The sequence below is a fragment of the Eleginops maclovinus genome, chromosome 22, assembly GCF_036324505.1.
Source record: "Eleginops maclovinus isolate JMC-PN-2008 ecotype Puerto Natales chromosome 22, JC_Emac_rtc_rv5, whole genome shotgun sequence".
Classification (NCBI taxonomy): Eukaryota; Metazoa; Chordata; class Actinopteri; order Perciformes; family Eleginopidae; genus Eleginops; species Eleginops maclovinus.
The window spans coordinates 2,259,158-2,403,336 of record NC_086370.1 but is presented as its reverse complement, the minus strand read 5'-3'; the positions used below and the strand labels follow the sequence as shown (position 1 = coordinate 2,403,336).

Genomic DNA, 144,179 nt, shown 5'->3' with positions numbered 1-144,179 from the left:
TCCCCAGAAAGCCTGCACCCTTTCCTTAAACCTCGTGTCACAGCAGTGACGCTTCCTGCAGCCAAGCCTCGTGCAGCCAAGCCTCCTGCAGCCAAGCCTCTTGCAGCCAAACCTCCTGCAGCCAAGCCTCCTGCAGCCAACCCTCCTGCAGCCAAGCCTCCTGCAGCCAAGCCTTCTGCAGCCAAGCCTCCTGCAGCCAAGCCTCCTGCAGCCAAGCCTCCAGCAACCAAGCCTTCTGCAGCCACGCTTCCGGCTGAAGTTTGCAGCCATATTTCCAGGCCAAGCCCTCGCCGCCATGCTCCCAGCTGCAGCCCGGCCCACTCCAGCCACTCCTGTCCTGTCGGCGGCCCAGCCAACTCCAGCCACTCCTGTCCTGTTGGACGCCCGGCCGACTCCAGCCCCTGCTGTCCTGTTGGACGCCCGGCCGACTCCAGCCCCTGCTGTCCTGTTGGACGCCCGGCCGACTCCTGCCCCTGCTGTCCTGTTGGACGCCCGGCCGACTCCCGTCCCTGCTGTCCTGTCGGCGGCCCGGCTGACACCAGCTTCGCCTGTCAGGGGCCCCGCCGACTCAAGCTCATGTGCTGCTGACGCCAGTACTACCGGGGGCCCCATCAACGCCAGTACCACCCGAGTTCCCGCAGAAGCCATCTCCTGCCTCTTCGGGGGTCCCGCTGATGCCAGTACCAACTGGGGTCCCGCCGACAACAGCTCATGTCCCGTCGGGGGTCCCGCCGACTGGTGCTCCTGTCTCCTCGGTGGCCATGCCGCCTCCTGCTCCAGGTGCTCCTTACTTTCCACTAGAGGCGTCTCGCCATCCTCCAGCCCGTCTTCCAGAGGCGTCTCGCCGTCCTACAGCCCGTCCTCCAGAGGTGTCTCGCCGTCCTACAGCCCGTCCTCCAGAGGCGTCTCATCGCCTTCCAGGCCATCCTCCGGAACTGTCTCGTCGCCCTCCGGAGTTATTCTGCCGTCCTCCGGAGCTGTCTCGCCATCCTCTGGAGCTGTCTCGCCGCCTTCCAGGCCGCCCTCCGGAGCTGTCTCACCACCTTCCAGGCCGTCCTCAGGAACTGTCTCGCCGCCCTCCAGAGCTATTCCACTGTCCTCCAGGTCGTCCTCCAGAGTTCCCTCGCCATGGTCTACGCCCTTGCCTCCGCCCCTGTCTCCGCCCCTGTCTCCGCTCATGTCTCCGGCCTCCGGAGTTCCCTCGCCGTGGCCTCCGGCTTCCGGAGTTCCCTTGCCACAAGCCCTGTCCATGCTCTGTCTCATGCTCTGCCCTGCCTGTGGGCCGTCCGCCTGAGACACCCTCCTCGTCTTCTGCCTTTCCCCCAGGTCATCCGCCCGAGACACCCTCCTTGTCCTCTGTCTTGCCCCCGGGCCGCCTGCCCGAATCCCACCTCGAGACCCCCTCCACCCACCCTTTTGGCCTTAGTCATGCCTGTTCCTGTCGCCCTTCATGTCTGGAGCTAAGTGTTTTTCATGTCCTGTGTTCCCCTTGCTTCGTGTTTTCATCAACAGCTTTTGAATAAAGCTCGCTTTTTGTTTGGACCCTTACCTGCTTCCCGGGTCCGGTTTCCCCAACCCTGACAAACACCCGCGCCACGCAGCTCATGTGGTCATGCAATCACATGGAGGTGCATGTAGATACACATGCACAACTCCACAAAGATTTATTATGGACTTAATAAAGGAGCAGAGGATAACATTCCAAAATAAAAATAAGAGCATACAATTTTAGAAAGATGTATGCAATGTAGGTTGAAAAGGAACACCTTACACTGATGTCTAACATTTAAAACAAACTGACGATTAAATGACAATTCAAACTTACTGCGACTCCCAGTTCTGTCTCCAGGTCTCTGTTGATGTAGAAACGTTTCCAGGTTTCCTTTGCATTGAATGTTTGATTCTCCGGATAGGCACCTCTTAGTTTCAGGACCTTGTTCCTTAAAGCTGATACATTGTATAAATAACAATTTATCTGTTGCTTGAAAAGTCAAAAATAGTTCTCATTATATAGAGTCATGATATCTTCTGCTCATGACTTCCCCAAGGAGTCTTGATTTTTGTGTTCTGTTCCTGACTTTTTAATTCAACAGCTACACTTAGGCTGTATTGCTCACTTTCACTAACACTGGATTTATAGATGGATACAAGTTCAAATTCATGGCAAACACTGTAAGATTCTGATTTGTTGTACATGTTTTTGTCTGGTTTTATTTTTAAATACATTCTTCTGTTTTTCTGCTGCCTCCATGGCTCAAGTCAAGCAGTCTTGTCGCTCAGGAAGTTTCTTAACAGAGGGAAATGACCCGAATGTAACTGGCAGCCATGATAAGAGCTGTTTGAGATGATGGAAAAGGAGCCTCATTCTTCCTTTGTTATCTCTTTTATCAAGTATACACTAGACTAGACCATCCTACCAGAGAGCATGGTACTGCTGTCCCACAACACTTTGCGTCCTCCACATTCAAAGTGACGCACCGCTCACAGGAACAACCAATGGTGATAAATGCAGGTCCTCTAAGCTATACTGCTAACTTTCTTATATGTTTTGAACTTTAAACAATGTTAAAAACAAAGGCCAAGGGGGCCGCCTTGTGGCTGTGTTTGGTTCTGCCCATGACCCTTTAAATTTGATAACAATACATGTCTTATATCTCTGAATGTCATCTGAATCTGTCTTCCAGTTGATGAGAATGTTTTTGGCAAACAGCACAGTGATAACATGATCAAACATTACTGTAGCCTACTCACAGTCATGCCTTTGTAGATTTTGAACGTCAACATCCAGTGCAGAGAACGGAGCCGCCTGAAAGACACACAGAGATTAGGCACTCTGGTTAGGGTAATCACATACAGCAGATTTCTTCAACAGGGGGTACAGGAGGCACTGCAGGGTGGTTGCAAAATATTTGTTTGATTGGACAACTTTTTAGGTTTTTTTTAAACCAATTTTTTCCCCACAAATTGAAATGTCTTTAAATACAAATGAACATTAATCCAACTTATTGTAGCGAAGGGGAAAAAGGAGGCAGAAGACATTGTCTTTCAGTCAGCAATGCACACAGTCAGCGACACACAAGAGCTGGGCACCGGTTCACTCACAGCGCAAGACTAGCCTAGATCTGTCCTGACAAGCCTCATGTACACAAAGAGGAGGACCCGCCACTAGTGGAGTAAAAGTACACCATTTACCTCTGAATTTTAGTGGAATAGAAGTACAAAGTAGCAAAAAATATAAATACTCAAATAAAGTACAAGTATCTCAAAATTGTACTTAAGTACAGTACCTGATTAAATATACTACGTTATTTTACACCAGTGATGAAATGTCAAACTGGCAGAGTTGAAAAAAGGGAAAAAGCTTAATAAAAATTATAAAAGGTATAAAAACAAAAGTCTTACACATTGTGTTTTTTGATACCTGTTGAATGTTACTGTAGCTGAAAGTATGCATGGGGAATAATATGGATATTATTCTGTATTCTGCACAGCTAACTGCATTGCTGTCTCTGACCAGGACTGAATCTCATCTAGTCAAAACCAGTGTTCTACCGGACTGTTGCTACAGTGGAATCTGCTGCAGTTGTGAAAACAGTAAGTAGCCACAATGTTAATTTGTCACCGGTAAATTGCATGTCTTCTGGTATTCCATATTTGTTCAGGAGAATGAAGTACTGATGTCACTTTGGTTTCTGGATTTGTTCTTAAATGTATTCATTTAGGTGTTAATGCTGATATCATGTCAAAAGTCTTACCAGAAGGATGCCATTTGTGATATAATCAGAAGGAGGATCCTCACTATAAAAAGACACACATTATTCATTTCAAACCCAAACAGACAATGTTTTATAAGGACTCAAGAAGTGAACATTTAAATGTTTTGTGAAATGACAGATTAGAAAATATAATATACAGTTACCTCTGAAGTAGCTCAAATTCCATTAGAAGTTTGGCCTCTGTCTATAAAGAAAAGTGGACATGGAAATAACATTTAACCCCATTGTAAACACACTCACTACTAAAATAAGCAACAAGTTGATGTACAGACGTTTCTACTTGGGATCAAATTCAGATCAGTTCTAAGTGTTTTAAAATGCTACAGTGGAAGGGTTTTTCTGTGTTACTTGTTGCTTTTACCTTAGCATGTAGGACAAATTCCTTGGTCTTTTTCTGCCCTATTGTGAGGTTTTTGATATCAAACTGAAGCGTGGAGATCAGGTCATCTGGTGACCATGTATCCTCATCATACAGCATGAACTCCAAAATGTTCTGGAGAAACAGCAGAGGAGGTTGTATTGTTGAGGTTATTTAAGCTTGCTACATGTACATGAGTGAGGAGAGATAAGGTGAACTTGTTCCTTCCAGGATGGATTGATCTCTGAGATGGTGTCAGGTATTGAGGAGACTCACTTTCACTTTGGTGGGGACCCTAAATGTAAAAGTTTCATTCCACTCGGGGTTGTTATTGTTCCACACAGTTGCTGTGCGGTAGGTTCTTGCCGTTGCCGTAGGTAGAGTGAGAATAACATAGCAGTCAGATTTGGAAACTGTAACACAGAGACAGGAAACATTTCTGTTAATGCAATTACAAATACTATGTGTGTCAGTTTCATGAAAAATACTAACCAGCAGCTTATTGTGTTGGAGAGGTTTGTGTGCCCCGATGAACCTGGGGGCTGTGTTGTCTGGAACCTTGTGTTCCTGGTGTGGTCGCCCATGGCAAATTGGTCTCATGCAAGGGGCCAGACTAAGACTGATTCAAAAGACCTCATGAAAGCCATTATAAAAAGTGAGGATACCCGGCCCGGAGGAAGCCCGGGGTCCACTTATAGAGCCAGGCCCAGAAGGAGGACTCGTCGGTGAGCGTCTGGTTGCCGGGCTTGCCACGGAGCCCGGCCGGGCACAGCCCCTCTGTTTCTCAGTCCCGCGGGGCCCACCACCTACGGGAAACAGCAATGGGGTTGTGTGCGCTGCCAGAAGGGTGGCAGTGAAAGCAGAGGGTCTCGACGGACCACGTCGAAACGTCACCTCTCTTGGGGGGAAGGAGCCATAGTTTGTCTGGGAGGTGGAGCATTACATTACAAGTTGGATCTGGTGGGGCTCACCTCTATGCAAAGCGTCGGCTCTGGAACCTTACTTCTTGGGAGGATCGGTTATTACCGAAAGGAAGACATCGCGGATACAAGCAGCTGAAATGGATTTCTCCACAGGGTGGCTGGCATCTCCCTTAGGGATAAGGTGAGAAGTTCAGTCATCCGGGAGGGACTTGGAGTAGAACCTGGGGGCTGTGTTGTCTGGGACCTTGTGTTTCTGGTAGGGTCGCCCATGGCAAATTGGTCTCATGCAAGGGGCCAGACTAAAACTGATTCAAAAGACCTCATGAAAGCCATTATAAAAAGTGAGGATACCCGACCCGGAGGAAGCCCGGGGTCCCCTTATAGAGCCAGGCTCAGAAGGAGGACTTGTCGGCGAGCATCTGGTTGCCTGGCTTGCCACGGAGCCCGGCCGGGCACAGCCCCTCTGCTTCTCCGTCCCGCGGGGCCCACCACCTACGGGATCCAGCAATGGGGTTGTGTGCGCTGCCAGAAGGGTGGCAGTGAAAGCAGAGGGTCTCGACGGACCAGACCCGGGCGGCAGTGAAAGCAGAGGGTCTCGACGGACCAGACCCGGGCGGCAGAAGCTAGCTTTGGGGACGTGAAACATCACCTCTCTGGGGGGGAAGGAGCCATAGATTGTCTGGGAGGTGGAGCGTTACCAGTCGGATCTGGTGGGGCTCACCTCTACGCAAAGCGTCGGCTCTGGAACCTTACTTCTTGGAAGGATCGGTCATTACCGAAAGGAAGAGATCGCGGATACAAGCGGCTGAAATGGTTTTCTCCGCAGGGTGGCTGGCATCTCCCTTAGGGATAAGGTGAGAAGTTCAGTCATCCGGGAGGGACTCGGAGTAGAACCATTACTCCTTCGTGTTGAAAGGAGCCAGTTGAGGTGTTCGGGCACCTAGTAAGGATCCCACCTGGGTGCCTCCCTAGGGAGGTGTTCCAGGCACGTCAGCTGGGAAGAGACCGAGGGGTAGACCTAGGACCAGGTGGAGGGATTATATCTCTTCGCTGGCCTGGGAGCGCCTTGGAATCCCCCAGTCAGAGCTGGTTGATGTGGCCAGGGAAAGGAAAGTTTGGGGCTCTCTGCTGGAACTGCTACCCCTGCAACCCTACCATGGATAAGCGGGAGAAGATGGATAGATGGATAGAAAAACCTTCACAGCACACATCTTTACCTAAAGATCCTGTAATGGGAATGTGGTACTTACAGTAATCCATGGAGGGAACTTTTTCTGCCCTAAGTATGGTGACATTCAAGGTCCAGTAGGACACAGCTACCTGTTGAATAAGCCCAATACAAGCAATTATTACACAGCTTCGTTAAATACCTGATTCTGATATGTCAATTTGGAAAATTCAGAGGTCGATAACACACCACTGCTAAGCTAAGATAAGCAAAATAATGACCGTTGCTAAGGAGGATCCAGGGAGAGAAGGAAAGAGGGTAAAAGACAGAGCACTGGACATCAGAGTTTTCACCAGAAGAAGACAGACAGGAAGTGAACTCTTACAGGAACATGTATGGGCTCTGGCAGAGTGTAAGGACTGTAACAGAAACAGTGGAACAGAAACTGTGAACAGACTTGGACAGTTACAGAAAACCTTGAAAAGTGCTGCCTTCATTTTAAATGATGTTGTTTCAATGTCGATATGAAAATAAAAAAACCCAAATGTTATGTTTTTGTTCAATGCAAAGTTTGGAAAGATACAGTTAATCAGAAATTCTAATATTATTATTGTTAAGTTTACTGTTAGCTGCCCATAATGTCAACAGAATATAAAGCTGCATAAATAGCTCCACAAGCTACTGGAACACTTGTGGTTCCATTAAGTTAGCAGAGGGTTTCAGAGCAATACCACTGAACAACTGCACATCACAGAAAAGCACTAGATTAGCTAAAGCAATTCATTACCATAGGTGGGTATCACCATGGATGGATCTGGATTTTTTTCAAAAAAGCATTTATAAAATTGTAACTAAGTTATTGAAACCAATTTTGTTTCTAGAAACAAATAAAAAGAATAAAAACAAGTTTAGCTGTATAAATAATTCTTTAGTTATTCCCCAAACTGCATTTAGTTTCATGGCAGTCTCGGGGCTCTAACATGTTCTACTCCATGAGGGGTTAGACAGCTTTCAAACAGAAAGAGTTTTTCAGGGAAATATTTAATGAATCTGTTATATAAGATATTTGTTCCTGGAACTGGAGAGTTACCACTTGTACATTTTTGAGGTATGTTATGCTTCTTTATACTTTCACTTTACTACATTTTTTTAATCAAGTTTTTACTTTTTACTCCACTACATTGATTTGACTTTACTTTAACTTGACTTTACTAGCTACATTGGAGTTATAGCTTAATAATACAGAATATAAATCAACTAATAAATCATTATGTATTATAATAGGTGAAAAACAATACTTTGTGTTTTTATCGCCCGCACTATATAAAAGCTATACTGGAGAATATTATGTCAAATGTTCTTGAGGAGTTTGATCTTCCTTTATCAACACTGGAGGTTAAAGTCTCTACTTATTACGACTAGAGACCAAACTAAACTAGATTTCGATACATTTGTATACGTGTGCTGTTGTTGCTGTCTGGCAGACTCCAACCCATCCACACTTTGAGCTGCAAGGTGCTGTATGGTAGTTGATAATTTTACCTCTCGGTGCATGATGAATTCCTTGCCACTCCCACACAAAATTAAAGTATGAGAGCGTCCCGTCTTTTTCCAATGCAAAACTAAAGTCCTGGTTTAAGTCCTGTGAGAAGCAAAAGTGCAGACACACAATCACACACACACACACACACACACACACACACACACACACACACACACACACACACACACACACACACACACACACACACACACACACACACACACACACACACACACACACACACACACACACACACACACACATAAACCTTGCTATTAAACCTCCAACGTCTTCAGTTTCAGTAGCACGTCTGTTCTTGTTTCAGGACACATTAACAGGAGCCTAATATCTGCTGAAGTATCTCTGTGTCAACGGTCACAGTGAATTTGCTGATTCAGTAGCTACTGGCTGAACAAGTCTGAGCTTTTATACAGTATCCAAACCAGCTTTACCGGCTTTTGGTCCGTGCCTGGGCTGAGATGGAAACAATGATTCATACAGTCCTGGGAACCTCATGTACAATCCTCCATCCGCAATATCAGCAGAAGATTGTTTGCTTAGTGGCCTTGTAGCTAAAATCGGATGAGAGCGAGTGTAGTGGATTGGAAAGGCAAATTGTAGTGGAACAGGAAGATAATTAGAAAGTCAAATGTAGATTGAAAATCTGAGTAGGCACTAATAGTCTCATATGCATACCACTGCTATAATATATTACGCTCAGCAGCTCAAAACACCGGCAGGTATAAGGCTCACAGTCAACCAATACTTGTATTAATCAGAGTAACTATTAAGAATTGCTGTTATAAACATAGTAACGTCTTGTGATGTGTCTAAAACCAGTATTGTAGTCGGTCAAATATTAGCCCCCTGCCATCACGAGCCCCTGCAGCGTGTGTTATTTATCCATCCATCCATCTTTTCCCGCTTTTCCGTCAGGGTCACGGAGGTAACAGCTCCAGCAGAGAGCCCCAAACTTCTCTTTCCCTGGCCACATCAGCCAGCTCTGACTGGGGGATTCCAAGGCGCTCCCAGGCCAGCAAAGAGATATAATCCCTCCACCTGGTCCTAGGTCTACCCCTCGGTCTCTTCTCAGCTGGACGTGCCTGGAACACCTCCCTAGGAGGCCCTGGTGGAGGCCAACCCTCACTGGAAATTGGTCCGACGTGCTACCGAGAACCCGATAGAACCGGTAACAGCTGACGCTTTGGGAGTACAGAGATTGGATGACCCTGAGTAGAGACCCCTCACCCCATACTCCCCCAGCACCTCCCACAGTATCTCCCTGGGAACCCGGTCATACGCCTTCTCCAAATCCACAAAGCACATGTAGACCAGATAAGGGTACAGGCCCCCTCCAGGATCCTTGCTAGAGTAAAAAGTTGGTCCGTCGTTCCACGACCAGGACGAAATCCGCATTGTTCCTCCTCAATCTGGGGTTCGACAATCGGTCGGACCCTCCTTTCCAGCACCTTAGAGTAAACTTTCCCGGGGAGGCTGAGTAATGTGATGCCTCTGTAATTGGCACACACCCTCTGATCCCCCTTTTTAAAAAGGGGAGCCACCCCCCCGGTCTGCCACTCCTTCGGTACTGTTTCCGACTTCCACGCAATGTTGATGAGACGTGTCAACCATGACAGTCCCTCAACACCCAGAGCCTTCAGCATTTCTGGGCGGATCTCATCCATCCCCGGGGCTTTGCCACTGTGGAGCTGTTTAACTACCTCAGTGACTTCCCCCCGTGAGATTGGAGTTGATCCCCCTTCATACTCCAGCTCCGCCTCTAACATAGAGGGCAGAGTTGTCGGGTTCAGGAGTTCCTCAAAGTGTTCCTTCCACCGCCCTAACACCCTATCAGTTGAGGTCAACAGCGTCCCATCCTTACTGTACACAGCTTGGATGGTTCCCTGCTTCCCCCTCCTGAGGTGTCGGATGGTTTTCCAGAACAACTTTGGTGCCGACCGAAAGTCCTTCTCCATGGCTTCTCCGAACTTCTCCTACACCCGCTGCTTTACTAAGGAGCAGGCTTGGAATTTCGTCATTTTAGGGGCAAGGCCATTTGGCCTTTGGTGTCACACATTTTTTTAGGGCACGAAGGCCAAGGAAAAAATAGGATTTGGAGCTTACAAATAAATAACTTCACTTTCTAATAAGAAAAACACACAAATGACATGGAAAACAAATCACTTTTTTAATATCAATAATGTCAAACATTATATCATATAGGCCTTTGCCTCCTTTTAGAGTCTTACCGTATATGTATGTTTGTATGTATGTATGTATGTATGTATGTATGTATGTATGTATGTATGTATGTATGTATGGATGGATGGATGGATGGATGGATGGATGGATGGATGGATGGATGGATGGATGGATGGATGGATGGATGGATGGATGGATGGATGGATGGATGGATGGATGGATGGATGGATGGATGGATGGATGGATGGATGGATGGATGGATGGATGGATGGATGGATGGATGGATGGATGGATGGATGGATGGATGGAAATTGAAATACTGTACTTTGAATAATTAGTGTTTGGTATGTTTTCAATCTACTACTTCTCCCATTCAAAAATCCAAATCAAATAAAAAATTCTATTAATATGTAATAAATATATTTAATTTCAGAGCAGAAGAAACAGCCTTCAAGGGTCAAGGGTTAGGATTAGAGAGAGTTTCTCTAATCTGACTCATCATCACTTGAGGATGGACATAGGGAGGTAAGTGGAGTAGGGCTAGCCTCCTGTGGGTCAGGGTTGAAGTTCAGTCTTGGCCCATATGGTTGAATGTTTGGTCTCTTTCTCAAGAGGCCAGCTGCCCACCATCTTGCCACTACCTCCTCGCTCTCATATACAACAGGGTCACAGCCCTGGGATTTGATTAAAAGGAGATCCTCGATGGTCGAAGTCTTCAGCCTTAAGCACCAGTCTCCTTGTATACGCTTCATTGTGGAAAACTGGCGCTCCACTTGAGATGTGGAAACAGGGAATACCAGGACAATCCTGACGAGATGTAGTAAGTTGGGGTACTTGCTCTCCTTTTCCGTCAGCATCCTCTGCCAAAGCACAAGGAAGGCCTCCCTCTTGTGGTGATGCACAATATCATATTTGGCTTTTAACCATTCCCTCTCCACCTCTGCCACATTGCAGCCATTAATGGTGAGAAGTGGCTCAAAATGCTCGCAAAGCTTACGCAGCTCACTGTCTCCATACTGCTGAATGGCACTGACGTTATCTTCAGCTGTCATGTTAACAGGATCGAAGACTTCAGCAGCCAGGAGCACAGGATCTGTGGAGAATGTGGAGAAACGCTGACCAATACATGCAGTGATGGTGTTAACTATTTCACTCCTTTGGCGATGGAAGGACTCAGCAGATGTTGATGAGGTGCTGATCTCCACTCCCTTGTACATAAAGACGCCAGTGCGGCCAGTGTTGGTGAAGGCAGTGATGACAGGGTGCAGGTAGGGGCCAGGTTGTTCCTTCTGTCTCAGCAGAACAGCCTGGGAAGTCATGACCCTGCTGCTGACAGAGGAAAGGGACAGCTCATCTGACTGTAAGTCAAGGGAGAGCTCTGCCAGGTCTGCCAGCAGATCCTGGTATAAGGCCATGTAAAGGACAAACGTGGATGATGTTAGGTGCCGCCAGTAAGCCTTGAGCTTCTGCTTATCTGGTCCAGAATCCTCCTGCCTTTCCAGAAGGTGTGCTATGATGCATCTGTAGTTGGAGGCGAGGGAGGATAAGGCCTTTCGCCAGTGGTTTATCCATCTTGTGCCCTGAGAGCGACTTGGCTTCATGACATGCTCTTCAAGAGCCTCTCCAATGGCCTTTAGCTCATTCCATTTCTTGCTGGAACGACGGTACAGGGAGTAGAGGTGCATGAGCAGCTCATCAATCTGAGGCGGAAAAAACAACATAAGCAAATTCTTCCATACTGTGATGGTGTAAACAATAGTATACAAGTAGAACATGTAGCAAAACCTTAGCAAACTATTTTTTCAAAATGTATTGTTAATTAAACATACCTGTGTGAAGTAAGAATCTTTAAAAGCACCCTTCAGGCACAGCTCAAGCCTGTGGGCGACGCAGTGCACCTTGATCATCCACAAAGCGGATTCCTGCTGGAGATGGGTAAGGACACCGTTTGTCGTCCCAAAATTGACAGAAGCCCCATCAGCTGCTTTTGCAGTCAAGCAGTTACTGAGGTTAAGAAGGTTCTCCTTACACTTTTCTCTAATGGCCTTCAGTATTCCTGCAGCATCAGATGAGTCTGGCTCTGTAATACTGAAAATCAAAAGCAGAAAAATACATAGTTATTTAAATTAGTTATTTAAATAGTTTCATGCTGTGTGGCACTGGCAGCTCTTATTGTCTTCAACTGAAATGGGAGTTGACTACAGAAATACAAGAGTTTTTGATTGATATCAAAGACATACCAAAACAAATGATCCAAACACATGAATATGAAGAATAAAAATATTACCTAAGTATCTGATTCCTGGTGTGCCATTTTCAATTAACTTGATGCTGACCACCTCTTTCTCTTATGTGCCTTTGTCGATGCTTCCATCAAAGAGCAAGGAGCAGTAGAATGGCTTACATTTAACCAAAGCATGAAGATGGTCTCTCATGGTCCCCGCAATGTGCTCTATGAAGATGCGACAGGCTTTTGACCGACAATCCCAAGTCAAGTCCCAAGTCCTACCGTTTGAGTTTCAAGTTCTTTCGTGTCCTTTTATCAACGGAGAAATAATATTTACACAAATCCTGTATGCTTTTAAGATCTGTATATATTTATCAAACCAAGAGCATTGTTCAAACACAGTTGAAATAAACAAAGGCAAATGTAATTTCCACAGAAAGGGCTGACATTGTATTTCCATTGCTTATTGCACTATAACTGTCTCAAAAGATCCTCATATTTGCAAAACACTCTTCACCTTGAAACTTAAATCTAGCCTTGAACTAAAAAACATGTCTTCACCCTCAAACAGGTATTTGGAGGATCACAAAAACAGTTGAATGTAACTTTTCCAAATGTGTTACCACTTTATAAAAAATATTTCAGTCTTTTTAACTCATTTCAAAACCTAAGTGTAACCTTAACCTTTTCAAACATGTCACCACTTTATACAAGACTCCCAAAAAAGTGTGTGGGTGTGTGTGTGTGTGTGTGTGTGTGTGTGTGTGTGTGTGTGTGTGTGTGTGTGTGTGTGTGTGTGTGTGTGTCTGGAAGGGGACTAGATGTGAAGTGTCATGAACATGACAATGCACAGAGTTGTGCTTTTCTATGTCAGGGCCCTATGCTCCATTGCATTTGCAAAAGATCAAATTGGCCAAAAGTCTGTCAGTCATTTGTGCACGATGGGGGACGTAGTATGATGCCACCATGGCTGAAAAGTCAGAGCACTAGAGGCAGGCACTGCCAAGACTCTGGTGGCCACTCGGAAGAGTGAAGGAAGAGACTTCATGTTCGGTGCCCAGAACAAAAGGGCGTTCTGTCCTTCAGCTGTGTCTAGGTAGTGATTTAGCTGTAGTGCTGGAGTGGTCCCAACATCCTTCTTCTGCCTCTTATCGTATGCAGCAAACAGCCCTTCTCCTTGTCCAAGGTCCTCTTGCTCTTCTTCATCAACCAGAGGCACAGGTTGCTCAGTCTCTGCAGCATCTTGCAGGATCAATTCTGGAAAAACATTTAACAGCAGAAACAAAAGAACCCTTATTACCATTGGTGTTGGTGATACAGTGTTAGGCTGAAAAATGCATTCATTGATGCTGTCAATAAGATCAGACTATGAGAAAAAAAGTTGCATTGAAGTCAATAATATTTACCTTTAACTTGTTGTGCCACCTCTGCCTTGATGTCACGATTGACCAGTACATGGTTCTCCACCCACAGCAGAGAAAAGGCTGGATCCAAGGCGGCTGCTTTGAGGTACACTGGGTCTGAAAAGGGGGCAGTGATCCCATCTTCGTCCCGGCCATTTTCACGTTAATGAAGATCCCAAGAAATCTTTTGTTCAGGGATGCCAGGAGACTTCCGACCAGGCCGCTCAGGAAACAAACTTGAGGCTTCAGCTTCTCAAGGTGATGATTGAGGGACAAGACAGATCGAACAACTGCACTGATGGTGACGACCTTCTCTCCCTGTGTCAAATCAGTTGCTTCTCCAAACGGCTTCAAGATGTCCACCAACTCCTTCAACAGATTCCACTCTCGTGGTGTGAATGACAACTCCTTATGCCCAGCCTTTTCTAGAATGGCACAGAGCTTTAGATGATCACACTGGAGAACTGCCTTTACTTGCCTCAGTGTTGAGTTCCATCTTGTGTTGACTGCAGCATGGATGCCTTTCTGTTCCCCAAATTCACTATCAAACACATCTTTGAATGTTGTGCTTGTGTGCAGCAATGAGCTAAGTTTTGATAACTTGGAAAGAGAAGGACATGCCACTTTTGTTTCTTTCAAACCGTCTCCCACCACCAGCTGAAGAGTATGCGCAAAACACTGCAGGCGCTGTTTCTTTGCCATAGCAGCATCTACCGTTTGCTGTTCTTCCAGGGTTAAGTCACACCAGAGATCAGGGTCATCAAGATGATCTCCGTCATCATCCTCTTGCTCACTGGGGAAGCACACAGTGAATGCCTTTCGCATGTTAGCAGCATTGTCACTAATAATGTAGTCCAATTTATCTTTGATGTTGTATTCATCGCATATTGACTCAAATTGGTCACAGATTCGTTCAGCTGTGTGTGAGCCTTTGAAGCGATTGCAGGCCAAGAGATTTGTATTTAGCTGTATCCTCTCTTTAGCTGTCTCTTTCTCTATCCAGTGGACAGTGACACCAAGGAATCCCCTCATCTTTCGGTCAGACCAAATGTCCACAGTGACTGAAACATGCTCAGTGTTGCTCAATTGAGTTTTTAATCTTGAACGTCTCTACCCAGCGAGGCTCTCTGTTTTTGATGTCAACATTCTGCGACACACTGGGCTGTACCTACTGTCAATTACTGTCAGAAAGTGCCGAAAACTCTTGTGTTCCACAATAGACTGGGGATGGTTGCAATCACTAATCAAGTCGGACAGTATTGCGTTGGTGATAGCCTTCTGCTGAGGATGACTCATGCTGTAATGCGCTACACGACTGTCCAAGAATTGTGAGATTGAAGGCTGTTGTGGTTCATCTATGATGCTTCTACTCATCTGGTATTCTTCAAATCTGTAACAGGTAAGCATATAAAACAGATGTCAGAAAGTCCCTTATAGTCACACATAAATTACATTTGAAACTATCTCCTCATATATCAATGCTAACACTGTGTTAATATTTATTTTTGTATTATTATGAATTTTATTGTATACTGTAAGATTGTGTTTGTTTTAACATTACATTGATAAAATACATTTCCATTTTCAGTGTACACTTACTATATTAATTTATATTTTTCCTGCTTTACCTTGCCATCAAGCAGCCCTTTCCGACAGGAAACTGGAGTATGCTTGTTAATTCACTCTCTCCAGCACACCTGATTCCATTGGCAAAATCAGCTATTTTACCTGCATCACACAGAAATTGCTGGTCTACTTCTGGCTCAATGATTAAGTTTAATTGTGCTATTCTATGTCTTCGTTGATAGTTCAGCTTTGTTGTGATTTACCTAAATTACATACACGACCTCAATGAGGCAGCAGTAGACTAGCAACTCCTTTGTGCTGCAAAGTAAAATAGCCATTTTTGTCAATGGAATCTGGTGTGCTGGAGAGAGTGAGATATACTTTGTCTGGCAGCAAGCTCAAATTATACACATTTATAATATAAAGTACATTAAACTGACCTTGATTTGACTAGGCTTGCTTAAATTTTGCTACAGGCAGCAGTCTACTGTGTATGATCCACTGACTAGCTGCTAAGTACATACAATCTCGCTTCAAAAAATCCTAAACTATCCTTTTACAATATGAGTATGGATAAGTTCACTATTTTGCACTTTGAGCCCCAATTCTGGTTTGTCTAGGATGAAATCGTTGGTTTGACACCGACAGTTTAACGATTGGTCCCCCATGCTTCATGTACTGGCATTCATAAAGCGGTCCTTAAATCAACCTTAAACGTTTGTTTTCAATGATATGTGATGATGAACACAATGATCAAAATGAACACAATCATAGGCGCCGATACCGTGGGTGCTTCGGGGCCCGAGCACCCACGGAGATTGCCGAGCACCCACGGAGATTTAACCGCACACACGGAGATTGTCGAGGGTCGGGCTTTAAACTTTTTAGAGCACCCACCGGCAGAAACATAAATCGGCGCCTATGAACACAATGATCAAAATGAACACAATGATCAAAATGAACACAATGATCAAAATGAACACAATTTTTCTGCCCTAGCCGTTACGTGCTTGGAACAGTTCGGCAGATAGATAACTAAAAAGATGAGTGAGGCTCCAGAATTTCCTTTGCATAGAGTTTTACTGAAGTACAGCATTCAATCTTTCCGTAAAACTAAAAGTAAGCACAAAACATAAAATTACCATGTGTGAAATTGCTACACAAAATCACCACGAGCTACATACAAAATGATAGCGACGAGCTACATGAAAACGATAGCCACGAGCAACATGAAATTAGCAGGCTAGTTACATTAACACCTCTCAATACAATAGCACCGTTTAAGAACTAACAACTAATTTGCTCGACATGCTACATAAATGAATATATTATAATATAGTATATAATATATTTAATGGATATTTAGTATAGCAACAAACTTACGGACGTCTCTACTCCTGGATTCTGACCGTGGGAACTACTTGTGCTGAACTGAACTCGTTATGACTTACGAGGCGAAATAAAGGCACTTATGGTGCAATACCGAGGTACAAAAACAGCTTTGTATGGATGGATGTATGGATGTATGGATGGATGGATGGATGTATGGATGGATGTATGGATGTATGGATGTATGGATGTATGGATGGATGGATGGATGGATGGATGGATGGATGGATGGATGGATGGATGGATGTATGGATGGATGGATGGATGGATGGATGGATGGATGGAAATTGAAATACTGTACTTTGAATAATTAGTGTTTGGTATGTTTTCAATCTACTACTTCTCCCATTCAAAAATCCAAATCAAATAAAAAAATTCTATTAATATGTAACAAATATATTTAATTTCAGAGCAGAAGAAACAGCCTTCAAGGGTCAAGGGTTAGGATTAGAGAGAGTTTCTTTAATCTGACTCATCATCACTTGAGGATGGACATAGGGAGGTAAGTGGAGTAGGGCTAGCCTCCTGTGGGTCAGGGTTGAAGTTCAGTCTTGGCCCATATGGTTGAATGTTTGGTCTCTTTCTCAAGAGGCCAGCTGCCCACCATCTTGCCACTACCTCCTCGCTCTCATATACAACAGGGTCACAGCCCTGGGATTTGATTAAAAGGAGATCCTCGATGGTCGAAGTCTTCAGCCTTAAGCACCAGTCTCCTTGTATACGCTTCATTGTGGAAAACTGGCGCTCCACTTGAGATGTGGAAACAGGGAATACCAGGACAATCCTGACGAGATGTAGTAAGTTGGGGTACTTGCTCTCCTTTTCCGTCAGCATCCTCTGCCAAAGCACAAGGAAGGCCTCCCTCTTGTGGTGATGCACAATATCATATTTGGCTTTTAACCATTCCCTCTCCACCTCTGCCACATTGCAGCCATTAATGGTGAGAAGTGGCTCAAAATGCTCGCAAAGCTTACGCAGCTCACTGTCTCCATACTGCTGAAGGGCACTGACGATATCTTCAGCTGTCATGTTAACAGGATCGAAGACTTCAGCAGCCAGGAGCACAGGATCTGTGGAGAATGTGGAGAAACGCTGACCAATACATGCAGTGATGGTGTTAACTATTTCACTCCTTTGGCGATGGAAGGACTCAGCAGATGTTGATGAGGTGCTGATCTCCACTCCCTTGTACATAAAGACACCAGTGCGGCTAGTGTTGGTGAAGGCAGTGATGACAGGGTGCAGGTAGGGGCCAGGTTGTTCCTTCTGTCTCAGCAGAACAGCCTGGGAAGTCATGACCCTGCTGCTGACAGAGGAAAGGGACAGCTCATCTGACTGTAAGTCAAGGGAGAGCTCTGCCAGGTCTGCCAGCAGATCCTGGTACAAGGCCATGTAAAGGACAAACGTGGATGATGTTAGGTGCCGCCAGTAAGCCTTGAGCTTCTGCTTATCTGGTCCAGAATCCTCCTGCCTTTCCAGAAGGTGTGCTATGATGCATCTGTAGTTGGAGGCGAGGGAGGATAAGGCCTTTCGCCAGTGGTTTATCCATCTTGTGCCCTGAGAGCGACTTGGCTTCATGACATGCTCTTCAAGAGCCTCTCCAATGGCCTTTAGCTCATTCCATTTCTTGCTGGAACGACGGTACAGGGAGTAGAGGTGCATGAGCAGCTCATCAATCTGAGGCGGAAAAAACAACATAAGCAAATTCTTCCATACTGTGATGGTGTAAACAATAGTATACAAGTAGAACATGTAGCAAAACCTTAGCAAACTATTTTTTCAAAATGTATTGTTAATTAAACATACCTGTGTGAAGTAAGAATCTTTAAAAGCACCCTTCAGGCACAGCTCAAGCCTGTGGGCGACGCAGTGCACCTTGATCATCCACAAAGCGGATTCCTGCTGGAGATGGGTAAGGACACCGTTTGTCGTCCCAAAATTGACAGAAGCCCCATCAGCTGCTTTTGCAGTCAAGCAGTTACTGAGGTTAAGAAGGTTCTCCTTACACTTTCCTCTAATGGCCTTCAGTATTCCTGCAGCATCAGATGAGTCTGGCTCTGTAATACTGAAAAGCAAAAGCAGAAAAATACATAGTTATTTAAATTAGTTATTTAAATAGTTTCATGCTGTGTGGCACTGGCAGCTCTTATTGTCTTCAACTGAAATGGGAGTTGACTACAGAAATACAAGAGTTTTTGATTGATATCAAAGACATACCAAAACAAATGATCCAAACACATGAATATGAAGAATAAAAATATTACCCAAGTATCTGATTCCTGGTGTGCCATTTTCAATTAACTTGATGCTGACCACCTCTTTCTCTTATGTGCCTTTGTCGATGCTTCCATCAAAGAGCAAGGAGCAGTAGAATGGCTTACATTTAACCAAAGCATGAAGATGGTCTCTCATGGTCCCCGCAATGTGCTCTATGAAGATGCGACAGGCTTTGACCGACAATCCCAAGTCAAGTCCCAAGTCCTACCGTTTGAGTTTCAAGTTCTTTCGTGTCCTTTTATCAACGGAGAAATAATATTTACACAAATCCTGTATGCTTTTAAGATCTGTATATATTTATCAAACCAAGAGCATTGTTCAAACACAGTTGAAATAAACAAAGGCAAATGTAATTTCCACAGAAAGGGCTGACATTGTATTTCCATTGCTTATTGCACTATAACTGTCTCAAAAGATCCTCATATTTGCAAAACACTCTTCACCTTGAAACTTAAATCTAGCCTTGAACTAAAAAACATGTCTTCACCCTCAAACAGGTATTTGGAGGATCACAAAAACAGTTGAATGTAACTTTTCCAAATGTGTTACCACTTTATAAAAAATATTTCAGTCTTTTTAACTCATTTCAAAACCTAAGTGTAACCTTAACCTTTTCAAACATGTCACCACTTTATACAAGACTCCCAAAAAAGTGTGTGGGTGTGTGTGTGTGTGTGTGTGTGTGTGTGTGTGTGTGTGTGTCTGGAAGGGGACTAGATGTGAAGTGTCATGAACATGACAATGCACAGAGTTGTGCTTTTCTATGTCAGGGCCCTATGCTCCATTGCATTTGCAAAAGATCAAATTGGCCAAAAGTCTGTCAGTCATTTGTGCACGATGGGGGACGTAGTATGATGCCACCATGGCTGAAAAGTCAGAGCACTAGAGGCAGGCACTGCCAAGACTCTGGTGGCCACTCGGAAGAGTGAAGGAAGAGACTTCATGTTCGGTGCCCAGAACAAAAGGGCGTTCTGTCCTTCAGCTGTGTCTAGGTAGTGATTTAGCTGTAGTGCTGGAGTGGTCCCAACATCCTTCTTCTGCCTCTTATCGTATGCAGCAAACAGCCCTTCTCCTTGTCCAAGGTCCTCTTGCTCTTCTTCATCAACCAGAGGCACAGGTTGCTCAGTCTCTGCAGCATCTTGCAGGATCAATTCTGGAAAAACATTTAACAGCAGAAACAAAAGAACCCTTATTACCATTGGTGTTGGTGATACAGTGTTAGGCTGAAAAATGCATTCATTGATGCTGTCAATAAGATCAGACTATGAGAAAAAAAGTTGCATTGAAGTCAATAATATTTACCTTTAACTTGTTGTGCCACCTCTGCCTTGATGTCACGATTGACCAGTACATGGTGCTCCACCCACAGCAGAGAAAAGGCTGGATCCAAGGCGGCTGCTTTGAGGTACACTGGGTCTGAAAAGGGGGCAGTGATCCCATCTTCGTCCCGGCCATTTTCACGTTAATGAAGATCCCAAGAAATCTTTTGTTCAGGGATGCCTGGAGACTTCCGACCAGGCCGCTCAGGAAACAAACTTGAGGCTTCAGCTTCTCAAGGTGATGATTGAGGGACAAGACAGATCGAACAACTGCACTGATGGTGACGACCTTCTCTCCCTGTGTCAAATCAGTTGCTTCTCCAAACGGCTTCAAGATGTCCACCAACTCCTTCAACAGATTCCACTCTCGTGGTGTGAATGACAACTCCTTATGCCCAGCCTTTTCTAGAATGGCACAGAGCTTTAGATGATCACACTGGAGAACTGCCTTTACTTGCCTCAGTGTTGAGTTCCATCTTGTGTTGACTGCAGCATGGATGCCTTTCTGTTCCCCAAATTCACTATCAAACACATCTTTGAATGTTGTGCTTGTGTGCAGCAATGAGCTAAGTTTTGATAACTTGGAAAGAGAAGGACATGCCACTTTTGTTTCTTTCAAACCGTCTCCCACCACCAGCTGAAGAGTATGCGCAAAACACTGCAGGCGCTGTTTCTTTGCCATAGCAGCATCTACCGTTTGCTGTTCTTCCAGGGTTAAGTCACACCAGAGATCAGGGTCATCAAGATGATCTCCGTCATCATCCTCTTGCTCACTGGGGAAGCACACAGTGAATGCCTTTCGCATGTTAGCAGCATTGTCACTAATAATGTAGTCCAATTTATCTTTGATGTTGTATTCATCGCATATTGACTCAAATTGGTCACAGATTCGTTCAGCTGTGTGTGAGCCTTTGAAGCGATTGCAGGCCAAGAGATTTGTATTTAGCTGTATCCTCTCTTTAGCTGTCTCTTTCTCTATCCAGTGGACAGTGACACCAAGGAATCCCCTCATCTTTCGGTCAGACCAAATGTCCACAGTGACTGAAACATGCTCAGTGTTGCTCAATTGAGTTTTTAATCTTGAGCGTCTCTACCCAGCGAGGCTCTCTGTTTTTGATGTCAACATTCTGCGACACACTGGGCTGTACCTACTGTCAATTACTGTCAGAAAGTGCCGAAAACTCTTGTGTTCCACAATAGACTGGGGATGGTTGCAATCACTAATCAAGTCGGACAGTATTGCGTTGGTGATAGCCTTCTGCTGAGGATGACTCATGCTGTAATGCGCTACACGACTGTCCAAGAATTGTGAGATTGAAGGCTGTTGTGGTTCATCTATGATGCTTCTACTCATCTGGTATTCTTCAAATCTGTAACAGGTAAGCATATAAAACAGATGTCAGAAAGTCCCTTATAGTCACACATAAATTACATTTGAAACTATCTCCTCATATATCAATGCTAACACTGTGTTAATATTTATTTTTGTATTATTATGAATTTTATTGTATACTGTAAGATTGTGTTTGTTTTAACATTACATTGATAAAATACATTTCCATTTTCAGTGTACACTTACTATATTAATTTATATTTTTCCTGCTTTACCTTGCCATCAAGCAGCCCTTTCCGACAGGAAACTGGAGTATGCTTGTTAATTCACTCTCTCCAGCACACCTGATTCCATTGGCAAAATCAGCTATTTTACCTGCATCACACAGAAATTGCTGGTCTACTTCTGGCTCAATGATTAAGTTTAATTGTGCTATTCTATGTCTTCGTTGATAGTTCAGCTTTGTTGTGATTTACCTAAATTACATAAACGACCTCAATGAGGCAGCAGTAGACTAGCAACTCCTTTGTGCTGCAAAGTAAAATAGCCATTTTTGTCAATGGAATCTGGTCTGCTGGAGAGAGTGAGATATACTTTGTCTGGCAGCAAGCTCAAATGGTACACATTTATAATATAAAGTACATTAAACTGACCTTGATTTGATTAGGCTTGCTTTAGTTTTGCTGCTGGCAGCAGTCTACTGTGTATGATCCACTGCTAAGTACATACAATTTCGCTTCAAAAAATCCTAAACTATCCTTTTACAATACGAGTATGGATAAGTTCACTATTTCGCACTTTGAGCCCCAATTCTGGTTTGTCTAGGATGAAATCGTTGGTTTGACACCGACAGTTTAACGATTGGTCCCCCATGCTTCATGTACTGGCATTCATAAAGCGGTCCTTAAATCAACCTTAAACGTTTGTTTTCAAAGATATGTGATGATGAACACAATGATCAAAATGAACACAATGATCAAAATGAACACAATGATCAAAATGAACACAATGATCAAAATGAACACAATGATCAAAATGAACACAATTTTTCTGCCTTAGCCGTTACGTGCTTGGAACAGTTCGGCAGATAGATAACTAAAAAGATGAGTGAGGCTCCAGAATTTCCTTTGCATAGAGTTTTACTGAAGTACAGCATTCAATCTTTCCGTAAAACTAAAAGTAAGCACAAAACATAAAATTACCATGTGTCAAATTGCTACACAAAATCACCACGAGCTACATACAAAATGATAGCGACGAGCTACATGAAAACGATAGCCACGAGCTACATGAAATTAGCAGGCTAGTTACATTAACACCTCTCAATACAATAGCACCGTTTAAGAACTAACAACTAATTTGCTCGACATGCTACATAAATGAATATATTATAATATAGTATATAATATATTTAATGGATATTTAGTATAGCAACAAACTTACGGACGTCTCTACTCCTGGATTCTGACCGTGGGAACTACTTGTGCTGAACTGAACTCGTTATGACTTACGAGGCGAAATAAAGGCACTTATGGTGCAATACCGAGGTACACCAGTAGGTGTCCTTCTTGTTACAGGGAAAACAGCTTTGGCTACATAACATCATAAGCATAATAGATAAAGACAGAACAACAATGATCAAAATGATAAATCTTCTCAGGGCATCCTCTTCCAATCAGCATCGCATGCTCAGAGAAGTTGATGCAAACGCTGATGATCTTTTGCTGCACAACAATGTGAGATGACTCAGCAAAGGCAGGGCGTTGGAGCGCTTTTGGTCCATCAGAAGGGAAGTAGCAGCTTACTTGGCAGGGATGAGAAGTCAGAAGGCAACACAGTTTTCTCTCTTTTTTGAAGATGAGAAAAATATGGATAATGTGGCTGTGGCAGCCGGGTGTGGTTAGAGCGCCGGCTGCTGGGGTGAGGGGAGTGGCTCGGCCGGAGACCAGACAGCTGATCGGAATCAGGTAATCAGGCATTTAATATAAAGCATGTTGGTAACCTGGTTCTGGTCGGTCTTGCAGTAGGCTGGGTCCTGGGAAGACGACACACCCCGTCCTGGCCTTGCCCGTCCGGAAAGTACCGGAGCTGTCTGTTGTGTGCACATTTCTTGAACAATAAACGCTATTGTTTTTTGCCCAACCCCGAACGCTTCCGTCTCTTGCCTTTTACCTGAGCCATCCCGCTCACAGTGGCCTTTTTGGTTGATATCACTTCACATCTGAATGAACTGACTTGAAAGCTACAGGGCAAGGACAATTCAATTTGTGAATTGATGACAGCTGTCCTCTCCTTTCAGAGGAAACTTGAGGTGTTCAAGGAAGATCTGCAGGGAGACTGTGCACACTTCCTAGCAGTGCAGGAACAGGTTCAGGGACAGAGACATGTGTCTTCTTTTGTTGACTTTGTTGAAAAGCTGGTTGTAAACTTCAGCAAACGTTTTGACAGCTTCAGCTTTGGACCACAGCTCACCATGTTCATTCAGAACCCATTTCTTATCACAGATGTCAGGGAGTTCTCAAAGGAAGTCACACAGCACTTCAAGTGGGCAAATGCCAGGCCTCTACAGATGCAACTGGTTGATCTCCAAGCAGACGTGGCCCTGAAAGAGCAATTTGGAAGAACTGACTCTGCCACTTTCTGGCTCAAAATAGTCTCTGAGACAGCTTTTCAAGGTCTGAGGAAAGTAGCCCTATACATCTTCACCATGTTTGGCTCCACATACAGCTGCGAGGCAGCTTTCTCCACAATGAAAATAATTCAAACTAAACATCGCTCCAGGCTAACCAATGAGCAACTTCACATGTGTATGAGAATGGCCCTGACACCATTTCAGCCCCAATTTAAAATCCTGGCCGGACAGGCTAGAGCTCAGTTCTCTCACTGAACCAAAGACAGTCAGTGAGGTAGTGGAATATAAGAGGGACAGAAAGACAAACCTTAAAACTGTTCAATTGTCATGATGTGTTCGGACTGATATGTTATATAATTGGCTAAAACTGTCAAGATGTGAAGCGGTTAAAGAGAAAGGGAAACTCAAGCTGCTGCTGCACTTTATTTAAACTTTCTAAAATTAAGCTCTTTTAAGATGCACACTTTTTCAAAAGCTATTTTATTTCTTTTCTCTATTTTATTTTAAATGCAGCCCGAGCGGAACATTAAAGAGATCTACAGTATTATACTGTATATCTGTGTAGTTCAAGTGACAATAAATATTGTTGTTTTTGAATTGTACTTTGTTTGTTTGATGAGGCAGTCAGTTGTTGATTACATGCAGACGTTGATACAGCTACTAGGTCACAGTTAATGTATATCACACTCATTCATAACGCCAGTTAGACATTTTGATGTTCCGGACCTTTGCTTGAGGACATTTTCTCTAACTGGACCTCGTTGGATTTAAATACCCCTGGTGTAGAGCATTGGAAAGAAGAAACAAAATCCTTGCTGGCGTGCCTGGCTCCATAGCTCTCCTGCTGTAGGTGGGGAGAGGATTGGAAAGAGAGGTTTTGGTGGATATTTATGTTGCTGACACTACACAAATCATATAGCATTTTCATACAGCCGGCTCACGCTAAATCATAGTGACTCGGTGAGGTACGTGGGTGCCAAACCATTAAGAGCTTTAAAAACCAGGAAAATGATTTTAAAATCTATTCTAAAAGACACTGGCAGTCAATGTAGTGCAGCTAAAAGAGGAGTAATGTGCTCTTTTTCTGTTTTTGTAAAAAGCCTGGCAGCTGGATAAGCTGGAGCTTTTCGATAGATTTTTTGGTTAAACCAGTAAAAAGAGCGTTTCAGTAGTCCAACCTACTTGATATGAATGCATGGATACGTTTTTCAGCTTCTTGTTGGTTTAAAAATGGGCGGACTTTGGCAATATTTCTTAGGTGGAAGAAAGCTGTCTTAGTTACCTTTCTTATATGTTAAAATTTAAGTTTGAATCTCAAAATAATTTTAAGACTTTTAACACTGTAATTGTTTCTCTAGACGTCTCACTTAAATCCTCCATCTGAAATCAGTTGAAAAAGGAGAGCAAATATTTAACTGGAAGTCAAGGAAAGCAAACTGCTTGAACTTAAAGTAGATGGAAAGCTTGTAGAAAATCGAGCTAAAGTAGGGTGAGTTTTTCACCACTGATTTATCAGTTGTGCTGCTACCATTAAACAGTGTGTTCAGGTGCCAGCCAGGGGCGTAGCTAGGTTTTCAAGTTTGGATGGGCTTAGCACAGAGGAGAGGTGGAGCTGTGTGCGTGCAAATTGCAGCACTAAAACATTTTCGTTGCCTCTTTTTTTAAGCTGTGTGGGGTGGGGGGGGGGGGGGGCACCTGCATGGCAGTACAATAACCATTAAATGAACTCAGATAGTATGATGATGGATAAGTAAGTCTTGGAGTTTTGCACTGAGCAAAGCCACTACACAGCCATAGTGTTTTGTGCTGGTTGTGTCATTAATATATTCTTCATGTTAACCAGGTCCATGTCACCTGGCCTTAGTCATGTTGACATGTCTTAGGAGTAGGGTGGATTTCACATCCTCTAGGGGGGTCCGGGGGCATGCTCCCCCGGGCAGAATTGTTTTAACATTTTAAAGTGAAGTGCATGCATCTGGTGAACCCTGAGAGCAGCATTAAGATGCTAGATCTAATAGAACTGTGTGGTGTTGGTAAGGGGAGGGGGCACAACTCTCAACACTATATGAAAAATATATCAATCAATCAAAGAATTAAAAAAATACCATAACCAATGACAATTAAATGAAATATTTTCATTTAGAAAACTTTATTCATCAAAAAGGAGCATGAGCCGTGAATGCCCTTTTTTTTCATTTGGGTGTTCTTTCAAACATTTTAGGTGGTTTGAAACTCACCTAAAATGTCAGTTTTTAGCAAATACTGTCACTGTCAAAATGATTAGATCCTTACACCTTCCAAGGCAAAGGATATGAATGGAATGGAAGTAGTTGTGCCGAATCCTATTAAATAATAGATGTCCAAATATGTGTTGTTCCAAATGGGAACATTGCTATATTTTTGGGGCGGGACGTTGCCAGGAGTTCAATGTAAAGCCAGCCCACATTTCGGTTTCAACGTCATTACCGAAGCAAATCTGGATCATCTCGTTTGTACCCCTGTTTTTAAAGATGTGGGTAAAGAGGAAAAGAGAGAGGGTTGTATTTTCTGACACTTTGTGAGTCTCCTTACACACCAGGGACACTTATGTATAAAAGACATCAAAAAGTGCATTTTGCATAATAGGGGACCTTTAAGATATAAAATATCAGGATCGGGGTCTAATCACCAAAGACTATTAACATTTCCATCATAGAGCGCATGTGTCAATAAATGTTCTTTAAACAAAAAATAAAGTCCCTCCTGATTGAACTTCTTCCACCTCTGCATACTGTAAATGATAATGAAGAAATGATTAGTGTAATGAAGAAATACCTGTATAACTTTGCGGTGCTAAAATGAGTGCACTTAATCTCAACAATGTAAGCAAATAAACAGTTTACCATTCAAACTGTGCTGTTAAATGTTGGTGAGATAATCCGTCAACACAAACAAAAAACAATTGCAATATACTGTCTTCTGTCTGTCTGTGGTGCTAAAACTGTTGCTATTTATTGTTACTCTGCTATATTTTAGACTCAAATATTGTACTTTTACTCCACTACATTTATTTAAACACTCACAGTTAGTAGTTATTTTGTATGATATGGTAAGATGCAGTACTGTAGTACTAATCTACACAGTATTTTAAGTATCTTAATTTGATCCACTTTGACAAGCTACGATATTAAAACGCTGTTACATGTATAAAAACAGGAGAGTATAATAACCATTATAATATAATAGTGTGAAATATCCATTCTGCATAACAAGTGCTTTTACTTTTGTTACTTGAAATACATTTAGCTGAGGTCTGCACTTTAAATTATTCTGAAATTGGCCATTGTGCATTATGAGTACTTTCACTTTTCATACTTAAGTATATTTCGAAGTTAATACTTTTATACTTTTACTTGGAGTAACATTTTGAAATCAGGGCTTTTACTTGTAGTGGGGTATTTTAAGACCATAATAAATGTTCTTTTACTCAAGTACTTCCTGCAATACTGCACTTGATGTCCTGAACCTTTGACTGCCCTCAGGAGTATTACCTTTAATGGCCACACGAGGGAGTCAGAGGATTGGTAGTGGCACGTCTCTGGCTGATAACGCCACAGCATCTGATACTGAATGTTGCCTGACACAGGAACCCTTGCCTTCATATGCAAATGAGTGACTGACATGTGTTCCAGCATCATCATTTATAGTGGTGAATTGGGTTTTTGATTATGGGCTGCAGAGCAACAAATCAGAATATGATTACATCAAAAGCCCATTCATTGTAGGTATGGGATTAGATAGAGTAACAAACACATATTATCTTTGTCTACTTTTGTGATCAGTGAGTTAAGATTGAGAATGTCTGGGAATGCTTGGGAACACACTCAGGGTGTGTTAGTGTGAGCGACACAGCTACAGCTGAGAACACAGGGTGGGACTGGGTTTTTTCGTTACCTGAATAGGCTGATTTAGACATTTTCTTTAGACAGCGTATCTTGAAATGTTATAATTTTCAAATGAAATCCATGTAATACAACTATTTTATATTACTCCCAGCTGACTTTAACATCCCAGCAGTGTCCTGAAGTCTTTGACAGCCTTTAGGGAGAGAAAGTGTTTTAAAAATGATAAATAAACTGCTTTTATGAAAATAAAATATGCATCCTTTCACACTCTGACTCACCTGAGCTGTATTTATAATGCAGTCATTTTCCATATACTGTTCAACTCTGCTATTGTCCACAAACATAATACTGTAGAGGATGAATATTTACGGGTCTGAAATAGACACATATTTACAGCAGTTTAGTTTAATGGAGGTACTATAGATCTATACAAACTTCACATCTGCAAAAAAACGAAAACTGATTTCTTAAATTCTGAAAGTTAATGAATCACCAAGGACATCTTTTATACAGCAGTAGTGAAATAAAAAATATGCTTTGATACGACTGTAATTAGACATTACCAGAGTGAATCACGGTCCTTTGTTCAGGACGTGTGAAGATGCTTTTACCTTTATGTAAATGAGGCGCTGGTCTAGAGCATCATAACAACGACATGTTTCAGTCTCACAGTCAAAGCTTGTATCTGACTGTTCCTGTGGCTCTGAACCCCTGGCTCTGAAGTTATTCCACTTTGTCCTGAGAAGCCGGTCCTAAAGCCAGCTGAGGGACCAGTATAAAACCATGTGGTAAAACAATTGAAAAACACAGAAACCAGACCAGAGGTCGGAGAAAATCTCAGATCTTGTACTTGAGTAAAAGTGTTTGAGTGGGCTCTCCCAACAATGCAACGTAATAAATATAGGACATAAAACAAATACAAATATTTAATAAAATAAAAGTAGTGCAAAATGAGACAGACTAGAACATAGAAGAATAGAATAGTGCAGATTATGTTCCAAGACCAATGTGCTTGAATGCAGATGAAGTAAACTCTATACATGTCATAAAAAAATACAATGAGCTAAATGTTGCAGAGAATGTTGTAAGTGACCCAGTATATGCAGGAGTCTAAATCCATGTAAATAGAATAAGATAAACAAGAACAGAATGTACAATTAAATACTGTACAGTGGAATAAGATCTGATCATGTTTCCATGCCCAACTGCTATTAATCCTTTATACTGCAGCATCATTTGAGTATGCACAGTATTTGAATATCTTGCTCAAAAATTTTAAAACGTGTCCTCCTTCCAGACATGGAGCCTCTATAGGTTTTAAATTATGAATTTTGTTTCTTTCTCTTATTTGCTGTGTTTCTGTTTTTGCCAGGAACACTGCTCCATAAAAAGGATCAGTTGGCCAACAAATGCAGCCAGATTTGATGGACAGCTTCATCCGGACGTCTCTGACCCGGCCCTTCAGTGTTTGCTCTTTCCTTATAACTGTCATCATATGATTTCCTGCTTTATCTCCAGTGTCTCCGGTCACTTCTGAATACAGTTTTGCCTCTTTTTGTGTTTAGTCTGTCTTCCCTGGTTCCAGGAGGTTTTCTTTCTTGTTTGGTGGCACATAGCATAATGCCCTTACAGTCTGTCTGTGCATCATCGATTGTGTGTCAGTGTCTCTTCTGTCCTGCCTCTCACCCCATCACAGGGTGTTTTATGGAGGATGGGGGGTGCTGTATATTGTACAGATATATATTTCTCCCAATAAGGACCATTTATGCTTTGTGGCTTTATAAAAATGTACCTTAACTTGATACATTTTGTCTCACGTGGCACCATTTACAAAGTTCTGTAGATGGACTAGGAGCCACAAAATCCCCCAGCATCCTAACACCTTGGGAATTAGTTAGCACCATCTTAAGCTCGTCATATGTATGTGTGTGTGTGTGTGTGTGTGTGTGTGTGTGTGTGTGTGTGTGTGTGTGTGTGTGTGTGTGTGTGTGTGTGTGTGTGTGTGTGTGTGTGTGTGTGTGTGTGTGTGTGTGTGTGTGTGAAAAGGTGTCTGTGGGTGGGTGGATGGTTTGTTTGTTTTGCAAGTATGAAGTATGAGTGGGGATGCAATATTGTTTGATGACAACCATTTTCCATCAACTCTTTCTCTGCTCATTTAATTATTGTATTTGCTATTATCGTTTCATACACATTTCTATGTGTTTTTATTTATTTTTGGAAGCACTGACATTTTTTATTGAGTAAAAAAATATATACATAAAGATATATACATGTTGTCTAATACTGAAGGTATGCACATGTTTAATTTGGGGTGAATCCGTCAGAGAGCTAATACTCACTCATGATCAAATATTTATATTTTGTCCTGTTTTAAAAAAAATTCAGTTGGGTTATAGCTAAAATATTTACAAAAGCTGTGTGGCATCACTAGTTACAATACATAGTTTTAGACTTTAGTCTTTCCAGCATCTGTGTCTGTGAGTATTGTTTAGTTTTGTTTAATGTGTAGATTTTTACCAAATAATCATATTATTTTTGTTTCCGGGTAAAGGGAACATGTTCTTACAATACTAAAAATTCACACACACACACACACACACACACACACACACACACACACACACACACACACACACACACACACACACACACACACACACACACACACACACACACACACACACACACACACACACACACTATTGCACTATTCTCTCGCCTTTGAAAACAAGGAAAATATTCATGGGACATATTTGAAAAAACAGATGAGAGCCACAGACAGAGTCAGGAAGTCATAAAGTTAGAGAAAACCTCAACATTTGGTTGGTGTTGGTCTTTTTAATGTGAATTGTTGATCAAAACAAAATATTAATTACATAAATCTTTACATTTGTTTTGCGAGTTTTGCATCTCACGGCCTCCATACACCATCCTTTCTCAGGGATTAAAGCGGTATAAATACAAATAATTAGCCGGAATGACACTGTATTTGTAAGTCCTTTCTCCAGACATGTCGCTCTCTTAGTTTACTGTTCAACAGCTGTAAGCAACTTAATCACCACAGCTCCCAGCAGGACTAATCTGCTGTAATTCTGCATCAGCCAATACAAATAAGATGAGGTTAAACGGAGAGCAGCGGCTTCACAGTCAGGCCTGCCGTGTTTCCAAACACTCCCAAAAGATTTGCTCTGATAAAGAAAGAAAATCCATCTGCTCTGACAAATGTTTGGCTGAGTGCTGAGAGAGGCGAAGAAAAAACGTGATTTATTTTCAAAGCTTTTATGATGCTTTCCATTGTTCCCCTCACGTTTTAGTCTCGATGCACACCATGACTGCCAATGGGGATGTAACTGTTGCAGAGACACAAAGGAACTGCTCAAATTACACCTGTGACAATTACTACAGCAAGGCGCTGTCTGCGCGACAAAAGAGTGTTATCTAAAACTACTCACAGAGAATGTACAGAAAAAATCAATTACTGCAGAGGCTTTGTTGCAGGTTTTAGGCTGTCTGGTATGTCACACTTGAAATGTATTGCCGACAACAGATTAGTGCGTCATTACTGCTATATTTTCTGTCTTTAAAATCACATAATTACATTTAGTACCATAAACACAAATGACCTCTGAGCTTTACGGCATTTCTCTATATACATACATAAAATGTCTTCAGTCCACATAATAATAATAATAATAATAATAATAATAATAATAATAATATATTATAATTATAATAATATATATAATAAGGTAGGACAATTTGCCAAGGCCTGATTGAGTTTCAGAAACACTGCACAGGAAAACAGTCATGTAATGCAAGTAGGGAGTTTCAGAAAGCTGGGTGTAGATGTAGAATCATCGAACTCCAGAGCCTGTTACGCATTACAGACACGGTGAAGAGGCACAAGAAAAACTGCAGGTTCGTTCATGGAAATTGTACATCTTCGGAAAAGCTCAGGGAATTGTATCAGGGAGGCAGAGCACCCTGAACAAAAGGTGTTGCAGAATGCGATGAAAAAACACCCTAGTGTCACATGCACTTTATTGTTCTTCTTCACATATTATCTGTTAACTCTCCTCCAGACGCTACAGCCCTGAAACAGCGTGTTGCTGTCGGCAGCATATTAGCTGAGCAGATTATCTGGAAACCCTCAGTGCCTAAAACCACTGGCCTGGGAGTATGAGGCTCTTACACCAGGAACCATCTCACAAAGGAATTAATCCCAATTATTAGCTTACTTGTTAGCATTTGTAAAGTTCAACAGCTCAGAAAAAGGTTCATTTGTATAATAGTTTGTTCACAAAACGCCATCAGTAACTACAACAGCCCATTTTATCAGGCACCAAGGATTTTGAGCTAAATGAGAATAAAGCAGGATAATATTCCACGCTGTGAAAACCATCACACTTTTCTTCAGCTCAGCTGCCAGTGGAGCCCTCGCATGGATGGAAAGAAGCTCTTTATGTGGAGGGTTCAAGAACAGCTTGCTCTCTTACTGTGGAACATAATCACCACATTTGTATACGTAAAGCAGGGCTTGGAATATAACTATTCATCTTCAGTTAGCATGTCGTCGTTCAGACATCAAGGATCTCCAAGGCCTGTGCTCAACATGGGCAACCTACCTTCTGTTAGAGAACCCAAAAGGCTTTGCCACAAAGTGCCAAGTAGCTCTGGGTGCAGGACAACAAAGAGCAGGCTTACAGTAGGCATTGAATGTGTCGAGGCATAGCAACAGTTGTTACTGCAGTTTGCTTTGACTGTGTTAACAGACTGGATGCCACAGTCATAGCAGCAGCGAATGCATAAGTCAAAAAATTCCATTTCCTCCTTTGAAGATTCAATCCCTTCATTTGATTGTGTGTCTAGAGCACATTTATTGCTAACCAGACATTAAACAGGTTCAGAGAACATCTGTCATTTCCGTTGAAATAACCCGGGCAGATCGGGGTCATGTTACAGTGCAGCGTTCAGCTCAGTGAAGACTGACTCTGAGGCCCTGTGTAAAAATGACGAGTGACATAGTGATGATAACGCTGGTGTGTGTGTGTGTGTGTGTGTGTGTGTGTGTGTGTGTGTGTGTGTGTGTGTGTGTGTGTGTGTGTGTGTGTGTGTGTGTGTGTGTGTGTGTGTGTGTGTGTGTGTGTGTGCAACATATGATGCACAGTAAGGAAAACCTATTCACTTTGTGGTGTAGAATAGTATGAGCCATATTCACCAAATCTAACCCAGCTGAGTACAGCAGAATCATTTGCTAGGTACTGTATATACATCATCCAGTAGCATTTAAAATCATATAAATAATTCTTGGCTGATGCGCAATTATCAATTGTTAGTGGCTTGAAAACATCTAAAACAGCAGTTCTTTGGAGAACGAAAAGGAGAAGATGGCACCAGTGATGACGGCTGCCGTGTCTTCAGCTCCTCTCCACCAGACTCAGAGACAGTTTCATTACTCAGGCCATAAGACTATTAAACACCTGAGCTCTGTAAAGTGCCTCCATAAGCATTCAACAGTTGTCATCTTTAATTTATTTATATAAATAGTCATTACTATAAAAAAAACTGTATTTAATTTGATGTTACTGTAGAATATTTAATTTTACATTCTGTTCTTGTCATGTTCTGTTTGTGTGTATATAGACTTCTGCCTGCACTATTTGTATTTATTTTTGAATTTGTTTTATTGTTTATGTCGTATATAATATGTTGCATTGTTGGAGGAGATCGGGACTTAAGATTTTCATTGCCATTCCTGTAGCTGCTGTGCATATGACAATAAAACTTTTGAATCTTGAGATAAAATAAATAAATTCTATACATTTGTTATAACCTACATTTTAATGATCGTTATTGGAGGCCCAACTCTGAGCACAGCAATATCTGTAAAGATATTTTCTACACCAAGTATTTTCCAGTGACATTCATTTATAATAACATGTGGATTTTTTCTTAAGCACTTTTTTTTTATTTAAAGGAGCTGGAAACTCATTTTTGATCTGACAACAGTATCCTGTAGTTTCTTAATTGTGTAGGTATCATACAACTTATATTAAACGTATACAGCCAGTTATAAATCTATATAAATTGTCCACAATTATTATAAATATTTATATATTAATGTATGTTTTATAAATCTTGAGAATGCATATTCATTTCTTGCACATGGGGGCCCAAAAAAACATTATATGTGACCTTTATGTAATATTTAAACAAGTCAAGCTTAAAGACTGTGAGTGACAAGCTATAATTAACTACTAAAATAAGAAGCCTTATTAGCAAGCTCACGCTTAGCATGTGTAAACTTATGATTTAAATCGAACAACTCATTTATTCTCCAATACCAATAAAGAATAGAAATAAATGAATTAAAGGGCCCTTATTATGCTATATTTCAGGTTGATGTTTATCATATTTATTTCCTGCCTCTCTTGTCTCTGTGCTTTTATGTTCAAAAGCTCTTTGTTTTTCTCATACTGCCTGTGCTGCAGCACCTCTTTTCACCCTCTGTCTGCAACCAGAGCGAAGTCTGCTCTGATTGCTCTGTTGTGACTGGTCAACCCCTTAGAGATGTTGTCGCTAGCCAATAGAAGTGCGAGTGTTCCATGTTACAGAAGTACCTGTAACACTTTACAGGAAAGGGGAAAGCCCAATAGCATCATAGCCTCTTCAAAACTCCTTGATATGAATTTCTCAGTCAAGCTACATCAGATATGTTCACAGAGAGTTTTAGTCATGTCTACTCTCTGCTGTTTCACTTAAATAACATGAAAGAATATAAAATATATCCACAGTAGTTATAGTCAAAACTCACACAATATATTGTAGTATTTTGGTATGGACAGTGCAGTGGTGAATGTAGCTTACTGTCTGCCTCCTTAAAATCTCCCTTGAAAATGTGGCAAAACATTTTTGGGGGAAATAAAACATGCGTGTTTGTGCTATACAACTATATGAGTGTTGAAGGTTAATAATAACGGGCAATTTGGGAATTTTGGAACAAACAGTTGTTATTTTAAAGGAATATCCCACACTGAATTCACTGAGACCCCTGTGTTCTGTTACCCTCACACCATACCACTTTTTTATTTCTCTTTTTTTGAGGCTGTAAGTAAGCAACCGTATTTTCATATAACAGTGTGCTGCTGCTTCAGATGCTGCACAGCTCTACCCTGTATTTCATCAGTTTCTCAGTCTGACTTGTCTAACAACATTCATTTGACTTAATGAAAACATTGTATCATCAACCTAATTTGCATTTTCTGAACTCAGCGTCTCTATGGTTTCTCCAAAGACAGCTAGTGAACACATAAACAAGGTCAAACAAACCCAGCGTCGCAGCAGGTAATGCACATTCAGTATAATTGTTGCTTATGTTATCCAACAAATATGATGAGAGGAAATTTCTACTTACTTAGTACTAAATTAACACTATATCTACCAGTCACAACTCAGGACTCTCTCCTCTCTTTTCGCAGTATCAGTGTTTTTAGTTTTCTGGTATTTAATGCTTCTCACAATTTGTACAGGATTTGCACTGCACTGAAACATCTGGAACGTTGACTTTAATTAAATGTAGTAGGTTAGTTGAATGCAATAATACAAATATTAGGTTTAACTTAATATTATTGCTTTCAACGAACCTAATACAGCTATGTGAAATCTGTTGACATAATACATTTAATTAAAGTCAACATTTTTTCAGTGAGCAATGTATCTGTTGTCCTGCGTTGTTTACAAAGCTGATAAGCAGGAACGGGCTCTTACATTTTGCCAATCTAACAATTGAAATTTCATAAAGCATTTCAAGAGATAACTTGCCGTTAACTATAGGCAAAATTCTTGACACATTGCGGCACTGAGTGTGTGATGTTTTTTGGGAATGTGGAAACTGAACACATCAGTCTTTTCTCCTGCTCAGCCATTGTGTGTCGCTGAGAGGCCAAGACGCTGCATCCTTGTTCTATTTCCCAGGCTGGGGCTCTGCGCACAGCCTGAAAAGCCCAGGTCTCCTTTAGTCGCTCCCTTTTTAGCCTCTTTTTTACCTTTCTCAAACAATGGATCCTGCCTCTCTTCAAGCAGCAGCCCCCCAAACACTCAGTGAATAAAGTTAGTCCAACATGCGCCCTTAAACCCACCCCGAGACTGCTGCTGGGCAGCCACACTCGCAGAATTGTTTGTTAATAGTCCAATTAGATAATTGCCATCTTTCACTCCTTTTCCTCTCTGTTTCCCATAAAGGCATGAATGGCACTCAGGGAGGGGGGCAGATTGAAGAGGGCTTCTGGCCAGCTAAGGTGACAAGAAGGGCTAGAGAATGCTCCTTGCACTGGGCCACGGGTTTGAATTGAATCATTGTGGCCTAATCAATGGTCTTATTGGATTACTGGCCACTGCTGTGTTCAGAGATATTGTTGCACTGACAATGAAAATAGCTAAGAGTTGGTGGTTGGATGGGTGGGTGGGTAGTGGGCTGGAAGCGAGTGGTGGAGAGAGGTTGGGGCCATTCCAGAGGTATGCGTGTGAGAGAGAGAGTGTAGGCAGCCTAAACACTAATGACAAGCTTTGTTTCCCTTTTTGTCTTTTCCAAATGTGCAGGTTAAGATTATGAGAGCTAAGGATGGCCTCTGGGGTGCAATCATTTGAATACTGAAGGATGTGGCGTTAGCGGCCAGGACCTCCATAGGTGAAGTGCGTTGTCTCTGAATGAACACGGGAAACTTTAACACATTCCCTGTTAAAGCCTGGCGCCGTCGCAGTGTTCTAACTGGCCGGCTCGTCGACGCCTTGATAAATTGTGATCGGCGAGGATTTGTATGTTATCCTTTTCCCCTGTCTCTCTCTCTCTCCCAATCTCTGGCTCGCTCCCAGTGTCTCCTGCCTACAAGAGCATAGTGGTGAGATCCACACATTGCAGAATTCCGTTGATTAGTGAGAGAGTCTAAGGGAAAAACAGGATTAAAGTTTGCTGACATGCTGTGGCAATCAGGTGCGCTGTGAAAAGACGGGGGAAAAATGTCTGGCTATGTTCCGTGGAAGGAAGAACGAAGCACCTGGGAACTTACTGTAGGTACGGAAGAGTTTTACCTCTGTGATGTGTGCCTTCATGTGGGGTTCACTGAGGCTTGGTTGCGAGGCAAGACCAATCATTTGTCTTGAATCTCTGGGCTGGGAGCAGGCAAACTGAGGGGGACGGGACAAGCGAACTCCTCTATCAAGACCTGATCTATTTCCCAAAACAATTCAGTGTATTCATGAGGTTATGCAAATTTGGAGCCAGCAAAATTACCGTAATCAATTGAAACAGCGAGTGCGCATCCATGGCTGTGATTATTTGGAGATCATCTATCAGCCCGATGTCTATGTAACGAGGAAAGGGGCTCATTGAATAACTGTTGAGTTTCACTGAGAAGTCCATGATCATTGGGCAAGGGACTTTGCTCAGTGATAATAGGGCTCCTTGGTCGACGGACGGAAGTATTTCACCAAACATTAGATAGCTGTCTCTGCCCTGCTGAAAGGTGCTGCTTTGAAACTAAACCCCACACTGTCCAGACAATCTAGTGCACCGTGTTCTCCGTAATCTCCTTTTTTTCCCCACCTGACAAAAGGAAAAAAGAGGCGTACAAGCCACAGGTCCGAGAGGATAAACTGAGCATGGAGGTCAGGTACAACCAAGAGACGGAAGGGATGGGACTGAAGAATGGACTACAGAAGGGGAAAGATGACAAGGACTCCCAGGGAAGCTTGTCCAAAAGCTTCCTGAAGGAGCAGCAGGACTCCTTTTCTCCCTCTGGGACCGTGGACAACTGCGAGAAGAGCCGGGGGAGCACGGGGGACCCGGACTACTGCCGGAGAATACTGGTCCGAGGTAATGCTGGGGGCTTCTTCGTTTTTTGACTTGCAGTGTCGTACTTCAGAGATCATAAAGATTAATCAGACAAAACATTGTTTAAACTTGGGTTACATTACATGCGTTTAAAACATTGGAGATAAGAGAGTAGCTTCAGGAACCTCGTGATCAAAAAGTTGACAAATAGGATTTCCCTTCATCTAAAATTGATAGCAAAATAACCCCCTTACAAATAAATTAAACATTAAGAATGAAGCCTTTTTAAATCACAATTATAGATAAGTATCTTAAATTATAAGCAAATCAAACTGCGTGAACAAAACAATTCTTTCTTTTCATTTTAGTCACAAGAGTTACCACGAGGATGGTTAAATGTTGTCTTTAGATCGCATACTTAGATAATACCTAATACATTTTAAAGTCATGTTTATTGATAATTATTATGATATTATTATTATGATAAAAGAACAATTCACTTTAGAAAGGTACATTTAAGTGTGTGAAAGGTCACACTTTTAACAGAAGAATTCCTACAGGGTTTATTTTGTACGTGCTGCATTAAACTTTGTAGTTGATATTCACAAGATTCAAAATGATCTAAACAAAAGCAGAAGGCGACAGGAGGAGTTTGTTTTTACGGATATTTGAGTTCATAAATACTGTGCAACTGTGTGTATGAGTCACAGTTGCCCTCATAGAGTGATTTATGTGAATTGTAATTCGGTCAAAATCTAATATTAATATAATTTATAAAACAACCAAAACTGTGGATTTGTAGAGAAAAACTTAATTAAACAGAGCAGCCTCACCAACTTCAATATAGAGAAACAAGAAAATAATTATGAAATGATTGAATGCAGCCACATTTATTTAGCACACAGTCAAATTTAGTCAATTAATTATATTTTAAAAGAAACAGAAGACCCTTTTTGCTTTATTTTGTATGCTACCTCTTTTATTGTTATCTCTCTCAGGTTGTAACACGAGTATTCCACATCAGTGAACTGACATGAAACACATGTCTGTCAGTCTGGTTTCATTTGTATCTTTACTCATTATGTGTTCAAATTGGTAAACACTTGAATACATATAAATGTATATTAACAAAGAAATGTCAGATATTAATGTTGATTTGGATTTCCCATAATAATTACAAACATAGGATGATGTTCACTCATGGATTTAAAGCATAATTTAAAAAATATGTTATTCTATATATAAGTACATCATGTTACATTAATTCCAAATGCATTTATTTAATAAATAAAATCTGAATTTGAGTCAATACTATAATTCTCCGGACCTCCACTGTGCTCCTACTACTACTTTTATAACTACTACGACTACTACTACTACTACTACGACTACTACTACTACTACTACTACTACTAATAATAATAATAATAATAATAATAATAATAATAATAATAATAATAATAATAATAATAATAATAATAATGATAATAATAATGATAATGATAATGATAACAATGCACATGACCGGTGTGCTCCCTGAATAAATAGCATGTCTCCGTTGTAATTGTCACTGTCTCTTTGTTGCAGATGCTAAAGGCTCTATCCGAGAGATTATCCTGCCTAAGGGTTTGGATCTGGACCGGCCCAAGCGGACCCGCACCTCCTTCACAGCAGAGCAGCTGTACCGGCTGGAGATGGAGTTCCAGAGGTGTCAGTACGTGGTCGGGAGGGAACGCACAGAACTGGCCCGCCAGCTCAACCTGTCTGAAACTCAGGTATGAATGCATTGAACACACCGGATACATTCTTTAGAAATTATACAGTTTGAATCCGAAATGCATGAGCCCTAACAGGTGCCTTTGTTTTAATTAATAAAGTTATAATGCAAAGTCTAAATACATCTGTTTTTTAATTTAAATACCATCTTCTATTTTCAATTCAGATAATCATATTACCATCTTATATTATTTGTCACGGAGAAAGGTGAATTTACACAAACAATTTCACGTTATTACATAATTAAGTCAATTTTAGAAGATTGTTTGTATTATATTGTATTTTAAAGGTGCCATCATTTACCATCCATATACCAAGCGGTATTCTCACACACAAAATTACAAAAGGCCTGTTTTCCCGGCGCTACAGATGTAAACAATAATTTTATGGCACCAATAATCAATACAAATCTGAAGTGTTGTTGTTGAGTGTTAGTATTCATAGGCAGGTTTATTAATTAACGAGTGCTTGCTGCTTCCTATTCAGTGTTTTGAATACGCAACACTATGCATTTAAGGATTTCACGCTGAATTATTTCTTATTGTAAGCACACTGAAAAAAATGACTTTGACTTTAATTAAAAGCAATAATGTTACGTTTGAATAGGAAATATAAGTTTTAACTTTATAGTATTGCTTTCAACTACCTTAATACAGGTATGTGAATGTTGTTGACATATTATATTTAATGAAAGTCAACGGCTCAGTTTTTTTTGGTGTATACATTTAAAGTAAATGCACTGCCGTTTTAAATTAGAAAATTAAATGTGCATCAATATAGATTATGGAGTGTTTGACATTGTAACCTGAAGCTGCTGAAATAGCAGATAAAAGGCTTCCTCCTGATGTCATGTGAGGGGTCAGCAGTGGGTTGCAGGGTGTGTGTCGGCAGGTCAGACAGTGTGATTTGGACTTCAGAGGACATGAGCATTTGTTTGTGTTCAGCTTGAGTCTCATTCATCTTCGGATTGTTTGTTTTAAATGTGCAAAGTGCCATGGGTTGGTGTGTGGTGCTGATGTGTCGTGGCTTTCAGCGCGGCGGCAGAGGTTGACCTTGAGTGAAGGTCTGCGAGAGGTCAAGCTTTCTCACAAAACCACAACACAACTCTGATCTGTGTGTTGATGAACAACTTGCTCACAGTTTCATTTTACTTACTTATTCCCTTTTTATATTTTACTTTTTCAAAACAGTTTCCTATATTTCTCTTTTTTTGTTTCAATACAAAGTAATTAAGTGCCTGAAATTTGTTTTTGCTCACATACAGGTAATATAGAAAATGACCTTTGCTCCCTACTCATGCAGGACAAAGACTCAGGATTTTCTCCCAGAGTCTGATTCATGTCCTTATGAAATGCCTTTTAATGACAACATGGTGAAATTAATATTGTGTTCCCTGGTACTCACGGGTGCTGCATTAAAGAGTGACAGCCATTTGCCGAGTGCACAGCTAATCATCTTTGTTTGAGCGACCAGCTTCACCTTGTTGTATTTGCACTGACAATGTCACCTCTGAAATGAGCAAGATGTTTCTCGTGAGCAGTCTGCACCAGCAAACAGAACTGTTGGATTTTTTTTTAATGTGTGATGTTATCAGCTAGAGAAGAGTTAATCCACCCACTGAAGGGAAGGCAGAAATCCGATGTGATCAGACTATCGCTGGGATCAAGATGGTGGCTGGATAGCTTCATACAGAACACATTTAGTTCAATGTTAAAACAATCAGGTGTGATTACTGGTACAAATCATACAACCGTTTTTTTTATTTTGACATGTATTCAATGAAGATCATGTGAAACTGAATAATTAATAAATTAGAATAATTTAATGGATCAGTTGAGTGAGATGGATGACTAATTGATAAATAATCACGAAGAGTGCATTCCTTTTTTCATTCTTCCATATTGAGCTGCAAGTGTTTTTTGTACTACTTTGCCCTTATTCAATATACTGTACATAGATACTCCATGCCAAATCTAAGCACTGGGAAAAAAACATTTGCAACATTTCTAGAACAGATAGAAAAGATCAGAACCGTCTAAGATTTCCAAAGAAGACATTTAGGATTTCTTCATTTATTATGAGGTTCTAATTCTACAGGCGGAATCCCATGGTGCTAAAAGACAGCCATTGAAGTCCTGCTTACCATTTTGAATTTGAAGGTATTGAGAATAATTCTCTTTTGGTAGGGCTTCCTTGCAGTTAAAATTTGAAGTTAATCTTGAATATCTAATGATGACCAACAACTTAAAATATATCATGCAGAAATTCAAATGATTTTTAGTCTATAATTTTTTTTCTAAGAAAACATTATACTAAGATGTTCAATTAACTAAAATGTTAAACACAGAAATACCTTAAGCTTATTATTGTTTGGAGGGTTTAGATTTTTTAGCTCAATAGCTAACTCAAACAACACACTCATTATAATTTCAGCTCTAAATAAAATGACACCATCCACAATTCTGCCACATGATCACAACATCAACAAGAAAGAAACAGTCAAATAATTGTATCTGTTCTTTGATAGGCAAATTTACAAAGTGCCACATCTGATTTATTTTTTTAGATCTGACCAGATCGCAAAAAAAATGTGCATGTGGCATTCATCTTCCGTACATTTCCATGTAGGTTTCAAAGACAAAAGGAACATGAGAGATGAGACCTGGATCTGAACTGGTTTTAGTGTAAAAGGATCAGAGAGTTTAGCAGTGAAGAATATCACTGAGAAACGTTTGATTGAATTAACATCCTGCTAACAGCCCTGTCCTCTGTGAATACAATCACTGCAGCTTCTGATCACTGTGTGTGTGTGTGTGTGTGTGTGTGTGTGTGTGTGTGTGTGTGTGTGTGTGTGTGTGTGTGTGTGTGTGTGTGTGTGTGTGTGTGTGTGTGTGTGTGTGTGTGTGTGTGTGTGTGTGTGTGTGTGTACTGAAAAAAAACCAGAATCTTTGACTTTAATTAAATGATGTAAACATAATTCACAAAATGGTATTAGGTTGGTTGAAAGCAGTGAGTTAAATTGAACCTAATATTTTTTATTTTAACTTCATAATACTTTTTCCAGCTAATCTAATATAGTTATGTGAAATCAGTTGATACAATACATTCAATTAAAGTGAACATTTCTGTGTTTTCACCAACAGACATGTTTTGTTTTTTAAAGACTCTTTGGCAGCCAGTACCTTTATTGTAGAGACAGAGTTGAAACAGGGACACAGATAGAATGACATGCAGCACATGGTCCTGAGCCGAACTCATACCAGGGAACTCGGCTTTGGGGCCGCCAGCTCTACCAACTGCGCAGATGCGTATGTTTTTTAATGCTGTATTTACTGTTGATGTTAAAATCCAAACATTTACCTCTGTAATCTATCTTTTTAAGGGAATATATATAATAAATATGACCTGCAGTATGGTAACCTACATATTACAAACCTCTCTTATCTGCGTTCTTTTCCAGGTGAAGGTCTGGTTCCAGAACCGGCGCACTAAGCAGAAGAAGGACCAAGGGAAGGACTCAGAGCTGCGTTCGGTGGTCTCAGAGACCGCGGCCACCTGCAGTGTGCTCAGACTGCTGGAGCAGGGCCGGCTTCTGACCCCCCCGGGCCTGCCGGGCATCTTGCCCCACTGCGGCAGTGGCACCCTGGGCTCCGCCCTGCGCCCCCCCTCCATGGCCATGGCCAGCAACAGCAGCAGTAGCAGCAGCAGCGGTGGCAGCACCGGCACGGCGGGGGGCAGCCCTCCTCTGCCGGCTGTCAGCAGCTCAGGGACAGTGGCCGGCCTCTTCAGCTTCCCCATGCCCTCCTTACTCAGCGGCGTCGCCAACCGCATCTCCTCCAACCCCCTGTCCATGGCCGGATCGTTGGCAGGGAACCTGCAGGAACTTTCCGCCCGCTACTTGAGCTCCTCTGCTTTTGAGCCTTACTCGCGGACCAATGGCAAAGAATCCATGGACAAGAAGATTCTGGAATGATGCTTTGTTTTCACACAGACAGATTCCTGTTTCCTCTGGACACATTTTGGTTGTTTTCTGGCTTTCACTGTCTTTGTTTGGTTTTGCTCATTCTCTTTCATCTGTGTCTGTTATGCTCTGTAGCAGTTCATGTATTCCAGTTGCACATCTGGCGTCTTACAAGCACAAGCTCATCTAACAAAGACATGGGGGCATTGGAAAGATTTTGCACAAAATGTTAGTGTAGGTCTTTGTTACAGAGGTTTAGAATGACTCTGACACTCTGAGGGATCTTTCAGGTTGTTGGCAAACATGTTTAGTCCTATCTATGAATCCAAAAATAAGAATATACACAGGCCCAGAGAATATGGCTGCTTCCTATACCACAAAAGCTTTTTCGCTGCAAAGAATTGGTAAATATTGCAAAGCAGGAAGTATAGGAGCAATGAAACCTTTCTGAATCGTGTTTAATTGATTGAATTTGTTGGGTAGATATGCCACTAAAGTGAGTAGATGTAGATAAAGAAAGAGAGTTGTCAAACACTTAAGCAGCCATTTGTTGGATCTAATCAGCAAATTTTAAAAATGCAGCATTATGAAAAACTAGCAAGGCCAATTTCTCATCACAGAATCGGGGGGATAAAAAGACCCTCTGTAATAAGGTCACCACAAGGCCAGCGTAAGCACAAACTCAATGCATCTGACCCATCAATTCAAAATGCTGATGAAGATACCTCGTAAAATGAATCTCACAAAAATATCTTTTATATATCCATTTGTATTTGGACCAAACCAAAACATAATCTAGAGAAGGTGTTGTCATGCAGTTTGATGGTTTAATTGTCCAGTGTTGTTTTCTCTATGGTTTGGTGAGGATTTTAACATTTTCCAACAAAATTGTTCACCTTGTGGCATTTTCGTCTTCAAGATGCAGTACCTGACTATTTTTGTCTGTGATTTTAATACCACTGTGAGTTTTCAGAGTATTGGTGTACAGTTTCAATTCCATGCAGAAGCTAGGCAAGGGAATGAGTTTCTGAAAGGGAGCGCTCTGAAGAAAAGCTTTTCAGCATTAGTAAGCTGCTTGCTTTGTTCAACACTACAAGGTAACAGGATATTCAATCATTAAGAAAAATTCAATAACGTTTCCTTCCTGTGTAAACATTTCAAAATCCACAGCCTTCAACACTTGAGGCAGGCTGATGCATGTGGAGACTGAATGGAATTATTGTAGTATAAAAGTACTGGAAATGAGAAATGTACCTTAAAATTGTTATTTTATTGTAAATTATTAACTTCTGTATCTAATAGATTATTAGTATATCTGGAAAATAATGAATGAATGAATGTATTAGCGGGGTTGAGGAATCAATCAAAAGCTCTTTGGTGCTGTTGTTGTGAAATATCTTGAAATTTGTGAACCGTGTGGTACAATGTGCATATATATAATGTATGGCTACAGACAAAGACAAGTGTTTTTCATTTTCTTTCATACATGTTGCTGTGAATCAAGTTATGATAAAATTCATGACTGTTATACCTCACACACCAGGGCCTGATGTGTTTGAAGTCTTTCCTCCTATTGTTGGTACCATTAATCATGATGTTATCAGCACAACAAGTCAACAATATGTAGACCTTTTGGTTAAATGCTGCACTTGTAAAAACATCAGCGGTACACATTGGATGTTTAAGAAAAACTGATTTTTAGCAGTAATTCCATTTTGATCAAAGGGAAATTTAAACAAGATAGCAAAGGTCTTAATATTTGCATTCATCAATCCTCAAATGTCTTTAAGATTTTAATATACAAAAGATCTCTAACAGAGGAGAAGCCACAGACATTCAAAGTGGATAAGTTGGAATCAGAGCACACTTCAAGTTGACCTTAAGGATGACTCAATTACCAAAATATGTCCTTGTCACTCTTTTTGATGATCGACCAATAAATTCATTCATTATTTGTATCACCTCAAGGTTTAATATTTGCCTGAAATGGCAAAGCCGCTTGTGGAGAGTAAACATGTGACACAGTCATGGCATGATTCCCATGGGAACCAGAACATTGATTTAGCATGTTTTATTGTAAATAAATGTTGTCATCCTTATTTCTCCAAAGAAAAAAAAACTTTAATGGGGGCCGAGGCCGAGATGTGCAGCGGGACAGCTTCTGTTCACCACTAAAAAACACCCCGCCTGGAGGGATACTTTCACACATATAACATAGTGAATCTTAAAGCCACTCGCTTTAAAATGAATGCAGAGTGATTTAATCATTTACGGGAATAATCAGGAGCAACAGTCCTCATGGGGTGCTGAGGATGTGGGCCAGAATAAAGCTGGAGTGTGTACCATGGTGTGTGTCTGCTGTTAGCAGTGGCGGAAGAACAAGAGTTAAGCATCATTTTGAGGTACTTCACATTCAATTTATGCTCTTTACTTTAATTCCACAACATTTTTGAGAAATATATTTTTATAATTGTAAAAATTTCAATCCATTTCCAAAACCATACTTAATTTGCAGATCAAGATTTTGCATATAAAACACATGATTAGTATATCTTGCATGACATATTGTTAAAGATTAAACTACAGTTAATTCACTTTATTTACCCCTTACTCTGTAAAAGGGATTTCACGTGTACAGTAAGTGAAATTGCTGAAACTACTAAAACGTTGAATTTAATTAAACGTATGATGTAAACAGGTTTCACATAACTGTTTTAGGGTTAGTGGAAAGCAAATATATTAAGTTTAAAAATAATAGGTTCAATTTAATATTTTTGCTTTCAACTAACCTAATACAGTTATGTGACCTTTGATGACACATGTTTCAGTTTCTTCAGTCTACTTTTGCTTAAGTAGATCGAATCCCTGCTCGCCCCTCTGGCTGTTGCTGTGGAAGAGGGAATGCACTTGCATTGTGGCACACAATGTTTTGCAGATATTCTAGCAAGTAGAATCGTGCTTGAATTTTTCTTTTTTAGTTTGGTTGTGCTTCTTCTGGCAGAGACATCACAGTAGAAATTTAGGGACTGTCCAGTTCTTTTGTGAGCAGACCCAAAGAAACCAATCCTCCCCACTGTGTCTTGGGAATCTCTCCGGAGGAAAAAAAAAAAGGTCACATTTACGACGCCTCCCCCCTCTACACCCCCTCAGCCACCCCCACCCATTCTCTGCCTTCACCCCAAGTCCAATTAGAAGGAAGGTCGGGGAGGTTTTGTAAGCGGGGGGTTTCGAGGGGAGTGTGTGTATGTCTGTCTGTGTGTGTATGCACGCGCAGGGCCGTCATAGCGGCAGACCACCAACACATTTGCTTCCATCACATGATCCCGTCTTTAAGCACAGGTCTTAGTGGGTGAAAGAAAGGCTACATCCTGTCTTGTATTTAGTATCTGTTTTTCTGGCCTTGTCCTGTTTGTATGTACTCTGGATTAGCACGCTAACAATTCTCAGTGAAGAAGCGACCCTCTTTAAACAGACTATTCCAGCAAGTTGAAGCTCTGCAGTTACAGATCTACAGGTTGTGAACAACCTGCACAGTTTAGTCACTGTGCTTCTTCACAAAATAATTAATCTCATTAAGTAATCAAAGTGTGAGGGGAGAGGAAACCCCTCCAAAGCAAGGGTTCCACTTGGGTTTTCTCTAAAACACTTTGCATAAGGCCCTGAAATAACTGTAATTAGCCTACCATACGTGTTGAAATAATACAATGTTTAATTACATGCAGCACACTTGCAACTGTACTGTATTGGTATGTAGTAAATGGTTTAGTAGACTAAAATATTTTCACATCACTATTACAATTTCAACAATCCTCTTAATGGCTACACTGAAGGAGCACACAATCCCTGTACGTAGTGAATTAGGCTGTAATATTTTTAGCAGTTTAAATAAGAAAGTAAATGTCATTTAGCCTTGTTTATACGCGTATTACTTATTTATTGATTGCTAAAAGATTGACCTATAAGGATGCATATAACTAGCATACTCATTCAAAAGATGAAACAAAAGTGAATTTTTAAGCGTTTTAAGTTGTTGATGTTTTTGGGTTTATTGTCACAATTTTGTCTAAAAATTCTAATCTATATCAGGTTAAGACTTCAATTATACAAAAATAATACCTAAAAATGATAAGGGATATTTTCTACCAATGGAGGATAGCCTAAGATGTACTTAGACACACATCGACTACAACAAACAATTAAACAAATACAAATAAAGACACCAAAACATATCAATCTTCTGGATTTGGTTCAATCATACATTGGCCATCTCTTGAATATGACAACATAAAAAAATGTCAAATAAAAGTTCAAACTGATATACAAACACAAACCCAGATACACACTCACACACACAGATAAAAAAGAAAGAAACATTAACAGTTGAAGAATTACTTCAGTTAAGTACACTGCCTGGCCAAAAAAAGATCACACTCTAATATTCGTTGGACCGCCTTTAGCTTTGATTACGGCACACATTCGCTGTGGCATCATTTCCACAAGCTTCTGCAATGTCACAACATTTATTTCGGTCTTGCATTAAATTTTCGCCAAGATCTTGTATTGATGACGGGAGATTTGGACCACTGTGCAAAGTCTTCTCCAGCACATCCCAAAGATTCTCAATTGGGTTCAGGTCTGGACTCTGTGGGGGCCAATCCATGTGTGAAAACGATGTCTCATGCTCCCTGAACCACTCTTTCACAATTTGAGCCCGATGGATCCTGGCATTGTCATCTTGGAACATGCCCAGGCCATCAGGGAAGAAAAAATCCATTGATGGAATAACTTGGTCATTCAGTATATTCAGGTAGTCAGCTGACCTCATTCTTTGGGCACGTTGCTGAACCTAGACCAGACCAACTGCAGCAACCCCAGATCATAGTACTGCCCCCCACAGGCTTGTGACCTTGTTTTTGTCCGGGCAGTGTATATAGATGTTTTGGGGGGGGTGGTGAATAAATAAATGATTGTCAGCGATAAAACCATATTACACTACATGTCACTTATTAGACACTTTTATCAAAATTGACTTATGTACATACATTCAATACTGTGGACAATCCCCACAGGAGCAATTTTAGGTGAAGTGTCTTGCCCAGGGACACGACAACATGCTGACTGCAGTAGGGACTGGTCCGGAGATCAGCGCACCATCCCACTGCGCCACAGCCTCCTATTACTTTGGATGTTCAGTTTGTCATCACAACTTAAGCTCAGAGTTAACAGTATTTTAGTGAGCAAATGATTCCACAGAGCATGTGGAAGTGCTACTGCTAATGCTAATGCTAGGTGATCCAGAAGAACAGAGAGAGCAGTTCTGCTCAGACCATCGACTGTATATATGAATGTTCAGACACCGTTTGGAATTGGCAACTTCCTGAGGCCAGTCTGCGAGAGACATGGCCACAACAGAGTATTCACACTTACATTGCCATTGATGACAATGACACCTGTAACTCAAAATTAATGACAGAAAAAACTAAATTGAGGCAGCATTTTACTTAGGAAAACTAGACCAAATTTACTTTTTTTTTGTTATGACGACTTTAACTAACAAAACTCGTACTATGTATAACTACACTGCCTATATAAAGTATGAAAAATAAAGTCACTGCTTTTTTTATGCAGATGACTTTATGTCTAAGATAATAAGATAAGATAAGAGAGACTTTAATAATCCCAGACTGGGACATCTTAGTCATTGCACATATTAGAAAAAACAAAATTGTATCGATGGAACAGATTCAATGTTAGCTAAACCTAGGCCTAATGGTTCTGACTCTATTTAGAAACAGAATTCTGGCAGACAGATCTGATAAAGCATTCATTCAGGCGTTTTACTTAATATTATCATATGCACTTATTTCTGCATCCTTTTGATATGTTGATTCCATTGAAATCACAGTAAAATCAGTTTATAGTGAATTCCTAACAACGTAACGCACCAGATTATTGAAGCAGACGTGTGATTTGCTGAACTGTGAACAGTTTGGTGAATTTCACTGTATTCAGTTTCAGATACTTTTCATATTTTTGTATGTACTGAACAACAACAAAACATAAATAGCAAAAACCTCCTTTACAATAAACCATTTCTATTTGATTTCTGGAAACAGTGTGAGCCCTTTAACAGCAGCAGCAGACATACTGCATTAATGCATCAATACTATGACACTTACTTGCCTAGATGGTTGTATCGAAAGAGTTTGAGGGAAATTATATCCTTTGAACTCATCAGAAAAGACTCAGGGGAAAAATAGTATTTTGAAAAGGAGGGCACTGCTCCTGTAGGCAGAAGCCCTTCAGTTGCATTAATTTGCTATTTTTTGCATGCGGCCTGAAACGTTTGGATGAGCTCTCTAGAGGTTGTCGTCAGCCTCACTATGGCAGTGCTTACCACTTCAGTCTGTAGTGCTTTTCCACCATCAGAGAGCTCTGTGGGTCTGTATGTGTTGTGTGACTGTCAGTGTGTTGGATGTGCAGGGAGCATGGTTCAAAATCATCTTCAAAGCGTCGCTTAAACGCTATTGTGCAGAACATGCTGCGTCAAATGAGAATGGATCAAAGCTTGTGAAAACGGCAAACTAAGAGTTTTTAAGGGGAAAATATGGGCAATCATGTAATTTGACCTGTCAATCAACAGCTTACTCACCAGGACATTGGGTTGGCGAATGTGTGTGTGTGTGTGTGTGTGTGTGTGTGTGTGTGTGTGTGTGTGTGTGTGTGTGTGTGTGTGTGTGTGTGTGTGTGTGTGTGTGTGTATAAAGACACGCACAGACGCAGAAAAGGTTCAGTTCTTCAATCAGATTTAAACATACCATTTATGCAAATAGCTGCCATACGTTTTTCAAAAAGTGTTTTTGGGCCTTTGTTTACTTTAACTGCAAAGACAACCAGACATGTCATTTTTGAATTTTCTTTAGTAGCTTATATTTAATCACATTCTAGTAGGAAAACTGTTTGGTACCATTTTAATATACTATTGAAATTTAAGTGTTGTTCATAATATCTTCAATAGGGGAAGGAAATGTGACGTCACCAACGACAAGTCGTCCATCTTTAGAGGACACCAGCGACCCCAACCTATTGACTTAATCTCCACAAAGGAGTAGCCTTAACTTTTCCCCTTTAAGCATCTTAAACATGGTTGGGAGGCAGTTTTATGTCACTACCTGTAACAAAACAAAAAAGGACCATGGGATTACATTTTATTCTTTTAAATTAACAGGGAAACAGGGAGACGTAGCAAACATGTTGTTGGATAAACTACTTGTTACACAAACCAATTCCATGGGAATATGATTTACAACAGGAACTTTTGCAGTATGCATACATATACTGGGAGATTAATTGAGCATGACATGTCAATGTTTTGTTGGCGTTCAGTTAGCATCGCATTAGCTGTCTTACCTTTGTCCGGTTGACTCTATAGTTAATAAACCAGTAGATCAGAAGGTCCTGCTGATATATAAACTGATATAAATTGACGGCTCATGCTGTTGCTATTATCCTCCAAAGATGGCTGCAACGCCCCAGAATGCACCGCTGTTCCCATTCCCAATAAGCCATTAAAAAATAATAATAATACAAGCTGTGACACCAACAAAACATGATAATGAATTTAACAGTTACCATAATTTTCACTGGGAAAAGGCCCGTACCTTTGAAAAGAAGCAAGCAAAGTAAATAAACTAAGAAAGAAACGAAATAATACCTCATCATATTTACTCAACCCCATGGTTTCATTTTGAATGCAGCAGGACTAATATTGCACATCAGTGCAAATGCTTATTATCTTATGTATCGGTATATTGTCAAATGTTGAACCAACACAGTAAGCTTTTGCAACGTGTAACAATTCAAAGGAGATGCCTAAAATTCTCTTTACCCATCTTTGCGCATGCGCTCCAATCAGTCGGCTCGCTCTTCACTCCATCACACATCCGGGTCCTCATTGTCATATGACCAGTGCTGTCATTTAAGTCATTCAGCTGCAGCTAAAAAAGCACATCGACCAACGTTAGCTTTCTTAGGTTTCCTGTTCTTTATCCGACAATGGCAACATTGGTGGCAAACAGGGCGATGGACATCAACGGCTTGTCAGCAGCTGCGAGGACACACACCCAGGCTGTGACGAGAAATTACATCTCCCAACCTCGGCTAAGTATGTAACGTTAGCAGGCTGCGGGAGCTAGCTGCAGCTGTATCTAGTAGCTAACAAGGTTGTTGTGCTGCATTCAAACACAGGGGAACGGTAACGAATGTAGAACTCCTCAGTATATTCAGTAGATCTCAAGCTTTAATTTGTAAACTACACCAACACAATTGAATTCCCTTGACATTTTGCATGACAACATTTCAGCTCTGATTCAGGACAGCAATGGATTGTATTGATTTGTATTACTAGGTTCCTGGAAAAGAGAAATAGGAGTTGGATGACCGAATTTGATTTCATTATGATCCTGAATAATATATCTTAGGAACATTCTATTTCCAGAATTATACCGTTTAATTTCAATCATGGGACTGTTGGTTTCAAAACTTTAGCTAAATATGAACGTGGTGTAATAATGATGAAGACGATGCCTTTTCATTGAAGGCTGTGTATTCCCAGTGACCTTGAATGCAGCATATGTTGGTTAGCTAGAAATTGTGGATCACGACTGCAAACAAGCTAATGTTAGCTGTGTCTATGATGGCAATTAAATGCATATTAATGTTGCTTTTAGTAGTATAGCCGATTTCACAATTGGCTATACATGCTGGGTTTTTTTTATTTGGCTACATGAACGTCATTCGTGTCAAATAGCAAACCAGCTTAGCTAGCGTACCAGCTGTAGCCAAGAGTGGCTAGTCAGGTGCAAACTCGTTAACCAGTTTAGTTACACACTTAAAGATGTGCTCATTTATTTGACCAAACATAGTATAATAACACATCGTACGTTACTACATAACGGGACAATCCCATAATTGTCACTGTTGTGATTACTGCGTACAAGCTCAGCGTTTCTACAACCCGATACTGCTAACGTTAGCTTAATGTCACTGGCACAGGATTAGCAAACACTGCAGACAGTCAGCTGACTGATGGTAGCCACAAATGTAAATGACACAGCGTGCTGTGTGTTTTAATGTATTGACTTTTTATACTGTTTTACTGTTACTATAATAATTCGTTTTTAACATTTTGGCATATGTGTTAAAAAACAAACTGATGACAGATGGGATGATCTCTCATGTGACATGATCACATGATCGCGCAGCCTGCAGTGTTGTTTTGGGGTGAGCACCCACACCTACACAGGGCCTTTGGATCTAGTGAGAAATATACAATCATCCTTTCTTACTGAATGCTAACAAAACCAACACAACTACAAGTATATTTATATACCAACAGTTCATGTTCAACCCTTATTTCTTGTGTAGTTGTTAGTGTTACTGAAGCTTGGCAATAAACGGTCACCAGGTCTGCCACCAACACATTCACTGTCTGCTGATGTTGGCTACCTCTTCCTGGTTTCCATGTTGGAAAAATATCAAATATAAAACCATGCTCCTTTTTTTGGTATAGTTTTGTTGGCCATTGGACTGGCTGTTACAGCAAACACACTACAGTGCCTCCCGACCATGTTTAAAAAGGTTAGAGTGAAAAAGTGCATGTATTTTTATGACAAATTCGTATGGCTATTGGCATTTGTAATCTCTTTTTTTTAGGTATTATATTTATTAGTACCCTGCTCCGGGTATATGGAGGCTTCAATTTTTCAAGAACCTACCAAGTCCTTGTATGTGATTTCAGCTAAATGTATCCCTAGTTGGCCGAACTGGAGGTAGCCTTTATTTCCCGTCTGCAGAGAAAGGACTCTCTTTAATGACATAAGGGTATTCCTCCGCTGAAATGTTTTGATTTGTTTAGCAAATGAATCACCTGAGTTTTGATGTATGTCATATGGATGTCCTGCTTAGGGTCTGGTTTTCAATCTATTATGGTTGCAGCTGTGATTAATTGTCCATCTTGATCATTTTCTTGCCGTGCTGATTGCATCACTTCAACTACACAGTGAGTCTTGTGTTGTTTGACACTTTGCTCTTTGAGCCTGATGTTCTGTAAAACATAGTGGTGGTGGATGAGCAAATTGAAATAGTTGTTCTGCATCCTAACATTGTTTTGCTTGTTAAGTATTATTTAAGTATTGGCTTTTTAATGTTGAAGGTTTTATTGCACTTAAAGAAGAGGGAGTTCACTCCAGTGATCTCCATGTTACCTGTACTTTCAGATAAAAAGTCTATGGTTCAGATGTGATGATGCACAGGTTTTTCTTCAGGGAACTTGTTCTTTTTGACAGCAGACATCAGTAGGTTTTAGTTATCCTTTTTTCAGCTGACAGTGCATCATCAATTTACTGCATAATATTCACGACTGTTGTAACTTGTGAATTTTTTTTTATAAAGCAGCGTGAGGTTGTTGGTTCCTGTTGTAACTTCCCCATTTGTAGATTTTTTTTAAATCCCATTTGGTGACCAACCATATCAAGAGACAAACATTTGATACATTTTTACTTTGTAACCATTTAAAAAGAAACCATTCAAGTACATTTACTGAAATAACTTGGCAGATACTCATTAAAGTAAAAAATACATTCAGAGTGGAAAGAATGACTTTTTACAGTAATGGCTTACATTGTGTCTCCTCACTTCCTGCACTTCTTCCTCTGTCTTGGCTGAAAAAAAATCCGACTTTTCACCAAACATGATCCTCGCTCATTTAATCATGTCGAATCCAGTTGGCTCCATGACTCTGGAGCAGAGTATGGCGAGGGAGAGAAGGAGGGTGATCATTTAAATGTGTTTATCCTTGCTGATAAAATGTAAAAAATTGCAGAAATGTGATTGGTGCCCTGAGACCAGGAATGTTGTGTTATGTCCCGGGTGTGTTTCCATATACAGGATATTCCAGACAGTGGTAATGCTTTTCCATCATTGAGGTTTATATGGTAGTGATTTCAGCCAGCTATGTTGGTTTTAGTGATGCACAAATTGCTCAAAACTCTAATTAAGGCTTATAAAGAGAGTCTGTCAGCTAAGAACTCAGAGTTCATTTTCCTAATATTTTGCTGGCTTAAGCATTTTCTGTGTATGCATCCTGCACAAATGTGGCATGATTTTTAAAATATATTTCTTGGGATAGAATTTATCCTACAATTTATTTAAATGTCAAACGCAGCTACAATTAATATATAACCTTAGCTATCTCCCTGTTAGGTTAAAGTTACTTCTGACATCAGTGTGTACAGTAGGTTAAATCTATACTTGAGCTGTAGTGTCGGAAATCAAAGACCTATTGTTCAGTATAGCCAGTCGTTTCCAGGCATAAAACAGTCTATAAGATCACGATGTGGAGATGGTTTTTCACTAGCTTATTGACTTGACAGAGCTCTAAGAGAGGCAGCTATTGAAAAGCCACTCTGACGGAGCAAGAAAATAAACAAATAAAGAGATTTCTCATCAGACCAAGTCTTTTCTTTAAAGAGGCCTTTGTCTCTCTCATGTCAAATGCGACAAAAGCTATTAGCCCACGAAATGGTTGGTCTTTGTTTTAGTAGAGCATTCTGTCATTTAGTGCTATGAAAAGACATAGAGCAAGGCACTATAATTCTTTGTGAAGATTTAATTAATGGTAATAATGTAGTCACGATAAACAAATGTCTCATCTGTCACCATGAAAGTAATTTCTATAAAATCAATGTTATTTTTGAAACAGTTCTATAATCCACATTCTAATTAGGCTTAAGCAGCTAGCTTGTCAGTAGAAAAAAAGACTTTTGCGTGGGCGTTTGCCATTCTTCCCATGAAAGAACATTACAATGTATGCAAAGGATTTGACACCATTTCAGTCTGTTGCATGAACAGAAACCAATCCACTCTTGTTTTGCTGACCACTCATCAATCTTTTCCTGTCATTCTCCTGTTTAAGAATGGGAGGGTCATTAAGAGAAGATAGAACGTGTTAAAAAAAACCATTTCTTTTTACAACATGATAAACATGCGCCACTGCCATCGGCGAATGTCATCTTATGTGCTGATTGGCTAACAGACTATTTCTGTGGGCTTACTTACAACAAACTGTAGGGATGTATTCATCTCATCTAACCCTTTTCACTTTTTTTTGGTGAATGTGTTTATTGCAATTTTTCAGGCTGTAGATTTTTATTGCACAAAATGATGTTTTTATTCTTAATTCCAACTACAAACCCCCCTTTCCCTGCCTTAAACACGCTTCAGAGGCACATACAGAAAGTGTTGATCTTCAGCGTACATCACCATTAGCTTAAAAAATAGTTTGAGCGGTGCTCCAGCTGGCTGTATTTGGGCTACTTTATATATATTTGTTGGACTTTATTTTTACACCATGAGCCTGTAAGATGTTTGCTCTTACACTGAAGTCTGACAGCTGTAGTTCAGGGAGGACAATCCGTGTGTGGTGATAAAAATACAACACCTACCGGCAGCAACATCCAGTGTTTGCCTGGCTGAGCTGCTCACACAAATGGGCTTATACATCTTTGATGATAGTTTTCTGTCTGGAAGACACGTCCAAAAACAAGCTTTTCTTCAAATATCAACAGTGAAGTCACCTGCAGTTTTCTGGTGAGTTGAGAAATACCCAACAAGCGGAAAACAACAAAAAACTGGAAATTAGAATAAGGTGCGACACAGGCCTTAGCTGTAGACAAGTTGGGATACAGAATAAATATTGTGCAGAAGGGCAGGTAGGTTAGACTGCCACAAAAGAATACATTTGGGAACATTCTAAGCTAAGTATTGAGTATTTGGGTAAGAATACCCTTCTAGTTTGTACAGAGAGATCTGTAATGCTGGCGTGAGTAAGGTTTGATATTTTGTCTTCTTGAGCATTGTTTGATTTTTAGATTGCATGCCGACATTACCAAAGAGCCAGAGTTATGACGTGTACTGTCTGTACTGAAAGCCTGTCTTGTCATCGGCCCCTAGTTAGACAGAAGTCTGTGATTACCTCTTCTGCCGGCTCAACTCTGAAGCAACGAACCCCCCCCCCCCCCTTCCTACTTTTTTAAAAATGACCAGTTCAGAAATGTGAACGGGGCTCTAAGGCTAACTGTAATAAAACCTCCTGCTCCAGGTTTCAATGTGAAGCTAGGGCCGGTCTTTCTATGTGATAACAGCACTGATCTGTAGTTTTAAGTATCATTCAAATCAGTAATTTTTTCATTATGAAGATCTTTATGTTTTAAAACATAACAGTTGAGCAAACAAAGCCTATAACTTTGTCCCTGGTTGTAATGACGAAATAATAATAAATAGATGTTTGGTGAGCTCAGTTCGTGGTGTGCCAACATATACCTCCACCACAGCAAACGGCTGTAAACTGTGTCTTTATCAAAGCCTGTGCATCCAACTATTGTAACCTCAGCACTCCGCCACCTTTGTAATGAAGCTGTTGTGTTAACCAGCTGCCTTGCTGTATAGACGCCTTTGTTCCTCCACTATACTGCCAGTCTGCAAGAAGTCCATGCAGACAAGAGGCCCCACTCTGCTCCCACATTTCTTCACAATCAAAGCAGTGAGGTACGGAGTCCTCTTTATGTGGAGTACCTGCGTACCTACAGGGTTAAAAGCCTGTCTCATTTATGGGGTTTAAAGAAATGGTTGGCAATTGGTTGACAGAACTTGATATAAAAACACAATACCCAGACGTATGGTGCTCTTGTATAACACCACAAAGGGAAAAAGTATATAGACTGTAGAAGGAGGAGTAGAAGCAACACACTCATGCTGACCACCAAAGTGGGCATGCTGCTATATATGTTAACTTTGAATTTAATTCTAACAATTACATCTTAGTTCTAATACATTCGGACTGGATTTTGGAGAAAGCGACAGACCACTTTGGAGTTTGTCCACCACCTGTTACATTCTGCCCTATGAAAGGGTATCTCCAGGGCTGTCAGACCGGGCAGGCTTCAAAGATAAACACACATGCATATGGTGAATTTGGAATAAAGTTCAAATCTTTCCTTTCAATCATGTAAGCTTACCTTGCTTCTTACCACAGCCAATGTACTGACATGTGTGCCTTATAGTTTGTTTTATCCAACCTCTGGAAGTGTGGAGAGCAGTCTGATCTGACCTGCTGCGTTAGATAAGTTTGGAGCCTTGTAGTTGACTTTGCTGGAACATTTTGGACCAGTACAGCTTTGAAAGTGTAATGCTACACTAAACCGTCAACTGTTGATGGAAAAGTGACAGTGGGAACATAGAAACAAAGACCGTAGAATGAATAGAAGGAGAAGAGGTCATTTTATCGTGTTGGTTTATTGTGTCACTGTTGCATGCGTGTGTCTGTTTGGGTGTCTGTGTGTGTGTATCTGTGTGAGGTGTGTGTGGAGGCTGGTTTAAGGCAATTAGCATTTCCATGTCCAGTGGGGCTGTGGGAATCCCTTGAAGTAGAGGCTAAGACGTGATTGTGAGGCTGCTCATCACAGCAGCCATTGCTTTGTAGCGCTCATTTATTATCAGAACGATGATGCGCCCCATCTTCATCCCAGCTCTGATCCCTCCCTCCTCCCCTTGAGTCCCCCCCTCTTTCAGCTTGGAAATTGAATTGTGTTGGAATGCTCTGTGCCTCTTTTCTCTGGCACTTGAATGGGCTCTTTAGTATTTCACACCAAGGTGTCCTTCAGGGTGCGAGGTCAGGCTACCAAAACAGCTTCTAGTGGCGGATTAGGACCAATTAACATCTTTGTACACAAAGGGCTCTGGCAGCTGAACAGGCTGCAGGGTGACCCACACTGCTGTTGCATGCCAAGCCAGGGGACTGTCGCACTTGAGCTGAAGTAGCAAAAGAGGGGTGGAGAAAGTTTTCCAAACCTAATGGGGAAATGTTGCTACTTCACACCTCATGTGCCGTAGAGCCCATTGAGCTATCGTTATCTTGTGAAATGAGAAAGCAAGCCACTTTTTTTTATCATCACAGTTATACATAAGAGGGCACCATGGACATGTTTTTATCTTTTATATAACCGTGACCTAACATATATGTCCAGGGTTAGGCCTTTTACTCCTTCTGTAACCACCCATTCAATTAACACTCTTCAGACTTTGTGCCACCAAATACATTTGTCTGTTAAATTTAGCAAAGAAAAACACTTGTCTTGAATAACCATGCACAGTTTCTCAAAATGCAATGTTGGTCGCATTTATAACAAAAATCAATGTTGTAAAAATAATATAGTATTTCTAAAAAAGTGTTTTTCTAATTAGCATGTTTAGTTTTGGAAATCTGTCTAGGCCAGGGCTGTCCAAACTTTTTTCACTGAGGGCCACATGCAGAAAAACATACGAAGGTCTGGGCCCCTCACTAGAGGTGAGGGCAGGTATTGCCTGATTAGTAAAGTTAGAAGTTAACTAATGAGTTAACTGGGGTTTCATGTATATTGTTGGCGGTTCTTTCCTTAAAACAGAAGCCTCAGATTGCTTTTAATAAGGGGAAATATGAAGGGTATATATCAGCATGTTATCAGGCTTTATTTAACAACTAAGATCTGTTAAACGTGTTCTCAACCTCAATGGACTGAATTGATTTGACATTGGGCTTATTAACACATGAAGACTACTGTGTAATATATTTTAATATTTAATAATTACAATTTAAGACGAGCACAAGTTTCAGGTGTGGGCCATATTCCATTGAATTTTTTTAATTTGCTGAGGGCTGATTCAAATTGGGCCGCATTTGGCCCCCGGGCCGTAGTTTGGACACCCCTGGTCTAGGCCTTTAAACTGCAATTCCTTGTTAATTAATTTGCCAACACATGCACTTGTACAATTGTAGTCGCAGTTTGGATAGGTAAAGGTACATAGTTGTATATTTTCTTATATAGCATTTATTTGTTGAAATTGCTAATTTGTTTGTGTGTGTGTGTGTGTGTGTGTGTGTGTTTCTCTGCTTTGTGGTTCTGAAATGTAGGTTGATGATTACGGATTTCTGAGAGGTTCCTGTATACATATGTAGCCCAAAATCTCGCTGCTCCTCTCCATTATTCCTATCAGCCTTCAGTCAGTAGCCGATTCTATCTCTTTTCTAACCTGTACACTGGTGAAGTTCTTAAGACATTTTGAAAACATGGCCAATTTTGCCATTTATGAGTGTAAAAAGGGTTAGCCACAGAAAATGTTTTGTGAAAATGTTATGGACTGGTTTGTAAATGGCATGTTTGGTTGTGGTGAGATGTCTAGGCCTCGGACATCTAGCGTCGGTCTCATCGAAAGCGTGGGGACAATCAGAGTTGTCTCTGCATTAAAAGAGGTTTGTATGGGCTATACATTAGTATGGAATGCAAACAACAAGCTACAATTGGATTCTTCATCAAGGTGATTGTTGCTTAATGGTACTTACATTTAGATCTGATCATTTGAGTAAAGCTGTGTATATGCTATTGTAACCTAATACGGTGTTAGTACAATAATTAAATGATGTTCTCATTTAATAACTTGCTTCCTGCAAGGTCTTTGGCAACAAACAGGAACATGTGTATAGGAACTTGAGTCATTCAGCAGAACGAGGGCCCTGAGGCAGGGACTGAGATAAAAAAAAGGCTGTTTAGAGTAAAACTCACTTTATTTATTAAAGTGACATGCATTTGTGGTGCCCTTGGTTTTCACACTTGAACCATCTTTTTCTCTTGCTCTTGCAATAGTCTGTACACACACACACACACACACACACACATACACATACACATACACACAGACACAGAGAGTCTGGCTAATCGAGGGTGAAATGCAGGTGTGCGTGTGGGAAATGGCTGCAGTACTGTAGCGTGGACGGGTTATTTTGTTGGCCTCTGCCTAATTAGTGGCATAGTGGATGCACCCCGCTAAGCTGTGCTGCTTTTTGTTCGCACCAGTCTGCTCTCATTTCCTCACTCCTTTTGATATCGGGCCCAGAGATTGACGGTTCACACATAAAGAAGAACACCAGACCATGATAGAAAGTCCGGTGGAAACAATGGCGGTCTGCAGATGTTCACAAGGACAGTGATGGGGGAATTCAATGGAATTCCAGTAAACAAAATGTAAATTGTCCTGCGTGTCAGCAGAGTGAATGTTGCTGCTTGATTCAGAGAGGGACATGTTAGGTCTCCACTCTTCTTTGTCTCTACCAAGGATTTTGTGTTATCCCTCTGATGATCATTGGAGCTATCTTTCTGTTTTACAGTGAACCTGAACGTAGCTCTACACTGTGGCCGTGGTAGCACACTTTGATTATTGATATGGGATTAGCTGCTCTCTTTAATATCAGTCCACTCTGCTGCTGCTACAGGTGTACTGCAGTCTGACGCAGGGGACACGTTTGCTCACTCAGGAGGACACACGGTCTGTTATCGCTCAGAGGAGGCATCTGATGGAATTTACACAAATGGATTGCAGTGTCTTTTTGGGTTGCTAAGAACTATATTGTCATTTGATTAGAGGATGAATCCCCTGCGATGGGTCATCATTTGTCTCGACATGGAAGTTAACATTTAAGCACTTAAATAATAATAAATGAGGCAATTTAACAATATAACAAATCAACAGCGGAGATAAAAATATTACATGCACAGAAGGGCTGTCCCTCCGTCCCAAATCACATCAAGATAACGTTACAATAATTGACATAATCGTGACATAAACGAATGCATTTATTAACTTATTACATTGGTATACGCTGAGACATTTCAAATATATCTCTTTTTTTGGTGGTGTAGTATGGCTGATAGTGTGGTAGATGGAAGGAAAAACAGAGAAAGCTTAGTGTGAGGTGGAATGTTGATAAAATATATAAATGCTCCATGATATTTGATTTATTTTAGTCAAAACCAATAAACAAAATGATATCCGTCGATAGCATTCTTTTATTTGAATAACAAAACAAAAAGACAACCATGATTTTTGATTCAAAACTGAAATTCTGCTATGTAAAATGTCGTAGTGCGTGCACAACTAGGGACTATTAAACACATTAAACGCATTTAATGAAATAAATAAAGTATTGCTTTCAAGTTGAACCTGCACCTCCAATCTCACTGTGAGTTGCATCTCCACTACGTTCAGTGGAGCTTGTGGACTATGAAATTGCCGTTTCATCTGATTGATGATTACTTAAATACGCAGCAGCTGAAGTTCAGGGACATGTCGATGTTTTTCCTGACATATTTCTGTAGTTCTACGTCCTTTCAGTTATTTTTGCTGCCATTATTGTGGTTTAATGTTGGGTTAGGCCACAGGTTATTTCCACTTCTCCTGAGCAATAATGAACCTTCAATTAGTGTTCTATTACGGTGAGGCTCAGCTCTAACCACATGTCTGTGTAATTGTTCTTTCCATATGTGAATTTCATGCATTTTTCCTGACATTTGCCTGCCTTTGACATTTGGGTCTGAAAGTGCATGAAGCTGTTTAAATGAAAGGTCAGCTTGTGATTATCAACACGAGCTGGTTGTAACCACGTCTACTTATTCTTAAGTGGACTGTGGCTTTCAGCTGCTCAAAGACGTGAATATTGTCAGTATTACCTGCCTTATTTCCTGTCTTGTGGCCTCGCGAAGAAATGAATAATGAACGCTGTTGTCCTCTTCTCCTTCAGCCTACTCCACTGTGTCTGGTGTAAATGGACCGCTGGTGATCCTGGATAATGTGAAGGTGAGGCTTTTATTCAACTTTATATGAACATTTCAGTTATCATAAAACTACTGTTCTAATACTGTTTAAATGGATTCATGAGGGTAGGAATGGCAACTCTCCCACTCAACAAATTGAAAATAAGAAGCCATTGTAAATCACTACTATATTATATTATCAAGATATATTTGCAGATTGACTCTTGTTTTAATTATGTTAGTGTCGTTTTCAGGCAGCTTCGCTTCAATATTGTGACTTCCCTGTATGTGTTTCACGTTTCTGCACAATGCTACTGGTTAAAACTGCCTCAGTTCTTTCACTTAAAATTCTATGATACTTAAAATATGAGTATGTTGTCGTGTTCTTGTTCTTACTTTTTACTTTGTATATTTATTTTAACATTTATTTTGAATTTAATAATAGTTCCATGTTTTTTACAAGTGAATTCCTGTTCCAGTGCTTATGTGTTCTGACACTGTACTGAATCTCTGCAATAGTTCCCCAGGTATGCTGAGATCGTTCACCTGACCCTGCCGGATGGCACCAAGAGGAGCGGGCAGGTGCTGGAGGTGATCGGGAGCAAGGCAGTGGTCCAGGTGAGAAACACCCTCCAGATGTGGTGCCTGGTGTTTTTTGAATGAATCCACATCTGGAAATTGTCCACATCAAATGAAACTTTATTTGTTCTGAGGGAAAGAACAACAACAATACATTCTAAATGCATTATATACGAGATAACAGGGTGGATCATAAAATATAAACAGGTCTGTTTTTAAGTTATAATTTGTGTCTCAGAAACATGAAAAATAATGAACAATTATTTCTCTAATTGCTCTTTCAGCTTCATATAATAATGGCTGTTCGGGTTGTACCTTCCATTACTGCGTGACAACATTTGATCAGCCCAGAGAACTCTCTGTTGTTTTGGTTGCTAACATTCCTACAGATACCTTTTTTTAAATGCACTTCTGCTTTTGTTTAATTTGATCCTTAAAAAAAAGTTGACCTGAAAGTGATGTTACAAAATGTTGCTGTACACAAACTGAACCCTAAGGCGAGCTCAGAGAAACGGCACATACATGTGAAAACTGCTCTCTACGTTTAAACCCTGCTCGCTGATCATACACTGAGGGTCAAATTTTCAAGGTAAGTAACAAATAGCAAACACATTTCTCAGTGCAGGAGGTCAGAAAGGATTCAAGGCTCAACTACAGTGACTAACTGAATTGTTCCACATTATCTGAGGTCTAAAGAAAGGAGATTTGACCAAAAAATGAAGAAAAACCATTTGGAACATAAACTAAAAAGGATAGAAATGACAAAAAATATATATCTATATCTATATCTATATAGATATAGATATAGATGTAGATATAGATATATATATTAAAGTATTTTAGTTTAAACGTTTTGTATCTGACCTGTGTGTGTGTGTTCAGGTGTTTGAGGGAACATCAGGTATCGATGCCAAGAAGACGGCCTGTGAGTTCACTGGTGACATCCTGCGCACCCCCGTGTCAGAGGACATGCTCGGTATGATCAACCTGATTTCTCTTTGCATATTTAATCCTTATTCAGCAATATCATTCTAAGACATATAGTAAATAATGTTGTGCTCAGCTGCACAGGACCCTTTCATCCTTCTCTGTTTGCAGCACAAAGATGTTGAGTGTAGTTTAAAGTGTTATGCTGCAGTTCATCCTCAATGTGCTTATTTAAACTTCATTGTACCCATATGTCTGAATATTCTTGAGCGCTCAATCAGTGTGATTATCTCAGTACAGCGCAAGGTTATACGCAAGGAAACCTGCTTTTGTTTCTGAAGCATCATTAATCATTTCCATGAATTTATAATTACTTGTACTTGTTACTTGTAGACTCAACGAGAGCCATCAGAGCCACTCTGTGTTTAGAGTTTGATACAAAGCAGAATAGATCAGATGTGGATGGAAGCGTCATCTAATGGATTTCATTCCATCTGTTTTTCAGTAATTATGTTTGAATTCAGGCCCGACTGATAAACCAAATAGTAGTTATTTATCGAATAAAAGACTATCTACTTGGCTCAAAGAGACTCTTTCTCTTTCAGGGCGTGTGTTCAACGGCTCAGGCAAACCCATCGACCGCGGGCCCACCGTTCTGGCTGAGGACTACCTGGACATCATGGGTACGACCTCCCCTATTCACTCTGTGCTCTGAGCTGAACAGATGTATTGACAAGAAAGCTCATTAGAGAAATGAAATTTCAAAAATGCTGTATAAATAAGCAATTTCACCATAAAGTATTAAATGGGCAAATCACCATTTTCTGATATAGATAATGTAATATAGATTTTAGGTCACTTCCCATGAGAATACGTTTAAAACAAAATCCCTGACTACTTGTGCTGTTAAATGTCTCACATTAAGGCTGAGTCCTATCTGTTTTGGTACACGGCCAAATGTGACACAGACTCATGAAAACTGACAAGTAGGGGAATTTGGCGACACATTTCTGGCTACATCAATAATCCTGTTTACTGAATAATATGCAATGTTTGCCAAACTTGGACCATTTAATTCAGCCAGTGTTTATGTAAAAGTTTCCACATATGGGAACTTTAGCTTCTTTTTTTTAAATAAATCTTCTGAAATATGAATTTGCTAACTGAACTGAAACTCCAGTATCGTAAATCTTCAAACACACAGTTGGGATGTTGCTAGCCATGGTGGAGAAATGTGTCTTATAGTATTTGAATTGTCTGATTTCATCTTTATATTAGAATTTTAGAGTTTCCTACTTATTTCACAGTTGCTCTATACCTGCTCTGTTTTCTGTCTGTCCAAGTTGTAGTTAACAATGATTTATTATAAACATCTTACTAATTGAACTGAAATCTCCTAATCATGAACAGGATTCCTCAGAGTGATTGATGTAAGGTATCTGTTTGTGTGTTTTCCAGGTCAGCCCATCAACCCTCAGTGCCGTATCTACCCCGAGGAGATGATCCAGACCGGCATCTCAGCCATCGATGGCATGAACAGCATCGCCAGAGGACAGAAGATCCCCATCTTTTCTGCTGCTGGGCTGCCCCACAACGAGGTGAGACCACCACACAGGTTGTAGGGATGTAGGAGGTCTGAGGTACTGTGGAGCATGGCCATGGAGAGACTTGTGGATGAGGAGGGGGGTTTTGAAAGTGATCCGGGACTTGATCGGGAGCCAGTGAAGGTGGATGAGGGTGGGGGTGATGTGCTGCCATGTTTTGGTACGGGTGAGAACCCTGGCGGCAGAGTTCTGGAGGTGATTAAGGCGAGTATGAGTGTTTCTGCCACAGAGTCGGAGAGTGAAGGCTGGAGTCTGGAAATGTTTTTGAGATGGTAGAAAGCAGATTTAGTGACCGATTTGATGTGAGCCTGGAAGGAGAGGGTGGTGTCCAGGATGAGAACCAGGTTGCAGACTTCAGGGGACAGAGAGATGTCCAAGTTCCAACATTTTCACAAGAGTGCAACACTGTGAGAAGAGTAATAATGCAATCCATATCTGGACCTGGAGTTACTGTGTGATTCATTTGTTAGCTATTTCTATTCATTCTGTGGATAACTGGCCAGTGTAGCTGTATGTCATTATCGCTCTGCCACTATGAAGTTAAATCACAGGAAAGGTCAAAGTGCAGTTGTATTCAACAGTCTATCTATCCATCATCCAGCAGCCCCCTCTCCACTGACTCTGAGCACGCATTATAGCTGACATCATAACCAGCAGTAACAAAGTAACCCCTCAACTGACTCAATGCATTAATTTGCTCAAATGTAAATACAATGCAACTCACTACAAATGTTTTCCACTTGGAGTGCCAAAATCTAAAGATAAAAGCTTTCAGATCCTTTAGTTTTTAGTTATGTGGCTGTCTCAGTGGAAATGCTTAACAGTGATGACTCAGCTCCTTCACGTGGGTCAGCTGTCTCCAGTGTCACATGGCAACAATTTCACTTCTGCTTCCTTTTTAGGGTTTTCATGCCTTGCAATGGAAATGCATTGCTCAGTTTTACTAAGTATAAGACAGTAGTTTTACAAACTACAATATCATGTTGATTTAAAAGTGTTTCAGGTAAAGTCAGAAGGTCATTGGTAAATGCCGTAGCAAGTGGCTTTATTTAAAGAAGTGAAACATTAACAACACCCAGAAGAAATAACCTGTGTTTATGGGATTTGTGCTTAAAACCAGCTCTCTCTGCCTGTATTTCTCTGGCTTTTGCTCCAGCATCTGCTTCCATCTAGGTGATGTACAGTACAAAGCTCTATAGTAGTCCAGCTTAAAGTCAACGAGATCAGGTCATACTTAAAGAAGCAGAGTATGTATTATTTTCAGCTAAATCATTTTTTTGGGGCACAATACACTAGCTTAAGTAGGACAGCTTTGGAAAACCTTTCAAGGCAAAAAAACAACAAATAAACAATGGCCAAATATTGATTGATTCAATCCTCTGAAGCACTCCTTCACAATTGCGCTTTCTTGTGTAATGGACCGTTAGCTGTCCTAGATGCTCTTCAGATAAAGAGGATGTAGAAGTGTTGACCTCTGTATTTCAGTCCTGTACACACCAATGCTCAGTGACAACATGTACTGCTTAGCAATTGTCAGTATGGTATCTCATCTGTGTTTTTGTAGTTGTATTTTTGAGTTCTGGCTGCCACATATAATACACCTTGAACCAGGGTGTGTTTACATACAGCTTTTATTCCAAAATAATGTAGAAATGTCAACATAAACTCTTATAAATGTACGTTTTTTATAGTATATGTGGGATTTTACAGTTTTCTTCTGAGACAAATGTATTATTAAAATGTAGGGAAGCAAGCATTTGTCCAGAAGTTTATCTATAACATTAGCCATTTTTGCTTGCTATTATAATAAGTATAAAAGCTTTCCATCGAAAATGTAAAAAAGCATGCAGAAAGTGAGATTTTGTGACATTATTATTGAGGTTTTGGGACCTGAAGTTTTACATTTCTTTAGTCTTATTTTATGCCATTCTCATCCTTATAAAAGGCGGAAACACAACGGAGATAGTGTTGAAGTGTAACAATGCTTGACTTGAAATCATTTGATAGTAAAAATGTTCTGGGCAGATCTGTCATAGCATCCGTTTCCTCTTTTGGTCTAGTTTCCAGCATAGTGAACCTGGAAATGTTGAGTACCCCAAAGTTTTATATTAGTAGAAATGACAATAGAAATGTGTAGTAGCGGTCCACAGCACATAGAAACTGCCGGATGCTAACTTGCATATGTCGGGCAATTTACACAATTAGCATAAGTTTAGTTAATTAGCATTAATGGCATTTTAGCCTATGTAAGCAATTGTGAAAGAAGGACTTGGCCACATTGGACAATTTGAGTGGTGGGTTATTGAGGATGTTGAATCCATTTCTGAAATGTTCAGGATAAAAAATGGTGGTTTTACCTATAAAGGCGTATGTGTACTAGCCTGGCGCCGCCCTCCTACGTACTTTTGCTCAATTTTGATTTCCCTTCAGTACTCTGTCTGGGTTTTCGGTATATTCGCAGATTTTCCTCCAGCCAATCTTTACGTGTCCAATCAGTGAACGGAGGGACTGGCTGAGAATGATGACATTCTTGTGCGCGAATTTGAGTTGTAGTTAAGCAATGGCAAGATGCGAGCGAAGCCATTCGGTCCGGTGTGGCAATGCTGCCGCACATGACATGCATCACGACCAAGCGTTAGCGATTGGTTATGGCAGATCCAATAGTTTTAAACTTCAACAGAGTACCTGCCTTCAAGTAAAACACATTTGTCAAAGGGGAGTGCCCAGACTCTCTGTTCAAATTGAATGTAGTTTGAGAGTCTGGCAGGACCAGGCTATATGTGTACTCCCCGTGGACAGATCTTTGACTATCATTAGTAGTGTTGCGTCCATTGGATAGAACAGAAGAGAGCACTAGATTAAAAATGTTCTCTAGTGTGGACAATTTTTTTTCCAATAAATAATCAATCTGTCCAATCCAATTGATCCATCCCATACATTTTCCAAATTGAGCCGAAATGAGTCAAAACCATCTTATCTGGTCTACATATTTTTGATCCTGAATGTCAGAAATGGATTCAGCATCCTCAATAACTCCCAAAACAATTCAAAAATTGTCCAAATGGGCCAAAACATTTTAGCTATACTGGTAATGAATGGTAATTAATGCAACTTATGCTAACTGTGCAAATGACCCAATGTATGCAAGGAAGCAGCCGACAGTTCCTATGTGCTGTGGACCCCTACATTTGATATCAATCAACTTTTGGGGTACTCAACATTTCGTGCTTCACAATAGGACTCCATGAGCTGGCAGCCAGACTATAACAAGTGTTTGTGTTATGAGCATAACAGCCGTCAATCCCACTTTCATTTTGAGACCCAAAGTTTCCCACTGCGGGGTCGGCCGTGTGTTGTCCCACTAATGATGAGCCGCTTGTCGTGCCATGGGGATGGTGTGAAAACTTGTCTCATTGTTTCATTAAGCACGTGTTAGAGAGGTCATGCATGTACTGCTCTCCTCTATGGGCCAGGTGCTGGACTCAGGGTGCATGAAGAGGTCAGGCAGATCAACCCCGCAGCCATGACTTCATGTGATGAGCGTGAAATTCCTCTTTCATTCCACAAATTCATCAAGTATAGCGCCAGGTCTTCACTCCAGTTATTAGTTTCACTAAATAAGGGGGTTGTAGTCAGAGGTGTCAGAAGTACCTGACTTTAGTAAAAGTACCAGAGTGTAGGAATACTCTGTCACAGTTAAGTCCTGCATTCTAAATGTTCCTCCAGTGAAAGTAGAAAGTACTCTCCTCTAAATGTACTTAAAGTAGCGACAGTAAAAGTAGTCATTGTTTGATTGGTCCATTTCAGAATAATATCTCTGATATGTTTTATAATTATTGATCATTAAAGTGTTCTCAGAGCTGGTAAAGGTGCAGCTAGTTTGAATGACTCTGTATACTGCAGGGTAGCTGCTGAGTTTACTCCAGGTGAGCTAAAGTCTGATTTAAGGGCTGATTATATTTCACATCATTAATCCAAATCTGTAAAGTAACTAAAGGTGTTAAATAACTGTAGTGGAGTAAAAGTACACCATTGACCTCTGAACTGTATTGGGGTAGAAGTACTAAGTACTTTAAATATTATTTAGGTACAGTACTTGAGTAAATCTGCTCAGTGGTTTGTTATTTATTGAATTCTTGAAGCATGCAGTTATCATCTACAAGTAAGTGTTGTAATAGTAAACTGACTCTGAGCCCATTGGTTGTTGATGAAGATGATGTATTCTTAAAATAAAAGGAAGCTATGCAAAGCAAGAAGGCAAACGTAATATTCACACTCCCACGCACATGCATGTTGGGTTGACCAACACGTTCCTAAAGTCTGGTCTCTGTCTGTTTCCTCAGATTGCTGCTCAGATCTGTCGTCAGGCCGGCCTGGTGCAGAAGTCCAAGGATGTGATGGACTACAGCTCTGATAACTTTGCCATTGTCTTTGCAGCCATGGGGGTAAGCAGACACACTGCAGCGTTCAGTTGACACTTGTTCAGAACCCCCCCCCCCCCCCTCCAATTTGACTAATCCTCCTTTAAACCCTGGCAGACACCCTGTCCCTTCTCTCCCGCCCTGCTTTCTGTCTTTTATTCACCAGGTGATTTAACCTTTAAGTCCCTCTTGTTACTTCTGCACCTCTGAGCATATCCCCGGCCACGTACACAGGTTACTAATTCAACAGCTCCTTTACCGCTGCCAGCCGCAGTATCAGGTTCTCTGCTCCTCAGCTGCCCCTCACTCTGCTCTAATTCCCTCAATTGTGACAGGTTGACCTCTACCACACACACACTCACACAAACAGATTTGCTTCACTTGCTTAATAATAATCCCCCCTCTACCTCTACTCCACAAGTTTGCATCTCGTTGTGTAGAGTCTGTGTTAACAGGGATTCACACATGGATATACTTACCAAAAAAAAGACAAATTGAAGGACACCGTGTAACCAGCAACTGCATTTATCTGTTCAATGGTAAAAAGAAAAAAAGTCATTTCTCTTAAATCTTACAAGCAAAACAGGTGTAATCTTACTCTAGAGTCAAGACATTTGTTGAGAAGTGTAACTATTCTAAGTATGACTGGCTATTTGAATAAGAGCTTTCCATCAAATGTAAAAAAGGATCCAAAGTTTTGTTAAATAATAAAGATTATATTGAGGTTTTGGTGAACCTTTGATGTCTGTAGTCTTATTTTATGACATGCTGATTCCCCCCAAAAATAATGTGAAAATAGATTTACTTTGTTGTTTTTATTCTTTTTGTATAAATGATATTTATGGTGCTGTTTGTTAAAGTGTAACTTGCAAAAGATTGTCACTAATGACACCTGTGGCATCCCTACGATTAGTGGATAAATAAGAAAGCTCGACAATTTAGCAGCCAGGTCAGCCCAGGGACCCAGGATAAACATAAGTGATTTGAAACCACAGGATCACAATACATGTATAGAAGTTCTTACGATTTGACTGAATTATGAATCCCAAATAGGAATAGCACTTTGACACAAATCATCACCTTCATTCTCTCCATGAACTATTTTACAGCTTCATCCTGAAAGTGGTCAAATCAACACGAGATGTCTTAAAAAGTCTTCTGATTCGTGAAAATGGTTTAAGATCTTTCACTTACTCTGTATCATTAACTTGTATCATTTGTGTGTCAGGTCAACATGGAGACTGCCCGCTTCTTCAAATCTGATTTTGAGGAGAATGGCTCCATGGACAATGTCTGCCTTTTCCTCAACCTGGCCAACGACCCCACGTAAGATCCAATCAGAATTGATCTCAATGAGAAACCTCGTACCAGCCTCTCCCAGTGTTGAGCTTACTAATTGATTCCAAATGATGTTTACACAGTTTATGGCTTGAAATTCTTCAATCTAAATCTTAATTCCTTAAGTTGTTTTGTACAATAGAATAACTGATCTTTATCTGTGACCAATCAGCATCGAGCGTATCATCACCCCTCGCCTGGCGCTCACCTCCGCAGAGTACTTGGCCTATCAGTGTGAGAAGCACGTACTGGTCATCCTCACTGACATGAGCTCCTACGCTGAGGCTCTCAGAGAGGTACGACTCATCTGTCTGTTTACGCTCTTGTATTAATATATTCTGATGCCTCATCTGTACCAGGCAGTGAGTAGATCTGATTTCACTCCTGGATATACGTAGTGTGTTTGATGTAAGCCCTGCTGGAAACTTTCAGGAATGTCCCAGATGTGTTTCAGCACCTGTATGTAGTCACAGCTGAACATGTTTTGTTATGGACCTAAAACTGCATTTAAAGTGCTTCAGTCACTTAACATAGCATGTCAGGCCTTTTTTATATATAGATATAAAAATCTCTTTGGCTATAGAAAAACAATTATAAACCGTTCATGTGATCCATCTCAGACCGTTAAAGCTCATTCCGAACCCCCCGGTCAGACTGACACAACTCTCTTTAGCCTCCGTCAGTAGAAAGGCTCTTTGGCATAAGGAAGGGCTTTTTAAAACTAAATGGAGAAATGTGGGGACACTTGACGGTAAATCTGAATGAATTATACATGATGTCTGCAGAACTATCTCAAAGATTGCATTGTCGTTTCTATATTGATTCTTTTCACTATTTATCTTCCTGTCAAGATATCCCATCAGTTAGTCCGTGTTACATTCTGAGTTCTCTGACCTGGCTTTGGCTCTCAGCTGAAGCCCAATCAAACACCCTTAAATGTAACAAAGTTTCTTTACATATTTCTCGGCTACTTTTCGAAATCCACTTCTTCATATTGGCTTTTATTAGATCCACTGTGCAGTATTTACTTAAATAGAAAATATTCCAAAGCTGTTTGGCCTCTCCAGTTATTCTGCTCTTCCAAAACAGCAAGATCAAATGCCCTAAGTTCAATTTTCAACAATCAAAATGACTGGTGTGTTAACTGCATTCCCACAGAGTCACATTAAAGGCTGTATAATCCTTCCAGAAACTTCACAGAGAACAATAGACAAAGACAAAACGGCATCAGCGATCTGATTGAACTGAATATTGTCTGGTCTCTGTAAACACGGAGTTGGTTAGCACGTTAGCATGAGTACCAACACTCCTCTGCTGAACTGTGGAGAGGAGACCGTGTGTTCTGTTCTCTTAATTAACAAAGCCCAAAACATCCAGAATGATCTTCATGAACAGCAGCTTGTGAACATAACACAGCAGTGTAAATTCTCTGCAGCATTAGCACAAAGGTGATAGACTAACTAACGTCTCGTGCGCTCTGCTGAAAGGGAGGATAATGTGTCCTTCATTCATACCTTCACCTCATTTTTTTTCCCTGTTGGCTTCTAAAGGAAATCCCCCTGCCAAGTCCTCCTCTTGCCTTGTGGCGAGGAGTCAGAATCCCTCCTCTCACTCCTTTGGGTCTCTGTAATAAACCTTTTATGTTGTACAGTTTGCTGTCTCAATGCGCTGGCAGCACAATGCAGGTTTTTAAGCAGTTCATATGCATATGTTCTTTCTCGCATTTGCTCCTCATAACCTTGGCAGATGTACGCAGCAGGAACATTCAGCTAACACTTCTACAGCTTGATGGCTGTTTGAGCAGCTACAAAGACCCAGGAGGACATTATCATTTAAAGGTCTCCTATTATGCTATATTTGAACAATATATTGTATTATATCTATACAAAACAAGTCTCTGAAGTGTTTTGCTCAAAATACCAAACAGATCCCCTATTGTAGCATGCCTCATCCCCCTGTATTTCAGCCCTGTTCCTGAAGAGCTGAATCTGTGACTGTAGCTTTAAATTTGAGCTGAGCTGAAGCTGGCCACGCCCCTGTGGAGCGTCATGCTGCTTTCTGTGAAGACAGAAGTTTCTAACAGAGATCGTCAGCTAAACGCTGCCGTGATTAAACCCCATATTATGTTCCAAAACACATCCAGCATTATTTGTGAAACACTTCTCAGTGTTTACCACTACAACAGAGACATTATGTATTATATAAACAACAACAACTCTAAGTCCCTCCTGCAGACATCCTGCTGAACACACAGACACACAGAGGTGCTGCGGAGGGGATTCAGCTTGTGACTGTATATGGGGGACGGTAGGTTGGGACGTGTCACGTGGGCGGGACGTTGCCAGGAGTTTAATGTAAAACCAGCCCATATTTTCATTATTGTGTCATAAGGAAAGCTTTGAGAGATGTGGGTAAGGAGGAAGAGAGAGAGGGTTGTATTTTCTGACACTTTGTGAGTCTCCTTACACACCGGGACATATATTTATGTAGAAAAGACAGCAAAAAGTGCATTTTGCATAAGTGGGGACCTTTTAACAGAAGGCAGCTGCAAGGTCATGAAGAGAACAGTGACACACAGTATTAAACAGTATTTTTCACAACACTTTCCCTCGTTCCTGATCTCAATTAACTTTGGGAACAAGGAGTTACTTCGGTCATTTTTGTAGAAGGCCTGAAAACGGAAGGAATCTTTGCAACCAGCTGCTTCCTCTTGTGAAACATACTGAAGGAGTTAGCATCACTTGACTCCGACAGTAAATGCGTTTAGTTTATTAAGTATTTGGTAAGATTATGTTTAACTTTAGACTTAAAAATTAAATATCTATTTTAATGATTGGAAATGATGTAACTTCCCCCTTTTTACTGCTGGTATACCCTATAGGTCTGCTAGGAACAGCAAGACCTTTTTTTTCCTATAAACCAAAGTTTAATGTGGAAATGCAAGATGTTCCTTTTAGTGAATAATTCTTATAGATCTGACCAAAGTGTCTATTCTATTATGACAGCCATACAGTTAACAGGGATTGGTGGAGTATTTACCATTTCAAGATCCGCTTTAAATAGTGTATACTTTATTTGAGACAACAAAATAAATCTTGGTTTACTGGCAGCCATCATTTTGGGTTTCTGGAAACAGCTGTTCATTGCTGTTTTCATTACCCATGATGGGTTCGCTGACTCACCTGGACTCTGTAGATACGCCTACTGCAGTCACCTCACAGTTGCAAACTAAGTGGTGACCAGGGTGCAGCATTTAGCTGCTAGAGAGCCAGATATTCTCCTGAGGAGTTGAAGCAGAGCTAAAAGGGTGAATCTTGAAAAATCTTTCATCATACGGACACAAACTTCACTTCAAATCAACCATAGTGTTGCTCTGAGTCTGCTGATTTTCTAGAGGGACAATAGTTGTGTTGCCACAGTACATAAGCTGATCATTACTCCCCTGTTATTGCCAGCTTGTTCTTCTGTTTTCAAGTAGTGACAGAGGAGTTAGGAGGCTGTGGCTCCAATCAATATCACAAAACACGTTTGTCTCAGTGGGCTTTACAGATTAAAAATAAACATTGTAAATGATGGAGTTACAGCAAAATGATAAGACAAGATAGTGTGTGTAATGCAAATAAAATAAGACAACAACGAAAGACAATAAAAATACATAAAACATTTAAATTATTCAAATTATGTACCAATAAAATAAAATGAATACCATAAAATGCCAGCTCTAACCAAAGGCTATGTTAAAAATGAAGGAATTCTAAGCACTCTTAAAAGTTTGGACACTCTCTTCCGCTCTGATTTAAAACAGGAAGTTGGTTCCAGAGCAAAGGAGCTTGTTAGCTGAACGCTCTGACTCCTGATCTTGTTTTGCGGACTCTGGGTTCCACTAACAGACCTGCACCCTGGGAGCGCAGTGTTCTAGCGGGGCAAAAGTGCCTGACCATTTAGCGCTTTGTAAGTTAAAAGAAGTATTTTAAAATCAATTCTGTGCTTTACCGGTAGCCAGTGTAGAGCTGCTGAAAGTGAGTTCTCAGTGAGTGTGCTGTTCTTTGGATCAGGAGAGCATTGGTTCCATGCAGTCGGCATGTGGTCGTGTCCCTGGGCGAGACAGTTCTCCCCAAACTGCTCCTGTGGGGATTGCCCACACTACTGAATGTGTGTAAGTCGCTTTGGATAAAAGTGTCTAATAAGTGACATAAATAAATGAATTAATGCAGCTCTGAAACGTTCTCAACTTGATTTGAAATGAAAAGGTACATGCAACAGTGTTCCCTCAGCTTTTGTTCTTGCAGCTCTCACTCACCACCCACTCCCCCCCCCCCTTCAGGTCTCTGCTGCCCGAGAGGAAGTGCCCGGCCGTAGAGGTTTCCCCGGCTACATGTACACTGATCTGGCTACCATCTACGAGCGCGCCGGCCGGGTGGAGGGCAGAAACGGCTCGATCACCCAGATCCCTATTCTGACCATGCCCAATGACGGTGAGAGCAGAAGAGCTTCCTGACTTGATCACAGCTGTCAGCCTTGTAGATGACGTAGATATTAGTTATGTTGCATGAGTTCAGAGCAGTGTTAATTTTTCAGCATGGTCGTGCAGGTTTTACTTTTATATTGTCTGCCCCCTACATCTCTTGGCAAGTCATTGATTGAATGACTGTAGTAGGCATCTCAAATGGACTGAGGCGACATTTTTGATGCCTGCAGTTACCACGGCAACACGTATGAAGAGCCTACTTTTATCTAGTTGAACAGGAGTCCCCCATTACAGCATCACAGGGAGGTGATTGTGTCGGCTTTTACTAAACAGTGCTGCGGTTTCCAAGAGCTCTCGGCTCTTGATTCAGAGTGAAGGTGTTTTTAAAAGGGAAGCTGACGGACTTTCTGTCTATTTCTGTCCCATGTGTGTCACATTATTTTATTTCTGCAAATCAGTGAATGATTTGAATTGTGTCTCAACAGAAGGTTGTGAATGTAAACTTAACTGAGGCTTTATAAGATGTGTTGACAGTGATGCACAGCTATATGGGGTACATGTTGTGATTTAATACATTTGTTTGCCTCTAACAGATATCACCCATCCTATTCCTGATCTGACGGGATACATCACAGAGGGGCAGGTGTACGTTGACAGGCAGCTGCACAACAGACAGGTACTCATCAGCTCTTTGTTAAACTGTCTCTTTAAAACAACATCCATCTCCATCCCGGGTTAGATGCTTTCTGTGTTAGTTTCTGTTCAGTATGCCCATGACGTACTGCTGTTTTTCCTGTAAATGTACATATAAACATGGAGTGATTACTAGTCACCACCTATAGTGGGGTCAGGGGAGATCCAATGTTTTGGGACTTGAGCATCAACTAATGCAACACCAATTCCATTGTTCGTCATTTTGAAAACCTTTTGATAAAGCAAACGTGCGTATAAGAATGGATAGAGGTCCATTGTCAAGGAATTAATAAACATTCTGAGCTTTTTAATGTCAAGATATTTTGATTATACAACCCAAAGCAAGATGATGCTAATACTAATATCTTCCCCAATGCTTTGTTATTCGTCAATTAATGGACAGCTGTGCTCTTCAGTTTTGGAACAGAATCCGTAATGCTTCAGAGTTATAAACAGGAAGAATAAAGTTGCCAAGGAGTCAGTCATTTAGCTGTGGGCTACAACTTGAGAAATGTTTCTTTGACACATTTTGCATTAACAATACATCTTATCACAAAATCTCCCTACGTCTTTCAGATCTACCCACCCATCAATGTGTTACCCTCACTGTCCCGTCTGATGAAGTCAGCTATCGGGGAGGGGATGACCAGGAAGGACCACGCTGACGTCTCAAACCAGCTGGTAACACCTCTCATCTGTACATAAATAATGCATCCTGTTACTTTGAGGTTTTTTCCCTTTTGAACAGAAATCAGATTTAAACTAAAAGCCGATGATAATATATGGAGGAGAAAATGTTGTTTAACAAGAATCCTTTTTTCTCCATCGTTTGAAATGATTTTCATTCTAAATAAATGTTTCTCTCTGTCTACAGTACGCCTGTTATGCCATTGGTAAGGATGTCCAGGCCATGAAGGCCGTGGTGGGAGAAGAGGCCCTCACCTCTGATGATCTGCTCTACCTGGAGTTCCTGCAGAAGTTTGAAAAGAACTTCATTGCTCAGGGTAAGAACAAGCTTAAGGAACCACTTTCATATTTTCAACCTCACTTCCATGTCTGAGTTACAGATGTAGTTCATCTACATAAATTATAATATTGAATACAAAGAGGGTTAGCTCGTTACAAAAGCCGCACTCACTCACTTGCTGTATATAAGCTGATACAGAAAATGAATCGCCAACCATTTCTCTAGTTAGTAAATCGTTCTAGGTGTAATTCAAGTCAAAATATTGAATACTTTCGGTTCCCGCTTCTCATTTTTGAGAGTTTTTGTCATTTTGTTCTTTCAGATTTTTTTTTCTTTTTTTTCTGTTGTTCAGACAATTTGTATAATTTGTATCAAAAACACATTTGGCTTGAGGCAGACTTTACAGGTCAGAGAGTCAAGGCGGGAGATATGTGCGGGTCGGGCTTTTTTTATACCAGCATCCACCTAGCCTCATAACGAGAGCAAATCCACATCGCCAAACCTGCGAAATATGCGCATTTTTTTTAATAAACCCGACCAGTAAATATACATTGTCTCCATCCCAATTCACTACAGGGTAAAGGGAAAAACCAAAAGGCAGAGAGCAGGGCAGCTAGGCCACAGTTAACAAAAGGACTATGGTTTCAAGAAGCGCATCTAGTCCACCCAAGCCCCCGGAAAATTCCTTCTCTTTAATAGTCAGCCTTTACTCAAAATGAGTTTGCACTTCACTACATTTCTAACACGTTCTCTATTCAACATTTATAAACCTTCAAGAAATGTTGGAAACATTTCTTATTCAACTAAACAGAAAGTACAACTGAGGAAAACATTGGAAAGTAATATTTTACTGGATGACGGTGCTGGTCACATGATCGCCAAAGTTATTAAAATTCTTCCTGAGGAACGTGAAGGTCTGAACCAAGACATTCTATTTTCAGATTCCCCCTAATGTTGACAGTTTCTGAGGAGCTGTTGCTACACCAATACTAACCTGACCATGACAAAGGAAGAGAAAAGAAAAAAGTTTTAAAAATCTCATACAAAAGTCCTTGATAAGGAGCTGTTGATGTCATGCCACAAACAATTTGAGAGCTTGCTGTGGTCACAATAAAAGCTCTTGGTATGTTGCCCTTGAAAAACTAATTGAATTATGGTGTTATGATTTCTCAGTATTTTGTGTGATGAACTGCACAGCACATGTTTCTATTTTTGAGGATTCAACAAAAGTAAACAAAAAATTACCCATAGTGCCCTTGTATCAGACAGTATTTTAACCACTTGTAGGCCGTACCCGGACTCTTCTCAGGGGTTTTGGCGAATGAAGGACAGTCTTTAAAGTTGCAATCTTTGTTATAAACAAAGTTTTAATACAATATTTGTAATATGAAAGCAGTCACTTGACTCGAGGGTTGACATGTAAAGTTTTTCCTGCAGTCATTTTCCATCTCCTTCTCAATTTCAACATTGTCTATTTAGAAGATTTGACACACCACACAAAATAAAACCCCTTCCTCCCTGCCTCCTCTGCCCCCCTGTCCCTCCAACTCCCAGCTTGTCAGTTTGTTGTGTGTCTGGACTTTATCTGCGTAGAGTTTTGTAAACACGGTTACCGCAGGCCAGCTTTTGATTCGTCACTCAGGTCACTTTAACTAAATGTGGGGGGAGTTTGGTCTCGCTCTCTTTCTCTGCCAGCGCTGTACTGCCGGCTGTGGTTCATCTTTATTGTCAATCTTTCAGTTTGTCTGTAAAGACAGAAAGATCAAAATACTGTTTCCCACAAATGATGATCTGACAAGCTTTTTAGCCTGTTTTACCTCATTCTTTTGGCCCCTTACTTCCCTCACTTCCAGCCGCAGGCAGCTGTTTTTATTGCTTAAATAAATTATCTGTGCACTTCCTGCTCAACACTTGTCAGAAAGTGGGAAATTGAACCTCATATAGTGGTGGAGACCAGACTAGAGCAACCATTAGAGCAAATATTAGACTTAACTTCATCATTAGGAAAAAGATATTGCTCCAATGTTGCTCTGTGTCTGCTGCTTATAGAAAAGAGCTCAGAATACCACATTTGTTATGTGATACAATTCTAATACTGCATCTTTAACAGTAAAAGTGTTGATATCTCTTTCCTCACGCCCAATTTCCAGGAACATTTTAGCTGGATGTGATGTACAGTAGAGACTGTGTATTAGCCAGCCGCAGTAGATTGTGTTTGGATGCTAACCACCAGCGTTGTGATCTCTTCCTTAGGCCCGTACGACAACAGGACCGTGTACGAGACCCTGGACATCGGCTGGCAGCTGCTGCGAATCTTCCCCAAGGAGATGCTCAAGAGGATTCCTCAGAGCACCCTGGCTGAGTTTTACCCCAGGGAGTCTGCGGCCCGTCACTGAGGCACAGCGAAGGGGTCCCTGTTCCCCCCCCCCCCCCCCCCCCTCTCCCTCTGTTCATATGTTTCTTCTCACCCTACAGCCCAAACCTCACCTCCCGTTCTCCACTGTTGTTATCACCTCCAGTTTATCTTCTTCTTTATCAACTCACCCCCACTTCCCTACCCTGAGGGTACCCAGGGTAATATTACCCCCCTTCTGTAGATGTTCTGTAGTGTAAGTGTCCAGAAGTGGTGTATGGAGTGTCTGTGGCTGTGATGTCTACCCCATTGATTGCAAAAACGTGAACATATCCTTAAAATCATAGATGAGTTCTTATTTATTGGGGTGTGGTCCTGCTGCACCCTCTCTTCCTTTTTTCTTTTTTAAAATAAATGCTATGTCCAACATCTGCCATTTAAAGCAAGAGTTTTCCAACTGAAGGAAGGTGTCTGAGCAGTGTGTATCAGTAGGTGAACTCATACAGTTGGGTCTCAGTGAGACTGCCAGAGATGATGATTCAAGGCTGCAAGCATCACAAACTGAAATGATAAATGGCATCATATTAGTATTTACCTGAGGGTGGATTTGTAGTGGACTACTTATTTTCACCACGCCCTTGTAGCGGCCTCAAAAAAGCATAAACTCAGATTTTGAATATGCGGAGAGCCTCCATAGTGACCAGACAAACGATATGAGATGTTAACTGCGTGTTGCCCCGACCCGGTCTTCCCTCTTGCTCCCTCTACCTACTCTGGAAGGAATACAGTGGATGTTTACAATTTTTTTCCTGTGTTTTGTTTGATTTGTGTTACAAATACAAGTATATGAAAATGATATTAAACATTCCCATCTGTCTGAAAAACGAATGCTTTGTTGTGCAAAAATAATGGTTTTGTGAGGTAATGTGACTATGAATAAATTAAATTATGAGTATGCTGTCTCATCTCTTAATTGTATCATTTAACACCTTCTTAAACATGGGTTAGAGGACAGACACACAACCTTATTAACCACACAGTAATGATACAGGTTCCTCTCACACATGTAACACACCTTTACAGTCTTAACATCCATGTTTAAAATGCTTCATTTTATACAACTGTAATATACATATGACTACATAGTGATTAAATCGTGCTTTATTTCTTTCTTCCTCTTAACCACATTTATCTAAAAAAAAAATAACTTAAGCTTTAAATGATGTTAGTGTGTTCTTTATTGCCTTTTCCAAAAGTCAACACAATAAATGATAAAAACACAACTATCTAATCAATGATTTACAATGCTCATTCCTGTACTCTTATTTTTCTCATGTGCTTAACCTGATGTTTTTGTAAATGTACAATAAGAAGCATGTTTTATAAAGTATACTTATCAGTTAGTTTAATAAAATGTTGCACATAGCTTTACAAAACAAACTTGGGATAATTGTATTTCTTTCTCTTGTACTAAAGTATGTACAAAGGTCACAGGGTGATCAGGGCTCGTGCATGTGTCCTGACTTTGGTCTATACTGTATGTGTGTAGCTCGCGCGAGGGAGTCTACCTTACAGGTGTGTCCCGAGGAAGCACTTCCTGTTGGACTTTGGTTACTGAATTCCTCGCTATGGCTGCTGAAGAGCTGGATAAAATTAATGTTATTACACATTTGTCAAACGAAGGTGAGTTAGTTTACCACCGTCACATGCTAACACCTTTTCATTTACTGTAGGCCTATCGTGTGTGGTTAACATGCTAACACCTTTACATGTACTGTATAGTGTGTGGTTAACATGCTAACACCTTTACATGTACTGTATAGTGTGTGGTTAACATGCTAACACCTTTACATTTACTGTATAGTGTGGTTAACATGCTAACACCTTTACATTTACTGTATAGTGTGTTGTTAACATGCTCACACCTTTACAGTAGGCTATGTGATTAACACATACAGTAAGCAGTCACTGCTCTATGTGGGACAAAACCCCGCTGTAAAGAAATGTTAAATGTTCAGAGATTCAGCGTTAGTTAGATTCGGGGTCAGGTGCTTGTGGGAGGACCGCCCAGCGGGACGACCGTTGGGAGCGGAATCAGAATGAAGGAGCATCTCGTGGTTCATGTCTCACAGATTTTCAACAGTGTTCGTTTTCATGTTCAAATCTATGGCAGAAGTATTTTACTCCTTCTTATCCCCAGGCAGGGCTGGGTTTAACTGTCAGTGGTCCCGAGGGCAAACTTGAACCGCCCTTTCTTCTCTCTCCCTGGAATGAATATGATATGGCCTCTGGTTTGCTGTGTGATCATTTTATTAATTATAAGTGAATGAAATGTGGTGCAGCCTGCTCTGGTCACTTTGTGTGGAGTCTGCAGGTTCCCCCGGCTCAATGTGGGTCCCCCCTTCTCTTCCTCACACAGTCCAGGCATGCAATTTAGGAAAAGTAGGTTAATTGGTGACTGAATTGACTGTGGATGTTTGTATTCACTATGAACCTTAAACAACACATACAATTTGTGCCAGGAAAAGCAACCATTATTTTGTTTCAGATGATAATAGGGTTTCACCTAACAAGTTATTTTCATTGTTACATTTTCACATTGGCCTTTGTGTCTCCTTGATGTGTGTGATGTGAAGGTAGGTTATTTTGTGTGTTGCTTTTGGGACTCTTTGTTGCCTGTGTTCTGTTTTTATGTTAACTTTAACTTCTGTCACAGGTTTTTATTGTCTTCATATTTCTGTGGTCTTATTTTTAACTTTTTTTTTGCAAAGCAATTTATGAATTTTATTTCTGTGAAAGGTGCTATTCTAAATACAAGTATTATTATTATTGATTAATCTGATTCATTTTCCCAAGAATAAATGTTGCAGTCAACGGCTGCATGATTTGCGCTTTAACCATGAAGGCAGTAGTATTTATATCCTTTCTATACTGAAAGTAGTTTAACTCCTGCTAAATAAGAATCACCAGAAAAATGTGTTAAATTGGAAAAGTAAGAGTAGTATTTTTGCTGACAGAATGGCCCTTGTCAGTACGACAGAAGTAAAAGTTTAACATTCTTTCTCATTTCACCTGTAGTTGGAATATTTCTGCAACAGCAGAGGATAAAAGTGATTGAACATAAGTGAAAAGAAGCATCGAGACAGAAATAAAAAAGATCTAAAGTGCATCAGGGCATGAAACCCTGTAAAGATAAATAATGTGTCATTGTTATTATTATTATTATTATTATTATTATTATTATTATTATTATTATTATTGTTATTATTATTATTATTATTATTATTATTATTATTATTATTATTATTGTTATTATTATTATTATTATTATTATTATTATTATTGTTATTATTATTATTATTATTATTATTATTGTTGTTATTATTATTATTGTTATTATTATTATTATTATTATTATTATTGTTATTATTATTATTATTATTATTGTTATTATTATTATTATTATTATTATTATTATTATTGTTATTATTATTATTATTGTTATTATTGTTATTATTATTATTGTTATTATTATTATTATTATTATTATTATTATTGTTATTATTATTATTGTTATTATTATTATTATTATTATTATTATTATGTGATCATATGCGAATTAATGATTTACATTACTCATGCATTAACATGTGAGAAGAATGTCAAAGTCATTGTCTCTCAATGTAGAGCTAGTACTGAAGTGTACTATTTGAGTAAATGTCTTATTTTTCGTGTTGCTCCTGGAACAGTCATTATGTTAAGCTCTTGGACATTTTTTCCCATCATCTTGTGAAGTATTCTGGTTAAATTCTGGTTGTTTAATGATGTTTTCAGTTATTTCTACTCTGGTATAATGAGGAAAAGTGCACCAATTTTCTGATCTGTCTCCGGTATGTTTTGTACTGTACATCCCAAAATGTCAGACTGTTACATTGCCCTCGGTGCAGAGCTTACCTCACTCCAAAAAAAAAACCTAATCCTTAGTCATCTTCCTGTTCTGTGTTTCCTGAATGTATCGAGTAGAGACTGAAGTTGGTTACTGATTAACACGTGTTGTTCAATGGGAACATAACTTCCCCTCTTTGCAGAAGTGTGTTCTAACCTTGGAACAGTAGGCATCATGACTGCTTAACATCAGCAGTGTGTGAAGATCAGGAAAGACCCTTTACCTCAGTTGGTACAGTCTTAGTAACAAATAAAAAGGAAAACAATAGACACATGTATCGTATGTTGGCAGTGATTACCCTGATTATCTGTGACTGCAAATGTTTGACAGAGGGCAGTTCCCCTTACTATTGTAGTTCCACCCAAGGCAAACATTCCATCAGCTAGGGTTTCTAAATTCTACATCCGTGCTATAAGTCACTGAATGAGAAGTTATCACATGACGAAGTCCCCATGTGTTCTCCTATTTTAAACTGCAGGATGTGTGTGTGTGTGTGTGTGTCCTTCACTGGCATTTGCTTTTTCTTGAGTTATTGGTGAACATGGCTTACTGGTGTCCTCTCCTCCCTACAGCCCTGCAGGAGTATGAGGGCCTGCAGAGGAAGCACGAGACAGCCACCTTGGAGGTAAGTGTTAACTCTGGGTGTACATCTGACCATCGCTCTCAGAATAAATGGCATGGTGCAGCAGTACTGCAGGGTCACTACACAGGGATAGTTGAAGAAGTTGGGCCTAGAAGTAGTAGTAGTAGTAGTAGCTTCAGTCATTTCAGGAGCAGCACAGGCAGCAGAAACAGTTACTAACACACTGCAACAAACACAACAGCCTTGATTGTTAGTTCATAAAGATAGTCTCCAGTTCCCTGACATGGACCTTTAGCAGTTGAGTCTGTAAAAAAGGGTAGGGAGTAGTGCTACATTGTTACTACAGTGAGAGGAAGTCAGGTTGTGCTAATGGGCTGTGTCTAACCTGTGTAACAGCAACATGTTTGCAGACCCCCCTAAGATTATACCTTTGTGCTCTGGCTGAACTCCACTTTATTGCTAACTGCTAACATCATTGCCTCCCAGCGGCTGTGAGGACAAGGCGAGGGTGTGGGTCGTTTTCAGTTTTCTGCAACTTTGATTAACTGGTTAACACCACAGTGACTCACTATGACCTAGATCACGGGTGTCCAAACTACCGCCCAGTGCCAAATGTGGCCCGCGGGCCATTTGGATTCGGCCCGGGGGTAGATATGTCTCATAATTATTTGTGCGAACAGAAAAATAATTTGTGTGTAAATGTGTGATTTGCAAATAAGCTAAAATATTTTCAAAAAAAAAAAAAAGATCTGTGAATACTATGATTACATTTGTGAATCTCTCTAACATTTTCAGGCAAATGTGAATCCATTTCGTATTTGTCGACCGAAAATGCGCTTGTTGATCTCAATTCTGTGCTTGTGGATCGTCTTTTTACACACGGAGTTTCGAGACTTTTCGCCGGTCTCGACTAAAATCGGCTCCTGTCACTCGGTTATTTTCGGTAACCACGTAATGGACTGTTAATAACGACACTTCCGCATTTCAAGGTTTCAAAGTAAGAGCATGACTTTTTTTAATGCAACGTTTTTGTATTAATATAATGAACAGCGGTACGTTAGGTGCACTCTTTCTCATCATCATCATCATCATCATCATCATCATCATCATCATCATCATCATCATCATCATCATCATCATCATCATCAACATCATCTTATTTGTTCTATACAGGCTATATAGAGCACATACATTCATATGCATTGAAGTTGCTACGCATTTAGGCTACGCAACTTTCGAATCCCGGTCGACTACAGTTGGCAGCAAAGTAGCCAGAGAGACAACTGTTTCTTCATGTTTTCTTGTGTATTCATTCAAGCGAGTCAAAGTTACAAAGCACTTAACATCTTATTAATCGGCCTAGTTTTATATTACTATTGCAGTTGTAAAATAATCTGTAGAAAAGCACCGTATTTAGGTTAGCCTTCATAGTACTACTGCTACATTAAATGTTGTAATCGGGAAGATTAGATGTATAGAAAGAGACAACTGGTTTGATTATTAGAAAATGGAAGAAGCAGTTTGCTCTTTCAGGTTTGGAGGCTGATGCGAGAGGAGTGGACCAAAATCCCTCCTGAGATGTGAGCAAACCTGGTGACCAACTACAAGAAACATCTGCCCTCTGTGCTGTCCAACAAGGTTTCCTCCACCAAGAACTAAGGCATGTTTTGGAAGGGGATCAAATACTTGTTTCCCCCAATTAAATGCTAATTAATTTAATGTAAATTTCTGGATTTATTTTTGATATTCTGTCTCTCAATGTTAAAATAAACCTACCTACCATAAAAATTACAGACTGCAGTTCTTTGTAAGTGGGTAAACTAACTAAATTGGCAGGGGATCAAATACTTATTTCCTGTATACATACATTATTTTTAATTGTATTATTTTTATAGTTTATTATTATTATTATTGTTGTTGTTATTGTTATAATGATTCATACAATGACAATACCTTTCCAAGCAAACAAGTATTAGATAAATAGATATTCATCCCAAATTGGGAAATATGCTCTTAAGATGTGAAGTGCTTTAAAACTTTGAACGTGCTCGATATAGGCTGTATAGAACAAATTAACAAAAACTAACTGTATCACTATAAAATGATGATGATGATGATGAGAAAGAGTGCACCTAACCTACCGCTGTTCATTATATTAATACAAAAACGTTGCATTAAAAAACGTTATGCTCTTACTTTGAAACCTTGAAATGCGGAAGTGTCGTCATTAGCAGTCCATCACGTGGTTACCGAAAATAAACGAGTGACACGAGCCGATTTTAGTCGCGACCAGCGGAAAGTTTTTTACAAAACTCTGTGTGTGTTAAAAGACGATCCACAAGCACAGAATTGAGATCAACAAGCAGAGAATTGAGTTCCACAAGCGCATTTTTGGTCGACAAATACGAAATGGATTCACAAATGCCTGAAAATGTTACAGAGAGATGCACAAATGTAATCATAGTATTCACAGATCTTTTTTTTATTTTCGAAAATATTTTAGCTTATTTGCAAATCTGTTTTACATTTGCAAATCACACATTTACACACAAATCATTTTTCTGTTCGCACAAATAATTATGAGACATATTTACCCCCATTGAAATGGGCCACAGAGGAAACTTGAGCATGTATTTTATTGTGCTTCTTAAATATATATTTTAAATATTTTATACAGTAGTATTCATGTGTTCATAATCCAACTTTTCAAATAACTTCAGTCAATTAAATTTGAAAACATATTCTAACAAATCTTAAAAAGCCCAATAACTTATTTTCATAACAAGCTTGAAATATACCCTTAATATTTTCTCTTATTATAAGCCCTCTGAGGCTTCTGTTTTAATGAATGAGCTGCCAACAATATAAATGAAACCCTATGGAGAGATGTGATGTATGCTGTTTTTTTCTTAAAGCATTTTCAAGTTTCAGTTACCTACATTTGATCGATTTTGCTATCTTATAACTGAACTTAGGAGGCAATATACCTCACCTTTAGTGAGGGGCCCAGCCCTTCATCTATTTTTCTGTATTTGGCGCTCAATGAAATAAGTTTGGACACCCCTGACCTAGAGGAACAAGCTAACAACAGTATCTCTGCAACACAACACATTGACGCTTTAGTAATAACACCAACACTTTTACTCTCCATATTATGCTCATAATATTAGCTTATTAACATTTTAAGTTTCACTTCAAGCATATCTTAAACATTGAACATTTAACCATGACCACAATATTTCCTTAAACTAACCACACCTTCGTGCCTAAACCTCACAGAATCCTAACCATAGCTGTGGTAGATCAGATAGTCAGGGAAGGATGTGTGTAACAGTTGTGATTTAGGAAAGCAATAACAAATGGTGTTGTGTTGAGAGAGTGTGGGATCAGAAGATGCTGATACAGGTCTGGTTTCTTTTGCCAGCAGGGAGAACGTTTCAAAAAAGTATAAAGTTGATACTTGTCAAAGCAGTAATCTATAACTTACGTGGTATTAGTATCACCTTTCAGGATCACTTGACTTATGTTGCAAAGCTTATGAGAACAATAAACACAGAACCATTGTATGTATGAAATATAAGAAGCCTTCATTCTTAGTGGATTATCATAACACACTGACGACAACGGGTGCAGTCCTTCCATCAAATGAAAGGCTTCTTCTATATGCTGCCTGTCTTGTCCTTGTGTTGAAGGCTATTATGAATGATAATAAGGCTTATAAATATAATTATACAGAGCTACAGTACTAGCACATGATAATGCATTATACGTTTGTCTGTGTGGCTATTGAAGGGTATTGTACTTACTTAAGGTCATGCTGAAGCGATATTCACATGGTTTGTAATGTATTTTATCCAGAATGTTTGAAATCTGTGCTCATTATTGAATAGTGTCCTTTAAGATTCACAAGGAAACAGGGCCTTTTAGTTCAAACACTGTTTTAGAGGTCTAGTTCCTTGTGTGTGTATATGTATAAGGAAACATCAGGGTCTCTCGAGGGGCAGGTATTATATTCCCTCATTTCCCCATCAGCAAAATATTTAATTTGTTTCCTCAGCATCTGAGTTGCTGTCGCTCAGGCAAACAGGTAAAGGATGATTCAAGCAGCAGGGGGCCTGTGATTCAGTTTCTCTGTCTTTGTCTCTAAAGTGCAAGAAGCTGGCAGAGGAGAGAGACGAGGCCATGAAGAAGCTCAATGAGTTCCAGCAAGGTAAGCTCTTCCCTCCTGGCTCCATACGTCCTCAAAGTATTCATATACATACAAGCTACATACAAGCTTTAAATCCTGTAGGCACAATGTAGAAGCAGGCCGGGCGCCAGAGCAAATCTACAGGGAGGGCATTGGATAAGAAACTGAGTGAGTGGAGTTTTAAAGACGAGGGAAGATCCTTTTTGAGTTCAGTTATATATGTTTTTGTTTGTTAGATTATCTCGGCCTCTGTTGCTTCTGTTGTGATCAGTCTTAAACATTGTCTGAAGTCCCTCAATGGTATGCCAGTGCAAAGCTAGCACTCACAAGCTGAAGAAACACAGCTGAACAGTACTTACAACACAGAAATGCCTGCTACAGTTTGAACAGATCATACAAGAAAAAAGGTACATTACCATTATCATACACACATGATGATGCAGCACAACATGGTGTATGACTTATTGAATGATGTTTGTTCAGTCCAATTGATTGATATAACCTAGAATGAGTGGCATTTAGTTGATAAAGTATGTCTTTTGTATAAATAGACGTAATGTGTTTGAGGGGGATGACATGAGGATATTTGTTGTATACTTTTATATCGGCTCGACCATTAGGATAATTTCAGTCGTAGAAATATTTGTAAGGATTACAGGTTCTAACTTCCGCTCAAATAAAAACAGACACAGTGACTGTAATACTGCTGTTTTATTGTTGCTATTATTTTGGCTCTACAATTAAATATGAATCTACAAGTATTTTAATCCCAGCATATTCACATTTTTATTTTAAGTTCTTATTAAAAGTGTAAAAAAACAAACATTAATAGTCATACGTTCAGCTGTGGGACAGATATGTTCTACATTCTTATTAATTCTGTACTTATGTATGTGTAAAAATGTAACACATCTACCTAGCTATATGAACTTGTCAGTGGCCGCATATGTCTGATATGAGAGAGGGACTTCTGTTTTAATAAACATGTGTTGTTTTGAAAATGATCCCAGCTGGATGTGTGAACACACTGCGAGCGGCAGTGGAATGGCCTGGCCGTGTCGCTGCTGCAGCTCGTATCACAAACCTGTTTCCAAACACTACAAATACAAACACAAATGTTTTGGCCCACCATTCAATTTTCCAAAATGATTTTGCTCACAGGTTGAATGCTTTGCTATGACCACTTCAGTGAAGACAGAATTTAAAATAGGTCTCCGCATGTCAAAAGATGGAGCAAATAGTTTGTCTTTGTAAGAGTGACAGTTGTGTGGATTTCATCTGAATAAATCTGGCCCCTGCTCGTGTTTCCAGCAATTCTCCAGCCAAAACACATATTGTGTTTGACTTCCGCGTTAATAGAGGCTGCCTCACTGTGCCAAGCAGCTGCATATTAGGACCTATTACGTGATTTCATAGCTCTTACAAAATTGCTCCTATTCACAACGAAACGGCTGGGGGTGGGGCAGCATGGTTGATGGTGGTGGTGGTGGTGGTGGTGGGGTGAGGTGGGGTAGTGGGAGGACGGGAAAAAGCTCCCAACACACAATCATGTCTTTTCAATTGCCGATGGCAAGGTTGATGACAACATGACCATTGTGTTATAATGATAACACCACAAAGGCATCTGCCCCCCTCATCAAGGCTTCACAGCGGCTGCAGATACAATTTAATTCACTGCTCCGTTGGCGGCTCTGATACCATTATGCAGCTCGTGGGCACAGGGGTAATCACTGTCTTTCCTGAGAGGACGAGGAAAAAAGACAGACACAAAAAAGATGGGAGAAAAAAGATGGAGTGATGATGATGGGGAGGCCGAAACTCACAATTAAGACTGCCAATTCTGACGTGTCAGAGCCCCCCCCCGTTGACTCGTGCTCATACACTTTCAACACTTCCACCGCTGTTTATTTACCATGGCTACCAGTAATTATAATTAACATGTCATTTAGTTCAAGGCGTCCTTTGGTAGGTTGCTGAGTGTGGACACAGCATTATATAGACACGCAGAGAGGAACGGAGAAGAGGCCGAGGAGGAAGGCTGGCAGCTAAGTGCTGTTGAATGACTGATGGAGGGTGCTGGAGGCACGTGGATCTGAACCGGCGTTCATCAACTTCTTAATTAGGTGTCACTGGGGGAAGGAATTGCCCACAGCAATGGCACTAATACTTAATTTCTTCCTCGCTCAACCACAATGTTTAATTAGCTAAGTGGTAGGGCATTCTTCAGGGGCGTTTTTTTGTACTGAGGTGTGATTGCAGCTTTAACAACATTATGGTTTGTGATTTGGCATTTTGACTGATTTTTCTTCAAATACCCGGATTTAGTTAAAGCTGCACTAATCAATATTTTATATACCAATAATGTCTTATATGACTTTGTGTATTATGGAAGGAGTCCACAGAGAATTATGATCAACTCTGCAGTTTACCTGGCTCTGTAAATAATATATCCACCTTAACTTCATCCCTTTAGATTTTAACCTGTCAAAAAAACAGATGGTGGAGACTAAAACAGAGCCAAAAGCAGAGTTAGTCTGCTGGATGTTTAAACAGGATATTGTTTGCTTAAAGGTCTCCTATTATGCTCTTTTATGGCATATATTATAGGTTTCAAATATATTTAAAAAACATGTCTCTGACGTGTTTTGCTCAAAATACCAAACAGATCATTGATTTTAGCATGTCCGCTATCCCTCTATTTCAGCCCTGTTTTGACATCATATCAGCAGCAAATCTGGATCAGCTTGTTTGTACCCCTGTTTTTAGAGATGTGGGTAAGGAGGAAAAGAGAGAGGGTTGTATTTTCTGACACTTTGTGAGTCTCCTTACACACATATTTATGTAGAAAAAACAGCAAAAAGTGCATTTTGCATAATACGGGTCCTTTAAATACAGTAGCCTTGCACATAATCCTATTTTATCTCTCTTAATTGTGTTAATACAACACAGGCGGACTCTTTGAACATCCAGACTTTCATAGCAATGGACAATGCACACTGTTTGGCCACAGGACCCCTCGTTGCTATGCAGCAGAGATGTATTTGAAGCCTAACTTGACATCCATAAGAACGTTAAGAGAAGAAGGGGATAATGTTAAGCTTGCTACAAAACATTCTCATTTTAATATTTAGAGCATTAATAAAGCCGCAAACAAATATTTCCTATGAAAGATATAGTGGAGTAATGTGAACCCGAGCAGAGAATGAAGCGTCTCCCCCTGAGGGTGTTGTTATCTGAGCTTCTCCTTTGTTTATGTAGCCGGTGCTGCTTCATGCTGTAAAGATACATGGGTGGATGGATGGTGGGTGGATGAATGGGTAGATGGATAAATGAATGGTCGGATTGGCAGATGGACGGATGGATGGATAAACTTCAGATGTTCAAATTGTTTTGTGAGCACTGTTGATGAGACCATGGGATGGGGTCAAACACACCATGTCATACGAGTAGGTAAAATATGGGATGTTTTGTTTTCAGCTTAACCTTCTGCAACCAATCATACAACGAAGTAGCTTTTACACTGATATGTGTCTAGGAGCTAAAATATCCATCAAACTCTATGAAGATTAAATTAGAATTCACTTTCAAGCTGCTGTTCATGCACCTACAGTACAGATCTGGAAACAATTAAGCAGAGGTGGGACCAAGTCACTGTTTGGCAAGTCCCAAGTAAGTACCAAGTCTCAGCAGTCAAGTCCAAGTCAAGTCCCAAGTAAAGACAGAGAAGGGCAAGTCGAGTCCAAGTCCAAGTAACACCAAAGCCAAGTCGAGTCCAAGTCCAAGTCCCAAGCTTCTTCGAGTCCTGAACAAGTCATCATGTACTCTTCACTTAATAATGCCATTATCAGACTAACGATCACACAATTTCAACATATCAACCTAATCTTCAGTATTTTTTTATACATACAGATTAAACTATGCATATATTTTATATATCTGTATATACGCATGCGCCCAAAGACCTTCAAAGTATTGTGTGTGAATGGTGGGTTAGAAATGTATGAGCACGGAAGGCACCACTGTCATCCTAAAGTTGGTAAAGCGCCTTGACTAGTGAGGCATGGACTGTGTGGATGCATGTAACTGGCATTGATGCTTCAGTGGATGCCAGTTACAGTAGGTCAACATTTTGCTTAAATCACAAAGAAACCTAATATTTCAATAAAACAATGTTTAATCTGCATAACAATTAAGCAGCATGACTACACACAATGAAAGGTGCTGGGGGTAGGCGCTTGAGAGACAGACAGACAGAGAGAGAGACAGAGTACACCTCCCTAATCTTAGTTATTTGTGTACATACCTGCAAACTCAGAAGGGCTGAAAAAGGTGACAAACTAAACCGTTGTAGGGGGGTCTGGGGGGTCTGGGGGCATCCCCCCATCCCCCCCCACCCCCCCAGCCTTTGTACACGTTGCCTAGCAACGTCGCACATGCGCATTATATCCTGCTCCGCTCCGAGTTATAGTAGTAGGCTATTCATGGGAAACGCATGAACAGCACGTTAAGATCTCGGCCAAGTCGTAATTAAAAGCAGTTCTTCATTATTTAAGTTAAGCGGCGGTAACGCCAGTGTTAAACACGGTGTTAAACAAGGTGTTAAACACGCAAATGCCGGTTGGTGTGCGTACGGTACTGAGTGTTTATCGTTCCACGGCCGTAATGAACGTGTCGCATTGGTCCATATGTAATGCGCACGTTCTGTTGTTCCCATTGGCATAGAGCTATTGAACATTAATTTTAACAAAGGATACGGATAACATATCGCCCACGGCAGTTTTGTCATTGTATGTATAGCCTATATTTGTATTACGCTATCATCATTCAACATGTAGAATGAACGTGTTATCTATAGAGTCGATTTACATAGATAATTCACAACCATGAACCTAATCTGGATCTTAAACCTGCCAATTGCAACTGAGAGAGACGCAGACCAGACGGACAGCTCTCGACTAGGCTTCCCTTCCGTGGCACAATTGCATCTTTTCCGTAGATGAAATCCGGGGAAATCGTGAATATTAATGAGGGGAAACCCGGGGATTATCCAATCACGCTGGTTAGGTCCCTGATCCAATCCAAAAAGGCCAAAATCCACCACATGATTGCATTGCTCGCACTTGCCTGCCGGCTCTCTCACTTTGCGGTCTTTGGGGCTTCGCAGGTTCGCATTGCAGGGAAGGATGTCCATGATCAGGAAATTTAGCTTTTGACTCGAGGCATGTCAAGTCATTACAAGTAAAAGAGGCAAAGTCCGAGTCAAGTCTCGAGTTAATAGTATTCAAGTCCAAGTCGAGTCGTAAGTCATGCCGAATTTGATCAAGTCAAGTCTGAAGTCATTAAAATCATGACTCGAGTCTGACTCGAGTCCAAGTCATGTGACTCGAGTCCACATGTCTGCAATTAAGAGACCACTGCAGCATTATCAGTTTTCCAGTTTCACTATAGATAAGTCTTGGAGTTAAGTGAATTATTTTTTTCTTTTTTATTGTATTCTATAAACTACTGACAGCATTTCTCTGTGTTGGAATTCAACAGACACTGGAATGGCTGTCATAGTACATGTAGAGATTAAGATTTAAGAAACAGTCTCTTAATTTTTTCCGGAGCTGTACTTGATTTATCAATACTATCAAAATATTCCTTTCTAGTGCAGATGTATGGCTAAAAAAAAAACTGTTTCTTCTCATCGTGGGTTAAGTGTAACATCTTCTCATGAATATCTTTTCACAAACTGCTCACATTTTTCTCCTCTTTGCGTTTGGTAGAGTATTTCTTTGATGTGACAATGCTTCTAGGCAATACATCTTATACTGTTGGAAAGCCCGTGCCCTTACCTTTCAAATGGCCACATTTGTGAGAAACATGCATTTGTGGAAGGAGCAGCAGAGTTGAGTATGTTGGTTGCACCCATGAAAAATGTGACAAATCTCCTCTGCCAATGCCAAACTGCAGCCAATCTCCGGTCTCGTACGGCCGCCAGGAGGCCTGCCTTCACTGTGAGGCCGCACTGGAACGTCAACATGTGGAAAAACATTATGTTCAGCGATGAGTCCAGATTCTGTCTACAGAACTTGGATCGTAGGGTCAAAGTGTGGAGAAGACGGGGAAAACGCTTTGCTGATTGTTGCACCGATAGAGTAGGAGTGGAGAGTAGTGGCTGCAACAACAAATCGATAAAATAGATAAAAATCGATTACTAAAATAGTTGGCAACAAATTCAGTTATCGATTTGTTGGGTCTACGTTGTTACTCTCTGTTTGCGGAGCTGGCTACGTCACTCGAAAAAAGAAAACGTTGAACACATAACCGTTCCAGATAAGAGATCAACTCAGAGAAAGCCCCGTCTGCTGACCAATCAGAGTTCTGTGTGCAGAGTTTAGAGCTATGAAGTCCTATTACAGGATAAAGGAAATACAGTCGTCTGCAGGAACGACGGACGGCCAACGCCTGACTGTTTGAACATGAAAATGAATAAAATCAGTGCCACTATGTTGGTTTCAATCGCCACCGCCCAAGCAATACAACCAACCCATAATCAGCAAACAAAGACATTAACATCCCATTTGTAACATTTCTTTGCCATACAAAATAAATATGATACAAACAAAATGATTGAAAACTTTACACTAGGGTGTAAATATAGCTGTTTTCAATCATTTCATGGACGGTGGCGATTAAAACACCATAATTCACAAAGCTATGCTCTTTTAATGTAGGTATACCTTCATCAAAGGCTACTTTAAGCCGGGACAGGATAGGTCTACTTGAGTCTATGTGCGTGTGGAAACTTAACTCGTATCTGGACTTAACTTCAAATCATAGTAGGCATTAAGCTACACCAAACAAAATTAATATCACCCATTAACAGTCGAAATCTTAACTAAACAGGATGCACACATCCCCTTTTTATAAATCAGCATTGGATAAAGCTAAATCCCCGCTTAACATGCTAATCACTAGCAATATAAATGCACTTAAACTGTAGACACACTAACGAACTCTTATTTGGCTACTTTTACATGTGTTGGCATGTAAATATCCAGTCCAAAACGAACATTGGCATAATAATTTATGCTGGATTTTAACCATAGATCTTTCTCTAACCACTGTGCTACGACACTCCTCATGAATGATGAAATTGCAATAATTTACAACACTTATAGCCTCGGTTGCTGGGTAACGATAAACAAACTCAAAGATCGTAATTCTTAATTTCGCTTACAAACTGACGGTTTTATGCGTTCACTAAACAAAGATTATGGAAAAAACACCACTTTTCCATCAAAAAGCTTGTTGTGAAAAGCATAACTTGTTAGATCTAAGACCTAGGTTCGCTAGCTCTGGGCCTGCCTGTGCGCGCTATGGTGCGCGCCGACCCTCGCCGACGAGAACCCGCATGAGTGATGTGACGCAGTACGTAACCCCGCCCCCTGGGCGAGACGCCTCAAAATTTCAGAGTCCCGTTGACTTACCGAGTTGATACCGAATAGCGAGAACGCTTTTGTTAGGTTTTGTTAAGCCAGATAACTCAAACATATCCAGGGTATGTTGAACTGGCTTTGTGGTACAGGCCTCAGCTCGCTGAACATTATCCGGCTTATTACACGGCCAAATACTAAACAAACTAATGACTAACTTGACTTATTTTAACTCATTTAAACTATGCCCATTTATTGATTGAGCTATTTCAAAGTGTTTGCAAATTTGCAGAAAGTGGGTTGGGTTGAGACACTGTGTGCAGTATTTAATAATAATAAATGTATTTTATAAGCGTTTTTACAGGTGCTAAAAGTCGCTTTACAAAGGTACATAAAAAGAAAGACAACAAATAAATGAAGTAAAAGTCACATTTAAATCAAGCAGTGTAACAACAATCACACATTAAAAGCCAGTTTGAAGAGGTCAGTTTTTATGAGTTTCTTGAAGGTAGGCCTAAGGAGTGAACTAGGACACATTGAATAGTTTTCAGCAAATCTGAACATCGCCTACATTTGGGTTGTCTTGTGTGATGATTTTGTCAATTTGGAAATACAGTTTTGTGAATAAAATAATGGAAAACATTTGGCGCGATTATCAAAATAATCATTAGTTGCAGCCCGAGTGGAGGGGAGGGAAGGGCCTGCAGTCCTGACCTTGACCCCATTGAACACTTGTGAGATCATCTTGGGCGTGCTGTCCGTGCCAGAGTGACCAACACAAGCACGTTGGGCTGACTTGGGACAAATGCTGGTTGAAGAATGAGATGGCGTCCCAAGGCAGTGATCAGGCTGGAGACCAGCATGAGGAGGAGAGGCTGTTGTGGCTATGGTTCTTCCACACGCTGCTCAGGCTGCTTGTTAAATGAATAAATTGTTAAGAAATAAATAGTTGCCAATATGTCTCGTTTCATATGACTTCAATCATCCAATCCAGCAAACAACACCAAAAGAGTCAACAGCAGAAAAAGCTGTTTGGCAGACGAGATTTGTCACATTTTTCGTGGGCGCAACCCACACACTCAGCTCTGCTGCTCCTCCAACAAATGCATGTTCCTCACAAATGTGGGACCATTTGAAAGGTAAGAAAACACACTTTCCAACGGTATAAGATTTATTGCCAAGAAGCCATGTTACAACAAAGAAATAAGCTACCAAACACACATTTCCTACTTTTTGTCTTAAGTTTATATTCGTAATGATATGCTTTTAAAAAATTCCACCGTTACTCAGTCCATACTCAATACACAATGGTCCTGGCTAATGAACATGAAAAGGTAGGGGAAACGATGTGAATAAAGCCCACATCGGTTACATTTCTTTCACTGTCTTTTGAATACATCATGGTGTCCAAACAGTAGGTTAGTCACCTTTCAGGTTACTCGATGGCAGCCACAAAGGCGGCAGAGATATACTTCAGTGTAAAGTGTTACAGGAACTCTTATCCATGTGAGTCCAAGGTATGCAGCCACTCATTAAGAAAACCCTAATTATTATTGTCACACAAGAAAAGGCTTTTGTCTTAGTGGTGTCATGGATTCAATCACTCACAATATTAAAGAATATACAGAGAAAGATCAATAAAGCACAAACACAGATATGGTTGATTCATTATTATTTTTGCTGTAAAGCAACACAATAAGGAGAAAACACTACCTTGCTCTCAAGCAGTCAATCACGTAGTGCTCTCCAAAGACAGAAGGATTTGTACAGGTTTATATAGGTTTAAACACCATCTACAGATGGCAACAACACATTCCAATCCTAAGTTATTTCACATCTCATACGTCTTTCTTGTTGCAGCTACAGATGTGTGGGTCATTTTCCAATACCCTAAATAGGAGTCTTCCTAACTTTCTCAAAGTATAGTTTACACAACGTTAAAACGATATATGAAAGATAATGTTAACAGTGGCTTCTTTGCTAATGAAGAACATTCGTTGATTCTGGTGGATGCGTTTCCGTTGAACAGATGTGAATGGTTTTTAAGAAGAGGACGTTTGTTCGTAGTTACAGTACAGACTTGAGGTAAATGATCATATTTATATTTTATTTTCATTTTTTTGCTGTTTTATTCTCCTACTCCACTTCAGAGGATAATTATTACTTACACATACTGTAGAAGCTGTATTATTATGGTGTGGCATCTTTTTCTTTGTCATTAATCCTCTTTTTTTTGATAGTTTCTCAGATGGTCATTGAGGAGGTGGGTGCCATTCAGGAGCACCTAGAGATCGAGATGATGTGTAGAGAAAGTGCTGAAGCCCTGGCCTCTAAGGTAAGATACTGTATATAATTACACAAATGACTGCTCAAAGACAGAGAAGCAGCTGTCTGTGCTGCTTATAATGCCTGGTTTCAATCAAGTCCAATAAGGCAAGCTCACAAGCTCTTGTTAAATTAAAACAAGAGAGGAATACTTTAAGGGAATTATAGGATCTGTTTAAAATCTGTTAAGTAAATATAAAGCATCAAATCAGGTAGAGAAGACATATTCAGTGTTTTCAGTAACCGTCACTTCGGCATATTCAATTTATATGTAGCAATCAAAAACACTCTGTAGTCCTCCCTTTCTGCTTCTGCCACCATATTTTAGAGTCCAAAATTGCATTGCATTCTTTTGATTCAGAGCAGACTTCTTCGGAGTCCTTGCCAAAAATGTTAGTTGTGATTGAGAGTGGGGGAGCCTGGCACATAGTGATTTTGCAGCCCACTGGTGCTGAGCCTATCACTGTAATCATTTCTCATTCAATTTCTGGACAAAAGCCCCCACAGTCCACCTGGTTGGACCAGATTTGGGGCAATAGGGAGGCTGAGGGAGAATTACGATGAAGGTCGACTTTTCGGCCTTTTTTCTTGACGCTTCTCGTCTCAAGCCTTCCTCTTTTGTTCCAGTATTTGTCATCCTCGCCTTAATGGGATGGAAAGAAAGATATTTACCCCTCAGATGACCACAAGGTTTCAAGGTTCCATACCTTTAGTTAGATGGCTAACCTTTTGTTAATCAATGCTAATGGATCTTAAGACACTCCCAATACCTATCACCTATCTATGCTCATAGCCATTCAATTTAAATTAAATGAAGGATAGGAATTCGCTCTCTAAACTAAAAAATAATAAATAACAGTATTGTTATTAATAATGCTATATTCAGTCTTGAGATGTTTAGATTGTTCAGTTGAATTGCTGCTGAAATCCTGTGGTTTATTATCTGCATTGATGAAATGTTGAGATACATGCACATTAGACTGTTTTACAGATGTACAATGAATGATGGAAATAGTTTGATGTGTAGGAAATGTTTTTGTTAATTATGTGGACGGACGGATCGGGCACTGACAGTGAGATCTACAGTGTTTGCAGTTCTGCCTCTGGTCTGGGGTCAGACTGGTGCTACAGTGGCTCACTATCGCCTCCTGAGGAACATTTGGTATTACAAGACAGCACAGGCCGGTGCTAACTGGTTAGCATGCTATTTCAGGAGAAAACCGCAACCCAATATATACATACTTACCTCTTCACATTCAGTTCAAATCTTCATCAGTTGAATGCTTTAAAAAAAACATTTGGCATATCTTGCACAGTGAGACAGAAGGGGAGTGGGTCAGGGTTGAAGCAGATGTAGATCTTTTATTGTACATTTGGAGCATGTCTTTCAAAATAAATATTCAAATCCTAATAATAAACACAAACCAAAAACAGGAGTCTTACAAAGCCATCTGAATAAGCAACACATTTTTTTCATAGTACTCTCTGACAACATGTGTAACTTTCATGGTTTGCATATTAAATATTTATCTAGAAACGTTATATCACATAGAATCAAATGTGATTAATTACGTTAGAAGATGGGAGTTGAACCGACACAACTTTCTTTTATTTTCCCACCTGACAAAGATTGGCTTCAGAAAAGATATTATGTATCAGGCGATGTCCACTGGCCTGTCCCCTGAGAGCAGGAATGAAGCAGCTGGTCTGACAGCGGGAATGAATCTATTTCTTCTTAAGAGTATGCTGGCAGAAAGCTCGCTTCATGGCAGTCTAAGTGACTCAATGCTTCTTTGCTCCTCTGGCTTGATATATAACAGCTTCTATAACTAGACCCTTCTCTGCATTGCTTTCTAATACAGCGTATGTGTGTATGCATAAAGTGTATGAGCTCTCCCCGGGGGTGGGGGGGTGGTTTAGGGTTAAGGGGGGGGGGGGGGGCACACTGCACACTGAGTCCTTGATTAACCATATCCGAGAACATATATTAGCTATTCACTCGCTTTAGTAAAAAGCAATACATTTATTCACCATTAATCCAAGTGCTGTGAATAGAGCAGGGTTGGATAAGTGACATCACCTTCCACTGCTCACCATTCAGTAATGTTTCAGCAACATTCTAAAATAAGAACAGATGCAATTTACTCATTTACATTTAAATCAAACCCAAGATGCATAGGGAGGTCTGACAAATTAAACTCTGTATTAATTTCTGTCTGCCTAATGATGGTACTTTGCATTCCAAATATTCCCCAGACAAATCAATTCCTTAACTCCTCAACATTTTAATTAAAAAGGCAACTGGAGGGAGTTAGCAATTTGCAACCAGTCAAATCAGACCGTGTTTTCTGTGATGACATTTTAACTTTTTAACAGTGACCTCCGGAAAGTTCTAGCCGGATGCTATATAATCCTTGATTTGTCTGAGTATGTAATCTTTTATGTACATCTCGTGCGAATTGTAGATTATTATCAAAAGAATGTGATGCCATGTTATGTATTGTTGATTGCATTTCAGAAAAAGGGATGCAGTCTGAAGGGCATCATCAAAAGATGGAATTGCTGCAATCTGCTCCCACCAGGATGCCATTAATAAATGTTTCTTTTATGGCGTGCCTTTTCCATCTCTCTTTTTGTCTCCTCTCCAGGCACTTTTCTTCCTTCAGATGACATCAGGAAACATGCATAATTGGCACCCATCTCCTTCTTCAGGCTTCATTCATGTTTGACTTAGTGATGCTCTCCTTATGGCCATCCGATGATTGAACTTTTAGAAATGGATTGGCCATTGTGGCAGTTTAGTGTGTGTGATTCATGTAGAAATGATCAATCTGCCAATCATTTCAGAGGCTACATCATGTAAGAATATGTGTTATAAGGGATAATGACACAGAGAAACATGCTGAACAGAAATGCAAGATGCAAATACATGTGGCATCAAAAAGCTGTGATTACATCAAAAACAGAGATATTTGCTGCCTCATTCGGCCTCTGCTTCTGCGTTGGTTTTTTCACACCTTATCATTGCTTAGCATGCGTCCTGTCATTATGCCTGATTGCAGGGCCAAAGAAAAGAGGAAATCAACAACATCTCATCTGTCTGTCGCTCCGCTACCTTATTTCTTCGCCTGTTTTCCACCAGCTTAATACAAAGCACAAATGTCGCTTTATTCAGATTTGAGAAATGAAGGCGCAGGCTCTGTCAGATTTATAGGACTCATGTAATCTATTAGGGACAACGTGCTGGATATGCCATAAATTGTTAATATGGCTGCACAATGTAACCTGTGCTGAGGCATGCTAGGTGTAATCATCCTCTTCACTGAAACTATTTATACTAATGGTGCGCATAATATCTGTGTGATTATTTTCCATTCAAACAAGTCTAATCTTTGAAAAGTTTCATGTTACCATGTGAGTGTTTGTACTACCTTTGCTATTGAATCATCTCTTACACATTCAGAAAGCTGTTATCTGCTTTTAAAGGATATATATATTAAATATATATAAAGTGCTACTTTAAACTAGGCTTTTTATTTAAAGTTCTAGACTTAAATATGCGATTTCTTTGTGTGTTTCTGCATTCAACCATGCTTATTCCTTATTCAGTTTTTGAACAAAAGGGATTATAGGCTCTTAGGTTCCTCTGTTAAAAGATGGACTTGGAGTTTGGCTCAGGTTTGAAATTGGAAAAAACGCACCTGCACTGTAGCACGTTGTTCCCTCTACACATTTTGTTTACACAACCATGTGTACTCTGCATGAGAGATTAGAAAGTGACAGTTCTGTCGACACATTACTACTCAGTCATAAATGTGTACACATACCTAAAACCCTTAAGAGTCAGAGATCAATTAAGGTAGACCTTCATATTCTATGACGCCAAGCATTCAAGGTCCCCTATTACGCAGAATGCATTTTTTTGCTGTCTTTTATACATCCCCCCGGTGTGTAAGGAGACTCACAAAGTGTCAGAAGATACAACCCTCTCTCTTTTACTCCTTACCCACATCTCTAAAAATGGGGGTACAAAAGAGCTGATCCAGATTTGCTTCGGTTATGACGTCTGGCTTTACATTGAACTCCTGACAACGTCCCGCCCACGTGACACGTCCCAACCTATCGTCCCCCATATATAGTCACGAGCTGAATCCCCTCCGCAGCACCTCTGTGTCTGTGTGTTCAGCAGGATGTCTGCAGGAGGGACTTAGAGTTGTTGTTGTTTATATAATACATATAATGTCTCTGTTCTAGTGGTAAACACTGAGAAGTGTTTCAGAGATAATGCTGGATGTGGTTTGGAACATAATATGGGGTTTAATCACGGCAGCGTTTAGCTGAGTTTCTCCTTTAGAATTTTCTCTCTTTAGACAGAGATCATGACGCTCCAAAGGGGCGTGGCCAGCAGCAGCTAGTTCATTTAAAGCTACAGTCACAGAATCAGCACTCCAGGAACAGGGCTGAAATAGAGGGGGATGAGGCATGCTACAATGGGGGATCTGTTTGGTATTTTGAGCAAAACACTTCACAGACATGTTTTGTATAGATACTGCCTTACAATATATTGTTCAAATATAGTATAATAGATATCAAACCAACAATAAGCAAACATGTGAATATATAAATACAAACCCCTCCCACCCGGGACAAAAACTGTTTGTCCCGCTCCCCTCTGGCAGGAGGCTGCGCTCCATCAAACTCTCTCTACCTGAACAGCTTCTTCCCCTCTGCCAGCAGCCTCATTAACAAGGCTCGGGACCCCCACTGAAAACTTTTAAAATTGTAAATCCTGCATGTGTTGCACATTTCTGGAATAGGAATAGGTAATAGAGACTTGGATAAACCACTGGAGTATCAAAAATAAAAAGGCAAGACTGTGACCACCTAGCACTGTAGCAGCACCTGACAGCTTGGGGGAGTTGGAGCCAAATTTATAATGCCCAGCTGATGCCCAGCACCTACACACTGGATCCCACTCCTCAAGCACACACACACACACGGGGGAGGAGCAGAGGGCCTGCAACTGAACAGTTAACGTTTTCTAACGTGCTTTATACATCTAAATTCTGCATTTAGTGTTAGGAGCAGTGGGCGGCCATATGTACGGCGCCCGGGGAGCAGTGTAGAGAATGATGCCTTGCTCAGGGACACCCCGGTAGCACTTGGTCTAACAGGGATTTGAACCGGTGACCTACCGGTTCCCTAGCCAAGTCTCTACAGACTTCGCCACCACCGCCTCTAAATATTTTGTAGCTCTTTAAATAGTTTGCCATAGATCATCTGAGAATCACAGGTGTTCGTTTGTCTTTGTGCCTCCATCTGCAGTTGAAGCGTCAGAACCGCTCTCTGAAGAGGAAAAGCATGATGATGCTGCCCCACCTCAGCCCAGAGACCATCACTGAGATCAACCTGATCGACCAAGAGGACGAAGAGGAGCAGGAGGAGGAGGAACATGCAGAGCTCCATGCAGACAGCATTCTCTGCCCCTCCCCCCAGTGCCAGAGCAGCTTCTCAGGTACAAGATGTCTCCAGCCCATAAAGACACACATTTACCAACAAACAGCCAAAAGATGTGTGCTGTTGAAGAAGTTAAAGGTTTAAGAAGGTAGTTTAGAAGTCCTGCAAGGCAAGTTTATTCATATAGAAACGCAAAGCAATTCAGAAATCAAAAAGATTAAGAGCATTAAGAATTAGTGCAGTGGGATCACTCTATAAAATAACATTTAAAAAAGCACAAGTGAAGAATACATAAAAACAAGCTAGTATAGAAAACTCAGGTATAAAACACATTAATAAAAGTTACAGTACAGTTTAGGTGTGAATAATTCAATTATAAGCAATGGCAAGTCTCAGGCCTGGTTTTAAAAGAGGTTAGAGATAAGACACTTTTAACCCCCCAACCCCCCCCCCCCCCCCCCCCCTCCAAATAAATATAAATATATAAAGATACTTGTATATGTATAGACCTTCATCTGATACCACAGTGAAGTTCTAACTATCAATGATAAATGAGTCCATCAATGATCATCAGATTCTGATTATTTGGTCAATTGGATTAAAGCGTAAAACTCCCCAGTAAGCTTAACTCATATATGACTCAAAGCACATGCTAAATCTCCCACAGCGCACTATATGAAAATGATGCCGTGCTTGTATGCACAGCGTCAGTAAGCAATAATTGCGTACAGTATTTTCAATGAGTCTGAAGTACAGGAGACTTCTCTTCCAGCATCTCTGGGAAATGTCATGGTCAGTTCCTGTAGTCAATCAGTAAATATACCTCAGGTGATAATGGATTCACTTTCCATGATGCTTTCCCCATCATGTTGTTCAAGGCTGTTGGCATTATAAGTGTGAGATAATCATGCCATTTGCAAATGATCTACTGTGATTCAGAAGATGATTAAATTCCGAAATAAGATTGTGGGCTCATTATGTTGAACATTCATAATTTCATGTTAATGGACAGCTAGTCAAATCCATTTCCTGTCTGGGAACACATAGGACACTTTTATTTTACAAATGTACACAAGGTTTAAAGTGAATATCATTCAGGAACAGCTGTTTTTTATCATCAAAGGTGGGGTCAATAAAAAGTCCCAGCATTGTGAAAACTGCTCGTCTGCTCAGACTTGTTTTCACATTTTCATTTAATATGAGACTTTTATCCATCAGAATACTTGTTGCAGAGTGCACTCTACCCCTCACCAAAAACAATTGTGGGTGTCAGCAACCTTTTTCTGCTTAAGCACTCTCATAAATGTCTCAGCCTGGTCCTGCTGTGAGCTGCTGTGTAGTAACAGATTTAATCTATGTGTCATTTTAGAAAGGATTTCAGAGCAGTGGGGTTACTACTCCTGGGCACAGAAAGGATTTTATGCAGTTAAAACAAGATGTGAATGACCAGCACTACAGTCTGTCGGTGCTGCTTATTGTTAGGTGTTATAGTATATTAATATCTATTGCTTTTGGTATTCCTAAAAGTACATATGAAATAAAGTACATATTAAAATTTAAAAGCAACACAAATATTGTACTTTAATCCCATCAGTGTATTTTGGCCTCCAGTGCTCTGTTTTCATTATATAACTAGTCATTTCCGTAAAGCCAGTCACCTTGGACGCAGTCACCTTGGACGTAGCAACAGATTGATAAAGCTAACCCTCTCAGTGATTTATTTGGTTTGGTGACAATGATGGCCTCCAAAACAGTCAGTGTCCTCTGCAAGATGAATGGTTTGTCAGATCCATGATGAAATAGGGCTCAGGCAACAACCAGTAGTGTGTGCATGACATGTGTTTAACACTACTTTGATTTTCTTTGTTTCAGAGCTACAACAGGAGCTGGAATCAACACGTGAGGAGAAACAACAAGCCGTCACTGATCTGGACTCAGCAACAGAACAACTGAGGGAAACAAGGGAAGAAGTCAGTTTTACATTTTTGTTTTTGCCTTTTTCTGTCCAAACACTATACAGTTTTCTTCAAAATGTATGTCAATTGCAAGGCTCCTCTTCACTTGTCCAGACTCAGTGCACACTGTCCATCTGTTTACTTAGCCTGCATCAGCATTCAGATGAATTGAAATGTTGTGTTTGTTCAACATTTCCTCACCTCTGCATGACATCTTCAGCCTTGTATTCCCGTGTCTCGTCAGTATCAACAGCTGACTGACAGAAGGGCACTACAATGTATCAGAACAGTTGCAGATTGTACAGGCAAGGTGACATCTACCCATCAAAATAAGCACCCTACAGTGTCTCCCTCCCTTTAGCTTGCAGAATGTCAGTTGTGTCACATCAAAAGGTAGTAATATAGAAATGAAGAGTTGAGTTAATTACATCTAAGCCTTTTAGCCATTAAAAGGCCAAAACATATACTAAAGGGCAATGCCAAATACCAAGAAGGGACAGGAGTCTCTTCGGATCCTGGCTCCAGCTGTGTGTCGGCTGCTGTGTGTCTTCTTGTGTTGTTACCTACTCACTGACGGTTCATAGCTCTGCTTAGTTTCAGTTTATTTGGGTTAAAAAATATATGCACACGCAAAATAAGCTGTTGTTCTCTTCCTCCCTCCTTCACCTCTCTCCCCCTTCTTCCTTTCCCTCCTTCTTGGCCAGAAAGACAACTGACCATGATTTCTTTTTCAGCACTTTGTCTGAACTTCAGTGCCAGACTTTCGTTGTGTTAGTTTGGCAGAGCACCACTCACTCTTCCTCTTCATTTTGCTTTTTGTCCAGCTTTCTTAAACAGATCACTACAAATCATGCATACTTAGGTGCTAGCCATGTCCCTCCCCTGCTTCTTTGTCTTGTTCATTTAAACGATATCAGTGCTCACTATAAAACAGAACTCACAAAATCTCCCTTCTCTTCTCTTTTCTGTTTTCTCCACTCCTTTTTGTATTTGCAGTTGCTGAAAGAGAAACATGATAACACAATTTTAATTGCGGAGACAATGCGACAAAAGAAGCTCCTGGGGAAATACAACAGAGGTTGGTGGGGGGGTGCATTGCACATATATCATTTGGAAACAATCTAACATAAAAACATGGATCCTAACCCTGAGCATGCTCTCACTTGGTTATACCAGGGCAGTACGATAGAATAGAAGAATTATGGACTTCAGGTAGCTTTACTGGTATAAGGCATAAATGACTCAGCAAGGACATCTGTGTGCAGTGTCTCAGTTTGCTGTGGAGGAATACGAGGCTCTACAGGACACTCTGGACCTGGAGAGGGACCTGAGGACAGAGGCAGAGAGCTTTGCCAGAGAGGTAAGAGTTGTGTCTGTCTGTCCCGTTCTCATGAGTTAACATCTCAGCTACGCCTTGTTCACACTCTAATAGGAAAAATGAAATGATGAAGGTTTGGACCAACTTAGATGCAAATTGCAACTTAATGGTTAAGGTGTAATCCAATTTGATAGTAGCCATCTATATTCCTCTCTTGTTCTGGGTATGAAGAGTTCATATGCTGTTTTGTCCTGTCTATCCTCCATGCCGGGGGAACCTCTTGTGGTCCCGTCTTCAGATGTTGGTGGAGCATAGGAAGCTGAAGAGACAGAGTCAGATCCTGATGCAGAGCTCCTCCCCGAGTGAGACTCTGCAGGAAGCCCTCAGCCAGGTCAGCAAACTGAGCCAGGAGCTGGAGACACAGAGGCTGGAGCTGCAGCAGCAGGTCTGTGAGACCCCCCCTGCACACACTGTGGAACATCACACCCAAACCCTGCACACACTGCAGATCACACACCCAAACCCTGCACACACTGTGGAACATTACACATACAGCTGGACTTCTTTGGTTCTGGGTCGGGCATGATGACATGAAATAGTGAAGACAACATCTGTCTCTTCGTGCATTTTGAAATGTGGACGTGTCATAGTGAGGCTTCACTTCCACATTACAGCAGGTATTTGCAACACTCTGGAGCTCACAACAAAGAAAACTTGATTAGGTTAAAAACAACTGTTAAATAGAAGAAAAAGTTATTAAGCTGCTTTAACACAATAGGTAGGAATGCCTGCTGAATGAACACAGTGAACACTAGAGGATGTGAACTGCCAGATTAACAACTAAAGCAGCGGCATCCCTCCTCTGGCATTGATGGAAGACAATTAGAGCTGAGTGGGATCACTGCTCTCTCCGGTGCAGGGTGGAGGTGAGCCATACCCTTCATTTGAGGTACAATTAAAACACTAGTTAAGTAACTGGGTTTGGGGGGCGGATGACTGAAAGTTGCCTGGCAGCTTCCCAGCGCTCTTGCCACAGAGCTGCTCGTGTTACAAGAATAGACACATTTAGCCACTAAAACCCACTTTAAATGCCCTTTATTCTTTATGAAGAAAAACCACAACTTACATTTCCTTTAAAATGAATGCGTGCGAGGGCTGCAAATGGTTAGGCTCTCATAAAGTGGAGGGTTTGGTGCCTGCATCTCCAGTTACTGGTCCGTATTTAGTACACATTCAATACTTGCTCCCTACAAGGACTTGAACCAGGACTTGGTTCCCACATTAGGTGACCGTGTGAATCTGCATGATAACATATTCATATTTGTACAGCCTGTGGTTTTCTCCTCTGCTCGGTGCCGTCAGCCTGCACTGCAGTCCAAGTTTCACTGGAGTTTGTCAAGTGTCTGTGGGCAAAGAGCCAAGTCATTCATGGGAACAGTGGAATTGTCAGTATATCTTAGGAAGGTTACTAACTAAAAAAATAAAAATAAATGAAGGTAAATGAACCGGAAGTACGTCAGTGGCAGCCATGATAAGAGTTGTTCTAATTCTCTAGATCAGGGTCAAGCCCCACTTTTCCTTCGTCAATAAATCACGACCCAAAGTTTTGAACCACTGCAGTAATATATATATATAGCACATATTTTTTGTATGAAATAAAAAGACAGACTTGGAGCCAATCCTGGATAGCTACGTGACAGCAGTTTTCAAAATCGTTTCTGTTCTCCGACATTTCCAGTCAAACGGCTACTGCACGCAAAGCATTAGCACTTTGTAAAAAGAAATACCTGACGTGTTCTTCACACATGATTAATTCAAGAACCATGTGTGACAAACCAGCCATCATTTCTGTTTCTACAGTTCCTTGCTGAACGGTGTAAAGACAAGATGCTTTTAAACATGTGTTTTTGATTTCAGAGTGATTGAATTGTTGTATTGTGGGGGGTATACAGCTCCGAAAAAAATTAAGAGACCACTCTAAACTTTTCCTAAATCTTGATCTCTACATGCATGGCAGCCATTCCAGTGTCTGTTGAATTCAACACAGAGAAATGTTGTCAGTATTTTATAGAATATTATAATATATATTTTTAAATAATTTAACTCAAAGACAAATCTATAAATAGTAAAACTAGGCAAACTGATGATGCTTCAGTGGTCTCTTAATTTTTTCTGCAGCTCTATATATAAATATGTAGGTGCATGAGTGAACGTTTGTTAGGTTAACACTGAGATAGATCAGGACACTGAGTGTGTGCTTTGGTGTTTAATTGTCAGGTGCAGCAGGCGGAGGACAGGCTGAGGAGCTGTGAGGCTCAGAGGGAGCTGACGGCATTGAGGCGTAAACTGGATCTTGTGGAGGAGGAGAAGAGGGAGTACACTGAAAAATGCTCCAAGGCTGAAGTGGAGGTCAAGGATCTGCGCTCTACAGGTGAATGCCTATTTGGAAATGTAAGGACAGTATGCACTGTGGGGCATTACACTGTAGCTGTAGAGGACAATGCAGAATAGAGGCTTAAGAGAGGGACTCAGTGTGGGGGCGGTTCCGTTATGGGATGACCATGAGATGCAGGACGAGCAGTTCTTCACGAGCAGTTTCGTTTTTCTCTTCTTGGGGCTGCCGCTGTGTGTCCAGTCGAGGAGCTCCAGAAGAAGCTGCAGGCTGCTACCAACCCCCACCCAGCTCCTGCACCACCAGCACCACCACCCCCACCACCTCCACCTCCTCCTGCCCCAGCTCCAACCTCTAACCCACTAAGGTTTGATCACACAATCAGCTCTGAGCGTCATCAGTTAGGGAAACCCTTTTCACTGATGCATTGTTTGATGCACATTCGTACTATGAAAGCATTATAGAGGCGTAAAAGCCTATGGTGTAGCACAATACAAACAACGGATATGTATCATTTCAACTTTGGGCCTTCTCTAGAATGTTTATGTGAAGTAAGGATGGAAAAATTAAGTTTACATTGTTACAGCAAAAGTAAAGAGTAAAGAATACTGCAGTTATTTACAGATGTGTTGCAGTATAAGAAAAAGTCTAACTTAGAGATGGAGCCAGTAATAATAACAGTTATTAAGAGGTGTGTACTGTATATATTGCATAAAAGTGACGCACAATAGAGGTGTATTGTGTTCTAAATCTTGAAGAAGGAAATAGCTGGAAAGAAGCCAAGGAGCTTGTTGTCAATTTTAACAGCATTTATTAATAAAAGGAAACACAGCTGTGGCCCTTCCCCATGTCACTGACCACAGTCGACATCTGTCCACAGCTGTATAAGGAAGGCACCGTTTCTCTAACTAACATCGTGTTTTATATATTCCCCCTCGTATTTAGTCTTCCTCCACTGGGTGAGGTGGACGGCGGGCGGGCCCGCATGCTTTGTCATCTTCTGTCGCTCTCTTATGACGTAGCCATAACACAGCTCTCGCAATATCTTGTTTACACAATATCTTCCGATGTTTGTTGGGAATATTCCATAATTAAACACATAATGATAGTTGATATTGTAGCGTCAATGAGTGAGGGTTGGAGGGGTGTGTTTAGTATGGAACTCCACGCGTCATTATCCATTTACTCACAAACACAATATCCTATTAGCTACATGCTACTGTGAAGCTAAAAACAATAACAACCGGTGACCGGAAGTACGAATAGTCGCCCACCAACCGGTCCGTTGGGCAACAGTGAATTATATCCTTTAATGATCCATCACAATGTATTGATTTATTCTCACAGGTGTTATAGTCTTTGTTGTTGTATGTGTGATGTAAATGGAAATATCTGAATATTTTTAGTTGACCTGTGTTCTGTCTGTCAAAACTTAAGCTATATCTGGCTATGATTTAAAACCTGGAAGCCTTACAACAACGTTAGTGACAAAATCAATACCACTTAGCCCTTTTGGGACCCTGCAAAGCAGGAAAGCATCTTCCTCAATAATGACCTTAGGCGATGTTGTGTCCCCTGTAGCTCACTGCTGTCGTTGATCCGAAAGAGGAGAGACATCAGTACTGACATCCCACTGTTGGACCAGAACTCCGCTAAAACAGGTACACCAGAACTCTAATCTCACCTCCTGTGTGTTTACTGAAGTAACGCACTGTTGTTACTTTTACTTAGGTAGATAATCACAGTACTTCTTCCACCTCTGTGTATGTGATAAACAGCCCCGGAAAAAATTAAAGAGACCACTCCAGCATTATTAGTTCCTCCGGTTTTATTATTTATAGATATGTCTTTGAGTTAAATTATTTTTTATTCTATAAACTACAGACAACATTTCTCTGTGTTGGAATTCAACAGACACTGGAATGGCTGCCATACATGTAGAGATTGAGATTTAAGAAACATTTGGAGTGGTCTCTTCATTTTTTCCGGAGTTGTGTATATATATTCTACATATCTAAAATTGTATTGTGAAATAAAAACAAAAACATCTGGGGTTTGATAATAGATACACAGTAGCATTTATAATCTGCAACATCTGTAAGACAGGCCCTGCAGGACAGGGTGTTTGCTTATTTGTGTAAGCAGGGCATGTTTTATTTCTAATGTTATATGTGTAAGATACATTTTCAATACATCTAACCAGTTCAGTCAGACATGTGTTCACAAACCAAATTGTGAAGTTAAGAGTGTTTCTCCACCACACTGATGGTGTAATCTATACAAGTGGTAGAACAGAGGGGGGCTGGGGGAGTTGTTACTTTCTGCATGTAAAAAGGAGGTTTTTAGTAGGGCATTATGGTTCAAACTGTGTGATGTGAGTTCATTTTGTATGTTATTCTCCTTGGGGCTGCTTTTTCTCATGCATGTCAGTGTAGGACAGCTGGTCTTCAATCCTATTTCAATCAGATTTCATCCTTTTCAACCGGTCCTTTGCAAATCAAAGTCACTTTTGTGTATAAAGACAAAGGTTGAAGCGGTGGTGCATGGTAAATCAAACATAACATTTGATCGTTGGCCTATGAGGTCAACATGACACATTTTCCAATTTGTTCAAACAAAAGGGAAGCCTTGACTTGTAGGAGCAGGTAGGATGTGCACGTGAACTGAACAGGCTTCATTTTGTCACATGAATAAATGAGGCCTACGCACAGGGGGTTTGTTGGAACTACACACAGGGCTGAATAGCTGCCGCCCAAGGATCTTCTCCTCTGACACCTGAATAATAGGCTCTTTGGAGGAAAATATTTTACTATTAGTTTAACACAAAATTCTTTTTGTGTGACATTTTAAAGACATCTTACTGACAATACCTCCATTGTGCATGCCATTGAATGTTCTGCACTGGGAAATTAAATATTAACATTCTTTGCCAATGGGCTGCATTTATGGCAGAAAAAGATGTTTTGTCCCCATCCTTTGTGAACTTGAGAAAGCCTCTTATCCTCTCAGAACTTTTGGATAAGAAATGGCTGAATAGTGCTTTTACGCAGCGGTTTGAATTGGATTCCTGAATAGTTTTGATAACCTCATGAACTACAAATGCTCTAAACTCTACAGGTGTACTTTGAGCACTACAGAATGAATGTGCACAGCAGTGATTATTGTGTGTTCTATCATTACAGCCAGATCTTCCCTTAAAGGGGAGAAGCTGTGGGTTTGGCCCCAAAAAACTTCACTCATCCTGGTCCCAGGGGTTTGATTCTTTTTCAAACTGTAACATTCCAATGAAGTATTATTATTATTATTATTATTATTATTATTATTATTATTATTATTATTATTATTATTATTATTATTATTACTATTTAAACTCAATTTGGTTCTTGGCACTGAGGCAGACTGCTGTGGAGTTTTTATAGGCGTTAATAAGTACAACTAAGGACACGTGTTTTCTCTCCTGCTTGTGTGTGTGTGTGTGTGTGTGTGTGTGTGTGTGTGTGTGTGTGTGTGTGTGTGTGTGTGTGTGTGTGTGTGTGTGTGTGTGTGTGTGTGTGTGTGTGTGTGTGTGTGTGTGTGTGTGTGTGTGTGTGTGTGTGTGTGTTTGTCACTCCCAGAAGTGGATGTCAGGCAGCAGGCTGTGGAGGAAATGATGCACAGGATCAAGAGAGGCGTTCAACTTCGACCTGTCAGCCAGTCGCCCAACAGAAGCAGGAAACAGGTACTCTCAATGATCCGCTTAAATGGTGTGTCACCCCGACACTGCCTGCCACCTGCTGTGATTGTGACATTTAGAGCCAGTTCAGGAAAGCTTTTAACCTTCAGTCTGAGGCCAGGAAGCTGTCAGCGCAGCGCTGTGTTCTCCCATTTCTCACGAACACACCTCTGCACAGGCTGTGATGACTGTTTTGAATATTCCACTTATCCTCCACTATTCTACATGAACGCATGTAGAATAGTGGAGGATAAGTGGAATATTCAAAACAGTGAACACATGTAGAATAGTCCCCCCCTCCTGTTGGAAGTGCCTAAAACATCCTAACCTAACTTAGAGTCTAAAGAGAGTCCTTCAGGAGGCTTCCTGATAAGATACTGGAAACAGTCTCCACTCTGTTGGTCTGAGTCTTATCTCCCTCTCCCTGAAATAAACTTCCCCAAGGGAGGGTGAGTGGTGAGACACCTTGATAATTGAAGCACACCCTCTGGTCCACCTTTTTAAAAATGGAAACCGTCACCTGATCTGCCAGTGCAGAAACTAATGCAACACTGAAGCGATGTGTCAGCTGAAACAAACAACGTCCAGAGCCTCCAGCGTCTCAGGCCCATCCCACCAGGCCTGAGGAGCCTGTCTCACATGGAGGTCACTGACAGGGATATGGTGAGACTTCCCCTCCATCTAGAAACTCTGCCTTCTCCAAAGAGGACCAGCTGATTGTGTTGAAGCATTCCTCAGTGTGCTCCCTCCATCCATCCCCAGTATCACAGTTCTCCTCCGCTGAACACTTCTGTCAAGGCCAAGAACAGTTCTTCTCCGTAGCCTCCTGAACTCCTCCCACAGCCTATTGCTGCCCACCTACAGGCCTTATGTTGGCTGTAACCCCTCTGTGCTGACCTGCAGGCTGTCCTGGGACAGGAAGTCAGCAGAACCATCCAGCACACACTGCAGAGTCCTTCACTGTGAACACTAAGCATTAAGTAAGAATGAAGACATCAGAACATCATAATGGGGAGTCATTAAAGAAAGTGTGTGATGTGTTTTCATCCTTGTTAAAATCTGCAGACTAAAGCTAACGGCTCTTAAATCCATCAGTGTGTGGGATTATTTAAGAGCTGCTTGTTTTGATAAAACATGACATATGGCCAAGAGATATTTTAGTCGGTGTGTTCCTCCGCCACAACAACTCCGCCAAATTAGATAGCATTAGGACCCGTTCCACCAGGTAATTATAAATAATGAGGATGGGAAAATTGACATGACTCAAGATGATTGTGTTTTGCTTCTTGTAGAAAGCATACATCCTGGGGCTTGCATACAGTGTCTCGGCTCTGTGGTAAGAGGTGCCGTTTAGCCTCTAAGTGCTGAATGAGGAAAAATAAGTATAATGTGTCAGACTGCTGTTTATTCACCAAACCCATCTTTTCCCTCCTATTTCCCTTTTATCAGAAGGAGAGGCCGCCGTCTAATTCTGCCATCCAGGAACTTAAAGGAATCATGGTAATGGCACTTTAAAACAATCCAATGTCCTCACAAAGCACATTTAACCACTGGAACTCTGACTGTGTTCACCTGAATTTAATGTTGTAATCCGATTTGAGGTTAAGGTAAGAGAAAGTGCTACTGCAACATTTATTGAGCTGCAGTCTATATTTACATTCACTACGGAAAGAAAATAAGTAGAACTCCAGTCAGATACCGGATCTTTGCAGATTTATTTGAAGCTGTGATGGTTCCTCTGCAGCTCTAGTTGCCGAACTCTCTCTGTCTCTGTGTTTTTGTTGAAACTGTCAAGGAGAATTTCAGTAGATCCTCCCCCCAACCAAAGGCAGTGTCTCCATCAGCCAGCGCCGATGAGCAGCTGCAGAGGATCCTGCTGAGGCGGAGGGGCGCGCTGGAGTCCTGACAACGCCACAGTAAGTCCCTCTCCTCACATCACTGTCTCCAGACAAGTCCTCTTTGACTGGTCCTGAGTGAGGGTCTCCTCCGCAGAACACAGCCCTGCTCATTAGCCAGCAGAAAGACATGAATCCCACTGAACAAAATGTCTGGTGTGTTTCACTAAATGTTAAACCTCAGTCAGAATTCCCTCAAAGGTTTTGGCCTTTGTTGCAAAAAGGTACTGTTCATTTTATTTTGTGAATTTCTTTGCCAGCGGTTAAGTGAATAAGTGGCTTTGCTCCACCACTTCTTTCCAAACATCACACCACACTTCATCAGAAAGCAACAGACAGATAGGATTAAATATGTTTGAATGAAAAAAAATAGTACAATATTTTACAGAAAAGTAATGAAATAATATTACAGTATGTTTCAGAAAACAAGGAATCAGAGACTGTTACATATGCAATGCTTGTTAGGTGTATGAGTTATTTGATGTGCAGTGGGTTACAGACGGTGAACGCCCCTTTGTTAGAGAACTGTTGGAAGAGGGGTAGATGTTTCATCACTTTAAAGAAACCTCTAATAGATTAAATTCCTCAGGACAAAAGCAGTTTCACTTCCTGTGCCGTACACAGGGTTTTTCTTAATGTTGTCATTTTTTACATTTTAGGAAATGTTTAATTAAAAATCAGTGAATCACTGAGCTTTCTAGAATGAAGACAACATCACAAGGCCGTTCACTTTATATCTGCACAGAGACTGGCTGCAGGGCCACCCATATCTGACCCTGATGAACACATGTTTCATGAAAGCATAAAGAAAAAGTAATACTTCCAAAACATTAATGTCTAATAATATATCCCCAGTGTGTGTGTGTGTGTGTGTGTGTGTGTGTGTGTGTGTGTGTGTGTGTGTGTGTGTGTGTGTGTGTGTGTGTGTGTGTGTGTGTGTGTGTGTGTGTGTGTGTGTGTGTGTGTGTGTGTGTGTGCGTGTGTGTGCGTGTGCACAGGTCTCTCCCCTGCTGTGTGAAGGAGCCAGGCTGAGCTTGCCATTGACATGAGCATCTACATATCATCATACCACCCACAATCAATATCTCTTATCTAATTTTATTGTGAATGCATAAAGCACATTAAATATTCATTTCAGACGTTATAACCAGTCGCTGTAACGGGGGGGAATCACACAGAGGTTACATAGCATCTGAAGTGTGTGGAGTAGAAGACATGTCTGAGACCCTCGGGGTTCATTCAGAGGTTCCTCTCAAACTGAACATTAGGCCCAACGGTTGTTCTGTGAGGGACAGTGCTGCAGGGGTGCTGCCCTGAGCAAAGAATGTGTGAGTTGTTCTGTCTCGACCCGGGTTAACCTTGTTGCTCCTAGAGAGGAATTACCCTCCCTCATACATACACCCCCGAACCTTCTTAGCCTAACATTGAATGTACAGCGGTGACTCCCATCACTCTGCAGTTCGGCCCTTTGGTTTGAACGTGGCCTCATATGTCAATATCTAATTTAAGTCACAAAAGGGATTGATGTTAGAATATAACAGTTTTCACTGATATGAAGAAAATCAAAATATTATAACAACACATTGTGAAAGGGTTAGTCTTAAGACAAAGAGTGTGCTAGTGACCTGTCAATCATTAAATGAGACCAAAAGGAACTACATGAACATCACGCTGTATTGAAGATGACATAAACTACAGATTGATATCAGAAACTCAGCCGGAAAATGTTTACTGAGGTTATAAATGAAGTGAAAAGAACGGCCATTGTTTTATAGACTTCTATACAGTCTGTCTTCTTTCAACCAGTGGAGGTCTGGATCTTAGAGAGAGTTCAGGTTTAAGGTTCAGACCCGGAGGTTGCCCCCTCTTTACAGATGACAGGACATATTGAGTTGTTTGTTAAATATTGAAATTGTCAAGAGTGACATTTATATAAATCTACAATCCCTCCCTCACCTAACCCACAAAGCCTTTTTGCCTCAGCAGTCAGTGTGAAGTCATGAACGTTGTACACCCCCCCCAACCCTCCTTGTTCATTTCCTTCACTCAAATACTTGTCCAGGCAGCACCTCCCCTCAAAATGCATTTGGCCAAAAAAAGTGGTAGAATATAAGAAGATGTATTCGGGGGGACAGGAGAGGAATCAGATGTTTGTAACTGCTCTGTAATATGTGCTGTATGTGCTGCTGTTTACTGTACTGATACCTTCCCTGTGTGAGTTATTAACCCTACAATCTGATATTTACTAGTTTGAGACAATAGATGAGGTTGTAGTCATGTGGGGACAATCACAATAAAGTGATCATTAAATAACAGGTATTTTAATGAGTCCTGAAATCTAAAAAGCTTCCTCTGTTTTGTAACAGCGTCCCTCTGTCAGTCAGGTGTGGAGGATCAGCCGTGCCCTTTGAGAATCACAAGGACTGTGCTGCTGATTACACACAATGGTGGGCTGCCGCCGTGTGGTTTTGTTTTTCCTCGACACCTGCCCAAATTTCCCAGACACTTCCTTGAGAGAGGGATTGAAACATGAGAGCTGTGAGCTGCGGGCGATGTCCGTCACCTTTTGTGTGCTGCTGTTAATTAAAGCTCAGGCTTGGTTTAGCACTGAGGTGCAATTTCCAGCGCCAATCCCCCCTAACAGAGGGCTGAGGAAATGTCATTGTGGCTCTTCTCTAACTAGATTCATCAGCAGCGAGCTTCAAACACTCCCATGTCCATTCATGCCTGTGTTCAGGAAGGACACTCATTTTATTATACAGAACGTTTAGTCAGCACAGTGGAGCTGGAAACAGGAAGGATTCTATAAACCTGTCTGTTGTGCAGAGTATTTTGGGCTGTTCTCGCTCTGTTTTCTCACCACACAGGCAGGTTCTGAAGAATCTTGGGTAACTTGTTGGAGGACAGAGTGTCTGAGTAGGAGTAAAATGAAAAAAAGAAAAGGCCTTTGCATTGATTTATATCCTGCCTCCTCATATCCTCCTTATCTAATGAGGTTCTTCTTGTGGAGGCCGCCCTGGCACAACTCAATAGTTTGCCAACATGCAATATAGTCTTTGATTCTGTTGTCTCCGTCTTCCTTCCCTCAGCAGAGACAGTCAATGACTGGCTCAATTCCTTCCTCCGCCATCTGCTCCAGCGCCGGCTCACTGATGGTGATTGACGGACGTACACACTCGCCGCTCGAGGCAAAACATGCAATTATACAAACCATGCTGTGTCCCTTTCTTCTCTCACAGCCCGGTCTCAGTCTGCAACTCTTCCCTCGTCATCGGCCGATACAATATAATGTTTTGTTGTTTTTGTATTCTTGTCCCTTCAGGGACCAGCAATTAGGGAGGTCTTTTTAGTGTGTCTGGGAAACACTTAATTTGACCTATGTTGTTAGTCATTTCATTTATTTTCCCAAACATTGTAATTGCCTGCTGGGGAGCCGGGCTGTGTGTCCGGCCTCAGTCTGTGTCCTCTCATTGATTACAGGTTGTCAGTGACACAAACACTGAGTGTGCAGCACCAGCAGGCAAAGAAGCCAAAGAATCTTTCAAAGAATTATCAGTTTGTGAACATTTGCTATTCATTTTATTGTATAAATGAAGAAATTGTATAACCATAGATAATGTACGAATAGAGTCCCCTGTAAAAGCATGAAGACAAACAAAATAGATTAAAAAAAAGTGAACTTAAGCAGGCCGATTTAGTATCAGCTAAATGTGTTCAATAGAAGAAATCTGTAAATAAGGGAGAACTCACTTGACATGGCTGTTGGTGTGTGTGTGTGGAGGGGGGGGGGGGGAGTTTGAGCTGTCATGGGCAATTGAACACAAAAAATCATCAAAACTATTTTGACTCGTGAATCAATTTGTCAATATATATGTAGTCCTCTGCTTCTATGTGGCAAGAAGCTCAGTCATCGGACTGAAATGAGATAAAGCTCATCATTTTATTAATTATTCTGTTTCACAATGATCTCTTGTCAATATAAGTCACGTGAAGGTGTATGATTGGTGAGCCTGCCTTTTACATTTGGGGAAATAAAAATGTTTTCATTCAGTGGAGAGTGTCCTGTTATCCAGGATTAAGAGGTGGGGGTCAGGAAATGTGTGGAGCCACGACATGCTTACAGAAAAGCAGAGCAGGAAAAACTCATTTCTACATAACATGATTGATGTGGATAATTGGACCTCTGCTACTATTCAAATAAAACAGGAGGAGTGAGCTGTTGACCTGGTCACAACCTGCTGACACGTACGACTGAGGGGGGGGTCCCAGTTAAACAACACTCTGTTTGAGAGGGGCGTGCTGTCGAACACTCATCTCTATACTGTGGCCAATAATTATCAGTTTTTTTTAACTTGACACAAACACAAATTTGAAACTGAGATGTGTCTTTTTTTTAAAGATGAATTCTGTACTTGTGCTTTATGTAGTGGTGTGTTGAATCGATGACCTTCACCAGGAGATCTCTTCTGTTTCATTGTGGTGAATACTGAAGGCTCGTCACGCTGCTTTATGGCTCATGAGTGCTGCACAGTGTGGATATTTTAGTGGAGATGATTGTGACCATAATGCAGTGTGTGTGTGTGTGTGTGTGTGTGTGTGTGTGTGTGTGTGTGTGTGATGAGGAGGTTCAGTGTTCAGCACCTGCTAATATGGCTCGTATATAGCTGAAGTAGCAACGAGATATCTCGGGGTTGAGCAAAATGTTTTTATTCAAGGTTATGTTTACCCACTTAGCCTCTCTCTGAATAGCTTCATATTGATTTGTTACCACAGTTTTAAAATAAACCAGGCTGGTAACTCTAGAATAATGCACTTAGTTTATAATCAACTCTGCACGCTTCACAGGTGAAATCCTGACATTAAGCAATAACTGCAGAATTAAATATGAAGTATGAGGTGGCATCAGCCATATCTGCTGGAGGATAGAGGCTGTGAGCAGCATCAGTGTTCAGCACTGCTGCTGGGCTTTCTCACTGAACAGTGGGGGGGGATGCTGCTCCTTGGAGGCTGTGGGTGACACAGAATATTGAGATGAAGGGGAAGGACACAGCTGGACCTCAGACGCTTCAGATAGCTGAAACGCACTGAAGCACTGTGGGCTTCAGCGTGTAGCATCAACACATTATTAAATCGTATTAAACATGTTAACTGTACTTCTGAATACACACACACACACACACACTGACTACCCCCCCCTGCTTACAGGCTAAATGATGATGGGAAAGTGTTTGTCCCTGCGAGTAATAGGTAACTCCTCAGTGGCCAATTAACAGATCCAATGGGGGGGGGGGGTATTATTCTACTCACACACAAGCACACATTTGTATGATTCCTCAAACACAGTTTCCTTTCACATCCAACACAGTGTGTGTGTGTGTGTGTGTGTGTGTGTGTGTGTGTGTGTGTGTGTGTGTGTGTGTGTGTGTGTGTGTGTGTGTGTGTGTGTGTGTGTGTGTGTGTGTGTGTGTTTGTGTGTGTGTGAGAGAGAGAGAGAGAGAGAGAGAGAGAGAGAGAGAGAGAGAAAGAGACACTACTACCGCTCTCTCTCTTTGTCTGTGGATAAATAAAAAGAGAGGGCGGAGTATAAAACGTACCCAGGATTCCCTGTTGGGACAGTTCTTCCTCTATAGAAATCAGCCGGTTGTATTTAGTCATCCTCTCTGCTCCGCTCAGACCTCCCAGTTTGACAAAGTCCAGACCCAGACCCACAGCCTGGGGAAGAGAGAATGGTGCTGAGGAAAGGAGGCTGACCAAAGGGGGGAAACAGAACCAGAACCTGCAGCTACACTGAGGAGCTGCTGTGTTTACAAACTCAATGAGAGGGAACACTGGTAGGAGGAATACGTTGGGAGGGGTGGGGGGTGGCGGGGGCATGAGCAACTAAAGTACCCCACACATCGGGCCCATGGTGTTAGAAGTAAGGATGTTTACAGACAGGGGACTCAGGCTTTATTTGAGGACTTCTTTTAAATCAAACTGTTTATTATGTTGTAATTTAATCTACCAAACATTGTAAATGACTTCTGTATTTTGTTTGGTCTATAAGATATTTCAAAATGTCCATTGCAATCTTTCAGGGCCTCAGATGGCACATTGATATTCTGTGTGTTCAAATAAACCGGAATCAGGTTCCCTTTGCCCTTTTTGTTCCAGAACAACAAACGAAGAAGAAGAAATAAACCTTGAAAACCTGTTTTAAACCTTTAGAATGATAATGAGGAATGTGCAAGCAAAGAATTCAGGCTGTTAACATGAGTGTAGAAACACAAAATGAGTGAGACTTACTATATCTGAGAAAGAGTCACCACTGCACGGCTCGCTGCACGTTGTTCCCATCACCACCGAACCTGGAACAGCAACAGGACACACTCATCATCAGCACTGAGGGAAACACTCCACAGACGCAATACTTCCCAGATGGAAAGAAAAAGGATCCCTCTGAAGTTCAGGAAAGGTTCCAGCTCCTTTCAGCCGCTTCATTCATGTCACAATCTGCTGTTTGACAACCAGCGGACCAATATGCCCCGTCATATTCACACAGGCATACAGCTTGATAGAAAGTTCATTATCAAATACCTCGATGTCAAACAGATCATGGTTAACCCTTTGAATGATTCTCTCTGAGCAACACTAATTCCTGCTGGTGTCTGGTTCCACAGAACTGGGACAGAACTATTGCAATAATTTACTGTGACAATAATAAGCATGTTAGTGTCTGCCCCAGAACAAATCTACTCAAGTGTCTCCCAGACCATACTACAGTTAAATACATCTTAAGCAGTGTGATACATTCAGCTTCCTCCCAAATGAAATTCATATGAAGCACGTATCCAGTAACTGTTCTGTACTTCCTCCATCAGCCGTGAGCCCGAGGTCATGTTCCATTTTAAAATGATGGCCAGAGACATCTTCACAGTACTTGGAGCATTTGAGTCAGGGCAAGAGGTTGAAATGTTTTGTTTTCACAATAGCAAAACTCTCTTTTCTGAAATGGAAATTGTCGGGAATTGTCCCGGAACATAATCTCAAAAGTTGAATGTCAAAGAAATCTTAACATGTTGACCTTTGAATACATTCTTTAGTGGTTATTTTCATACAAGGTATAATTAAAGTGATAAGGGAATAAATTACATCTGAAGAATAATCCAACCAGGCTCAATAGCTCAAATAGCCACCCCCCCCCCCCCCCCGTGGATGTGTTACCTTGTTGCTTTGATGTGATGCAGATCAAGTCACTGACTGTTGTCTCCTGAGTCAGCTTTAAGATGTGGCCTCTGACTCCAGGAAGGGGCGGGGCCTTGGACTTGTAGCTGATGTCAGAGAGCAGCGAACATGAGTCTCCAATCACATTGCTCAGCTTCTCCCACTGCTCTCTGTCCTACACACACACACACACACACACACACACACACACACACACACACACACACACACACACACACACACACACACACACACACACACACACACACACACACACACACACACACACACACACAAGGATGCAAATTTGAGTGAGGACCATGCAGTACAAATGGTCATTCATATGCATTCAAACGGTGGTAGTAGTGGTAATGGGAGTAGTGGTAGTAGTAGTGGTACTGGTAGTAGTGGTAGTGGCAGTAGTGGTAGTGGTAGTAGTGGTAGTGGTGGTGGTAGTAGTGGTAGTTGTGGTAATGGTAGTGGTAATAGTGGTAGAGGTGGTAGTGTTAGTGGTAGTAGTGGTAGTGGTAGTGGTAAATGGTAGTGGTATTGGTAGTGTTAGTGGTGGAAGTGGTAATGGTGGTGGTATTAGTGGTAGTGATAGTAGTGGTAGTGGTAGTAGTGGTAGAGGTGGTAGTGTTAGTGGTAGTAGTGGTAATGGTAGTGGTAATAGTGGTAGAGGTGGTAGTGTTAGTGGTAGTGGTAGTGGTAGTGGTAGTAGTGGTAGTGGTAGTGGTGGTAGTGGTAGTGGTAGTAGCAGTAGTAGTGGTAGTAGTGGTAGTAGTGGTAGTGTTATTAGTGGTAGTGGTGGTAATGGTAGCGGTAGTAGTAGTAGTAGTAGTGGTAGTGTTAGTAGTGGTAGTGTTATTAGTGGTAGTGGTGGTAGTGGTAGTGGTAGTGTTAGTAGTAGTAGTAGTGGTAGTGGTAGTGGTAGTAGTAGTGCTAGTAGTAGTAGTGCTAGTAGTGGTAGTAGTAGTAGTGGTAGTGGTGGTAGTGGTAGCAGTAGTAGTGGTAATGGTAGTGGTAATAGTGGTATAGGTGGTAGTGTTAGTGGTAGTGGTAGTAGTGGTAGTAGTAGTAGTGGTAGTGGTAGATAGAAAGATAGATACTGTATCGGATGATGAAACCCTCTTTATTAGTCACATACATGCACACACAGTGGGCAGCTATCGTGCAGCAATGGGGAGGGGGGATTGGAGGTGTCCGGTGCTCAAGGGCACCACAGCAGGGAGGTGTCCGGTGCCTTGCTCAAGGGCACCACAGCAGGGCCTAGGAGGTGAACTGGGACCTCTCCAAGTAGCAGTCCACTTTCCATATTTCAAGTCTGTTCGGCGACCCTATGATTCCCAGTCCAAGCCCCTACTGACTGAGCCACAGCTGGGCTAGTATTAATAGTGGTAGTGCTAGTAGTGGTAGTAGTGGTAGTGGTAGTGGTATTGGTAGTGGTGGTAGTAGTGGTAGTAGTGGTGGTATTAGTGGTAGTCGTGGTAGTCGTGGTAGTGGTAGTGTTAGTGGTAGTGTTGGACCTCTCCAAGTAGCAGTCCACTTTCCATATTTCAAGTCTGTTCGGGGACTTGAACCGGCGACCCTACAATTCCCAGTCCAAGTCCCTACTGACTGAGCCACAGCTGGGCTAGTATTAATAGTGGTAGTGCTAGTAGTGGTAGTAGTGGTAGTGGTGGTAGTAGTGGTAGTAGTGGTAGTAGTAGTGGTAGTGGTAGTGGGGGTAGTGGTGGTAGTGGTAGTGTTAGTGGTAGTGGTAGTGTTGGACCTCTCCAAGTAACAGTCCACTTTCCATATTTCAAGTCTGTTCGGGGACTTGAACCGGCGACCCTACGATTCCCAGTCAAAACCCCTACTGACTGAGCCACTGCTGGACTAGTGTTAATAGTGGTAGTGGTGGTGGTATTAGTGGTAGTGGTAGTGGTGGTCGTGGTCGTAGTGGTAGTGGTAGTGGGGGTAGTGGTAGTGTTAGTGTTAGTGGTAATGGTAGTGGTAGCTGTAGTGGTAGTGGGAGTAGAGGTAGTGGTACTGGTACTGGTAGTGGTGGTAGTGGTGGTGGTGTTGGTAGTGGCAGTAGTGGTAGTGGTAGTGTTGGTAGTGGTAGTAGTGGTAGTGGTGGGGGTAGTGGTAGTAGTGGTAGTGGTAGAAGTAGTGGTAGTAGTAGTGGTGGTAGTGGGGGTAGTGGTAGTAGTAGTGGTAGTGTTGGACCTCTCCAAGTAGCAGTCCACTTTCCATATTTCAAGTCTGTTCGGGGACTTGTAGTACTGACTGAGCCACTGCTGGACTAGCGTTAATAGTGGTAGTGCTAGTAGTGGTAGTAGTGGTAGTAGTGGTGGTATTAGTGGTAGTGGTAGTGGTGGTAGTGGTAGTATTGGTAGTGGGAGTAGTGGTAGTAGTAGTAGTGGGGGTAGTGGTAGTAGTGGTAGTGGTAGTGGTAGAAGTAGTGGTAGTGGGGGTAGTGGTAGTAGTGGTAGTGGTAGCTGTAGTGTTGGACCTCTCCAAGTAGCAGTCCACTTTCCATATTTCAAGTCTGTTCGGGGACTTGAACCGGCGACCCTACGATTCCCAGTCCAAGCCCCTACTGACTGAGCCACTGCTGGACTAGTGTTAATAGTGGTAGTGGTAGTAGTGGTAGTAGTGGTAGTAGTGGTAGTGCTAGTGCTAGTAGTGGTAGTAGTGGTAGTGGTGGTCGTGGTCGTGGTCGTAGTGGTAGTGGTAGTGTTAGTGGTAGTGGTAGCTGTAGTGGTAGTGGTAGTAGTGGTAGTAGTGGTAGTAGTGGTAGTGGTAGTGGTGGTAGTGGTAGTAGTGGTAGTGGGAGTAGTGGTAGTAGTAGTGGTAGTAGTAGTGGTAATGGTAGTGGTAGTGGCAGTGGTAGTGGTAGTGGTGGTAGTGGTACTAGTTGTAGTAGTAGTGGTAGTGGTAGTGGTAGAAGTAGTTGTAGCTGTAGTGGTAGTGTTGGACCTCTCCAAGTAGCAGTCCACTTTCCATATTTCAAGTCTGTTCGGGGACTTGAACCGGCGACCCTACGATTCCCAGTCCAAGCCCCTACTGAATGAGCCACTGCTGGACTAGTGTTAATAGTGGTAGTGCTAGTAGTGGTAGTAGTGGTGGTATTAGTGGTAGTGGTAGTGGTGGTAGTGGTAGTAGTAGTAGTAGTGGTGGTAGTAGTGGTAGTGGTGGTAGTGGTGGTGGTATTATTGGTAGTGGTAGTGGTGGTCATTGTAGTAGTGGTAGTGGTAGTGGGGGTAATGGTAGTAGTGGTAGTGGTAGTGTTAGTGGTAGTGGTAGTGGTAGTGGTAGTGTTGGTAGTGGCAGTAGTGGTAGTGGTAGTAGTGGTAGTAGTGGGAGTAGTGGGAGTAGTAGTGGTGGTAGTGGTAGTGGGGGTAGTGGTAGCGTTAGTGTTGGACCTCTCCAAGTAGCAGTCCACTTTCCGTATTTCAAGTCCTTTCGGGGACTTGAACCGGCGACCCTACGATTCCCAGTCCAAGCCCCTACTGACTAAGCCACTGCTGGACTAGTGTTAATAGTGGTAGTGCTAGTAGTGGTAGTAGTGGTAGTAGTGGTGGTATTAGTGGTAGTGGTAGTGGTGGTAGTGGTAGTGGTAGTAGTGGTAGTGGGAGTAGTGGTAGTAGTAGTGGTAGTAGTAGTGGTAATGGTAGTGGTAGTGGCAGTGGTAGTGGTAGTGGTGGTAGTGGTACTAGTTGTAGTAGTAGTGGTAGTGGTAGTGGTAGAAGTAGTTGTAGCTGTAGTGGTAGTGTTGGACCTCTCCAAGTAGCAGTCCACTTTCCATATTTCAAGTCTGTTCGGGGACTTGAACCGGCGACCCTACGATTCCCAGTCCAAGCCCCTACTGAATGAGCCACTGCTGGACTAGTGTTAATAGTGGTAGTGCTAGTAGTGGTAGTAGTGGTGGTATTAGTGGTAGTGGTAGTGGTGGTAGTGGTAGTAGTAGTAGTAGTGGTGGTAGTAGTGGTAGTGGTGGTAGTGGTGGTAGTGGTGGTGGTATTATTGGTAGTGGTAGTGGTGGTCATTGTAGTAGTGGTAGTGGTAGTGGGGGTAATGGTAGTAGTGGTAGTGGTAGTGTTAGTGGTAGTGGTAGTGGTAGTGGTAGTGTTGGTAGTGGCAGTAGTGGTAGTGGTAGTAGTGGTAGTAGTGGGAGTAGTGGGAGTAGTAGTGGTGGTAGTGGTAGTGGGGGTAGTGGTAGCGTTAGTGTTGGACCTCTCCAAGTAGCAGTCCACTTTCCGTATTTCAAGTCCTTTCGGGGACTTGAACCGGCGACCCTACGATTCCCAGTCCAAGCCCCTACTGACTAAGCCACTGCTGGACTAGTGTTAATAGTGGTAGTGCTAGTAGTGGTAGTAGTGGTAGTAGTGGTGGTATTAGTGGTAGTGGTAGTGGTGGTAGTGGTAGTGGTAGTGGTAGTGGTAGTATTGGTAGTGGTAGTGGTAGTAGTTGTAGTAGTGGTAGTGGGAGTAGTGGTAGTAGTAGTAGTGGGGGTAGTGGTAGTAGTGGTAGTGGTAGTGGTAGAAGTAGTGGTAGTGGGGGTAGTGGTAGCTGTAGTGGTAGTGGTAGTGTTGGACCTCTCCAAGTAGCAGTCCACTTTCCATATTTCAAGTCTGTTCGGGGACTTGAACCGGCGACCCTACGATTCCCAGTCCAAGCCCCTACTGACTGAGCCACTGCTGGACTAGTGTTAATAGTGGTAGTGCTAGTAGTGGTAGTAGTGGTAGTGGTAGTGGTGGTCGTGGTCGTAGTGGTAGTGGTAGTGTTAGTGGTAGTGGTAGTGGTAGTAGTGGTAGTAGTGGTAGTAGTGGTAGTAGTGGTAGTAGTGGTGGTAGTGGTAGTAGTGGTAGTGGGAGTAGTGGTAGTAGTAGTGGTAGTAGTAGTGGTAATGGTAGTGGTAGTGGTGGTAGTGGTAGTGGTAGAAGTAGTTGTAGCTGTAGTGGTAGTGTTGGACCTCTCCAAGTAGCAGTCCACTTTCCATATTTCAAGTCTGTTCGGGGACTTGAACCGGCGACCCTACGATTCCCAGTCCAAGCCCCTACTGAATGAGCCACTGCTGGACTAGTGTTAATAGTGGTAGTGCTAGTAGTGGTAGTAGTGGTAGTGGTGGTGGTATTAGTGGTAGTGGTAGTGGTGGTAGTGGTAGTAGTAGTGGTAGTGGTGGTAGTAGTGGTAGTGGTGGTAGTGGTGGTAGTGGTGGTAGTGGTGGTAGTGGTGGTAGTGGTGGTAGTGGTGGTGGTATTATTGGTAGTGGTAGTGGTGGTCATTGTAGTAGTGGTAGTGGTAGTGGGGGTAATGGTAGTAGTGGTAGTGGTAGTGTTAGTGGTAGTGGTAGTGTTGGTAGTGGCAGTAGTGGTAGTGGTAGTAGTGGTAGTAGTGGGAGTAGTGGGAGTAGTAGTGGTAGTGGGGGTAGTGGAGTAGTGGTAGTGGGGGTAGTGGTAGTAGTGGTAGTGGTGGTAGTGGGGGTAGTGGTAGCGTTAGTGTTGGACCTCTCCAAGTAGCAGTCCACTTTCCGTATTTCAAGTCCTTTCGGGGACTTGAACCGGCGACCCTACGATTCCCAGTCCAAGCCCCTACTGACTAAGCCACTGCTGGACTAGTGTTAATAGTGGTAGTGGTAGTGGTGGTGGTATTAGTGGTAGTGGTAGTGGTGGTCGTGGTCGTAGTGATAGTGGGGGTAGTGGTAGTAGTGGTAGTGGTAGTGTTAGTGGTAGTGTTAGTGGTAGTGGTGGTGGGGGTAGTGGTAGTGGTAGAGGTAGTGGTAGTGGTAGTGGGGGTAGTGGTAGTAGTGGTAGTGGTAGTGGTAGTGGTGGTAGTAGTGGTAGTGGTAGTGGTAGTGGGGGTAGTGGTAGTAGTGGTAGTGGTAGAAGTAGTGGTAGTGGTAGTGGGGGTAGTGGTAGTAGTGGTAGTGGTAGTGGTAGTAGTGGTAGTGGTAGTGGTAGTAGTGGAAGTAGTGGTAGTAGTAGTGGTAGTGGTCGTGGGGGTAGTGGTAGTAGGGTAGTGGTAGCGTTAGTGTTGGACCTCTCCAAGTAGCAGTCCACTTTCCGTATTTCAAGTCCTTTCGGGGACTTGAACCGGCGACCCTACGATTCCCAGTCCAAGCCCCTACTGACTAAGCCACTGCTGGACTAGTGTTAATAGTGGTAGTGGTAGTGGTGGTGGTATTAGTGGTAGTGGTAGTGGTGGTCGTGGTCGTAGTGACAGTGGGGGTAGTGGTAGTAGTGGTAGTGTTAGTGGTAGTGTTAGTGGTAGTGGTAGTGTTGGTAGTGGTAGTGGTAGTAGTGGTAGTGGTAGTGTTGGTAGTGGTAGTGGTGGTGGTAGTGGTAGTGGTAGTAGTGGTAGTGGGAGTAGTGGTAGTAGTAGTGGTAGTAGTAGTGGTAATGGTAGTGGTAGTGGCAGTGGTAGTGGTAGTGGTGGTAGTGGTACTAGTTGTAGTAGTAGTGGTAGTGGTAGTGGTAGAAGTAGTTGTAGCTGTAGTGGTAGTGTTGGACCTCTCCAAGTAGCAGTCCACTTTCCATATTTCAAGTCTGTTCGGGGACTTGAACCGGCGACCCTACGATTCCCAGTCCAAGCCCCTACTGACTAAGCCACTGCTGGACTAGTGTTAATAGTGGTAGTGGTAGTGGTGGTGGTATTAGTGGTAGTGGTAGTAGTGGTAGTGTTAGTGGTAGTGTTAGTGGTAGTGGTAGTGTTGGTAGTGGTAGTGGTAGTGGTAGTAGTGGTAGTAGTGGTAGTAGTGGTAGTGTTGGTAGTGGTAGTGGTAGTGGTGGTAGTGGTAGTAGTGGTAGTGGGAGTAGTGGTAGTAGTAGTGGTAGTGGCAGTGGTAGTGGTAGTGGTGGTAGTGGTACTAGTTGTAGTGGTAGTGGTAGAAGTAGTTGTAGCGTTGGACCTCTCCAAGTAGCAGTCCACTTTCCATATTTCAAGTCTGTTCGGGGACTTGAACCGGCGACCCTACGATTCCCAGTCCAAGCCCCTACTGAATGAGCCACTGCTGGACTAGTGTTAATAGTGGTAGTGCTAGTAGTGGTGGTATTAGTGGTAGTGGTGGTAGTGGTAGTAGTAGTAGTAGTGGTGGTAGTAGTGGTAGTAGTGGTAGTGGTGGTAGTGGTGGTGGTATTATTGGTAGTGGTAGTGGTGGTCATGGTAGTAGTGGTAGTGGTAGTGGGGGTAATGGTAGTAGTGGTAGTGGTAGTGTTAGTGGTAGTGGTAGTGGTAGTGTTGGTAGTGGCAGTAGTGGTAGTGGTAGTGTTGGTAGTGGTAGTAGTGGTAGAAGTGGGAGTAGTGGTAGTGGTAGTGGGGGTATTGGAGTAGTGGTAGTGGGGGTAGTGGTAGTACTGGTAGTGGTGGTAGTGGGGGTAGTGGTAGTAGGGGTAGTGGTAGCGTTAGTGTTGGACCTCTCCAAGTAGCAGTCCACTTTCCGTATTTCAAGTCCTTTCGGGGACTTGAACCGGCGACCCTACGATTCCCAGTCCAAGCCCCTACTGACTAAGCCACTGCTGGACTAGTGTTAATAGTGGTAGTGGTAGTGGTGGTGGTATTAGTGGTAGTGGTAGTGGTGGTCGTGGTCGTAGTGATAGTGGTCGTAGTGGTAGTGGTAGTAGTAGAGGTAGTGGTAGTGGTAGTGGGGGTAGTGGGGGTAGTGGGGGTAGTGGTAGTAGTGGTAGTGGTAGTGGTAGTGGGGGTAGTGGTAGTAGTGGTAGTGGTAGTGGGGGTAGTGGTAGTAGTGGTAGTGGTAGTGGTAGAAGTAGTGGTAGTGGTAGTGGTAGAAGTAGTGGTAGTGGTAGTGGGGGTAGTGGTGGTAGTGGTAGTGGTAGTGGTAGTAGTAGTAGTGGTAGTGGTAGTGGTAGTGGGGGTAGTGGTAGTAGTGGTAGTAGTGGAAGTAGTGGTAGTGGTAGTAGTGGAAGTAGTGGTAGTAGTGGTAGTGGTAGTAGTAGTGGTAGTGGGGGTAGTGGTAGTAGGGTAGTGGTAGCGTTAGTGTTGGACCTCTCCAAGTAGCAGTCCACTTTCCGTATTTCAAGTCCTTTCGGGGACTTGAACCGGCGACCCTACGATTCCCAGTCCAAGCCCCTACTGACTAAGCCACTGCTGAACTAGTGTTAATAGTGGTAGTGGTAGTGGTGGTGGTATTAGTGGTAGTGGTAGTGGTGGTCGTGGTCGTAGTGATAGTGGGGGTAGTGGTAGTAGTGGTAGTGTTAGTGGTAGTGTTAGTGGTAGTGTTAGTGGTAGTGTTAGTGGTAGTGTTAGTGGTAGTGGTAGTGTTGGTAGTGGTAGTGGTGGTGGTAGTGGTAGTGGTAGTGGTAGTGGGGGTAGTGGTAGTAGTGGTAGTGGTAGTGGTAGAAGTAGTGGTAGTGGTAGTGCGGGTAGTGGTAGTAGTGGTAGTGGTAGTGGGGGTATGGTAGTAGTGGTAGTGGTAGCTGTAGAAGTAGTGGTAGTGGTAGTGGGGGTAGTGGTAGTAGTGGTAGTGGTAGTGGTAGTGGTAGTGGTAGTGGGGATAGTGGTAGTCGTGGTAGTGGTAGTGGTAGTGGGGGTAGTGGTAGTAGTGGTAGTGGTAGTGGGGGTAGTGGTAGTAGTGGTAGTGGTAGTGGTAGAAGTAGTGGTAGTGGTAGTGGTAGTGGTAGTGGTAGTGGTAGTGGTAGTGGGGGTAGTGGTAGTAGTGGTAGTGGTAGAAGTAGTGGTAGTGGTAGTGGTAGTAGTGGTAGTGGTAGTGGTAGTAGTAGTGGTAGTAGTGGTAGTGGTAGTGGTAGTGGGGGTAGTGGTAGTAGTGGTAGTAGTGGAAGTAGTGGTAGTGGTAGTGGTGGTAGTAATGGAAGTAGTGGTAGTGGTAGTGGTGGTAGTGGTAGTAGTGGTAGTGGTAGTAGTAGTGGTAGTGGTAGTGGGGGTAGTGGTAGTAGTGGTAGTGGTAGTGGTAGCTGTAGTGGTAGTGGTAGTGGTAGCTGTAGTGGTAGTGTTGGTAGTGGTAGTAGTGGTAGTAGTGGAAGTAGTGGTAGTGGTAGTAGTAGTGGTAGTGGTAGTGGGGGTAGTTGTAGTAGTGGTAGTGGTAGTAGTAGTGGTAGTGGTAGTGGGGGTAGTGGTATTTGTGGTAGTGGTAGTGGTTGCTGTAGTGGTAGTGGTAGTGTTGGTAGTGGTAGTAGTGGTAGTAGTGGTAGTGGTAGTGTTGGTATTGGTAGTAGTGGTAGTAGTGGTAGTGGTAGTGGTGGTAGTGGTAGTAGTGGTAGTAGTAGTGGTAGTGGTAGTGGGGGTAGTGGTAGTAGTGGTAGTGGTAGCTGTAGTGGTAGTGGTAGTGTTGGTAGTGGTAGTAGTGGTAGTAGTGGTAGTAGTGGTAGTAGTGGTAGTGGTAGTGTTGGTAGTGGTAGTAGTGGTAGTAGTGGTAGTGGTAGTGTTGGTAGTGGTAGTAGTGGTAGTAGTGGTAGTGGTAGTAGTGGTAGTAGTGGTAGTAGTGGTAGTGGTAGTGGTAGTAGTGGTAGTAGTGGTAGTGGTAGTGATAGTAGTGGTAGTAGTGGTAGTGGGTGTCATTATAATTTTACTGGAGAGCTATCTCTGTAATGAAGGACATTTTTAAGAAGTATCCAGAATTGTTTCTACATGTACGTTTCAGGAGCCAAAAATAAAGAGAAAGTGACATGTACCATAAATAAACAACTGCGAATAAACAACATTGTCTGCAGATGATAAACAGAATTGCACATGAACTTGGAAATGATAATGTTTAAGACTTACTTCTCGTCTGAGCGGATCGATGAGGGCCACCACTGCTGGGTGTTTGCTGACGAGGGTCTGGTACATGTCTACTAATTCATCTGGAGTCTTCAGAACTCCTGCTGCAACTTCATACTTTCCTTTAGTCTGAGGGAGGAGAAGGACCAGCTGACTGATGATCAGCGGTGTGATACAGTCAACAGGGCTGGGAGGGGTACTTTAAAAATGTACCTGTACCTACAAATATGTAATCAGTAACCTGTTCTGAGTATCAAAAAAAAGTAATGTAATCAGATTACTTCCCGTTACTTTTGTATTACTTCAATATCAATATATGCTGAATTGAAAATATAACCACTAAGAAAGTGAAAAGCATGAAGCAGATTCAGGCAGTAGGCATATAGATTCCCTCTTAAAGTGTTAGCCTACAGAACAGAACAGATGACAGAGAACACCTGATCCTTTACAACACACACTAGATGCTCCTTTAGGGTTCACTAACACTGTAATCCTGCTGGTAATCCCACATTTAAAAAAAATGTAAGAGTGATCTGATTAAATCTTTTTTATATAACTGTAGTTACCATTTTTTGTATCCTAATTACATGATCCCGTTTCTGCCCAGGCCTGAGTATTTGCAGTGATCTGAATGCACATAGGAGAGGGCCTCTGCCACGGTGTCTCAGAGCCAGCAGCAGCCAGCAGGTTAACTTACATAGTCCATCAGCTCAGAGGCAGCACAGTTCAGTGCTAGATGGATCTCTGTTCCCAGTGCCAGTCCAGCGCCGGTGCAGGCTTCAGTTATCAGATCTAGAGGCTGCTCGGGTCGCTCATAGCTCACAGCCAGCACTCCACTGTCACTCAGCACTGCCTGAGCCTCGGAGCAAACACACAGTTCACCTGGTCAACACCATGTATGATTATGCTTAGCTGGAGCTGCATGAGAAGCCCAGTACATAAGTATTTATTCTCACGTTTGAATGAAACAGTTGTCATTTCAAGGTTACATGTGTTGGAAGACCCTCTGCAGTGTTCATGTTATGAATGTTAAGGCGGGTCATTGAACAATGCAGGAGATGATTGTGTATGCGGTACAAATGCTGCATGAATATTGAATGCTTTAAGTAGCATTCTGACAGACTTCCAGGCCTGCACATCTTAGTTAATTTCAAGGACAATGGAAATCATATTTTATGTATGTAACGTGAAGGAAAGCTCTTTGAGAGGCCTTGAACTCTGCCTCCTGTACATTGTGTGCTCTCATAAAGCCCATGTTAACCCACTATATTCTTACAGGACAAAACAGATTCCCCTCACCCCATGCTTTGTGGAAGTGTTCATTATTCTCATCATCTCCTTCTGTAGCTCAAGGGTCATTGTGATGATCTGTGGAAGAAGTTCACAATGCAGTGAAAAGTGAATATAGAAGGTATAAAACATTGAAGCATGAACAAATTAAGCAAAAGAAATCACACAAGAGCGCTATAACAGATGTAGCATGGAACTTCAGGTGTTTGAACAGTACTTGTTTGACTTGTAGTCCAGCTCTGGGGATCAGGATGACCTCCTCCAGTAAACTCAGTTTTCCAGGAGAAGTTTTCCCACAGCTCAGCAGAGTTATTAAAGGCACTGGGATGTGAAACTGTGGCGGATCCTGAGTAAAGTTGTTAAAGACATCGTTACTATCCCAGCAGAGTGTTAGTGAATATATACTGGACGTGTTTGCTGGTGTGGTCTAACCTCTCCGTTCTTCAGAGCTGCTATGTATCTGTACAAAGGGACTCCCTGTGTTTGTGCTCCAGTTTTGGCCACAGCCAGAGACACTGAGCCAATGGCTGAGCTCCCAGGCAAAACTGCTTCTGGTGGCTCTGCTGGAGGAACTTGCTTCTCTGCAGTGGTGCTCTTCTTGCCTGTGATGAAAGCAAAACAAATGAACTAGGACACAGAGAACTGCAGTCTGATCGCACAGTCTGATTTTAGGCTTTCAGGAGATGTATAGAGCAACAGAAATGAGAAACAGAAATAAGAAAGATACACCTTCCTGTGCCACAGAGATCTCCAGCTCTGGTTAAGGTTTGTTTTGCTCCCACATCATCAAATTTCAAAATTCATCCACTATACTGAAGAGGTATCACTGATGGCGAGTTCTGGAAAAACATACTGTAGATGCGAAAGATAGCTGGTAAGATCCAGGTGTGTTTTTATAGACCCAAAAAGTTCAGCCATTCTTGCACCACTTACTTTTATACGAATGAGTGGGACCTGGCCTGCGACCTTGTATCAAGCTCTCTTTATGCATTTGCAGAACTGTATTCCCTCGAGAGCGTCTGTTCAGCTTTCCAACAGCGACCACGGCCGCTCCAGACAATGCATGTGATTCCAAGAGAAGCAACGGAGCGCGTTTGAGAAGCATCACAACATTTTCCTAGACTTTTCTTGACAGAGCCGTGTGTAGTTGAACACAGTAAATTGAGCTGGGCAAGGAAGTGGAACAGCACTCCCTGCAATACAGCCACAAATCTGTGATCAAAGTGATCCAAGACTGGGCTCTTAAGGATATTCACTCTGTCTGTACACCAATTATTGACTGATAGAATTAAATATCAAGAACAGACGACTTCATCAACTCATTCTGTCAGTCAAGCGAAGCACTTTGCTTCTGTGGCCAGGGCTGACCCAGTGCTGTGCTCAAATCAGGAACCCCCCTGATCCTCCAGGATTCAGTCAGGATTGTGAATGATTTTAGGATTTTATAAAGTGTCTTTGAGTTTTTAGAAAAGCGCTCTATAAATAAAATGGATTACCTTTATGAATATTATTGTGATTATTATTATTATTATTATTATTATTATTATTCTGTCTGGTCACCATTTCACCAACAGCCTTGACTTGGTCTACTAATATGCTTCAGGATAAGGGACACCTAGTTATTTACAGAATAAGATGAGGTCAAGAATCTGAAGCACACAATGCAGATTTCTCTAGCAACCCGGTCTTAGCTGACATATCAAGGACTGGTGGAGAAGATCTCTCTCTCTCTCTCTCTCGCTCTCTCTCTCGCTCTCCTGGTGTTGTTATATTTACAGTGTTTGTTTTACTCCTGTAATACCTGTCCGTCTTCTGTAAGTCAATCAGTGGGCAAGAATACTCAACATTTGATCAAGCTATAAAAGAATCTGACAGCTTGTCCTGATGTGGGGTTGATGACCTGCAACAGGAAGTCAGCAGTTCTCTGGGATTCGACCTACTCCCTCTCCCGAGGCTGCAGAGAACTCGACGACTAAGGACATAGCCTCCCAAACGCCATGGAGGAAGAGTGTTCTCTGTTCTGCCTTCTTTATAAATAAACATGTACTTCTCCCTATACATTTACTCACTATCACCTCTAGATTATCAAGTGGTGTTACATACAGGACAGGTTGGGGCTAGCCAAGTCAATAAATATTTCTGCAACACAATTCATAGACGTTGTTGACAATATGTGAAACACTAACCTGTTCACATGTTTGATGTTATTTAATGTTTGATTGTTTTATGTCAAAAACTGCAGTTTTAAACATGGTACCTATACAGAAAATAATGCTTTGAATGATACTAGCATGTCCAATCTCTACTCTACCTTTATCAAAACTCTTCTTGTCTTTAGTCTGTGCAGGGAGAGGAGAAGATGGCACCAGCTCAGGCTCCGAGGGGGAACGAAGCTCCTCCTTCTCCTTGTTCCGGATATCTTTGTCCTCCAGGTAGCGGGCCATAAAGAAGTTGCTGCAAATGCAACAAACAAAAATTAAGTTTAAGTTCAGGAAAACAACAAGCTTTAAAAAAGCTGTCCATCCATCCATCCATCTTCTCCCGCTTTTCCGTCAGGGTCGCGGAGGTAACAGCTCCAGCAGAGAGCCCCAAACTTTCCTTTCCCTGGCCACATCAACCAGCTCTGACTGGGGGATTCCAAGGCGCTCCCAGGCCAGCGAAGAGATATAATCCCTCCACCTGGTCCTAGGTCTACCCCTCGGTCTCTTCCCAGCTGGACGTGCCTGGAACACCTCCCTAGGGAGGCGCCCAGGTGGCATCCTCACTAGGTGCCCGAACCACCTCAACTGGCTCCTTTCAACGCGAAGGAGCAGCGGTTCTACTCCGAGTCCCTCCCGGATGACTGAACTTCTCACCTTATCCCTAAGGGAGATGCCAGCCACCCTGCGGAGAAATCCCATTTCGGTCGCTTGTATCCGCAATTTCGTTCTTTCGGTCATGACCCATCCTTCATGACCATAGGTGAGGGTAGGAACGAAGATGGCCCGGTAGGCCGAGAGCTTTGCCTTCTGGCTCAGCTCTCTTTTCGTCACAACGGCGCAGTAAAGCGACTGCAGTACCGCTCTCGCTGCTCCGATTCTCCAGCCCATCTCACGCTCCATTGTTCCCTCACTCGAGAACAAGACCCCGAGATACTTGAACTCCTTCACTTGGGGTAAGGCCTCACTCCCTACCTGGAGTGGACAGTCCATCGGTTTCCTGCTGAGAACCATGGCCTCAGATTTGGAGGTGCTGATCCTCATCCCAGCCGCTTCACACTCGGCTGCGAACAGATCCAGTGAGTGCTGAAGTTCACAGACCGATGAAGCCATTAGGACCACTTCATCTGCAAAAAGCAGTGGTGCAATCCTTAGCCCACTGAACTGCAGACCCCCTCCCCCACGACTATGCCTCAAAATCCTGTCCATGAATATAACAAACAAGATTGGTGACAAAGCGCAGCCCTGGCGGAGGCCAACCTCCCACAGTATCTCCCTGGGAACCCGGTCATACGCCTTCTCCAAATCTACAAAGCACATGTATACCGGATGAGCGTACTCCCAGGCCCCCTCCAGGATCCTTGCGAGAGTAAAAAGCTGGTCTGTCGTTCCACGACCAGGACGAAATCTGCATTGTTCCTCCTCAATCTGTAGTCCTTTTCCTATAAATACTTGAGGGACTGGTCAGTAGTAGTCTAGTAGTCTTACTGCCTCAGTGGAAAAAGTGGTACACAAACTGAACACAACTACAATTACCGCTTTGCACTTCACCAACCCGTCAAGATATGCTTCAAAAGTGCCATCAACTCAACTATTGAGAACTATTTTAAACTGTAACCACTGTTTATAAGAGCAGATCCCAGGTCTGACTAACTCTTGCTACTCCACCAGAAAATACTGCATATGTGAAGACTGCCTTCTGGTTCTTTGCAGCACATAATCAACATTAATTAAATCAATAATACAACTACATTTATTTTGTATAGATATGCTGGATTGTTTCTGGTGCTGTTTGTACATGCTGAGTGTGTCTTGCTGTGTACTTTATCTCTATTCTATTTCACCTGCTGTTCTTGGGTCTCTCTTGCAAATAGATTAATGAATTACTCTATCAATCAATCCAAAATAAAGTAAGATAACCAAAGTAGGACATGATACAACTAGAAATATTTCCACTTTTTGATGTTTCAAATTTGAATCAAGACAGGCAGTGAAAATTAAATGAAGCACTGTTCACAGCAACCCCCACACCACACTGATCCATAGCACTGATTAAGTTGTTCTACGGGTCAGGAGACATAATGCAAAAACAGCCAATAGGAGGAGCTGAGTGCATCATTATGATATGATGGGCTGTGACAATAGGCAAACAAGTTCCTTGGCATGACCCCGGGAGGTCAACACATTGTAAATAAATACGCCCCCTTTGTCAGTTAGAGCATTTAGGTGAATGGACGCCAACATTTCTTCTATAAAGTTATAAACCACTGTTAAGATTTCTAAATAAGCTCCATAGTGCCGTGACCCCGGGCTCAGGAATGTTTCATCCTGGTAGAGTCCAGAAACCAGAATTGCAACGCTCCCTCTGAGAAACTAGGGGACACATCCTGTGAGCGTAAAATTGGAACATTTCAAATGGCAAAGTATTTGGTTTCTCCCCGAATGTTTCCTATCCTCAATATTTGTCAACAGCATTTATTACAAATACAAAAATCTGAAATGAATTATTCAAGCAAAGCTTTTTTGGAAAGCAGGCTGACCACCACAGGTAAAAAAAGAGCTACATACTACAACAATGAGCATATTATTACTACAAATACTTCATTTCATTTCAATACACACATGTTCATTTGGAGTGTGTGGAAACAGATGATGAAATCCCTGCAAAAGAACAAACCCTCTACCACTACCTGAGTATGTGGTCCACCTCTGACTGCTCGCAGGGGCTCTGGCCCTTCAGCATGTTGTTCAGAGGTTCATTGATCCACTGAGCAGCAGTCTTCACATCAGCAGCCCTCTCCTGATCAAGTAAAGCCTCCTTCGGCCCAGAGAGGCTGGACACGGCAGCTGAGGACATGCTCTGAACATCAACAAAGACAAAGATCTTTAATAACAAAACAACCAGCCACATGTCACATTGATATTGATGAAATAGTTGTCATGAAAGCACCCAATTCTAAACATTCTCCCAACATCTACACACACACATCAAATCCTAACAATATATTTTTTACATTTCTGTCACATAAATCTCAAATAAATACAATAAACCTGAAGCTCCACCTGACCTGCAGCCATGTGGTGGTGGTGGGGGGGGGGAAGTTAATATATACTATCTCCTCCTCATCGTCTTCAGTAACATCTTTTTCCCAGCACCCCTTTGTTCTCACAGACAACTTGCACTGCTTTTCCCTGTTCCCCTGTCATTACACACTAGTGCTAATGTTGTAGACTAACAATAGCCCCCCGCCCCCATGACCCTGGAGCACAGCTGTATGTTTTGATGAAAACAAACCTTTATTAACTAATCTTAAATGGAAAGAAAGGATAGATAATACATCGGATGTGTTTGGGTGTACTGGGTTGGAAACTGAAATTAGTGAATTTATGTCATTGTCACAGAAAGTGAATTCAGCTCCTTCCAAAATAAAGCTTCACTGAAAAAAATATCATTTTTGACAAAAGCCTATTTGATATTTCAGAATGTGTCCTTTTTAATCTGTAAGACAAAACTATAATCCATACATCTATGTACTTTAAATTTCTGCAGCTCTCAATATTTCAGTCAATACAAAACTTCCAAGCTTCTAGCAGCACAGCTCTGTATTTCCGTCTCACGTGTCTTTGGACAGATGTGTCCTATGCTTTGCACATGGTAAACACCATTGAGGCAAATTTGTGATTTGTAGCATAAGGATATGTAAGTAAAATGACAATGACTAAGTTATTATAATTCTCATAATGTATCAGGGCACTGAGGACCTGGCCCCCTCCTCCTGACAATGGTGTTATAGCACTCAGTATTACTGTTGAGTAAAAGCGTTGATGCATGCCTATTGGCTCAGCCCTGGTTGTGTGTCCTCAGCTTGACCTTGGTTCATCGTGTCACATCTCATCTTTCTGGCTTTTGTGACACAGTAAAAACTGAAATAGCAAGGGTCGAAGGTCAGGGTCTGTTTTCTGATTGCTACCGTCTTTGCTCCCTTCTTGCCTCCAGCTGCCTCTTCACATCGGAGCCTTCTGCATGTTTGAGAGGCCCCTCACTGTCACTTCAAACCATCAGCACACCACTAATGAATCACATCTCCTTTGTTAAACCTTTATTTGTCCAATCTCTAAGCTTGATGCATACACTAAACTGAATATGTAAATCTGCAACATCAGCGATCGCCACAGTCAAAGCAGGAAGTTATACTTTAACATCTGATGTGATGAAATGATATATGACTAGTGCTGATTTAATAATGAAAGGTTTTGTGTGCGGAAAAAAAGGCCAAATGTACTCATGAGTTTTACCTTCTCTTTGTTGCAGACAATGCAGAGGACCTCTGCCTCAATGGAGAGTTGTCCTCTTGCATCGTAAACCTCCCTTCCCCTCAGCCGGCTGATCCTCGGTGCGGCACACAGGTTTTTAAAGTAGTCTGCCTAAAGGGACAGTTCATGATTCAAAGGTTCAATTCAAGTTTCAAAGCTTCATCGTCACACAACTATGGTGTAATTATGTAATGTATGAACAACTTTTATCGCAGGTTCCGCCGGACATAAAGAAATACATTTTTAAAAAACCAATATAAATAACAATAGTGCAAGCTCAGGTGTTTAATAGTCTATGGCCTCAGATGAAATTGTCCCTGATGGTTTAAGAAATTTGAACAAACTCATTCAAATTATTCGTATTTAAAATAACATGAACATGGAACCAAAACAACTAAGTATACAGTTTGTCAAAACCATTTTCCTGCATGGGTTGCATTTTTAAGTGAACAAATTAAAACATAGTTTAACAAAGTCACAAAGAAAGGAATCTTTTAAAGGAGGTAAAAGTAATTATAACATTGATTTATTTTTCAATGTCCTTATCAAGCTTATAATGTGCAAAATATCACCAGGAAATGCCAGCAGTTGATGTGACATGTTTAAAAGGTATTTCTTGTGGTTTCTAAATATTTTCACAGAGTGATTCTATTTTTTTGTCAAGACCTGAAAATGTCATTACATAAACTTTGCCGCCATTGAAGAGCAGTTTCTTCTAACCAATGTGCTCTGAAGGTCAATAAGTGTGTAGGTTGTTTTATCTAACCTAGCACTACACCAGCAGTCATGTTTCCTGAAAGCTCCTCCCCTTCCCGACCTTGTCCTGTCCTTTAGTTTTAGTGCCAGCATCTAGCTAACCATACCAATGGTGTACAGAGGTAATGACGCAGCATGAAGTTCACATCAGAAGCACTGTCCAAGGAACGCAAAGAGACTGCTATCAGGAATTATATTTTATGTCAAATCCATTAATGCCTGACATTCTGTAAAGCTACACACTGATAGCAACATGCTACATAGAAAGAACTTTCCTACAGGCCTGTAATACACAGGACGTATTTGTCATAACTTTAATGCATTTAACGTTTTCACAGGAGACATTATTTATTACATATTTTAGAAGTAAAACTAAAATGTGGAAGTACTAACATAAATTAATAAAACCTGTTTGTAAATACCAGCTCCACTTTTATTTAACTGAGCATGGGCGGTTCTGGGGGAGGGGGCCAACAAGGGCAAGTGCCCCTGTTACACTGGACTGAGCTTGGACCCCTCTGTCTATGGAAATACCCTTTGTGATGGTGTTGCAGTGGTTATTGTGCTGTAACTTAAGTTGTGGTTATGTATTTTGTTTATAAAATTGCAAATTATTTACTAAAAATGTTGTCCTGTATTAAATCTATCCCTATAAAATAACTGGCCCCAGCATGGCCCCCCTAGTCATCTAGAACAGCCACTGTAACTGAACCATCAGTCTCATAAGTGACACCTGTGCTGGTCCAGGTAGGACTAGTCAGCATGACTGCTGTGAGAAAGAGCTGTTGGACATTGGCTTTGTTTCATTTCCGTTTAAGACTGTCTCCTAAACTTAATTTACCTAAAAAATAAAAGCCACTTTGCCAAATCGTTTAGTTTTATTTCAAAGGTCATGAATTTAAATCTCTACCTCTTGTATGAATTGTCTTTTTGTTCAATTATTTAGTTATTAATGACTGCCTACAGTATATAAAGCACTTTGAAATGCACCTGTGTATGAAATGTGCTTTACAAATAAACTAACCTTAACAATAAACACACTATTTGAGCACAGGTGTATACCGGAAAAGCTGGTTAACATCGCTAGCTAGTGCAGTAGCCTAGTCTGAGCAGTTAGCAAAGTAGCAGCTAACTTAGTTAAGCGGCTGTTGTTGTGTGTGAATGTAGCTAACCTTAGCCTTAGCCTCCCTTGAGCTGTAACCTACCAGGTAACCGTAAACGTCTTCGGGTCTGTGGGCGAAGAGCTGGTTCAGGGCCCTCTCGAGCTCCTGGGGGACTCTGTTGAGCCTGTAAAACTCTGCCGCTGCACTCTTCATGTGGTGCAGGTCCTGCTCCTCCTCAGAGACACGGTCAGACATGTCCAGGTGTCTTCACTGTGCACGAACTCGGTTTGTTGTTCGTTTCCATGGAAACAACCCATTCAAGTGACAGCAGGAGCCCAGGAAATCAGAGTGATCGTTGATGCCTGTGCATTTGCTATCTAATAAAAACTGAATATCTAAAATGGAAAATACCTCTATTCTTTTCATGTATTTATTCACCATGACGGGTAAGTTCGCTGCCATGTAATGAATGTAACCCTCTGCTTTGTATTACTTTTCAAAGTCCAACTTAATTATATAATTACGCTATAATTGGTAGCTGCATCTTATCAACAGTAAATAGTTGTTTGGTTTAGTGATATAAACTAGTTGCTGCCTGTAAGGGAAAACACAAACAAAAAGTAGGCCCAGTTTAAAATAAAGAAAAACACATTCCATTGATTTTAAAACGAAAACATACTCACAAAAACGTGCGTTTGAGTTACATAGAAAAAAAACCGGAATTCTCTTCGAAGTGTACATAGTTCTTTAATATTAAAAGATATGCAGTGATATTTGTAGGATCGATGTCAATTCTTTCAAATGTCTGCCTCATATGTAATAACTACTTTTCTTGAAAATACCACATGGTGAGTGAATGGGTTTGGTTTCTGACTTTCTTTCTGACTTTTTATTTCAATTTTGGGGATTACAGGTCGGATCTGTCCTTTTGTTTGTTTAATATAAATGTCAATCCTGTCACATGTTCATTCAGCTAACAAAGGAGAAGTTAGACGTAAATGTTGAATTGAAGGGAGGTAACTGTTTTGGATCATTACCAGGCTGACAGAAGGCCGGTGTTTATTCACAAGTCGCTGTCCAAATGATGAAGGGTTCCTCTACAACGGGAAACAGCCTTTATTGGATGATATACATTTTATTTATATTTTATTAATTGTTTCTGAATGATCTGCTTTATTATTATTTTGTGTGAAGGACTACTCCTTATGTACATTATTCCTGACAATAAATAGCCAATGTATGTCGGGGCTCCCTTGATTGAACAAGTTTTCAACATTTCACTGTCCTGTGATGGTGCATTCACTGACCCTATTATATTCACCAAGAAAAAGTGTCTGGTTGCGTGCACTACACCTCCGAGGGAGCAAGGCTTACCCCGCCGCAACAAAATACGCAAGAACAAAAAAAATTAAAAGATCTTTTCATTCAAGAAATGGTTCTTTATTTCTAAAAAAATACTACAAATAATAATAATAATAATGCTTGCTCAGTAGAAGTTGGTCAGTACAAAGACAATATTTGAAAGACAGTGCAACCAAAAACAAACAAATATAATTATATTTCTAACAAATACATTAACTGTTTCTTCCCTAATAACACAGAGAAGGCCGACAGACACAAGCACACATACACACACACACACACACACACACACACACACACACACACACACACACACACACACACACACACACACACACACACACACACACACACACACACACACACATGAACGCTTGACTTTCAAATCCTTTTGGAAAGATATAACACATTTCTCTCACATATTTATTTAAGTCTGAAACAGCATGAATGAGAGTGTGGCTCAAACATCAGCTGCTTAATGTTTCTGTCACAATAAATATATTATATATATATATTTTTGTATTCAATAATAAGTTTAGCTTATTTTGGGGGGAATTTAGTAACATAAGATGTGTTTGGTGGTTGTGCACCATGACTGCAGAGTAGTGGATCTCTCCCCCACAAATAACGAAGGATCAGGGAGTCAAGGGCTGCTTGATACAGAAGAAGGTGTGTGTGTGTGTGTGTGTGTGTGTGTGTGTGTGTGTGTGTGTGTGTGTGTGTGTGTGTGTGTGTGTGTGTGTGTGTGTGTGTGTGTGTCTAACTGTGCAGGTTGTAGTTAAACATGGGAACAGACCTGTCTGCTGCTCGCTTTCACTCCGCTCGGTGTCCGTATTTCACTTGAACATTTTCACCTCCAAAGTTAACCGTTTACAGTCCCTCTGCCGTCTTCTTCATTTCTTTGTTCTAAAATGAATTTATAACATTTGATTTCAAGAAGTGTTGAAATTATTATACCATGTGTTGCCATATATTTGTCATAAACGACATATTAAGAGTATTTTCTGACATTGAGCTATGGCGTATGTGCCTTGGTCCATTATTGTTATCATTTATGTATTTGTATTCTAATTATTGTTATTATTCATCAATGTGATATATTCCGTTATTTTGCAATTCTCATTCAGATTTTAAATCCAATTGAACATCGAAATAAAAATAATAGGTTCTAAAAATAATAAATGTTAAGTGCGCATAAAGCAATGCACTCCTAACGGTATATGTTCTCTACTAAATAGAGTCAAACAGTCTTATTGCTTCTTCGTGGATCAAACGTGTGCTAGTGCCCCCCGGGGGTCGACCACGGGCCACATTGCTATCAGACCCAAACAGAGGGAAGTGCACGCAAGGTCCAGTGCGCGTTACCGCAGCGCAATATGGTACGTCCACCATACACTGTATATGATGTGCACACAGCTACAGCAGCATTACAGAGAAAGAAAGA

The 144,179-nt window shown here is 41.3% G+C and overlaps 5 protein-coding genes across 9 annotated transcripts in view; 3 read left to right on the top strand and 2 right to left on the bottom strand.

The window, feature by feature from the left end:
* The window catches only part of pla2g4f.1 (phospholipase A2, group IVF, tandem duplicate 1), a 24,444-nt gene extending 16,319 nt beyond the window's left edge, over positions 1-8,125 (bottom strand). The window contains exons 1-8 of one of the 2 annotated variants that reach the window (XM_063875493.1): positions 7,768-8,125; positions 6,308-6,377; positions 4,411-4,547; positions 4,138-4,269; positions 3,920-3,960; positions 3,756-3,798; positions 2,752-2,806; positions 1,826-1,947 (exon numbers count right to left, since the gene is read on the bottom strand). In XM_063875493.1, the coding sequence (XP_063731563.1) occupies positions 1,826-1,947; positions 2,752-2,806; positions 3,756-3,798; positions 3,920-3,960; positions 4,138-4,269; positions 4,411-4,547; positions 6,308-6,377; positions 7,768-7,779 (612 nt within the window). In that variant the 5' untranslated portion in view covers positions 7,780-8,125. Of the gene's footprint in view, positions 1-1,825; positions 1,948-2,751; positions 2,807-3,755; positions 3,799-3,919; positions 3,961-4,137; positions 4,270-4,410; positions 4,548-4,626; positions 6,022-6,307; positions 6,378-7,767 lie in introns of those variants that run through there. The other variant, XM_063875494.1, reaches the window with a different exon arrangement.
* A 28,815-nt stretch (positions 8,126-36,940) lies between these two features.
* vax1 (ventral anterior homeobox 1) lies at positions 36,941-43,578 on the top strand. Its single transcript, XM_063875394.1, has 3 exons — positions 36,941-37,871; positions 39,417-39,604; positions 43,066-43,578. Exons 1-3 carry the CDS (start codon positions 37,658-37,660, stop codon positions 43,576-43,578), a joined length of 915 nt encoding a protein of 304 aa, XP_063731464.1. The 5' UTR covers positions 36,941-37,657.
* A 7,931-nt stretch (positions 43,579-51,509) lies between these two features.
* Positions 51,510-80,551, top strand: atp6v1ba (ATPase, H+ transporting, lysosomal, V1 subunit B, member a). Its single transcript, XM_063875072.1, has 14 exons — positions 51,510-51,730; positions 62,234-62,289; positions 62,766-62,864; positions 63,708-63,801; positions 64,358-64,435; positions 65,211-65,350; positions 69,700-69,801; positions 71,006-71,103; positions 71,288-71,411; positions 75,440-75,590; positions 76,177-76,259; positions 76,853-76,957; positions 77,151-77,280; positions 79,497-80,551. The coding sequence occupies exons 1-14, from the start codon at positions 51,622-51,624 to the stop codon at positions 79,637-79,639; spliced, it is 1,512 nt and encodes a 503-aa protein (XP_063731142.1). The 5' UTR covers positions 51,510-51,621; the 3' UTR covers positions 79,640-80,551.
* Positions 80,552-81,150: 599 nt separating this feature from the next.
* On the top strand, positions 81,151-135,901 carry shtn1 (shootin 1). 2 transcript variants are annotated; one of them, XM_063875503.1, is made up of 16 exons: positions 81,151-81,279; positions 84,115-84,167; positions 88,275-88,335; positions 97,976-98,070; positions 103,386-103,575; positions 105,390-105,487; positions 106,469-106,550; positions 106,738-106,832; positions 107,089-107,235; positions 109,068-109,221; positions 109,426-109,549; positions 110,764-110,843; positions 112,797-112,900; positions 114,344-114,394; positions 114,690-114,810; positions 135,341-135,901. In XM_063875503.1, exons 1-15 carry the CDS (start codon positions 81,225-81,227, stop codon positions 114,798-114,800), a joined length of 1,500 nt encoding a protein of 499 aa, XP_063731573.1. In that variant the 5' UTR covers positions 81,151-81,224; the 3' UTR covers positions 114,801-114,810; positions 135,341-135,901. The 2 variants fall into 2 exon arrangements, with proteins under 2 accessions (XP_063731573.1, XP_063731572.1); XM_063875502.1 differs by lacking the exon at positions 135,341-135,901 and adding an exon at positions 115,788-117,134.
* On the bottom strand, positions 119,475-141,631 carry eno4 (enolase 4). 3 transcript variants are annotated; one of them, XM_063875499.1, is made up of 13 exons: positions 141,476-141,631; positions 139,497-139,625; positions 137,888-138,060; positions 135,314-135,456; positions 133,435-133,604; positions 133,220-133,348; positions 133,012-133,080; positions 132,410-132,571; positions 131,716-131,841; positions 121,993-122,167; positions 121,075-121,136; positions 120,384-120,501; positions 119,475-119,796 (listed from the first exon to the last, which is right to left on the bottom strand). In XM_063875499.1, exons 1-13 carry the CDS (start codon positions 141,626-141,628, stop codon positions 119,738-119,740), a joined length of 1,668 nt encoding a protein of 555 aa, XP_063731569.1. In that variant the 5' UTR covers positions 141,629-141,631; the 3' UTR covers positions 119,475-119,737. The 3 variants fall into 3 exon arrangements, with proteins under 3 accessions (XP_063731569.1, XP_063731571.1, XP_063731570.1); XM_063875501.1 differs by having other exon boundaries at positions 132,410-132,565; XM_063875500.1 differs by having other exon boundaries at positions 137,891-138,060.
* Positions 141,632-144,179: the final 2,548 nt, after the last annotated feature.

What these genes read in the sequence shown, in the direction of transcription:
- eno4 (XM_063875499.1), bottom strand. Translation starts at nt 141,628, where the DNA reads ATGTCTGACCGTGTCTCTGAGGAGGAGCAGGACCTGCACCACATGAAG. An exon ending in CAAGAAGAGTTTTGATAAAG is followed by an intron (nt 133,605 to 135,313) that starts GTAGAGTAGAGA and finishes CTTTCATCACAG; the next exon opens with GCAAGAAGAGCACCACTGCA. An exon ending in ACACTTCCACAAAGCATGGG is followed by an intron (nt 132,572 to 133,011) that starts GTGAGGGGAATC and finishes GTTTGCTCCGAG; the next exon opens with GCTCAGGCAGTGCTGAGTGA.
- shtn1 (XM_063875503.1), top strand. Translation starts at nt 81,225, where the DNA reads ATGGCTGCTGAAGAGCTGGATAAAATTAATGTTATTACACATTTGTCA. An exon ending in ACGAGACAGCCACCTTGGAG is followed by an intron (nt 84,168 to 88,274) that starts GTAAGTGTTAAC and finishes TTGTCTCTAAAG; the next exon opens with TGCAAGAAGCTGGCAGAGGA. An exon ending in CAAGGATCTGCGCTCTACAG is followed by an intron (nt 109,222 to 109,425) that starts GTGAATGCCTAT and finishes CTGTGTGTCCAG; the next exon opens with TCGAGGAGCTCCAGAAGAAG.
- atp6v1ba (XM_063875072.1), top strand. Translation starts at nt 51,622, where the DNA reads ATGGCAACATTGGTGGCAAACAGGGCGATGGACATCAACGGCTTGTCA. An exon ending in CATCTCCCAACCTCGGCTAA is followed by an intron (nt 51,731 to 62,233) that starts GTATGTAACGTT and finishes CTTCTCCTTCAG; the next exon opens with CCTACTCCACTGTGTCTGGT. An exon ending in GGCAGCTGCACAACAGACAG is followed by an intron (nt 76,260 to 76,852) that starts GTACTCATCAGC and finishes TACGTCTTTCAG; the next exon opens with ATCTACCCACCCATCAATGT.
- vax1 (XM_063875394.1), top strand. Translation starts at nt 37,658, where the DNA reads ATGGAGGTCAGGTACAACCAAGAGACGGAAGGGATGGGACTGAAGAAT. An exon ending in CCGGAGAATACTGGTCCGAG is followed by an intron (nt 37,872 to 39,416) that starts GTAATGCTGGGG and finishes TCTTTGTTGCAG; the next exon opens with ATGCTAAAGGCTCTATCCGA. An exon ending in TCAACCTGTCTGAAACTCAG is followed by an intron (nt 39,605 to 43,065) that starts GTATGAATGCAT and finishes GTTCTTTTCCAG; the next exon opens with GTGAAGGTCTGGTTCCAGAA.